Source organism: Anopheles arabiensis, chromosome 2, assembly GCF_016920715.1.
Source record: "Anopheles arabiensis isolate DONGOLA chromosome 2, AaraD3, whole genome shotgun sequence".
Classification (NCBI taxonomy): Eukaryota; Metazoa; Arthropoda; class Insecta; order Diptera; family Culicidae; genus Anopheles; species Anopheles arabiensis.
The window spans coordinates 98,342,114-98,462,160 of record NC_053517.1 but is presented as its reverse complement, the minus strand read 5'-3'; the positions used below and the strand labels follow the sequence as shown (position 1 = coordinate 98,462,160).

At 44.7% G+C, this 120,047-nt stretch overlaps 2 protein-coding genes across 2 annotated transcripts in view; both read left to right on the top strand.

The window, feature by feature from the left end:
• LOC120897347 overlaps positions 1–731 on the top strand; it is a 3,776-nt gene extending 3,045 nt beyond the window's left edge. Inside the window, exon 4 of the mRNA XM_040302167.1 lies at positions 103–731. Within this exon, the coding sequence (XP_040158101.1) occupies positions 103–306 (204 nt within the window). The 3' untranslated portion in view covers positions 307–731. The remainder of the gene's footprint in view (positions 1–102) is intronic.
• A 6,531-nt stretch (positions 732–7,262) lies between these two features.
• LOC120894822 lies at positions 7,263–110,124 on the top strand. Its single transcript, XM_040297662.1, has 16 exons — positions 7,263–7,396; positions 9,123–9,441; positions 34,943–35,033; positions 57,107–59,337; positions 67,909–68,216; positions 78,878–79,049; positions 84,959–85,094; positions 86,219–86,362; positions 86,448–86,648; positions 88,717–88,785; positions 90,670–90,779; positions 91,307–91,521; positions 96,120–96,258; positions 102,992–103,097; positions 104,682–104,841; positions 108,245–110,124. The coding sequence occupies exons 4-16, from the start codon at positions 57,920–57,922 to the stop codon at positions 110,122–110,124; spliced, it is 5,058 nt and encodes a 1,685-aa protein (XP_040153596.1). The 5' UTR covers positions 7,263–7,396; positions 9,123–9,441; positions 34,943–35,033; positions 57,107–57,919.
• The last annotated feature ends 9,923 nt before the right edge of the window (positions 110,125–120,047 follow it).

The following is a 120,047-nucleotide window of genomic DNA, read 5'->3' as shown; positions in this document are numbered from 1 at the left end:
GTAACGGTTTTGTTGCTGTTGTTGTTGCACTTTGCAAAAGCTGAACTCCATACTGACGATTTTGCTTCTCTCTCTCTCTCTCTCTCTTACGCCCTTTGCCAGATCCCAATCCAAACGCTGAAGGCCGTCAACGATCTGGTGCAGAGCATTGCCGGAAATTTGCAGCAGGCCGGTTCCGGCAGCTACTTCCGGGCACGGTCAAGCAACGTGCGCAACATCAACGTGAACGTGGACGAGGAGGAGGAGGCCGAGGGCGCGAACGAGACGGACGGCAAGAAGAAGAAGAAACTGGACGAGAAGAACTAGACGAACTTGCTGGTCCGCCGGTCAGCGTTTCGGTCTGCACTTCCAGTGCATTCCAGTGCCGCCCGTCCACCCGAAGTACCACACAAAAGCAGCAGCAAGAAGTGGCAAAGTTTAATGGCTAAAAAGCCGCACCAAACACACCCACGGTGGGCTGATTGCAACGTAATGGTTATAATTTGAACAACCACGCTGTCCCCGGTGCAAATTTGTGTAAATACTGATGTTTCTGTTTCTGTGATCGATCGAGCAGGGGGTTCTTTATGAGGGGCGCGTTTCGACGAGTTTCGGGTCTTTTTAAAACCGATTTTACCCACTCGAAAACACACATTCATACACACATTCAACACGCGAGTAACGCGGTAGTAACGAAATTAAGTGCGCTTATTTCCGACGAATAAAACCGCCATATCATCTCACCTTTTCCATGTGTAGCGCACGTGTGTGTTTTATTGAACCTTGTGGGTAACGGTGTCAAGGGGTGTCGAGTTAAGCTATTGGTGGTCTGATGTACAGGAGAACAGAGAGGGCGTTAGATTGTTGCTCTCAAGATGGAAGATTGTTCTGCCTGTTAGTACTGAACAGCGCCCGTGCGTCAGTGCGGAATTGTGTTCGGCGCCTTCACTTCCAGGTGCCGGCGGTTGGTTCTGGTAGCTTCGCTGTCTTCAATTACCAGCAGTGAGGTTGGAAAATTATACACCTCTGATGGAATAGAATCATCGCTGCTTGCTGATGTAAATTGATGTTGTGGTGATGTTGATGAGCGCAATTAAATGCGATGACCTTACATCCGAAAAATTGGTCGAGCGAGGGAGAGATAAACAAACAACGATAATGCTCGTACTGAAGGCGGTGGTACATTAATGATTTTAATCGACAACGTGAAGGTCTCAGTAGAGGTTAATTTGTGTTAACATTCAGAATTAGCATAGAGCTAGCATTTCAAAAAAATTCTATTAATAACTATATGTTTAATAACTTAAACAAACATCATTAGATCATTAGATGATTAATAGTAGTTTCGATTCTCAAAAGTGCTCTTGAAAAGTTTGCGTTACTGAAGAGGGTTTTAGATGATTTCTTGATGACATGTTTTTTTTTTTATAAAAGTTTAACTTCCACTCATGTTTCATTGATTATTCATTTTAAATGTATATTCAACGGATTATCATTAGAATCAATTAAACCCATCCAACATTATTTAAATGTTCAGTCAGGTATTAATAATTTAAAAATAATGGAATCTTCATTTAAATCTCTGATCGCTACTGAATAGCTTCGAGAAAATCTATTTTCCACTGTACGCCTCCGTCTTTCAAAGCTTCCTTCCATTTTTTTTGCTCTTACAGCGTGTGTGGCAGCATAAACCATGCCTGCCTGCATGACCGATAGCACCGAAGTGCATCGTGGCAACCATTAACCTCGTTTGGCTAATGCACTTGCCCACCCGTTTCACCCTTAACGATTGCTGAAGGCCGTGCGATGGGTGGAATGTGAGGGAAAAAACCGTTCAACCTTCTACAGCAGCGAAAGAAATCTAACCAAAAAAGCATAAAGGGAAAACCAAACCACAACAACAGCCCCACGCCACAACTTTGCGGTCAACCTCAAGAGGCTTAGCAGGCAAAAAAAAAAACGGGCGATGCACCGACGCATGCATCGATTTCGAGCACAATGCACAATGGAAAGAATGCGAACGAAAAAATTAACGCCAAATTAAGCCATACACAATGATGTGCGCTTTCATGTGCGTGTGTTTGGTTGTGTGTGTGTGTGGGTGTGTGTGGAGATGCAAAAGTTCAACGACATGCCACTACTCCACTCGGGACATGGGCAGGGGCATGGAAGCGCGACAAAGTTAAATGCTCGTGTGGAGCTTTATTTTTCATATGCATTTCCTGCTCCATCAAGGATTGCTCCGTTTGTGTGTGTGTGTGTGAGTTGGAATTCCAGTGAAAGTAAACAAAGCGTAGATATTCATACACAGGAAATGCACTGTTGTAAACATAAAGAGACGAGAGAGAGCATGCAGCACACGGATGTCATCCGCTCTATGATGCTCTCCTGCTGGTTTGCCGGATGTGTGTTGTCGACAAAACGAACGAGATGAAAAGGGGAAAACAAAACAAAAATTGCATCAAAAATGCACCAAGCACCAGCAAACCAGTGCTGGAGTGCAGTTTTCGGGGAAAGATGAGGAGTTTTTTAATAGCGTACCATTATTCCGTTTTCGTATCCGGCGCAATTGTGGACAAAGCGAACTGTTTGTGCTGCATTGTTTTGAGATGGTTTGTGTGTGCTTTGGAATGGGTAAAGTGTTGGGGAGGAGAGGGGATGATGCAGCATCAAACAAGCGACCGGAACAATTATGAATTCATCATGAGAAGCAACCGAAAACAAGAACTGAGCTCAACCCGGATGTGGTATATTTGTTCTAAGCGCAGAATTACTTGCAATTACGTACGCGGTCTAACCCCTATCAGAGGGAGCTGTTTGATCCTTCTCTGTATTTGAACAGGAAGCTTGGTTTGGCTAGTCTGTAACGTCAATGAAGATACCTTTGGGTGAGTGGCAACCATTGCTATAAAAAAAGCGAATTACATAAAAATGTAGATAGCAGAAGTATGCAAAATAAAAGCTCAGTATAAAAGCTCCACTACCTCCAACAAAGTTGTTATAATGCTAAAAAGAGATTAAAGGATAGTTTTGAATGTTGTTACGTCCACTATGAAAAGTTATGATTAATTAACACACGCTCAAGAGCAAACTCAGCTTAAGGTGTGTTTGTCTGTGTGACAAGAACATGACATGAACGCAGCAAATATCTCTAGAGCTCTATTTTGGAATATTGCTCTATACGCTATGGGTTACATTCAGTCGGTGGAGTACGAATAGGTCGTCAGATCCATTCCGTACGTGTGTGTGTGTGTATGTTTTTTTGTGGCGGATGTAGTTGTAGCAACGGATTCCATACAGTGATACCTCAATTATCATCAGTGGTCTCGTTGCAATTCCAAAGCACTGAGCCCTTAGCCTCAAGGGGATTGAGCGTGTATGCTGATATTTCTTCCAAATTTCCGACATCAATTAAACTTCCTTTGAAAGGTTTTTATTTCACTTTTATCTTTTATGGGAATAGCTGCATAGCATTGCTACGAACGAGGAACTTTCCAATTAAAAGTAGGATGTTATTCGACATCAAAAAAAAAAAAAATGTGATCAACATTTACAAAATATTTTAATTAAAATCAACGTTAAAATTTGCTGTAACGGATTAAGTAACACCGAATTAGTCAACCGAAAAGCTGTGGTAATCATTCTTTCAAAGAGTTGTTCCTAAATTTCCAGGCCTTGTTATGCTGCTGTTTTACCGTAAAAACATCAAACAGGTTAATTGCAGATAACGTTGCAATTGCATTGATTTATCGTTCAAAAGCAATTGCAAAACACCAAACCCATCAGTGCGGCAGTTGGCAGTTGCCAAACCGGTCACAAACATTAACGCCAGAAGTGCAGCACATGAACGGATATAACTCGCGAAGTAATTAAGCCATATTGCATTCGAAATGAATAAAATGGAATATCAGACCAACGGAACCAGCTTCCAAAAAAACATCGCCCATCTGCCATGCATGACAGTGACGTTGGGCTACCGCACTTCCCGGCACGGTTTGGTCTGCAAGCGTTAAGCACTCAACCCACACACACACACACACACACACACACATACACAGAGAGTGCTAACAGCCAACAAGTTGCTATTCAATAATGGTAAAATATTTGATCACCACAATCAGTTCCATTTAACGAAGCGACTGCCATCCCTGAAGCGGTTTTTGTTGTGTTTCCGTTCCAACACACCCGTTATGCAGGGCAGCACCCGCAGCGTCAGGATTGGGTTGTGCTTTCCCGGAAAAAAAAGAACCGAACACACCAAACTGGTAAAGCCAAACCAACCGAGCTGGTTGTTGAAGCACTGACACTTGAACTGAAGGGGAACAAAAGCTCACACGACTACCAAACACAACACAACAAAGGGAAAATAGCAACAACAAAAAAAAAAACAAACAAGAGTCGAAGGATTCAATGCTACGGCAACGTTCGACACAAAGCACACGCCGTTTGTTCCGGTGAAATTCAAAACTATTTGCCTTTTTTTTCGTTGTTGCACCTCACACTTTGCCGCTTTCGATCTGCCACTCGCGGTGGGAAAAGCGGGTCATTGAAATTGAACAAAAAGTAAACACACACACAGAGACTAGTGCACATTCCTCAGTGGCACTCAACGGTAATTCAACGGTGAGCGCTGCAAGTGCACCTGAATTTGGAAACTTTCCACAAGTGGCCACTGTTTGGCGCTTAGCGCTCACCAGTAAATCGGTGAGTGGATCGGAGAAGAGAGTGGGAGCAAGAGTAAGTCGGTGGCTTCCTGTCCTGACCCTCACCCCTCCCCGCACCACCTCCTCCAACAGAAGTGAGCAAAATAAAACCGACCTGGAATTAAAACTATATAGGTGCAGGGTAAGTTTTTCAATGCTGCCTAGCCCGGGATAAAATATGGTGTGGTTTAATTAAATTTCCAAAGTTGTTGGACACCGCTTGCCTAGTGCTTGTCGATGCTGTTCCCGAAATCACAAAGCAACTCGATGGGAGCCGGAAACAAGCAAATCACTTCAAGTCCGTGTGGGACCCTGGCTACTGGTCGGGGGGTGGTGGGTTCGGAGCGGCATACATTACTTACTGCCGAAATGGATGAAAACTTGCACGGGGGTTGAGCTGGTTGAGTGGTTTAGTTGTGCAAATGTGATTAATGTTTGTTGTTTAATTGTCGATAAGTAATTGCATTGATCGTTCAGCTGGTAGCACGAATTACTGTTAGGGCAGTCATGCTTGTTGCTGGGAATTGAAAAATCAATTTCGATTTGCAATTGAATGATTTTCATTTTAATATTGACTTGTGTTACTGTTTGTGCTACGAAATTAATTGAATTTGATCATTTGTTTCATCGAATTCTGTTGAAATATTAGAGACAATTCGTTGAACAACAGTATAATTGTAAAGTGTACCCTTTTTTGCATACCTTTAGGCGGAATTTTCTAGTTGCAGCAAACAAATATTTTGTTCTTTGGTCGAATAAATTCAAATGTTCGCTCTTACCAATTCAATGAACAGTGTTTGTTTGTGTTAATTATTGAAAGAAAATAATTATTTTAAATGGAAAAGCAAAACTAAATGTCCGAATGCAACAGTTCGATGAAACTCCTACTCGAAAGGTTATACCAATGCACTGGGTGATGCGTATTAATTATCATCATGACACACACTATCACACTACACTGCTGTTGCCAAATGCACCGTAATAACGTCCCATTTGTCCGGATCGATTCGGTTAAAGGGCGACTCAATGGTTCGGCAAATCAATTACTGCACATGGTTTCATGCGAAAGAGCTCATTAAGTGAACCAGGTTGATTGTTCGCCGTACGTAAATCGAGCGTGTAGGTGTTGAATTACGCATCGCACCGAAACGACGGGCGTTCGATCGGAGTTGTCCGTTTTCCAGTCAACCTTTGCTTTGTGTTTATTGTTCATCCAGATCAGTTTTACCCTAGGGTGGGGCCTTTGTTAAGATTGAAACTAATTTTGAGGATAATTGCGTCTGCAGAGAATATGTTGCACATAATTTAAAGACTATTTAGACGGTAAAATTCCTACTTAGGCCTACCCGCCACTAAGAGTGTCGTTAGAGGAACAATTTTGTAAAGCAATTTGCATGCATTTAGGCGCTTTGTTCGTTGGACGTGCCGGTATAGGAAACGATACGCCTTGATGTATGCAATGAAATGATGACGAATGGCATGAAAACTGCTTTGTTCAATTTTTCGGGAATGCTTTGATGACTCTTCATGTGGTTTAAGAGACACAAATGTCACTATACAGCATTTTGAATGTTTAGATTACGAAAAGTTAGCTTAAATGCAATATTGGTAATGCGTTTAAAGCTCACTTTTTCAACCATGTTAGCAGCAAAAACACGGTGTAATCACGCTTCTCATGACCCAGTCCCGAGCAAAATGGCCTAATTAGGGATGCAGACGTTTCGACTATTTGCGATCTCACCTCCCCCCTCTCAGTTTACGACTGTGGCTCCCTGCGTTCGAAAGCTGCAGCTACACATATATTTTATTGATCAAGAGGTAGTAAATCTTTGCATTAAACCCCGAACGACTGGTGCTGCGGTCGTGAAAACGCGGCAACCAGCGCACGGTTTACGTAAATATGCAGCACCGAAACGCTAAAGCTTAATGAAGCAAATTAACGACTTGTCTTGTAACGGAGCGCAGAGCGGGATTAATAGCGACGCGCAGTGGCACAATCCCGATTTAACCAAAACCACCCGGGTGCTCAGTGGAGTTTTTTTAGCAGGTTTTGCAACAAATCACAACCATTCTTGATTGGAAACATAAATGGAATGGCTAAAAAACGGACAGTCGTTTTGCTTATTCCATCCCTAATCAGGAAGTCTATTTTACTGCATATTTACTGTTGTGATTCCACCGGACAGCAATAGGGCTCTCCCCTTTACCTTCGGGCGGGTTAATGCTAAACCCTCAACATAAATATATACACTATAAACATTCGCATCAAACGCTTTGTACCCCCTTTGTCCCCCCCAAGCTCCCAAATGCGGCAACAGCTGTTTCACTTACACTTTCTTTCACCCGTCACTCACCCGGCACGCTTGCGGCGAGCGATAAAAATAGCCAGCACGGTCACTCACGGAGGTAAGAGTGCGCTCGTGCACGTGCTCCACCACTCAGTAGGCGAGTAGGCGTTACGGTATAGCGTTACGCGTAACGTCATTTACTCGCGAAAGGATGCTCGCTTCGGTTCGGAACGCCGAGCTTCGAGGAGGCTGCTTCGCGTCGGACGCGTTCAGTTTCTCGGTGAACCTCCGCACGTGTGGACGTGATCGCGCGACTCCTCGCGCTGAGGATCCTTTTCCCGGTTAACGTTAAGAAGAAGGATAACAAAAAAATCCCACCGCCCCGGAGGTTGCCGGTATCTCGCCCCGGTTCGGTTTGCGGAGAAGGTTTGTTACGTGCGATGTAAGCGGATGCTCTTTTACCTTCTTCTGCCGCTCATCGACATTGCTTTCCACCCTTTCGTTTGCGTATAGTTTTGTGGCAAAATGCTTCCAATTTCACTGCGAGAACTGTGCATAAAAAAGGAACGAAAGATGAGCAAATTTGCTTGCCCTAACAATCGAAACCGCAAATTCTGTGAAGGGTGTAACATTCGCCTTTAACATCGAACCCGCATCTCGGTCGCACCAGCGGAGAGGAAGTGTATGTTCGGAAGCAAAACACTGTGTGTAAGTGGTGTTGATTTAAACGTGATTCCCGGTGACAGTTTGCAACCCGCGGCCTGCGACCGGCCCGTTTCTCCCGTTCCGTGCGCTCACAGCTTCAATGTAAAGCCCTTACAAGCCCAAGGACGAGCAAATCAATCGATCCGCCAAGTTCCAGCACTGAGTTCCCGGCAGTAGTGGTAAGGGGAGGGCTGGTACCAGGGGGTGTCGGTTCATGATTATATGGTATGACGACCGGCAGCAGAGAAAGTGTTGAATGTGCACATTGTAAAATGGCGAGGACAAATGAAGTTCGAAACGCATCCAAGTGTGCGCTTTTCTGGATGCCTTCATGTGTGTGTGTGTGTCTGTATATGGGTGTGTGTTGATGATGTCCTCTTGATTTGTTGAATATCCTGGTAGCGGAGCGACACTGCAAACAAGCAAAAAATAGTTCAACGAGCTTGTGTTACAGCCCTGTGACCGCTACGCTCTATTGTTTGAGGATGAATATAAATGTATGTGTGTGTGTGTGTGCACGCGCATGTAATAAGCGTGTAGTTGTGTGAACGTGTGCGTCTGTGTGTTCGCTGACGACTTACGACCTTTTACGATCGGATGGTTTTGTGAAGATTAGATTTTTCCTTCCCTTTGCGGCTCCAACGCTCACAACGCTGCCATTGAAAATCGTTTTTCCATTGTGTACCGAGTCTTATTACACCATAAAAAAGGGGTTGGGTTGGCTTGGTTGCGAGAGTGGGAGGGAGCCAGTGGAGGAGTAATATTTCCTCTTCTCCTTCTTTTGTGTGTAGAGGTGTGTTTGTATGTGTGGGAGTGTGTTAGTAGCAGCCGGGTAGGATTTGATTTTATTTCCAGTGTTTTCGGTGCTCCCGTCGATGCCCGTCGTGGGAGGACCCATGCCTACAAGGACAAGGACGAGTGGAGGCGCCCAGTGTGTTGCGGTGCATTGCAAATTGAATCATCTATCAGCCCATCATTCGTGTGAAGGTTTTATTTTTTCCTTTTCTTTTACTTTGGGGTTTCGTTGCTGTGCCCCGTGCCAAGCATGGGCGAACCGTCTTAAGGCCCACGTGCCTGCTGGGTTTGAGATATCGGGCGACTAGCCTGAGGATATTGGAATATAATTTAATTTTGATCCCTTTTGGAGGAACAAATAGGTAGTGCTGGAGGGGCGGGCATACAACTTTTTCATTTAATCGGTTTAGTGATTGGTATTAAGATTTGGTTTTTTGTTACTTTTTACCAACGTACCAGAGCGTACCAAAGAGTCATACGTTTTTTTGTTGCTAAAACTATTTAAAAGACAAATAAATAAGCAAATTAAGCAAACAATTTGAGCTCATAAAATAATAAATAAAAATGTGATATTATACTGATCAGAAGTTGAGAGCAAAGTAACGGGTGTGCAGTAAACACTCATTTGCCGATTGCTATCTCTTCAATTAAGGTGACACACGGAGGAATGTGGTGAAATCGTTAAACAAAGTAAAAACAAAACCTTTCCCCCTTGGAACCCGAACCTTTCCCGTGACAGTGGAAAAAGCGTGTATTTTACTAAGTAATAAAAACAACAACATACAACGAGAGCCCCACAGAGTGCGGATGTATGTGTGCATGTGTGTGTGTGTGTATGTGTTTGTGATGGTTAATCAAACAAGTGACATGTAAAAGCTGTTAACGTCGTGCACCGCGACGCCCGCCCGTGTTTATCGAAACGGCTGGCCGCTGCCCGCAGACCCCAGAAGTCCCATCCCCGGATGCGTGATGTAAGTGAAGCTAAACGAATGAACCCACAGCGTGTGGGAGGGAGGCGAACAATCATCCTACTGAGGATGGTGCGGCGATAAGGGAAGAGCGTGCTTATTTTTATATTTCACCGTTTCATGGCTCTCTTCTTGTCGCCCTTTTTTTAAAACTTACCTTTCCTGTCCTTAACTACACGATTCACAGCGCTGTAACGTGCTGTTGGGAATGAGCACGAGAGGTGTGTGTGTGTGTGTCTTTATGTGAGCAGAGTACCAAAAAATGAAAACTTCCCACTGCCATCCAAAAGGTCCGTGCAGCACGAAAGCAAAATAAACTTTGTGGAGGATTTTGTGTGTGTGTGTGTGTGGTTGTTTCCGTTGTTTTGAGCTGCCCAAGAGATCGTTAAATATTTACTGGTCAAACCACGAACCCGGTTCCCGGTTGGGTGGGAATCGTACACAAAACGCACCTGAGCATAGAAGTAAATAGAAGAACCGGGCTATCAGGTTGACCAGCCCGGTTTGGGGCTAGCCATTGGGTACGGTCGTCCCTGCAAGTGGTCATAAATTTGCGCTAAGGATTATGCCCCCCAAAATGGTAACGGAGCCACACTCAGCGACAGCGAGAATCGAGATCCAAAAAAAAAAAAAACCGGTTCCAGTGAATGCTCTCAATTTTTGCAAAACCAAATCCTACCTATTTCCACGACCCAAAGCACCATTGGCAAATCCCAATATGCTCGTATTATTTTTGCTAAATATTTCACTTAAATAATTCGGCCAGCTTTTGCGCTTACCAGGATTCCGCCCGCGCTCCGGGAAATGGATCGTTGCTAGCAACATCGAGGCAATTATTTTCACACCTCAGGCCTTGGTTTGGGGGGGGGGGGGCGCAATCTATTCCCCGTGCTGTTTTGGGGGCACTTTTGCAACCATAGAAAGCGCAACAAATCGCAATTAAATGGTACACTTGAAATTTATTATCTCATATACCGGTTTTCCCCCTCTCTCTCTCTTTTTACTTCCATTGTGCCGTTTATGGCAAACTTGGTTCGTAAGTGTGCATGCTACATAAACACAGTCATTTGATTTTTCTTTACGAGTTTTGGTGTGGGAGATAGAGTGCTTAGTACACGCCGTGGTCCACTGTGTGTGTGTGTTGTTTGCTCATTAAGCGGCACGCATCATAAATCGGAAAAATATTGTTGACACTAAACGGTACCACACCTGACACCCGTGACTGCTGGATGGATGTGACGATTTTACGATTATTTGTTCTTTGCCCGATAAGCCCCCGCGAAAAGTTATAGAGTTATAAAAACCAACCGAATCGAACGCTTAGCGTGGCTTTGGCGAAGGGATTGACGATCATTTTGCACTTCCAATACATGATTGGAAGGGTGCGCTTTGGCTTGCAAAGTGCGTGACGCTATAAAAAAGGATTATAAAATGATCACACACCATTCAGGTTCAACTGCTGTCCTAGCCATAAATCAAGCACAGTGAAATACATTTAAATTGCAAATGCAGAACCGGTCCAAACACGTGCCTCGGTGTGTGTGTGTGTGCACATTTCAAATGCCCCAGCGCCTGAGGGCAATGATTGATGAATAAAACACAAAACTGATACTCTAGTCTTCCCTGTTTGGCTGCAAAGTTGGCGAGCGAAAGCACAAGAGCCATAAACAAGTGTTGCAAACCGAGCACAGCAACAAAGCCTTGCAAACAGTTGCAGCACTCAAAAGGGCTGGCTCAAACTTTTGTCGCCCAAGTGGCTTTACCTCTTTTTGTTTTGCAGCGCTCGATGGTGTTGCATTGTTTCTGGCTGTTTGGCTGGTTTTGGGCAGAGTTGTAGTACTGGTGTTGCTGCCGTTGCTGCCAGTTGTTCATTTCCTATCGCAACGGCTCACTGTTCTGGCGGTGACTTGTAAGTTCCCACAGCCGCAGGGAAAAGTTTTCGCCCCGTTGGAGGGGAAAATATTCATTCCAATTTTGAATTGTACCATCCCGCAACAGAACGCCCTTTTCAGGAAAAGACGATAAAGTTTTGCCCGCTTTGTCTGCGTGCGAGGTCTGCATTTGAGAGGTTTGTAGCGGATGTTGCCGTATTTGGGACCGCCTTGTTCGCCGGGTGAGTCGCTAATCTGTGTGGCACTGCGTGTCTAGTGCTGTTCCCGCTCATCGATAGCTGTGTTGTGATAACGCGCGCTCTGCACGAAAATGCTGGTTCCAATTCCCGAAACTTTCCGCAGCAGTTCGAAAATCGATCCCAGCTCGATACCGCGCTCATAATGGAGGGCGCTTCGTTGCGGGAATGTACATCGAACTTTAGGAGACGGTTTGAGGGGGGGGGGGGGGCGGGGAGGGGCGTACAATCCCCCGAAGCAATCAGTGCCTTGACAGAATGTACAGCAAAGGAGTGTACCGAGGAGTGCATAAGTGCAGTGCAGCTTTGCTGGATAAGCTGATTTGCCTTTCAGCACACTATCAGCACGATCCAATTGTCGGTTGATCGAGGGGGAAGGATGCAATTCTGCTTGGCAAATCCCAATTGGTATTGCAATTGTAATTTCAAACGTAAATCTATCTTACAGCTAGTACAGGTCCCCTCGAGATGGAACGTTGTCGCAGTGTTTGTCAAAGCAGGTTGAGTGATTTTGAGGATGAGACTGTTGACCAGATTTGTCTGGATCTAGGGGACGTCTGCTCTTATCGGATTTTGCAGTGCCTGGTGGCTATGGCTGGAATTTTGCATGTCAATTTACATGGTTCACACTTTGTGTCTTATGTTTGACACCTTATACATTCACTCCGTACTTGCAGCTTGACTAGAGCGATTAGTTTCGTTTAAGGGGCGAGACTGAACATTGTAGTAGTGTTGATTGGCTGGCTCAGAATGCTTACTAGGCGAATGGATGTTTAGATTTCTGTGAGAGAGAAGTGAATGCTACTGTAGATGTTAAATCTTTAAGGTTTGTTTTAAAACTAAGCGCCTGAAGGTATGCTATGTTTTGTCAGCTTGAATAACGAGCTTTGGGCTTAGATATCGATGTATTGAACCTATTGAAAAATAATTATCGAAAACGGTTGTGAAATTGGTTACATTAATCATAATTTATGCTGCCTGATTGATCGATCGAGCAGATCAGTTACCAATATTCAAATTCAATAAATTCTTGGAAGCCCTTTTTATGCTCCATCCAGCACAGCCAGCTAATTTATATCGCACCCAAAGGGTAGACTGCAATAAACAAAAAAGCTTCATGATTATAAACTACTGCATTTGCATTTCCACCTCCAAATACAGCCAGCCTTCCATTAGCGAAGCTGGCAGCACCGATCGGCATCAACCCGGCTCGGCATATTCATAAGTCACACACATTAATAAACATGGCTAATTTAGTGAGCGGAATGATTTGCTATCGCTGCTCACCTGCTTCCTCGCCTGCCCTCACACGCAACCCCAAGCGTCGTGTAAATCGACCATAAGTCAATGCTATCGCCATCAGCACATCGTAGCCCTGATTTCCCGCGGGAAATTCAACGCCAGCGGGAGTATGATGTATGACAAACGAAACAAAACCCAACAAAAACAACAAAAAAACACAACTTTCCCTTCATTGAGGGTAACACGCGCACACACGCTCCTGGGACTGCCACGCAAAAGCAGCATAGCGGGAAGCGGGAAGTGAGCTACCGAACGGAACGCTCAATCAACGAACCGTGACCGTTCCGGCAAAGTGCCACCAAACAACATAGTCGAAAGTCACGCAAAATTCAAATTTGCGCTCATGCTGAAAGTTTTCGGCAAACATGTAACGCAGCGAACGTAGCGCGGCAGCTTAGCGTGGGAATGCAGGGAAGTCTGATGCCCTGTAGTAAGTGTCAGGGATCAGAACGCCGTTTTTTGAATGGAAATGGCGTCATATGCATTAGCACTGACACAATGCTTTTAGTTTCGGGCACTGGTAGTGCAAAGAGTCGGATAAGCTGGAAGCTGGGAATGGTTTTGTTTTAAGCAGGACGGGCAATAAAGTACTAGCAGCAAAGTATGCTGATTAGTTGCCATCGTTCGTGCTAACGTGACATACTTCAAAGTGATTTTAAGGCTTTAGATGTCTGTTTGAAGATAGCCAACACTTATGGATGTTAGTTAAAATGTGCTTTTGCTTATTTAATGAAGAATTGGGGTACCACAAATGTCAAACAGATTTAGACATAAAAAAGAAACACTACATGAAAGTATCTTGTGGACATTACATTACCTAGATTCTGCAGTGTACACGCCTTCAAGTGCACTGCTCCCTTATACAGAACACTCTGATCAACTATCATTGAAGGACATTTATAACTCTAGCAACCCCATTCACGGCCCAGGATTAGGAGAAAAGATCCACCAGAGCCCTCGCGCCATCATACGCGCGTTTTACGATCGAGTTCCATTGTAGTGCCAGGCATTAGAATTTCAAAAACGCAAAACTACTCCACACCCCGTACACATCACACACACACGCAGTGGTCGTAAAACGTTCTGACCCCGTTTATCAGTACCGGTGTAAGATCGCACTTACAGCACCAAAAGCCTTTACCCGCCCCGGGCTTGCTCATAAAACGGGGCCCCACACTAGAACTAGTGGGAGCAACAGCAAGATAATACATTTTTCATTAAAACCCACCGCTTGTGAGCGCTTGTGATCCGGTTTGTGACTGCAATCCTTGCCCGAAGACCTGGACCAACTTTAATGACTTTCATTTCATCCGCGCCAGTGAAGATTACGATGATGAGATCGTGCAGCCAGGAGGTAGCGCAAGCCCCGGGAAAGGGCTTCCATGTCAAGTTGGGTGGGTAAAAAGCTTCCCAACTTTCCCAAAGCGTACGTAGCTCCCCTCGAGTAGACGGGATGCCATTAAAATGCCAATGCTTGACAATTCTGGATATCTGTGAGTGTGTGTTTTTTCCCTGTGTTCAGACGACGCTCTCCGCCTATCTTCCGAGAGCATACATCAACAGCACCGAGCTGCTTGTGTCCGCGGATGAGCGAACGTTTTGCCAAACCGACCTTACGATACACCTGGGACCTGATGGGTTCTGCTGGCCGGGCCGGACGCATCGCATGGCCGTGTGTTAGTGGCCCTGCCACTCATCGCAAAGCTCCCCATCCGTGTTGCGCGGGCGGGCGACTGCTTTATCACAACTTTTAAGTGGCCAGTTATGACGAGCGGTCGTAACTTTAATTTAGTTTAACGATTTCATAATTTTGTCGCATAGGTCGTTGCCATGGCGCCCCGGCGTTTTCGCATCCGAGGACGTACTCGCAAACCGTTGCCCCCCAGTCACGGACGCAGCTTATCCTTACGCTCAGCGCAACTCAAGTATGCAATTTATTAGTTTGCCGTGCAAGGCGACCACATCTTCCGATGGTCGTGATTTGTGCGATTTCTTGCACGGCTCACGGGGCGAGTGGACGAGTGGACGAACCGGTGTGCTCAACTTGACCTGTGCTGAAGCGAAGGTTTTCTCCTCCCCATCCGCCGGCCCTGTTCGGCACAAGTGGGCATAGGGGTGCTCGAAATATGTGTCCTCCCACGGCTTACGGGAAGGACGATGGTAACGTCTTGTGCTGTACGGCTGTATGGCTTATCTTGCGAAAGCGATGCGACGACCAGCATTGACAGCTCCAGCAGGAGGATCACCGTGTTCCACAACTTCTCGAACCGAGTGGCTTCCAATGGCTGGTCGGTCGTACGGCGTGCGTCGTGCGGACGTGCACTTTGGTGACCTAAGTTTAGCGCAAACCCCTGCGAAACGGGCACATCTTGACACAAAAGTTTTACACATCCTGATGGAACGCAGGGTTTTGGGCAAACCGCGAGCTGTCGGATAGGGAAGCACGAGATAGGAATTCAGCAGGACCCCCTGTTCCCGCGCACCATCTTCATTACGGTAGAATGACAAAGTTAGGCCGGGCCTAGCCGGCTACACTTTCGCCGATGTAACCGGCCGGCCGGGTCCAACTCTTTGGCCAACATCCTTCACATCGTGTTAGTTTTCCCGGGCGCTTCCCTTTTTCTGTTTTCCCTTTCCACTCGCACGGGGTGACAGGAGTTTTTTGGCCAGAGATGTCGCAAGGGACAAGGGACGGAAAAGGAGGCGTGCTGACGTGCTGATAGAGAATCTCCGCGGGCAAAACATATTTGCCGTACCGTGTAGTGGTGGCAGCGCGGCAGAAACTCGCTTACCATGTGAGTCACGTTGCGTCCGTTGCGTTGTGGTTGGTACAAACACGCGCGCACCCGCGCGCACCCTCACCAAACACACGCGTGGTTGGTTTGGGAACCCCCCCGTGCTTGTAGGCACACAAAGTTTCCTCATTGTGTATCTAGTCGAGCGTGCGTGTAGATGGAACGAGAAAGAGGTAGAGCGTGGTTGTGTGTGTGAGAGAGAAGGAGCGGGGTCGAGAGAAAGTTTTCGTGCACAGTGCTTGACATTCGTGTCAACGCGTTACGGCTGATCACTTTTGGGATGGCTCGCCATAATCTGTTTGAATTTTAATGAAATGAGTACTCTGTGTGTGTGTGTGTGTTGCGTGCGGATGCTGCGGCACGCCGGGTGTGAAGCTTGATCGGTTCTGGGGCTTGGCTCTACCCGAAGCAAGAAAGGACAAGGAGAAGGAGTGTGGTGCATGATGTTTTCTGGCGCAAATCGGATAAATTATTAACCCCGGCCGACCGGTCGCTGGGACGTGCGGACGCTTTTTGGAGTAAGTGTCTAGCTATACGATGCGTGTATTCGCTTATTGGATTAAAAACCACACCGGCGAAATTGATTCACTGCTTGGGAAGCTTCCTTAAATCGTGTGTGTGTGTGTGTGTGTGTGTGTGTGTGTGTGTGTGTGCGTGTGTATGTGAGGGTGTTTTTGCAATGTTTACAATCGGCTGTCCTGTTGGCATGGTGATGGTGGTTTATGTTTTTTCTCGGTAAATAAGCCACTTTACTCGAGACGGATGGTAGAAGTAATTACCAGGAGCTTATCTAATGCTTCCTTGAACACCGCTTCGAATTATCATTGAAGAATATAATGCCGATATTTTTTGGGAAGTCTATTTTTAGCTTTGGTTGGAAGGGTACGATATAACTATCTAAAGTAGGGCTTATCGTTTTTTTTTTGCCATGGAGGAAACATTTGACAGTTACCCATCTTAAGAGGACTCATCAGATAGGCATTATTATAGTATTTATTATTTAATAAATATAGAAAAAATCTATGAGCAAGAGACAACACTATAATGCTTGAATTTTGAGTTGATTTATGAATACATCTACTGTTAAAAAAATTATAAAGTTCAAAAATCCACACAAAGGGTCGATGCTTTGAGCCGTGATGCTCTACTTGAAAGCTCGCTCTAATTACGAGTCTTCAAATTTCGCAAAATTACGCTACGGATAAAACCACAGCACTAGCATCGTATTGTGCTTCATTCCTACAAGGCAACAAAGTCGATAGAAGGAAACAATTACCAAACAATACGTGGAATTGGAAAACAAAGCTTCAAAAGTTCATGGAAATTAATACCTCCAGAAGCCATTGTCTGGGGCAAACATTGTTCAACTTTGAAATACCTTGTCTTACTTCATTTTCCTCCTTGTATGCCGCATTTGTTCTCAGAAGGTTGCGTACACTACAGCCCAGAAAAGTTCTTTGCGAACTGCTTATTTCGTGAAAAAACAGCTCTGGCCCAAAACCACTCGGGGAGTTTCATACTAAAACCCTGCTCAAAACATGCATATCAATGCGAAACTTCACAGTGGCAAAGTGCATCCTCCAACGTGTTTGCTCATCCATTTATGACGTGCGTGCTCTCACATACCGGGAATCAAGAAGGTTTTGTTTTGCGGGTAAGGTTTCTACATTGCGTTGAAACAAAACAAGGGCAAATTTATTCCAGCCGGAAGCAAAACAATGCACCAACGAGAGCAAAATAGCTGCGAACAGTTCGCCGAATGTTACCGCATCTCGCAAATGGAACGCAGGAAGTGAAGTTTCTATATGCGCTATAAAGTATCGAATTGATGCACAGGAAATGAAGGAACGCGTGCAGCATTTGCTACCCTGGCAATGGAAGCACTCCGAGCCCAAGACGCTCGGAAAAGATTCCCTTTGCCTAGAGTATCGTATAAATAAGGCAAGTTTATGCTCGCCTTCATCCGGTGTACCGATGTAAAAGGCTCGTTTGCTCGCTCGCGTGAAGCGTACCTTAAGAAACAAAGCAGGCGAAATCAAACGCCAAACCGGCGGAGCCGGCGGTGAAGGCAATAAACTCTGTTAAGGAGCTGGTTTCCGGCAACTACTCCGGAGCTACTCAGCGGAATTGCCTACATAAGTAATGAGGCTCCATTCGTGGTGGACAGTTATAAACCGAGCAACAATAATAAGCAGCCCTGCCGAGAAGTAGCTGTAGCTTGTCTTGTCTGAGCACATCATCTTGACGGTTGGCGATAGTGTAGTGAACCCTTTCAAGCTTGCTCAACAACGCGCTGATGGGATAATGCGCTTAAAATGCGATTTATTTCACCAGCGTTGTGTTTGTGGAGGAAGGAAAAATGCTGACGCTGCAAGCGAAGGTTGCTGGAGACAGCTTTGGAGCACTCTGTCAACGGTTGTGAGCAGGGTCTGGGTTCGGATAACTGTCACGTCGTTCGCCGTTGGACAGTTTGAATGAATGAAAGTGAGCTTTCGAAATGGGCGAAAACGACTGTTGCGATCGAGTAGGTATGGACAGTATTGGCACTATTTATAGACGGTAACTAACGTGATGGACGACAGGGAGGATAGTATGGATTGGGAGCGGATGAAAACATTTCATTTTCAGGACTCTTGTAAAATATGGATCATGGAACGGTTTGTTTGAGCAGTGCTACTCAAAAATGTTAAAATCTGCGCGCATTTCTAAAAAAAGAAAAGCATTACCCCTATAAGCACTGCTTAACCCTCCGGGCGGATGGAGCACCACTCGGGAAGAAATTGTTTGCTTTTGCATTATTCGTTTGAGCTTTTTCCGTCTCAAGAGCTGATCCAACAAAGGACAGCAGAAAGATGGCCCTGCTTTGCGTTGGCATCCGACGGTAGATGTTTGCCTCCATCTTATGATCCTTTTTTTGTTGTTGTATTTCTCCATAGTTCCACAGTAATATGCAGCCATGCATGTTCTAGGAATGTGTGCGGCGGATTTTTTTTCTTTCTTTCTCTTGTAAGATAAGGACACAGTATGTTTAACAATTTCTCCACAACAACAGCTTTTGATGTAACGGCCAAACTGTGCTGCGTCTTTGTTATTGTAGCCACTTGACGCAAACATCTGCATCTGTGGTGGAATGACGCAGCGCATTGCGTACAGTTTCGTGAAAAGGGGTCCAAAAAAGTTAAAGGGACAAACAACACTGCTCTACCGTTTCTTAGTTTGCCACAGGCACGTCTTGAGCAGCAGCAGCAGCAACCATCAAACAACTATTTACGGGCTGTTGCTTTCGTCAAGGGCGCATCAGGTAGATTAGATTCCAACCAAAAGATCTGGAGCACGGGTGACACAACCATGCATTCTTCGGTTCGGGTTCGGGAGTTTCGGGATGCGCGCGGACGAGTGCAAAGGTGTACAATGTCATGAAGGAAAGGATAGAACAAAATGCGCTTACATACGTCGGAAAAATGAATTTCCCTGAGTATCATGGCTCACTCTTCCTGAAATCTTGAAAAAGTTGGTTGCGTTTGTAAGTGTGTCAAGTTTTGAACATTTCTAGGGAACGCTTGAAGAAACAATGCCTTAATTCTAAGCTAGAACATTGACGCAATGGGGCGAAGAGGTTGTTTTTTGATAATAACAAACAGTTATAAAGCTCCAGATACAAAGTTACACATAATAATATATAACGCATTTCAAATGGCCATTCAACCCCTGAACAGCGGTTTCTATACAATTATAGCAAGCTAAATATTATTCCAACTTTTCATATTACATCATCATCTACATTTATAAGATATTTCTTAAACCTTCAGCAAAACTCCACCAATATTTACCAATCATATTCCCAAAGAATAGCCACGACTCGCACAGAAAGAGTGCTCCGCAGCATCAGCAATTCCCCACAGAAATCATCGCGCACGGAAAGACGCAACCGGCGGTACACGCTGTGCGAATGATCTTGCGAATATGATAATAAAGTCAATTTGCTTGGCCATTTATTCTTGCTTCCGATGGTACTGCCGGCAGCAGGAAGACAAAATTGCAACTGCACACCGTACCGCACCGTATCATGCGCTGTCAACAGCTGTCTCTCGGGCCCGCCCAGCACTGTCATCCCGGGCGTGATGCGATGCGATGCACAATTTCCACCGCGCTTCGAGCAAAAAAGGGGGAAACCATGCCAGCGGTAAGCGCTTTACCATACTGCGCGTCTTCACCGCTCAGGCCCGTTGTGTATGCAATCCGCAGCGCGTATAAGATGCATTCTATATTTATTTTGCTCACTGGTTCGGGCTGCCTGCCTGCCTGGGCTCTGGTGCTGGTGCTCCTGGTGGGGGTTTCTATTCACATCAAATCACTGTTCGAATATCAGTGGCACTATAGGAGAGAGAGAATGTTTTCCATATGCAGCAACAGCAGCACCAGAACGGTAGCCCATCGTTAGCAGCCATTTTCCCTGTTACAGTACGGCACCAAAGCTCGATGGAGACGCCCGGTAGCTCAGCCTGCTGGTAGGCTTTTGTGAAAACTATTGTCCCTTTCCCTACACATCAAAGTAGGCCATCCCAGGGGTGTATTGTATTGTAGCGAATGAATGGTGGTGGTGGTAGTAGTAGCACATATACATTGACTCGCAGCCTCTGTTTCGTCCGTTTCATCGCTGATAAGCAACACAATGGAGACATTTGCCTCTTCGCTTCATGCTTTATTTGATTTGCGTCTGATGCAATGTATATGAATGAGCAGCAACGAGCAGAAGCAAAAAGCTTGTCCCGGTTCTTTTTCTTTCAGTTTTGGCGTGTACCCATCTTATTCCAGTGTAGTGGAATTACCGTTTAGCGTTAAATTGTGCCCGCACCATAATGCACGCGGGGTGTGTACGAGCACAACGGTGTGCCCGACGGTGCACCATTTTCGTCCTCACCATTTGGAAGCCTCGTGTACGGTACGTACAAACGTTTCAATTTTCACTTGCCCTGGCAACGACAAATACTGGCACGTGCACGCTGTGGCGCTTTCGTTTTTTTTTTCGCTTCCTCCCACGTCAAACAAACATTAAAATGCTATTCTGAATCTAGATTACTAAAATAAAACCTGGCAAAAAGAACAAAAAACAAAAAAAGGAGACCTGCAAATATTCGCATGTCTCGGATGTCCTCTGTCTGCTCACCTTTAGTTGGTTGGCTGGCACGCTGAACGCGCACCCGTGATGTGAGCTGTATCCGGTTTAATGTCTTCCTTTGCACACTGATTTGCGCGAGCTTTTGAACAAAAATGCGCTACAAAAAAAGAAATACTTCGTTGTAAAATCATTTTATCTGTTTGCTCTTTTATTTTGTAAGTCGTTTTTTTTTTGGTTTGCCAACAGCCCAGCACCGTCTCACCGAGCACTGGATTGCTGTGAGCGTTACCATAGCCACACTGGACACACAGACACACACACACGGTTACCCACAGCCCAGAGGCACAATGGGACAGTTTCGGACGAACGTTTCGCAATGTGTCTCGTGTGTCACCGGTAAACGAGCGTTTTACACAGCTTTGCATTTCAGTCCATTTTGTGTGCGGAGGCAGAACGCCCGGCCAAAGCTCTCGCCGCTCGAAATAAAGGATTTTGAGAAATTGAAATAAAATCCTACACGTTTGGGGTGGCATTGTTCACTCGCTTTTTATATTTGCACACACAGGAGCAGACGTCCAATGAAATCGATCCAACTTTCCAACGCTTTCTGCATAGTGCGATTTTAGCTGCAAGTAAACCCTGCAGTACCAGGAAGCTTCGGTTCGGTGGAGCATTTTTTTTATCACCGGCTAGAAATTTCCATTTTTGCTCAATTTACACACGAAATTCATTTGCCAACTGGTGCATATAGGAAGCCACCCCGTCCGAGCCCGACATACTGGCATGTGCTGACACATGCTGTTGCGAGCTCTCCCATTACTGCTTGCCCGCATGCTTTTGTGGTGTGTGTAATTGAATTTTCCTACTGCTGCCTTCAAACTGCACCCCTTGCTTTGCTGCTGGTTAGTTTGCGATTATAGCGATACGATCCATCTTACCGTGGGGCGAAAGGGGGATTAGTAATAATTCTTGCTTTACGGCTCAGCGCAGGCAATTAAAAGTTCAAACAAAGCGTACCGCCTACGGGCAATTCTCGACAGTAAGCTCCACCATGCTTCGAATGGTGGCGGGAGGTGGTATTGTGAGTGTAATAGTTAGAGTATTATTACCTTGTATGTTTGTCATTCGTGTTTGCTGCACCTGCTTACCTTTCTCCCTCTCTCTCTCTCTCTGTCTCTCTACTTCCCAGTGGGTGGTGCTGTAAAATCAGACTGTGTTGAATTTTATCCATCCAGAGGAGACGTAGCGGCTCATTCCACTGTCTCGGATACATTGTTCTACCCATTTTGCGTTGCAATCTACCCCTGCAAATGCAATCATAATCATGGGCAAATGCATAATGAAATGCATGCTGCACTGCAGTCAGGATAACAATGGCAATATTGCACATTGCAACGGCAGACCCACACACACACACACACACACACACACATGGCAGCACTTTTGGCATAGTTCTCAATAATCGAAGCATCATGATCTTGCTCGGGCCAGGCAGCGAGCTCTATCTAAAGTGGTGCAATTTTATCCTGCATGTCTTTCCTTCCTTTCTTTACCTCTCCTTTTACCTCCCAAAACCTCATATCAATGAAAAATACCCATTTATGCTGCAAATTGTCAATACACACATATTCTCATACAGATAGTGCCACCACTTTGGAGCAGCAGCAGCCGAAACGATTGCATCTTGATTTACTTCACTCTCTCCTGCCAGGCAACCGACCGTGTCTTGCATTTACGCTTCTTCCAGTTCCGGAACCGGTTTTGCGTTTCATACTGCACACACACACACATACACACACACAGTGACAAACGTTTACTTCCGCGTCGTCTGAGCATGTTTGTACGGGATGCGAGCAATGTATGATGATCGCTTGTAAGCTTCCGAGCGATTGAACTGGTTGGTCGGGTGCAGCTGCAATAAGGTTGAAAATTTCAACCCCCCCCCCTCCCACCACCTCTCCAAAAAAGCGACAAAATGGTACGACAAAAGGCCTGCAGTCGTGACGTTGCTGGGGAAGCATGTTAGTGTCAGTGAAAGGGGCATCTTGTTTTCTATGAATGTGTAATTTTTCGTTGCTTTATTGGGTTTATTTGGGTGCACATATGCGTTTTAAAATCGTTCAAGAACGAAGTAAGCAAGTCAGCTGTGATCATGCTGAAGAACAGGTTTGAGCTGAGCTTGGTGGTCCAGAAACGTATGTTGCTGTGAAATATTATTACAAAAAAAAATGTTGCTCATCTTCTATTTTCCATTTAATAATAATTATATTTTATTGCTTTCACAACTACATCAACAACTCATTTCTAGCTTTAAAAAGACTCTGAAAAGAGAATACGATCCCATCGGCACCTTCACGGCAGATGCAAACGTGTCTAACAAAAACAGACAAAACCAGAGACGTTCTTTTGTCTCACTCTATTAATCATTCGTTTGAATAATCGCCCAAAACTTCCTGCTGGTGCAGTGTTTTAAGTGTAAATATGCACCACACTACAATGACAGACAATTGATAACTAAAACAAAAAATTGAGGCACGCAACCGCGCCAGAACAGTTGCAGAATGCAGTACTTCAAAAATGCACCACAGAGACCTGTCGGATACAGTGCGTTTGAGAAATGTTTAAACTGTTTGCTTATCATCACCATCATCATCATCATCTTCATCATCAGTTTTATCTACCGAAAAGAAGCACAATGGAGCATCTTTTTTTTCAAGTTTTGAGATGGATAAAGTTCTATCACATCCTGAAGCCAAAGTCATCCAGTGTGTATGTGTGCTTCGAAGAATGAAACGCAATTTATCACTTTCTTTGCACAATAAGGTACTCGGTGATGCATTGAAACGTACCTACGCTCCAAGGTAGGAATGGAATGCACATGCAGAACGTATAGGAAAAACGTCTTTCCATCATACATTGTACAGAAGAGTAGAAACACTGGCTGAAAGTTTCAATTTCCTCGCTTTGTCGAATGGTTTAAGATGAATTTTCCCATCGCTCTTGTAGCTTTGGTATTTAACTTTGTGTCTCATCATGCCTGCATAACCGGAATGTTTCGAAACAAATTGTGGGTGGTATTTAGTCAACAAAACGACCGTTTGATCGATGCATTCACTCCGTCGATATGGAGCGCATACCGGGTGCCATGGCGTGTTAATTAATTTTTCATTGAAATGTCAGCTAATTGATGGGTGCGCATTAAAATTGATGAAATAAGCGCCTGTTGGTCCCACACTGGATGAACATTCAATTTGCGTTACGCTAATTGTTTTAAAGTGTTTGACACTCGCCAGGTAATGATGTGGTGATGTGCGAAGACAGCTCGGTTTAGTACCTAAAATATTTAATTGAAATTAATCATTGAAGGTTTCGTGTAATGTGTGGAAAAGCTAACAACTTTAAATGTTTTACAAACAGTAAGAGCACCCCCTACCAGTGGTATTAAACCTTGAGAGTGATAGATTTATTAAACGAACCTGACTTTGCTGCCAATGAGCCGGCTTGAGCGGCTTTCTTAAACGTCAAGCCAATAAGTCAGCAGTAAATTACGATCATGGATCTAGCGCTTGGCTAAAAAAGCATTCACAGAGGATTGTAAATCTGCTCAGAAAATCAATCCCTTTTTACTGGTTTGCATTGCACGTTCACTTCACTTACCCGGTAAGTCCCGGTAAGTATCCTTCACATCCCGGGCAGCCAGGTCTAGGTATAAAGCATCTTGTTTATGCCGAAGCGGAAATGAATCCGTTTCGGAACGTTTTGGAACAGATACTGAATTTCGCTAGAAGAAATTGAAGTCACGAAAAAAAGCAAGTACACGAACTAGGCTACCCCTTTCACGCAGGATCAGGCACGCATGTTTGAAACGGCCCCCCGATACGCTGACGGCACGTTTTGAATGATCCGTTCGACAGTTCGCCTGGATCGTTTGGTTTCGTTTTGGTGAATCCTGTTGCCAAACGTGCTACGTGCAGCCTTTAGACAGTGATGGCGGTAAGACGTTCAGCTGCTCTGGACGTACTATTTGTACGCTTTTCGCTTTGGTGCTGCTGTTCAAGTATGCGCAGCAAACACACCCCCTTACAGAAGCATCCTTACTAGTCCCTGCCGTAGTTGGTGAGTGAGCGACTTCCGGGAGTTCGAAATTCCGTCTGGTTCGATGTCAATGATGAAGTACCCGTGGATGTGGATGTGGTACGGTACGGTTCCGGTACGGTGAAGTGTGTATCTACGTAAGTTCCTCGCTCCACCGACCCAAAACGGTGTGGCAGGCACTTGGAGCATGGGTAGACAACGGGCTACACTGGCTGTGTGCGGTTCGTTGTGATTTTATGTAAGCTGGTGGAAGAATCGTAATATTGATTTAGAGCTTCATCGGTACACGCCGTTCGGAAATGGCGCAGCGTGCTCTATTTCGGATGCCCCTTGTAAACGCGTTTGGTAGTGATTCTTTTTTTATTTGCATTCTGCTTGCGTGCAGCGTAGCGTACGTTCGTACGTGGAAAATGGCGCCAATCGCTTGGAGGGGGAATTGGAAATTTCATTCCGTCATAATGGCTGCAATTGAAAAACAATCGTCATTACGGGATTGTGTTAGTTTATACTGCCACTGAACTTGAACAGAGAGCTACTGAAGATTTATTTATTGTTGTTTGATGGATGCTCAGTATGATGTTAATTTTTATCAAACAAATATTGAAATTCTTATATTGAAAGATTGTCATAAAATTTAATTCTAGTTTGCCAAGAGCCTAAACATTCATATAATTTTGAAAGAATATTTATATAAAAAGCATATAATATGTCGTAAATTTAATTTCAATTATTTGTTTAGCTAAATGTCTGCTTAAGAGAGACTATTGTGATTTAAACATTCTATGAGCCACGCTTGTAGTGATTCTAAGCAATTAAATAAAATATATATTATTGTTTCAACAGAAATCATCCTATCCTTTTTTCCATAAATATACAAATGCCTAAAACATGAATAAAAATGAAATTTCACTCATCCTTTAATACTTAAGCTACTTACAACGTAGAGGATAATTTATTTATAACTTGCTACTCACATTACCATAAACAGACAACGGCGTTTCCGAGCGAGCTTTCCGACAGACAGAAACTTCAAATTCATTCGACAAACGACACCGACCGCCCAAGTTAGTGGCCGACCATAAACAAGAAAGTATCGACAAGCGCTTTAGCGCGTCTGGTCATAAACCCGATCACCACTCCCATCCGTTCACCCACGCGCACAGCAGCCATGTACATTGTTACACTTTTGCAAACATATTGAAGATTTATGAAGCTTCAGCCCGGCTGGCTCTGTCTGCCAGTGCCTCCCAGACCCCAGTGCTCCCAGACACTGTATCGATTCACCGCGCCCTGGTGTGGTCATTATACTTGCGAAACGAGTTTGCACTTCCTCGAAGGAAAGGAAGATGCTTCGCTCATACCACAGCATGGGCCACGGCAACTCTTCCCATAAAAGGCAACGCTCTCGGTTTGGTTCGTTAACCGGAGGACTAGAGGGAGAGAAAAAACAACATTGGGCTGTCTTCCAAAAAACAAAGCACACCAAAAGAGAGTACACAGGTTGTGGGAACTGTAAAACCAGACACGATTTTTTGTTGTTGAAATTTAGGCTGTCTTTTTCCCTTTTTCATGGGTGTGTTCCGGTAGGCTTGGGTGCAAATTTTAAAGCAGCTTGTGTAGTGCGTGAAACGTACCAGCAGTCGCCAGCCAGTGGCTTTACGAGACAAACCATCGTCATAAAGCAATTTCGCAGCGACGTGGAGTGGAGGCCGAATAAATTAGATAAAGTGGCTTTACTTGCTTGCTGCTACCGATTTTAAAGTGAGCTGGGGGAACTGCTCCCCAGTGCGGAAAGGAGCGGAATGGTAAAAGGGTAATAAATTGAATTCGATGTAAAATGTCACTGTAATGAGGTGCTTGCCTTATGCTACAAAGCTTTTATGACAGCAAACGCACTTGTTTGCAACGGCAGCAAGCAATTCCTCTCAAGTGCCCGAGTGTATCTTAAACGTCGTATTAAAGCCTATTGCAAGGCTTAAAGAGTGAAGGCAAATGGGAAACTTTCTACTCTGCCCAGGAAAACCACCAAGTGCTATACACACACACACGCACACACACGCGTACTCAAACAACTCCATTCAAGTTCAACTTTCGCACCGGCACCTCACGTCGGGCGTGAGACAACAACACTTCTCCGGTTTCCGCTGGTTGCGCTGAGAGTTGTGATGTATGTGTGTGTGTATGTGTGTGTGTGTACGTGTTTGAGAGTGTTTGTGGCTGGCATAGTTCAGTGGCCGCTCGGTGTATGACGTGCGATGTGGTTGATCCATGCCCTGGACACTTTTGCCCGCACGGCCATAGGTCATCTTCCGGTGCCGATCGTTTGGTTGGTTAATACACAGTAGCGGTGGAGTCGGTTGGAGTGACGCATTCTTTGACGTACGCCTAAGTTGATGTTGTTTGGATAAGCATTGCAGTGGTGACATTTCTAATAGGAAGTCTCGTTGGACTGTTTGAGCTGTGTTTTATGATATTTTACTTGGATTTATGTCGATTTGTTTGGATTTTATGCAATGAATATGAGTATTTAACCCATTTTATAAAGTTCAAATTTCAACGACCGTTAAAGGATTTTCATACGACCCACAGGGACACTCATAATGGTGCGACAATTTCTTAACTCATTGGTACCTTGGAACTTCTTACTGGATTTGCTGTAGATTCTTATCACATTAATAAGTCAATAAAATGTCCCACAGCTACGAGAATCCCTGAGAAACCCTGTATTAACAAAAAGGGTTATGTTTCCATCAATATAGCTACTGAAAGCTACACTCGCTGTTCTGCGGATATTAAATCAAAAATTCCCAAAAACATGAGCTGCTTTTAACGTTTTTCGCGAAAATCTTTCCCAATTATCCAAACAGTTACGCAAAATATAATTCGTATTCCCTTTTCGGGAGAAATAATCTTAAAACTCTTTCATCCGTTTCATCTGCCACCAGTTGAAGACGGCACAACTGAAACCCACACACACAAACGCGCATCAGTACGGCAAATCGATTTCGATCGAAATTCGATGTGAACGCATAAAAGGGAGGAAAGAAAAATATCCAAAAACGTTGCTGGAACGAAATGCTTTTAAGTGAATTAAAAATCACTTTCTGCCCGAATGCGGACCGCTTGCGTCCTCCGCCAAAAAAGCTGCAAGGGGGAAATAAAAATCGGATGCTTTTCCCATTTTCCACCAAAAGGATTCGGTTTGCTTTTACCAATCGGAGAGCGGGTTTTTTGTGTGTTTGTTGGTTGTGCACTACTTTCTACGAGCTTTCGCCGTCAATTTTGTTAAACCTGTGAAACATCAAAATGGACACTCGCGGATGTTTGGCGGGTGTCGCTTGGGAGAAACGGGGATCCTAACCTGTACCCGTAGCGTACGCCGGTTTGCCTTTGCATCCGGACCCGCGGGTGCTGTGTCATTTAATCCGGAAACATCCGAGACAAGCTGTTCTGCTAGAGTGTCGGTTGTTTTGCTGTTTTGGCCGGAAGGTGATACGTTGATACATTGATACGTTGAAGGGGTTTGTGCTGTTGGTCGATCGATGTGAGTTGAGTTGGTTTCGGGATTTTAAAGAGATTTTATCACATTTGCTTTCATGCTGCACTTGAAAGGATATCCTCTAAGGAAGGGGTTTTGTCTTATTCGGGTCAGTGTTTGATGGTTTTTTTAAATAGTGTATAAAGTCATGGGAATAGCTCTTCCTACTTTAAGTAAAGTATTCAATTCATCCGGGAGTTTCTTGATGATTACGTTCTTTGCTTAGTGTTTTGATGCGTATTTGTTATAATACATTAAATATAAATATAAATATAAAACGTATAAATAGTATTAAAACAACCACGGAAAAAATAAAACCTCATCAACGTTTCTCCGTAATGCCTCGAAGAAAGCCTCCTTAATCTTCTTCAACAAACGGAACCATCAATCATGGTTTCTTTTGCATCATTTAAAAAAAAAACATTCCATTAACCGATCCATTATTGATAACAGCGCTTAAAACGTCGTTAAACCGGGATAAAAAGCTTCGAAATATTTCCTGGAACGGCTCAGGAACAGCATTCTTCAACTTCCTATACATGCACAAACACACACACACACAACAGCCACGAAGAACGAATTTTTTCGTGACAATGTGGTGAAAAATTCAGCCGAGATTCCTGTTTATTATGCACCGCAGATTGCACTCGACAAACAATGAGGCACACTCACAACGCAGCGACATAACCACAACACCAAGCTAATGCACTGCACGTGTATGATGGAGCACGAGTTTTACCACCCCCCCCCCCCCTTGCATCCCATCACGCTTCCTTTTCATAATTCCATCCTTTCCTTGCCATTGTGCCAGCGTCACGCGGAAAAGCGTTTTCGCTCCTGGAAAGCCACCATTGATTTTGCTGTAAGTGTTTGTTTCCATGTGGCTCTGAGTGGCCCCGTGTGTGTAGGTGTGTGTTCGTGTGTACCGGTCCCCTCTGGCAATGGCGTGTGGAAAACTTCGAACCGAAAGTATTTTACCAACCTCATCATCCGTCAGCATTGGTCGTTGGTGTCTTTGTCAGTGGTGGTGGTGGTGTTCTTTTTTGTCCTACTCTTCTCCTTTAAATATCCCACAATAATAGCACACATCGGTGGGACGACTGTAGCAAGCACGCTGGCAGCAGCATGATGCTGGCAATGTAGGACTGGGTCGGGCGAAAGTAAAAATAAAATTGTTTCACAACAGCAGAAGAGTTTCCCTTTTTCTTTCTTTCGTATTTTCGTCACGCTAAAGAAAAAAAAACAGGAAATTGAAAGTGATTGCTGCTTGGCAAATGTTCGCCTTATACCTGCCTTAGGCCCCTCCCAAGTGCTGAAGAATGTTTCGAAGTCAACCACCAACCGTTCGGATGGTTTGACAGTGAAGCAAACTTGCTTTTCCTTTGAGGGTTTGCCTGTTTTTTTTATGAATCCTTCACTGTTACGCGTGGGTATGTATTTGTGGGTGTTTTTTGGTTGTACATATATGAGCTAAGCTTTTGTGTCACTTCCCTGTCAAAACTTAAACCGGGGGAAAAAGCGGTATTTCCCCCCCCATTTCAATGTGACGATGCCACATTGAGGGAAATATTTGATTTATGTGACACCTGCACACCATCGGGCAACTTTTGCTTCCTTTTTTCCCCTCTCAAATATGTTTCATACTGCGCTACGCGTTACTGTCAAGCGGCGAAAGGTTTCCATATTGACTGAAACTTTTGCAATTAAGCAAAACAAAAAAAGGCAGGGAATTTGAGTGAAAAAAATTAATCCTTTCAAACTGAAAATTAATTACCCAACTCATTACGTTCGTTTAAGCTGGTCGTTTGCTTGCACGCCCCGTCGCCAAGGACTAAAGGAGCAAAGCAAACGCGAAACATAAATGTCCCATGGTCCCGGAGCTGCAAGTGCGTCCCTTTTGAGGTTGGGTTTGGCAGGGTAGAGAAAGAGAAAAAAAAAACATAAAACGAAAACGACCAAAAGTCAAATGCCAACACTTGTTGCACCGTCAAACCACCCATCAAGGCAGCGTGAAACGGAAATTGAAAAACGTCGTTTGACTGCACTGCACGGCCAAGCAGCAGCAGCAGCAGCAGCAGCACTAGCAGTGTGTGATTGTCGAGTGTTTGATTGGCCCTTTTCCCGGAACGGTGATGCATCTGACACATTTTCCGCGAAAGACGCCATCGCCATTGCAACAATCGGGAGAAGCGCTTTCGCTGCAAAAGTGTACGTGTGTCCGGTGTGTGTGTGTCGGAAACCCCGTGAGATGTTGTATAGTGAAGGGAGTTGTTTGCAAAAAACAGCACTATTGATGCTTTGATGGTGACGGTGCTTCCCTCCTTGGACGGGAACACACGTCAACGCAAGTGCACTACAGGTTGACATTTTCGTACCGACTTCCTGAAGTGCTGGCGTGTGTTTGGTGGTGTTGTGTCAAAACTTCCACCAGAAGGTATTTGCTTCGGTCTTTCCCCCCCCCCCTCTGAACCTCCTGCTTCTTCTTCTGTCACTTGCCGGGGCACGATGAAAGCGCGCACGAACGCTTGTACCAAGAATGGTGTGCGGCGCAAAACTAGAACAAACAGCAAGCTGCAGGGAAACGATCGGGATGTAACGTTCAAACCATATTGAACACGGTTCGATTCACATTGGAGGTGAAGGGGGGCCAAGCATTGCGGGGGGGGGAACGCTGCACGAAAACGCTCGCTCAAGTGGCTGGTAAGTGGTGCTCCTGTGGCGCTGAGCGATAAACAAGTCAATTGATTTTTGAAGCCGCGTTTACCGACTGCGTTGACAGTATTGCGGTGAGCAACGCAACACGGACAGATTCGGGTGGCAGTTTTTCGGGTACCATAATCGTTTTGACAAAGTGGTGCCGCCAATCGCTGGGTGGGAAGCAGAGTCCGTACGCTAAGCGGACGGAACGTTCCTATATTTACTCTTCCCTGCTACGCGACGAAAATAGCAATACAGAGTTAGAAGGAATGTATGGCACCTTTTAAAGCATGTTAAGTGTAGCGAGCTGGTTGGCGTTTAGTTTGGGAAAATGCCTACTCTTTTAACACTTATTCCTGAACCGAAAAGTATTTCAATATTTTCGGGAAAAGGAGGACAACCTGCTGCAGCGTTAGTCAAAATGGCAAGGAGTGTTGTTTCTTTTGGTGTGTGCTTGTGTTACATTTTCTCCAGAGTTTGTTTCCTACTACCTAGAAATGTTATTCCACGGTGTATAAGGTTGAAATTCGAGTGAACCGCTGCTGCTGAGGTAAACATTGCTGGACAACTGTCACTGCAGGGATTGGGCTTTAGAGAGAAGAAAGTTGCTCAGGACTGGCACGTGCTGCTTGTGTTTGAAAAGCGTTGATTTATTCCCAGAAAGTGGTCAAACTTGTTTACCGGAGAGCAGTGGCAGCTAATGATAGCAATATTATTGTCGTTTAATTTTTCGAACACGAAGCACTTTAGAAGGCTCAAAATGGCTTGCTGATTGCTTACAGTTTAAGTTTAGATTTCACCTTATTTTGCTTATACAGGCGTCCTCGAGTTATGACTTCCTTGGGTTACGACGATTTGCTGTCATTGTAAAGAAATTGAGCTATTATTTGTTGAATTGCTTGCTGATAACCGTTACACAAACATTTCCAAAGATTCCACAACTACTCGATCTGGAATATCTCTATCGTGTAAAGGGCTTTCGAGTAAAATTGAAACAGTATCGAATATTATTTTCAACTAAATAGACAATATCATAGATTTCGACTCTTCAACTTTGGTTATAAACTTCCGTATATTCACAGATATGCGACATACAAATATTTCGACTAACGCCTTGCCTTGAGACATTTTTTCAGTCCTAAATACAGTCGTATCTCGGGGGACACCTGTACTTGTAAATTTGGCCAGATTACAGTACTGCGCCACTACATTTCAAAGATCTCCTTCACTGTAAAGTGTATGCAGCAATTAATGGCCTCGAACCCCAATTACAATGAGGTACTTTTTACGACCTTTTAAGAGACTCAAAACAATGAGGTCCTGACATCAATACATTCCTGGTCCTGTTACTGAATCTGTATCGGTCCAGGAAATTTGATCAAGAAATCAATACTGGTCATACCGTTCTTGGAACCGATCATGAACCCATACTGGTCCTGGAACCGATCATGAAACCATAGCGGTCCTGGATCCAATTATGAACCCATACTGGTCTTGGAACCGATCATGAACCCATACGGGTGCTGAAACCGATCATGAACCCATAGCGGTACTGGAACCGATCATGAACCCATACCGATCTCGGAATCGATCATGAACCCATACCGATCCAGAAATAGCTCCTGATTTTATTATTTTCCTGGAATGGCACCTGGAACTGTTCAGGCTTCGGAACGATGATTGGTCCATACCCGGTAGTAAATGTGCAGATTAGAAATTAAGCGTAGCAAATTGCGTAGGAATTTTAGTAGATTTTTTTTATAGTGATGTTATTGTTTCATCCTTAAGTTAACTTGTTGTTAAAGGGTTTTTGTTATATTTTTAACCGACAATGCATTTTTCCAATCGTTGACGCTTCTTATTTCCTACAAGTGATCAATGGTTGACTCGTAGTTTTCAGCTTTGTAAGTGTACAGCAATCGTTTGCTTAAATTCCCCTACCTAGGAATATATCTTTATAAAGTAGTCGATTATTATAATAGTCAAAGTTTAATGACAATTTATCAATAAACAACCGCAAATTAAAACAAAAATCCTATGCACAAAGACATTTACAGTCTAAAATAAGTACCTGAGGACCAAAACGGATAGCTTGGAGGCAAATTTGAAGGTAGCAACTGAATGTTGATGTGCTTTTAAACGTTGAGCTTGTCATGAATAATTATCTAGTTACTCAACTTATCAAACCTGAACTGCTCGCTACCTATCCTCGACACCTCAAACCCTCCACAGTCAATTACCACTGCGCATAAGGTACGTTCGCAGCCCGATTATGGCAGTTTAATTAGGGTTCTCTGGGCAGACGGACAGGTGAACATGGCCAACACACAGTTTGGCAGAGATAAAGCTACAGCGCACTTTACTCGGTGAACATTTGCAATGATTTCGTTTCATTGTTTTTGCTCTCCTCGTCCACAAAAAAACTCTTCCTTCCACGGACTTTCCTCTGTAGCTGAATGGATGAACCGTTCTGCCAGCTTTTGCCCTCCATCGAGCACCAGCACCACCTGACAGGTGCAGCGCTGTGGCCAGCACAGCAAAAAGGCCATAAGGGCAAACGTCGGCGTAGCTGCAGTACGATAAAACTAGCGTAGAATTAGCGATGGAACTGAGGGGCACGGCAAAGCAGCGCTGCATAATTGCAAAGCCATTACGCTGACATTTCCGAAACGCGGGCTACATTGCCATTGGAGCATGGAGCAGCAAGGAGCATGGTTTCACATGCGCACAGAACGTGCCCTGCCAGGAAGCGTGATTCCAGGGCATAAATTTATTGTTTTCTTGGCCTTTTCTTTGGCCGCTCCCGTCACCGGTCCAGCTGGTGGTCAAGGCATTCTTCAAGGGAAAAATGCGCAAGCCAACGTGGCAAAACTGCAGCAAAAGTTTCTGTAAAAGAGTTTCAGGAGAGAAAAAAAACTGGATGTACGTGAGAAGTGTGATGAAGTAATTGTTTCTTTTGTGTAATTTTGTGCTGAAGAGTTGAGGTTTTTTGTTTGTTGGACAGTATAATCTATTCTTGAAAGAGAAAGGAAAGGAAAAAAACCGGTGAACACAAGGTATGCCTTTGTACTCCGCAACAACATTTGAATAAAGAAACCACACAAAAGACCATTTCAACCCCTAAATGTATGCAAATCATTGCTTCATTCCAATGTCGTGAAAAAAAAACCCGCCTAAACGTTCGCTTAAGATAAGCAAATCGTAAAGCATAAGGCAAAATTCAATCATTTCACCTTCACCAACAAATTACCTCCCGGGCACACTGGGCACGCCGCATTCCTTTCACGAAGATGGCTCACAAAGTAGGGGGAAAAAACAGTACTTCTCAAACAAAAACCGACTACGAAATATCACCTCCATGACCCGTGTCCAGCCGAAACACAACAAAACACACACACACCCAGACAAACAAAAAAGTATGCCACCGAAGGCGCTTTTTCCAATAAAAATGGAAATTGGCCCGCCGCAAAAGCGTTCCTAAAGCGAGGCAAGCGCACCGTTCCGGGTTCCTTCCCACGGGTGCGGATATTTACCGCCCAACTCACCTCCTGCACAAGAATCAAGCAAATAATCATTACAGACAAGCAAAGGTACAGCTCGTTCTCCCGGCAAAGGGAGCGGCAATGTGGCGGGCAGCCGCGTGAACGAATGGCGCCACAGACAACGGCGCATTTCGGGCCTACGGTTGCCTTTGCCTTTGATCGTCGGTTGTTGCTGTATTAAAATAGCAATTTCCATATCGTTTTGCTTGCCGTTTTCCCGCTGCTTTCGTGTGTACGCTTATGTTTGCTCGTCTGCTTATCGCTTTCGTCTCGTGTCTCTCTTTGCAGGTAGCTGCTTCCACAATAAACCACGCCCTTGGTCACTTTTGGCAGCCGTGCATCACCAGCCGTGGTTCACCTTACTGCCGCGTGCAGTCCGGTAAGTTCAAAGGAATTATGCAGAACAGTTCCGGTACTGGGGGCAGTCTTTCTCGAACGTACAGCAGGAGGCCACCAGAGCAAGCCGAATCTAGATTCGTTGATGGCTGGCTGGCTTCAATTAAAGCAATATGCTGCTGCTGCTGCTGTTGTTGCTAACGGCAAGCCCCATTGTACGCTATTGAGCGTTTTATATTGGGGTTTGAAGTAGGCCTCTCGGGGCGGTTCACGGAGCCGGGGCCCAATGAATCGCAGGCTGAAGTATTTCGTAATTAAACTTTATTTCGTTTTTGCTTGAGCCGAGCTGTTCCGGGAAATCGATGACAAACCGAGCCTCTGATGATGGCTCGAAACGATCGCAGGCCGGGAAATTTGCAAAGAAAAAGCTTAAAGAGGATGGATTAATGTGGCGTTCAATTCAATGGGTAGTTGCAGAATGGTTTTTGCTTTTTGGTTGTTCAACTTAAAAATCCACTTGAAACATAAAATGATCAAAATTTTGATTTTTCACCTAAAATTAGGCAAATATTTAGTGTAAGTATTGAGATCGACATAGCCAAAGAAGCCATGAAACAAGAGACAGTAAGAACATATAAAAAACCAGTCTCAATCAATGAAACTATCATACCATTTGGCGCACTATTTTATTACATGAGCTGAATTACTCCTTCCGGTTTGCTTTGCCCTAAGCTTTTCCCTAAATCATTTCCATAAACACAACAAAGCACACACACACACACATACGGTACGGTTTTACGATTTGCTCACAGCTTATTCTTTATTTGCTAAGGCACGAACGTTACGATTTACATACGCGAACCAAATTTTCGTACGCCCGCAGCTGGACTGTGCTGTGTGTCGGTGCGGGATTATTTGTCTATGCGCAGTGCATTTCACAGCAGCACACAGGATGTGCAGGATGTAAAATTTATGGATTATGTAAATCGGCAGCTCCCATTTAAGCCCGGGAGCCCGGGCATGCTTTAACTGACAATCGGGCATGGGCAGCTTCGCATGTGTGCTGCGTGTCCCTCGAAGCTTCGGAGCTTTTATTGATATTTTACAACCCAGGAATGGAGCATGCAAACAGCAAGTGAAACGGGCATTTCATGGACAATAAAAAAAAATCCCACTTTTTCGTCGTTGTTTTCTTGCTGTTTGCAGCATTCGCTTCCGTGCAATGTGAAATGGTTGAAAAATGAAACTTAAATTTCTACTTTTTCGATCCCAAAAGCTTCCATTTTTTTTCTTCAATATTAACTAGCTTACTATCCGATCTATTTATCATCATCCGCTTTTGCTAGATTTAAATGCAAAAATGCTAATGTGTTTGATTTTTTGCCTTCTCCCGGCTTGCACTCAAAAACCCATCAACCAAATGCCCCTGGGGAGGAAAAAGAGGGGCGGAAGTTGGAGAAGGTGGATGGGCAAAAAGCTCTTATCGGATAAGGCAGGATAAATGGCATTTATCAATCACAATATTTCCCAGCTTACAGTGAAGCGGTGGAGAAGGGGAGGGGGGGAGGAAGGAGGTGGAGGGAAACCGCAAAATATCGTGGCTGTTTCATGGGTTTTCAACCCGCAAAACGAACCCGTCCAGTTTCATCCAGCTGACCGATCTTGACATTCAGTCGGTTTTATTTCCCCTTTTTTCTGTGGTACCGAGGTACCTTCATCTACCATGTGGGCATCTCACACACACACACACACACGCCCAAGGGTAACCGGCTCTATTCGCCCCGAGGGTATTTAGAGCAATCACATTCGATTCCGACTTCTCAATCGTGACAGTTTGTGGTTTTTTTGATAGCGGATGCTGCCATGCCTCCCGAAACCCATTTCGGGTTTTCGAGATTTCGGTCCAACTTTTCGCCATCGAAAGTAAGCGAGTGCCTTTCTCCTACTTTCGGCCTGTCTCGCTACCGCGGTGAGGAGCAGTGCGTCTTTGATCTTTCCACCTTTCCAATTTGATTGATGGAGCATCGGTGAAGTCGGTTCTAGCTGGCGGTAGAATTGTGGTTTTTTTTTGTTTGTTTATTCCCTTTCTTTGGCCGGGATGTATGCTCATTGTTTCATGGGCATCGTTTTTCACCGCTAGCCGACTGTCCTGGAACGATTCTGGAAGCAACGAGTGTTTTGTATTTTATTTCGATGCAACACGATTTTCACTTGAAACCATCCAATTTCCTTTTCACCATCCGCTTAGCGTTTAGCGTTTAGCAAGCAACGTCAGGGGCCATTTTATTTCCCAGAACTTCGAATTGGAATTAATTTAAGGTAAATCAGAAAACCCCTATTCTTGCCTGTTAACTGGAAAAATAGACGCCGTGCCATATTTTATGTCAAAGCAACTGTGTTCCACCTTTCTAAAAAAATCCGTCACAAATCGAAGGAAATGAAAGGCAAAAGATAAACATTTCATTCAAATGCTCGCCCAAATCATTCCGGCCCTGTTTCAATAAGCTCGTGCTCGAATGACTTTTGATTCGAGGCAGACGCTGCGGTGTCGTCTACCTTTTGATCAGTACGTACGTACAGCTTCGGTACAGAGTCCAAAAAACTCGGTCAGGAAATTGTTTTAGCAAATGTTTACCAACCGTAAAAAAAGGCACCCAACCCGAGCTGCCACTGCCAGCTGGCTGCAAACGAACTAAAGCGAGCGAAGAAGTCACCGTGTCCAGCGTGGAGTGAACGATTTCGTTTTTATTCTTTTACGGCGAACGTTTTGGGGTTTGGGGGTGGGGGTGTGTTACGGTAGCCGAATTCAATACAAGTCATTCAATGGAATGAGCCCCCCCCCCTCCGTACCAAAATTTGGAGTGCAAACCGAATGAAATCTGTTGCTTGTTCGATGACTTACTTTTTCGGTGCTCGATTCGAGGCCTTTCGGTGCAACTGAAGCGTGCCCGCCCGATCGAAGCCGGTGGTGGAACAGAGAAGGATAGTATTTCCGTGCTACAACTGAAGAGCTACTTTTTGGCTTTGTGCACTCATATGGGGAGGATGGATTGAGGGCACGGAAGCGCGCTAATAGAAAGGATGAAATCGATGTGTTACATTTTCCTTACATGCCCTGGGACGCATATGATTCGCTTCATTCGAGTGTACAGGATACAGCATGATTTGTACCTTCGTTTGATGGGTTTTTACGATTCCAGGGGTAATATCGTGTGGGTACGGTTGAATTATTAGACGAATTGGGTCATTTTCTTTTAAATCAATCGATGAGTGTGAGCAAAACAGGTGTACAAAAGCATTGAAATGTAGGAAATAAGGAGATTAAAGCTGCATTACTTGAATGTGTTGTATGGGAGAAAGCACAATGTTGCTTGATATGCGCCTAAAGGTATGCAATGGATTGTTTAAAATTTACCATACATGTAGTGGAAAGAGCTTTTAGCAAATAATCTTACAGGCGATAGAAGTTAGGATCATAGAAATTGTTGAAGTTTCCTAATAAGTGTTTTATTTACAGTCATTGACCTTACTCAAGGAACGAAACTTCAGCTCTTCAAGCTTCAAACTTCAAGCTCTACAAAATGTTTTTTGAATTGCAGGAAATTTAAACAAACAAACAAACATTTTCTTGTCATCTACCACTTCATTCTCTGCTTTATGTAAAATTCCCAACTTCAATTTCGAGCGATTGACCTTTTGGTAAAATAAATTTCCACTGGCAAATCGATAAATATGCTACTCCAGTACATTATACAACTTAATTCTACGAAGCAGCCGCAACCTTTCACCGCACACCTACACGCCAGCGTTAAAAGTCGAACGAGGTCATACGTCGATGGTGAAAACGGCATACAGAACAAAAAAACAAGCAGAAGAAAACGAACGTTAAAAGGCCAAAGGTTAATAGCGCTGCTAGATAAATTGCAATCAATTCTCAATAATGCTTCATCCTCTTTAATGGTCGGTTCGTTCGCATCGTGAACGATGGTCAGCGTTAGGGGTTGGTAGCATTTTTTTTTTTGCTATCGCTCGAATCCAGCATCGCTCCAGCTCAGTTTTGAAAAGCTCGTTGTGCTATTCTTGCTATTTCTTTACGCCACTTCTTACAGCAAATAAGATGTGCTCCCTGGCTGGTGGTGCTAGTTGGTAAATGAAAAGGGGTTCAAAGATTCGAAGATGTTGCTTTGCACTAATGGTATCAGGGGTCAAACGGCGGTAACGAAACAATTTGCACAAAAAGATAGAAACAAATCTTAACTATTAAACATCCTTAGCGACACTTAGGAAGGGCAAAAAAACAAATCCATTCGCTAAAATAAAATCTGTGAAAATTACCATCTCTTGACACTTCATGCGAGATTCGTAAGTTATGCTCAACCTTATGTTGCCTCAATCGGCTGGTGGCCGGAGAACCCGCTAGCTGGCATTAAAATAAATTGATTTTTCAAACTGCCCCCAAAGTTAGACGGTAACCATAATCGGTATCGCTTTACGATGTGGTCTGACCAGTTTTCTTCTTTTTTTACTTATTCCCTTCTCACCTTTCGATGGCACAATTTCGAGGTAAAACGTGAAGCTTTTTAGGTCACAAAGAAGGTACCGGAAGAACGAACATCGATCGTACAAAACGAAGGGAATTTCAGGAAGCATTTATTGACGGAACGAAAATCTGCTTTCGCATCCGTTTGGGCGAGGAGACGGACACGCTTGAATGTCATAATTGTCCTAATTCTGGACCGAGCGCTTCCTTCACGGAAAGGAATATCGAATTTTTGGCGTCCCCTTCGAACGAACGATCACACTTCAACCGTACACACCCGGCAAGGTGAGCAAAATGGTTGATAGTTCAGCATGACAGCCATCCTCGAACCGAACCTGCACTATTAGCATTCCAATGAAGTGTAATTACGAACGGCCGGAAGCAGCATCGGACACCCAAAACGAAAAAAAAGGGCGTCTTGTTCGCCTTTTCCGCCCCGGGTCTGGAAGAACGAAATTTTGGCAACGTAACGTAGCTCCGCAAAAAAAAAAGAAAACGAGAAAGGATTGGTCGTACGGATGCGGCCCCAACAGGCGATACCGCTCGAGGGGCGATCGACATCGACACAGCCCCAGACAGGGGGCACAATTGGCATTCCCATCGTGCTCTCCGTCTCCAATTGCGTAATTCCAGCCTCCCTGGAGACCACCATTTTTGCGAAATTTGGACCACCGTTCATCATCGGAGGTTTGAGGTCGTTCCGAAGACACGAGCGTCTTCTGGAACGTGACGTCTGTTTGAAGGACCGGGTTTGGTTTCACTTTTCACGCCGAGCCGACTTTACCCCTCGATGTTGGTGTGTGTGTGTGAGTGCGTGTATTTTTGGCTGTGAGCCCACGCCACCAAAGATGGGTCGTTACTTTCACTCGTTCCGGCACACACACACAGCCCCAATTACGGGGTACTTCAGGCGGGGCTCGAAGAAATCGATTTCGACCAAAGCCTGCCCGTGGTAATCCCGGACCACTCCCCACCCCGGTGAAACTCGACTCGACTAAACTAAAGCGAAGAATGTGGCACGGATACCTAACGAACGCGATGCCACGGTGTCTTTCACCTTCCGGCCAAACCAAGCCGTAAACGCTCCGTGGTATGGAATGCCGCTGCCACGGAACGAGGCAGATGAAATCTTCATAAAAATTATCATCAATATTACGGTTATGTTTACGGCGCCCGGAGGCGAGGCGGAAAAGCGAAGCGCAAAGCTCTAGCTCGCAAACACAACCAGCAAATGCGGAAATGAAAGTTCGTGTCGAAGGAGCGCGACGCTTACGGGTAGCACTACCGAGCACCATGTTGTTATTGTTAGAGCAAGAGAAAATCAATACCGGTGCCAAAGATGGTGCCAGTGGGTATTATTTCATCGATGATGGTTTGTTTGTTTGTTTGTTTGTGTGCCTGGTTTGCGCAGATGAACGGCGAAGGAAACGAATGGCTCTTTTTGTGAAAATCCAAACTGTGACCGAATGATAGTCTTTAAGACACTGATTGAAGCTTTGATTGGCAATTATAATTGAAAAAAGCCAGTGATACATTCTATACTTAAATGAACAAAGCTTCAAAGCACACATAAATATGCTCAAATCCCTACACAATAGTATAAAAGCTCGTTAGATCGGTTTGACTGCGCAACGTCTCGACAGTCGCGCAACTATGCAAATTATACAGTGAGCTACACCCATAAAAAGGTGTTGCTTATCTCTACACTCCACTATATTCGTCGTAATTTAAAACATTCCACAAAATATAACACAATTTCCACAATTTCCACAATTTCCCACTTTGCCGGCACTCGCACGTCAATAGAGACGCCTGGTAGAGGCCTGGTACAACCCCTGAAGGACCGTTTCCTGCGCCAAATGCACGCAAAATTAGCTTGCCTGTCCTGTCCTAAGCGCAGCTGGGTGTAAAATTGGCCCAGTCAAACCAAACCAAACCGTGATCCCGCGGGTGGCCGACTGTTGGCACAATCGTTTGGCGTTATGCATCATTTAGCAAGTCAAATTTTGCGAAGCCACATTTCCCCTCGTCCCGGGTGCAGCATTTCGATGCAAACGGGCTTGGCGATGTCGAATTTACATCGCACGCTGAATCGTACGTACGTGCACACACACACACACACGCGCGGGAGACGCAGAAGACACAGAAGCGGCACCATAATTAGCATTTTCACTGTGCAGTTGTTGTCAGCGCGGTGTCTCCTGCCAGGGAACGTAACCGTAGCGCGACATTGTACGGCGTATCAACGCTTTGTTTTAGCAATTGTTGTGTAGTGTGCCTTTAAGGTGATGTTGCGTTTTAGTTAAATGTAAATGGGAGGAAAAGTATAATGTTTGTAGTGGATTTTCAATGGGTTTTGTCTAATTCAACAGCAAGATAAAGATTGAAGTATTATTTTTAAAATAAAATAGCTACCGCTTTGGACTTTAAACACGACAAATTTCATGATTTTTTTAAACTACATTTAGAAAGTGTTCTATTTTAAAATTTTACCCTTTTTGTATAATGCTTCCATCGTCCTATGGAGACCCCATTAACTTAATGTGCAAATATTACCAACCACTGACATTCCACGCCTGCAATTCAACCCTTCCCGGTCGACGTTACTTCCAGGAAGTGTATGTAATAAGCTCCAATTAAATGGACAGACTAAGTGCTGCCCCAACCCGCTGGGGGGACAAATTTAAAATGTAAATAAACCACTCGTTTGTTATTGTGTTCGCCATTCGTGCGCCTGGAAAGCGTTCGAACCGGATCGAAATGTGCACGCTTCCTGTCCGTTCGGTCGTTCGTTGGTTCGGTTTGCAATGATAATGGTGCGAGTAGGAGTAGAGCTAGCCTTGTTGCTACTGGTTCAAAACTGTCGTCAATTTCTCCCTCATCCTCCTCCTTCCTTCCCCGGTCTGGTGTAATGCCGGCAAACCCTGCTTCCCCTGCGACAAGGGTTGGTTCATGTTTACGCGTTCATAATTTAGCGTTCCGTTTAAGTTCCTACGCTTTCTAGCCGACCAGATGACTCTGGCTGCTTGAGTATGATTTCAACATCAAGTGGAAGGAGAGGGAATAAACGGGCAACTGTATCACATTTCCACTGGTAGCAGTGTGGCCTTGGTGAGTTGGCAAGAGCCCCTTATTAATCTGGATGGTTTCGGGGTATATAGCGTTACCAATTAGATTGCTGCCTTTTATAGTGATGCTGTGATGGCAAATTATACATACTTTTAGTATAAAATTCAGTAGTTTATTTATTATTTTTTCCACATACTTATTAAATTTTAAAGAAAACTCCGTTTCGATTGAACTTATCAATTTATTTTTATTTAGAAAGCATGTTGCTGTTTAAAAAATCATAAAGTAACGGAATGTGTACAGAATGTCTCATTAAACTCATACAATTTATTAATAATCATAAAATGAATGTAATATAATGAAGGACCGCTTGAAACAGCTTAAGTACCACTAACGTATTGTATTCATTTCTAAGCACTCTGATCGATAGCATCGCAACGAGATAACACCATTTTTCACTGCAACACACTCATAGCATCCTATAGATTGATACACCTTCCATGAAAACGAACCATTTCCATCCCCTACAATCGAACGCGGTATTGAAAGCTTTGTAGATTGTTTCTCGATTCACTTGCTACTTCATTATATCGCTGCAGTGCTCTTCACTCACAGGTTCATGCTCGCTTGAGCATATATGATTAATCTAATTAGAGTCTGCATGATGCGGGTGTCGATGTGTATTTTTCATTCTGCAATTTCTTTTTTTTTTGCATTTCCAATTTCACATTTTTCAATTGTACGTGCTCTCGACACCAGCTTGAACGCAACAGAAACAGGTAGTTGGAACAAAAAAAAAACATCGGTTCATTTAATTGCACTGAAGAGCATTGATTAAATCATCACTGAATTCTCACGTTTCGACCAGGTTGGGAAAGAATTTGCATGACAAATTGAGCTATCGTACTGATGGGTTATTTGGCAGCTGCTGACATCGATCAAAGCACGTACAATTAAAATAGGGGGAAATAAAGGAATTTTCGTGACATAAATTTAACAGAAAATGACCCAATTTTTAAAATTACAATTGGAATCATAGGTTAAGTTATTGATCAATTCAGATTGGCAGCTTAAAGTGTTTGTTTCTAGCCTTATAGCCAACATAAGTAGCCTTATAAGTAGTGTTTCTAGCCTTATAGCCAACACATTGCGCATATTTTTGTTATTATTTACCTTATTCTACCTTCTGCTTCGACTTATAGAATATCATATTTTCAAACATCATCATCAAACCAATACCACACCTCACCATGGCGAACCTTCACAAACAATCTACCATTTTTCGTGCCAAATTCTTTACGTAAATAATATTACTGGACATCCGATCGAAGCGATAGAGAAAAAAAATACCAACAGGTTCCACCAAGCCTGCAAGGCCATCCTCAATTCTATTGGATTATCATACCGGCCGACCGACTCCATCGAAAAATGGGACACCCCTTCGGCTGCCCCGATTCGAGTGGGTTTTGGGATAAAACACACGACCCATAGAACGACACGTGCAGCCGTGGCCCGTTCAATCAGCTCTCTGATTCAAATAAACGATCCCTATCACGCCACTGGTAAGCTCGAGCGCCGCCGGGGTCGAGCAGAGTGAAAAGAAATGTTGATTTTGTACGGTCCCATTCACTAAATCCCCCTTTTTTGCGTCACCCTTTGGAGGTGAGGTACAGTAGCAGTATAGCAGTAGTAATGTGAGCAAGGAAGGAGGCCAGGTTTTTTTTTGCTGTCATCACGCTGCCTCCACATGGCTGTGGCCCCGGAATGCAATCGAAAAGGATCGATGACATCGAAAGAAAAAGGTGGTATAGAAATCAATTTCGGTCGGTAAACACTCCGGTTGGTTCCGGTTTTTATTCTTGTTTTCCTTTTTTGTCGATCGCTTTTGCTCGACTTTGGAATCGGAATGCAATACAAAACAAGGAAGGAAGGAAGCATTTCCCGGAACTGCAAAACATGCGATGAAATAGGAAACCTGTCAGGCCACTGGGAAGCTGTATGCATTTTTCTCCACACAAAAAATGGAGTTTTTGTTTGCATCTTCTGGTCAGGGGCTTTTATCCGATTCGATTCCGGTTAAACCTCACATGATGCTAATTCCAACGTTATTGATGTCCTGCTGGACATTTTTTACTTCGATGGTTCTATTCGATGGTTGAGCTGTTCATGAGAAATTGTCAAAAGCAGTGTTGGTGGATACTATTGGAAAAAATGGAATTATTTACGATAGGCACAACATCGCATTGAGAATGGAATACTGGAAACTTAATGTCCTATACCGTCCAGCAATGCTTTAATGCCCAGAATGCTGTACAGCTTCAACTATTTGAAGAATAATGCTTTGAGAGTGAAAATTGTATGGTAAATTGTAAAAAAAAAACAGGACATGTAAGGAAACGTACATGGTAACATGGTTTTATTTTCCACGTGTCTTCATCGTTTGCATTTGAATTCGTTATCGATTTTTCGCTTTTTTCCCCCTACGGAATCCTTTAGAGCTTTCCTTTTTTCCTGTATATTGCTTCGGGAAGCTTTTTTGTACCTCCTGCTAGAGGGAAGGATTTCCGAATATTTGCTAAACCGAGCTTGCTTCCCTAGTTTTATGGCCGCCACATTCGTCTTTCGGGCGAGTACAGACAAATTCAAATCTTTTATCGCTGTCCCTGCGACCGGGCCTACGGGGCCTGCAGGATGTGTTCCGCTTGCCCCTACGGTAGGCGGTGTCTCAGCTTAGCCCGAATTCAACCCGCGTAAGCCCGCAACCCGCAAGCAAGACGGGTGTGGAGCAGTGCGGAAAGCGACCCGAACGAACACGTGTTGAAAATTATTCCTTGTCAGGGATTTGTCCCTTTCTCGTTTGCTGGGGTGACACAAAAACACAGCCGATGTCGATGTTGAAAGCAAGCTCCTCCAAAATGGGGCCTTTCCAGCGAGAGGGGAGGCACGATTTATCGATCCATTCGGCAGGAGGTGACGCGTGGCAGCTTGCACACCATGCACGAAGATATTTCAATTTCGTGTGCCATGATTTGCATGCATGTACAGCTTATCTGATCTGCTTTCTTTTCTCGCCTCCCATCGATCACGGTACGGGGCTGGTGGACGACGATTCTTATCGATTGCACGCTTTTGACACTAGCTTTATCGCTTCACTGTATGCTGCTTTGGGTGCAGGCTGGCTGAACGTCGCACGGAGGAACGGCTCGGCCTGTGGTCCGAGTAGGCCGAGACACGCTTAACGCTTGTGCGACAAACAAGCCTGCTGCGTAAATGCTCACGTGGCTCCTTGCTGTTGGTGGATGGTAGGGCTGTTATAGTCGTCGTAAACTGGTAGTGGTAGGTGTTGGTGTTGAAATTTAAATTTTTACGTTGCTTCTCAAATGTTACAGCTCCAAAGCTGGTTGTTCGTTAAACAGATGCTGTATCGCAGGAGGTAGCGTGTAGCTTTACGCCGACATCTACGGCGCGTGTGATTTAAGGTGAACAGATGTAAAGGACACGCTGCAGTAAGAACTTTTGCTTTCCTGTACAATCGTAAAGGCTGTTAGGGCAAGATGTATGAGTGAAAATAATGGTACATATTCAAATGAATGAATTTATTATATAGAAGCAGCAAAAGCAAAATGGATAAATTTTAGTAGGCAAGAACACTTGTCAGCAGTTAAAAATGATTTAAATGTTGCTCAAAAATATGCTATTTAAAGATAAAGAGACTATCCCAACGAAATAACGATGGTTGATGCAATTTTAATAGAAAATTCGACAAAGATGTCTAAAAAATGAAAAAAAATCCATAAAAATTTAAAAAAGGTTTTCATTGCTACAAAAAAAGATCCTTTCGGCTGAGGGATCTTTCTGATACTTAAAACAAAAAATATTTTATACCTCTCCGACCTTCTGCGGCATGGACTGAAACAAGCACAACAAAGCTTGTCTAGTGATAATAAGTCTAGTCTAGTCCTGCACATCCGTTTTGTGCCATTTACACCACCAAAGAAAATGAACATAAAAAACGCAAGAAAGAAAAACACAATCATTTCGATTGAAAAGCACTCACCAGCATGGAATAAAGTGCGCCATTCCCGCATTCCATGTGCTGAATTCAATTTAATTCATTTGCAAATAGTGCGTGTGAATGGAAAGGGCCAGCTGGAAGCCGGCCGTACCTTCCACGAAACCATTCCGGTTCCGGATTTGCTCCGGGGTAGGCAATTGTTTACTCTAGCTTTCACCCGGTGGTTAGTATTGTTTTATTGCCCTGGATCATGCCCAACGCCGAGTGGAAGCATGAATTCCCTTTTAAACTTACGTTACATTGAAATAGGTAGAAATAATATATGCTTGAGTTTGTAGGTTAGAGTGGCAAAATACTTCCCGGTCTAAATCACAGCGCCTAGGAAAGGAAAACGCTCATTCTCATCATCATTCCTTCTGGGTACAAAGTGCCCTTACTAATTTACGCTAGCCAACCGTACACCAAGAACCTACAGGAAGGATGCAGACATTTGCATAGCTCCATTTGTATTCGTTGGCGTTTAAGTTCTACATAATAGAATACTAAGAAATCTTTTCTGCGCTCTATGTTTCTTCGTAAGCTTTACTGCGTGTTTGACACACTGCTGCTGTCGCTCTTCAAATGCAGCCACTTATAGCGCAACGCAAACCGTAGGAGTTAAACGACACCTTCTTGACACGATCAGTAACCGGGCCGTGAAATAATATCTCGACCAGCTTCTCGTAGGCAACTGTTACATTTTCATCGCCCTTAACGCCCTCGCGCTGGCGTTACTGGAGTCTGGCAAGGGGTTAAAAGCACCCCCGATTGCCCACATTAACTTGTTTATTTATTAAAAGCACCGGTCTCGTTATGAAGTTCGCCAGCGCCGACGGCTACAGCGAGTGTGTGTTTGATGGTAAAAGTAGGTTGATTTCATTATCGTACCGCACCACGTTTTCCCTTTGGTAATTGCAGCTGCTCCCATGTGGTTTGTGGCATGCGGGAGTGTCTGTGCAGTATCATTCAGTAATGGACGTTATCGACGCGTTCGCATCGCGCCTCAGAAGATCGGCTCGATGTGATGGATAAGTTTCGTAATCGTGCCAATTAGGGACGTTAAAAGGGGGGGCGAACATGTATACAGTGTACGTGCCATACTAGTTGGGTGTAGTGTTGCTGCTCACGACACGAGTTGTTGATGAATTGTCGGATGTGGAGGGAAGCAAGGACCAATCAGGACGTAAGTGAGCAGATGGGTTATGCCAACGCTATCAGCACACGCTCATCAGCACGGACGGTAGGTCAAGCCGTTTGATGTGTGATAGTAGCTTTGTAAAAGATATTTTTTATATAATACACACAGTAGTTAGGTTCGCTGACTAGCACATAGTTCAACGCGAAGCTTGACATTCGAAAATGATCTGACTCAATCGGTCGTCACAGAGTATAAAGCAAATTCTTGTCGCAAACACATTACAAAAGTAGCACGGCTCACATTTTCCTTCATGCTGTTGCTGGCGCCTATTTAAGCCTATTTCCGTATTATTTTATGTTCCCGCCATCCATCCACCCATCGCACTGTGTGCCACCGCCACCTTGACAGCTTAAACCACCGAAGCGACTGTGTGTTTTGTTATTCTTCCTCCTCTTTTGTTCCTTTGGCCTGGGCGCCCACGCAATGCTCAGCACAACATGAATCAACATAAATTGACGTAATTTAATTAACGACATCATTCAAAGTTGCTCGCAACAAAAGTGTCTAATGAGGTTTAGTCGATTGAATAAAACTTTGACATTTTCGGATGCTGCGCTGCTACGTACACATGGGACAAGCACACGTACAGCCGCAAGGCGTGGTGTGTTAGACAGTTGCAAAAAGGTTTCCTTCAGTGTTTTGTTTTTTTTCCGTTCATTTTCTAGCTTAAATTTCTTCATTTTCTCCCGGTGTCAGTTAGTACATAAAATGAATATTTTATACCTGCACGAAACGCCCATTAAAGGACAATGATAAAGGAGCACGGGTTTTTTTTTTCTTCTTTCATTTCTTGTCTGTTACATACCATTCCTTTCGCTCTGCTTCATGTTTCTGCCATCTGCGTGCATTTTGATCTCACGGTGTAGCTTTTGCTGAAATGATATGCTTTTGCGCTTGCAGCGCAACGGTACGAGTACGCACAGACACGCGACATTTACCCTTCGTTGCCATAGTAACCCCGAACACGTTTTTTCATTCTTTTGCAGATTCTTTAGCAATAAAGCTGCAGACTTCGCTTTATCATTTTCCTTTTTCGAGCGTTTCGTTTTTCTACCCCTTGTCTGCGTTGCTGCCTCAACAGAGCGCCTGGGTTTGCGAGCAGAGGATCAGGATTCTTGTGCCGTACATGTGGCGTGTGTGTTTGTGTGGGTATGCTGTGTGCTATGGTTGGTGCACAATGGGACACGTCGTTAGTGAAGGCACGCAATTCGTCCCCCGGGGGTCATTTGTTGAGGGAACGGACACGTGCCTGGTTGTACGAGATTATGTTTTATTGTCTCTCTGTGTACCCTTTGCGCTCTGTAGTCTGTGTGTGCTTTGCGAGCAAGAAAAAAAGAGCAACGCGAGCAACCCTTGGTCTTGGAAGGGATCGGCAATGAGGGGCAAATAAAAAAAAGAAAAGACACCCTTTAACTACCGAGACAATCGGCATTTGGGCTCCTTCCCCCATAGATGTCGACAGTTGGTGTCGGGGACACAGGGACACAGCTTTATTTTATGAGATAATACGTTGCTTTTTTATACATAAACATGACATTGACAAGCAATCAAAAGTGCATTTGCGTCGCCCGTTCCGAAGGGTTATGTTAATGTAGGTAATTGGGGATAAAAAATGTGGTATGAGCGAACGAAAATAAAGCAATCGTAGTGAACATTAGGTGCAATACGTAGTAGATAATTAATCTCATGGGATGTATTGAGTGACGGTTCAATCAGCAATGTTGGGAATGGCTGGATTGGAAACGATTTTCTATCAAAGTCCCAGAAGGATTTGTATCATCCAACCGCGAAAGCATGTAAATGAAAAAAAAATGTTCAATCGATGAAGCAACTGACTGAGATGTTAAATATGAAAGGACACCTTATCCTGGGTGTACTCGGACATTGCAGATATTGTCCAATCCTAGTTTTAGATCGCTTTGCAATTTGGCATCCGGGATCCTTGCCCAGTTCATCATAAGAAGGTCTGATGCAGGCCGTTTTGAAAGGTTCAGTAAGCGTAACAAGGGGTCTTTAGCAGATTTAGCTTTCAGGGCTTTTGTGAGCGAAAGTATGCATCTCATGCCAGTTTTTGCATACTTTTTCTTGGAAAGGACCTCGTTCTTGCTCTTGGTGAAGATCTCATTCATGCAAAGATCGTGGATTAACATCCGCACCCTGACGGCACAAACCCCAGCGAAGCCACGAGAGAGCAAGTCGCTCCATAACATCCCAGGAACCCACACCACCGACGTGAAAGCGCATGCTAACGCTGCCGACCGACCACCGTTAGCTATGCAGACCTCAAAGATGATCTTTAAAAGGCTCTAGTACGACCCAGCTAGTATATAACGGATGGAGATACCAGGAGATCTTCCCAGTTTGTAGATGTAGTCCCCAACTACATCTCAACAAAGAGGGTCGTACAGCCTCGAATTAAAGGCAAGGTCAGCGAAGATAGTCTATGTCGTGAAGTCCAAGATGTGCGCCCAGAAGCCTAGGCATCATTCGAATTAATGCGAAGATCCCCAGAGATGTCGCGGAACCAAGAGGCTTCAAAGAAACGCTAGGAGAGATCGAATACAGGAACTTCCCGAGTTCATCCGTATCCCACAAGTTATGCCAGTAGAAATTCACAAGTAGAAATCCTGGTGGAGCCTTAAGCACTCGGGAGGGAGGATATGTCTATCTTGGAACGATCCTTCCGAAGCACACCAAAAGCTTACTTCTTGCCATGAAATTTTGTACACAATTTATGTAAATTTCAAACCCTAATTATTACATAAATTCGCTACACTCATCACCAAATCTCAATTTGTTCTTCCTGCAAAGGCAAGTCATAACGCAATCCCACTTAAAAGATAAGTCCACAAGAATTGCTCATAACATCACCTCATACGCTCATATTTCACTTCAAATTAACAATAATACCACGCTTCTCAAACAAAGCTGGCGTTCCGGCTGTTCAGACTGTAGCCCGTTCCCTTTAATGAACACTCCTGGTTTGGCCGGTACGGTTTGTTTATCCCCGAGGCTGAGCGGAATCAGTCAAAACCCCGAAACACACCGGTTTGTCCTAACTGTTGTTCTGTTTGACGAACCGACCGAACTACCGACCGCTGTAGCGAAAAGGAAAACACATGCACGCGTCCGTTGAGCCAAACAGCACCCGAGACGGTACGGGTTTCAAGCTGTTCAGTGGGCTCCCGTGCTTGGGGCAATCCCGGATCCCAGGAAGAAGTAGTGCTTACCCAAAAGGGTCTCGTCTGTCTGTTTTCACAGCACTTACCACAAACCCTATTTTCCCCTGTGCAGTGCCGGTCGCTTTATCGCGGTCTGCCCGAACCTGTCAAACCCGGAAGCTCAGCTATCTGCGTGACAACTTTCATGAAAACCAAACTCCCACTTCCTCCCACCCATCGCCGTTGAAACTCTTCCCTCGTACGCGAGCGCTAAATCACGACTTGCGAACAAATACGCGAGTATTACGCTTCGTCAGCATTTGTCGCGCTATCTGCTGCCTTGGCCGCAAAAAGCGCGAAGAAAACTGCGCGAACACAAACACACTCACGCCCACAGCTAGACGCACACGGGGTTGGGTTTTAGTAGTTGCTGGAAAATCCCACACACACACACACAAACCTTCCGGAGGGGGAAGAGCTTAATCTGTCAGGCAGAAAGTCGGTGATATGTGTGTGTGTGTGTGTGTGCGGGAAAATGGAAAAGTGATGCTTTCGAAAAACAGCAGAGAAAATGCTGATTAATTTCACCATTTTACCATTCCACCCAAAACGCACGGTTCGTTTGCAAACATACACACTGTCGCAGGGTGGGAGGCAAGCTGCTGGGAAGGTTTACTCCGGCAAATCGACTCAAAACCAAAACCAACATCATGGTATCATGTTTCTCGGCTCACAATGTTTACCTCCCGCTAATCGAAACCGACCCGTGTAACGTGCCCATGGTTGGTTCTGCCCTGCTTTGCACTCGTTCCTTGGAAGCGCAGTGACGGGTTAGTTTTTTTTCTCTTTCTTTTGCTTCGGCAAATATCTGGTAAAGATTAATTTTGCTCCACTTTTTCTCTTGTCGTGTTGTTGTGTTTTGCTTTCGATATGCCGGCGCGGAGCGGTGGAAAAAGTCACCCGCGCGCTATCAAACTCGTTCACAACTTTGCACGACCGGCTAAAGGCTAAAGATCGCCGAAGAAAACCAATGAACGGGTTCAAGTGCGGTACCAGGCGGAAAACTTCATCCTCTTCTCCGCCCAATACCTTCGCACTGCTGGAGAATAAGCTCGGCTAACCGGGAGAAGTAAATTGTTTTTCGCTTAAGTCGATAGATATTCGGTACGCTTTTGCTTCGGTTCCCTCAGTTCCTCCAGTTCTCTTCGAACTTCGAATCGCTAAAAGATACAAAACTCCCTCCCTCTCTTTACCATCGGCACTGAATGGCGAACAGAACGGGCCAGAGAAGAATGCGAAACGAAGCGAAGAAAGATAATTAAAATTTAATGAAACTAAACTTTCGCTCCGACCGGTTATCAAGCGATCCTGCTCCATCCTTGTGTACTGGCATCGGTTTTTGGCGTCTACCCTGCTTTTTATTCTACTTGCCTGTGTGTGTGTGTGTGTCTGTGTGTGTGTGCGGGTACGTGTATGTCAGTGTGCATTTGCTCCATAAACGGCTTATAACGGCACGGTGAGGGTTTGTTGCAGGAGTCTGCACCGTCTGTCCTGCCTTCCTTTCCCCTTGTAGCTCATTATGAGTTCATCATTAGGCTCCCACCAACGTCCCCACGAAAATTCTGGACTAGACCGGATGTCCTTTCGAGACTTCATGGTACCTCATTACCATAAAACTTCATCATTCTCAGGTCTCGCCTGACATCGGGGCTGACCTGCCTGGACCGAGGGAAATGGTAGGAAAATTAATTTCATAACGCGTCCCTGGCGAACGCGGTGAGTGTAATTTCATACGCTTTAGCACACACACATACACACACGTGTTCGGCTTACATGGGGCACAAGGTCACCAGGTTTACCGAAAAAAAGGAGTGAAGATCAAGTTTTTACGAAGGCTAGTAGCACGGAAGCTAGACATTGTTGGCTGATAGTTTAAAGGTTTGAGGAATGAATTAATCGGCCAAAATTGAAGCTTGAAAACAGTCTGTAGTCGTCCCAGTACCAAACACACTACTTGGAACAAACTCTTGAAGGTTTAAATAAATTACTGAAGTTTGTTTCAGTTTTTTTAATTATCTGTCAATGTTGAGAAAGCAAAAAAGGAAGAGAAGTGAAGAGAGTTGAAATTCTCAATCATGAATCAACTTGGCTCATAATATTTCATCTATATTCTAACTATGCCATGTCTATACAAGTGATGGGTAAAGTTGATGAACACCTGGAGTTAACTCCGATCCGGCTCCGAAATTTTTGAAACCAATTGGAAGGTAGGTCCGACCGAAGCCATTTGAAATCGTCTGAAGCCTTCAGAAATCACCCGCAGTCGTCCAGATTCGGAGTCATCCCAGAATCGTCTGGAGTCATCAGGGGTCATCCAGACTCGTCTGGAGTCAGACTTATCCCAAGTCTGAGCCGTTTGCAGTCATCCGGAGTCGTTGGAATCTGCCGAAGTCGGAGTCGACTGGATTTGAGGCTTTCCTCAAATAGCTATTCTTAGAAGAAGAAAACACATGTCTGAGAAGTTCACGCATGCCTGACCAAAAACACATTGCACTGGCCGTCATCTGCCGATTCAGACTTCTCCCGACTACTCCGGGCAACTTGGACTACAGCCAACTTCGGCCAATTCCGGACGACTCCAGCTGACTTCGGCCGACCCCGGTAGACTCCGCATGATTCCAAACGACTCCGGGTGAAACTAGTGGATCCGAATAAGCAGGAGTTCCGACTCTGATTCCGATCGGACTAACAATAACCGGAGTGGGATCAAAGTCGTGGGTGCGCTTCAAAGAGAGATATATATATGAAAAATGTCGCATAATCACCAGCTTGATTAATCTCTTCAAATCTGATGAACAAGCAGCAATAGACTTCAAAGAGGTTGAGAATTGCTTTCTGCATCCAATATAAGTACATTGTCACGTTTAAGCATACGAAGTGCTAAAGCAACTTAAGCTTCTAGCGATGACATCGTTCCAGAGACTTGCACTGTGCAATTTCCCATGATTAATTCCATAATTATTCCATAATTAATTAAAGAATAATTGACTATAAGTGTGCCATCCGCTAGTGACACTTCACGTAATAATATTAACTCGAAACCCAAGTTCAATGGATGACCTGTTCCTTCGACTGGCTATGGCTTTTGAATGAATGATGTTCATAAGAGCATTTGACGTATCTCATGATAGTGCTTCAGTATCCTTACTACCTCATCTATCGACCCAACTCTATTAGATCGTTATTTCTGCGTTCAGTTTTCGTTGGAGCCGGTTTGAACCAATTTGGGTTTCGTGGGAACCGGAACGTCTGCTGATAGTCTATTATATACGTCATGCCACCCATGGTCTTACACATGCCATTCATTCGATCCCAGGAAAATTGTTTTAAAGCAGAACCAATTTGTACAAACAAGCCATTTCTGTGGCGGAGAACAGTTTGTCAAAGAAATACACAAAAAACCTCTTTCACGTATTTATGTTTATCATTTTATTGAAATAAGCTTCCCTTCTAAAAAGCTGGCTGCAAATGTGAGGGGTGTTTGAAAGGCTTTGCCAATCATTTCCCCCAAAAAGCTCACGCATCGAAACGAATGTTCCCGAAAGTGTGTGAAGCGAAACAAGCACACCCCAAAGGATTAAAAGTGAAGCGATCAATTTCAATACAGCCTTCATCACCATTTGAGCAGTCTGTATATATGTGTGTGTATGTGAGATAGAGAAAGAGTGAGTGGTAGTTTATTCTCCATTTCCTTCCAAAGCTTCAATATCGCTAATGGGCGGTAAACGAAAGCCGGACCAATATCATTGGTGTAACCTAACGTTCAATTGGTTTTTCTTTCGATCGGTTTTTTTTCTTTCTTTATCCTCGTCCACTCTCCCCAGTCTGGATTGGATTGCCGGCGTTCACTCCTTTGCCTTCTCTACAAAGAGTCCAAACGGGCAAGGGAAAAGGAAAATATGGCCCTGGCCGTACTGTTTGGAAAGCACTTCAACGCCCAAGGAACGGAACGCACATACAAGTGGAAGGAAAATCGATTTTCCTATCATTACTTCCTGTGGATTTTTTTTTTGGTGATTGTCTTATAGACACACAGCTCGTTCTTTTTTCGGATTCATATTCTCTCTCTCTCTCTCTCTCTGTGTTCCTTTCTTTGTCTCGATCGGACGATGCGGAATGGGAAATGGTACCCGTCGGCGTCGAACCGGATGGCTGCCCATCGAGAGCTTATTGTGCTTCGGTGCTTGTTTCAAACTGTCTCCCGTTCTCGATTATGATGCACTTGCAACCGGAAGGATCAGTGCAAGCAGCTGTCCAAAACCCCTCGCACCAAACCAGAATATCCTCGTGCTCCTCGGCACGGCATGAAGAAGCATATTCCGTTCAGGAGAAAAGGTGAAATAAAAACAAACGATAAAAGCACAAAAACAGCTCATCGGAGAAGAGTTCCGCAACCCGTTGCTTGGGGCCGCAAAGCTAGCCAACCCGAAACTGTCCTCCTGTTTTCTTCCCCTCAATTTCTTTCCCTTTCCCCATGTCATAACGAGTGGCAGCTGTGTGAAGCCAACCGTATCGCCCATTGCATTCTCAATAATCCCACTTTTATTTACACTGCAATCGATGAGCTTGCTTTCGGTGGACGGTAGACAGAAGGGGGTGGGGGGGGGGATTCCCAAGAGACTGTTCGGGGACTTGGCTGTTTGCCCACGTGGCCCTGGGAGACGATTGTTCATGATTGTTCGAAATGCTGAATAAAAACAGTGTGCATTGGCTCAATTTGCAGCCGGATGAAAGTAGTGCAAACCATTATCCGTGCCGATTTACTGGCAAAGTGCAGCAGTATCCTGCGTTAGAGGAAAGTGGAAAAGGGAGCATAATTGAAAATGATTATTTCCCGTCGACAGAGTGTATCTTTAAATGGCGTGGTAAGAGGGGGTAAAGGTGGGGACCGTGTCTTGCTTCAAATCGAGCAAGAAATCCTGTACAATCGATTCACTCTGACATAAATAGCAATTGTCGTACATGAAGTTCTTCCGGGGAAGTGGTACAAGATTGTTATTATTCATTACAAAATAAACCTGTCCGATATAATCACACACACACACAGTGGGAAAGCATTTTCCCTCTCACCATTTGCCACCCGAAAGACTATAATTTTGGCACGCAAACCGCTCATTTCCCATGTCAACCACCAGGCGTCTCCATGCGCGGGATGGAGCATGGTAATGCTCACATTACAGCAATGATTGGTGGCTGTGGTCGGACAAATTGGCGTGTCAAACGATACCTACGTATTACTCGGCTCTGTCGGGAAAATTTGCTACCATTTCACCGAGGAAGGGGAGCAAAAACGATCCGCTTAGAAAACAGGAACACAGGAGCAGCTGACAGCTTACGACAGTGAGGTGAACATATTCAAAACCGCGCTCGTAAACGAATGCATTTTGCCCATCGAATCGTAACAGCAGAACTGTGTGTAGCTGTGGCCCGTACGATGACGTTCATATTGGAAAGGAAAATGTAGCAGGAAGGAAAATTGTATAATTTCCAACGATGAATTCGACTCCCATCGCCAATAGCGAGCTGAAGAAGTTTGGCATTTTCATCGCGCTATTACTGATTGAAAAGTTATAAGTTTTCCTATTTTAATGCTACTTACCCCCTCCTCAATCACCATTATTGGCCAGTATGAATCGAAACCATACGTACGCAGGCAATTTCGCGGCGTAACGTCCTCGTCAGATGGGAGCGACCGTGTAATGGGGGAGAAATTGTTTCCAAAAGTGCACAGCTGGCACATTGATTGAATTTTCTTGCGCAACCGACGCTTTCTGAAAGATTTTTTCATACGGAGGGAAATTTTCCAATCTGTTAAACGAATACCACTCAGGGGGGGCACGAATGGCAAATCATAATGTAACGATGATAAATTGAAAACGCGCTTGAAATGGGGCAGCAAAAGCAAACACCGAAAAAGTGCACTAAAAATGAAGCTGAAAACTACCCCCTTTACTAGTAATAAGCCCTTCAGCTTGTTGCTATTACACGATTGCACTAACACGTTTTATTTTATTTTTCTTCTCTCTTTTTGCAGGATGACTTTCAACCACGGGAACGCTTTGAAGGAACGTCACTACTAGGAAGAGACAACTGCTCCTACTGACAACTAGCTCCTAGTAGGCGCCGCTAGTTGCTACCAAGCGTTTTTGTTTTATTAGTGAGGTGAAAGTGGATAGTAGTGGTGCTGCTTGGTTGGAGAGTGTGAGAGTGAGGGCGCGCGGTAAAATCAATAACATAATCCGCCCTGAGCGGCTTACGCGCTTGATTGATCGATTTGTCGATGAAGCTGGCAATGAAGCGGTACGGCCGGTCTTAGCCCAGTGAGGGTTGGGCAGAAAGATGCAGCCAGTAGTGATGCCGGGGTCGGGGTGATAAAAACAATACGTAGAATCAACAGGAAACCACTTCCATCCCGGGCCCCCTGGGGCTTTTGTTTACATACAACTTTGTGTGTGAAAGTGTGAGTGTTCGTGTGTGTGTGTGTTGTTTAATACACTAGCATCCCCTTCTTTCCTTGACTTCCTTCCAAAACCGTCCTCGGCGCCATCTTTCCCTTTCCATTAGTAGAATACGCTTCCCCGAATTGCTGGTCACGCCCGTCCACAGCGGTTGTGCTCTGCGCTATGCTAAAGGTGCTGAAAAATTGGCCCCAAACAACGCACACCAACACGTCACGACGCCTGAATTGCTTCATTACTTGCCATTACCCTGATCTGTGTGCCGGTGCTGTGTTCAAGCGCACAAACACACCCATAGTGCAGTAGCTTCACACACACACACACGCAAATGTGCTGAGCTGGCCTGAGCAGGAAGCAGCAGCCAGCCAGCCAGCCAGTCGCTTTTAACAATGTTACGTCAGTGCCAGTTCGTGCTCGTGGCGCTGGCGTGCTTCGCGGCTAATTGCTCCGGCACCAGCTCGGAGTACTTAATCATTCGGCATGGCCGGTCGCGGGTCCGCCACTCGAGCGAGAAGGACCACATCCGGTGGGGCCTGCAAGTGTTCGACAACTTTACGCTGCTCGACTACGATGCGGGCGGCTCGGGCAGCGGGTCCGGCAGCGAGGAAACCCTTCCCGTCAGAGAGTCACAACAAGGGTCGAATGGTGGCGGTGGTGGTGGTGGTTCCCGCGGAAACACGCTCACGATTCGGTTCGACGAGTCCGAAGAGCTGGAGCGCATGATTGAGCTAAGCGATTTCGATAACCTGCGCTTCGGCGGAAGCGCGACGCCGGAACCGCCGGCACGCCCGGGCACGGCACCGACCGGCCGGGAGCGGAAGCTTATCAAGAAGGAGATAATGGAAAACATTCGCCGGACGGTCGACAAGGGTCTCGAGTACCTGAAATCGCACCACAACCTCGATGAGGTGAAAATCGAACTCGTCCCATCGTTTCGGGACTCGCAGGCGGTGCGCAAGCACGCCGGTAAACGCATCCCGTCCGACACAGCAACGATTGACAGCAGCAATCGTGCGGAAGAGCAATCGAGCAGCAGCAGCAGCAGCAGCAGCAGTGCGATAACCGTCCCGATGAGTTCGGGGGTTGCTGCAGCTGGTCGGAAACCGGCGTTGCCATGGGCGGTGGAGGACGGTGGTGCCGTCGCTAAAAGCGTCCAGCGCTCGCCGAGCGCTCAAGTGTCCGCATCCAATCAACGACTAATCTCGTTAGACGCGATTCCCCGCAACCCGCTGCTGCTGCTCAGCCCGGGCTCAACCCAGTCGCCCGGTGTGATGGATGCGAACCACCGTTCACCGTACGAGTGGCACCGAGGGTCAAGAGTTGTATCGGATGGGGTGGATTATCCTAATGACATGCCGGTGGCGGACGCGGCGGCGGCGGCGGCCGTTGACACCGGTAACGCGGCGGACGATGAGCGCGAGCAGGAAGCGGAAGGCGACGTGGACGATAGCGACGGGCTGCTGCAGGACGATGATCCGCTGCTGCAGGAGCCCGAGCTGGAGCAGGAGCAGGAAGAAACTCCGGGAGAGGCTCCGGACGCCGCCGACATTAACAACGTTTTCCACATGGAGGAGGACGATCTGAGCGAGCTGGACGAGACGAGCCGCAACAACCGGCGCAACCTGATGAAGGGCCGGGACGTGGTCACGCAGTTCCTGCAGATCGTCGAGAGCCAGCACCTGCTCGGGGCGAACTGTACCGCCGGCACCGCGCTCAACCTCGGCGAGGGTGTCGTCGACCGGTACGCGCAGGATCGGTTTCGCGTCGAGGCGGAAATTGCCGTCAACCGGGCGAACATGCTGACCAGGTAAGTGCCCTCCCTTTTGGAAGGTTTTTATCCGTTGCCAAACACGTTACCAACGAGTGTTTTTTTGTTGTTCTCTTTGGTATTTATTTCAACCGATCCAAGTGGGGATCCAGTGAGATTCTGATGAGAATTTGCTTTCGTCCACTTTCCAGTGAGTGGAGGTTCGGATCTGGTAATTGAGCTACTCGCAGTGCACAAACAGCACGGTTCGACAGTGTCGAGTGTGTTGTTTCCAAGGCTGGTACGGGGTTTACATGAAGGATTTTTTTGCGTGTGTTATGTTGTTTTGCCATCGTCACATCGCCCGGGTGAAGCTTTTGATTGGATCCGGTATCAATCTCGGACGTTCGGTACTGATGAACTGCATCAAAACGGTATCACGATGGCAACTCGGCTGCAGCTGCAGTTGCCATCGATCCATGTAGGCGGTACGTAGGTACGTACAGTACACCACGATACGGGTCCATCAGTGCTTCATAAAAACTTTATCATTTTGTGATGCGCTGCCTGGGTGACAGAAGCCGCACATCATCAAAGGCACAAGGCAAACCATCCGCTTCGGAAGCCCAGAGGAAAATTATGGTTCGTCTACTGTATGGGTGGTGCTATTACCATTACTGATTGATTGCGAGCGCTCAAAAATACGTTCCACTCATTATAAGTGCACTGTAAGGGGTCTTCCATAAATTGCGTAACGCTTTCAATAATTCTTCAATTGTATATCAGTTAAAATTTACTATCGTTTTGTAATATCTTTTTTACATTTTTATTTTCATAAAGCGGGCCGTCCCATGGTGCAATTGTCAACTCGTATGTACAAACATCCCGTGGTGGGTTCAAGCATCATTTAGTCCGTCTACCCGTACCTATCATACAGAACAATTATTTTGGTATAATAATTATGGCCTGCTCCCGAGATACGTGGTTTAGGCATTCCCGAGAAATTCTCGAATTTCGCGTTTTTAAGCCAAGTTACATTGGATGAATGTTTTTTTTTTAATCAAATTTAGTACTTTTATTCATTAGTTTTAATTCGTTAAGTTTTAATTTATGATATTTCTGGTTTTTTAGTGATTTCAAAATCTTTGAAGCAGCATTTCTATTTAATAATTCTTTAAGCAATTTGTACTGATTTTACAGATGAACTGTCAAAATCCGCTTATCTCCAAATCCGCATAAGAGGATAACTCGGAACCATACTTTAAATGGTGTTTGAACGGGATTCGAACCATTACTTTACCAATATGGAGCATAACTGGCAGTATATGTTCTTACTGCATCCTAATGTGATCAATTGACAGAAAAATAAAACATCAATGATCATTAAATAAAAATTATTACCAGGCGATGAATGATAAAAAAGATCCGTGAATTGAAAGTTAGTTCAAAATATTGTATCAAAGCCTTATTCACTCTATTGCAACAAATGTTGGCTAAACACAAACAATATTTCATACACGTCAATCTGTTCACTTTTGCCAATGTTATTTTACTTATATTGTTGTTTCAGTCAATAAAAAAATATTTTTATGTGAGTTTTATTTTCATCGCTGTCATCCGTTGAGAATGGTTGAGATTGTAGCTACTTGATAAGACTGCTTAAATCTTTGCAATTTAATTATCTCCATACATAAGCGTTACGTAATTTATGGATATCCTTTAATAGCTTACATCCTACATACTTTCAGCTCTAGACGATGGTGGAACACTTATTTCGCCTTTCCACCCATAACCATAACCAGCTTACTTCTGAAATAATAGCCCCGTTTCTTAAGTGCTTCTTCGTACCTGTAGCCTCGGGAAAGAAAAATGCTTAGAAGAAATAATTCAGTTTACCCCGCAAAAACCGCCCCCATGCGTGTGCGGTTTGCCCAACCGGTTGCTGCGCAAGCCCTTGTTTCGCACACGCACCTTATTAACGGAGATGGATGAAATTCGATTGTACGCCCGTGCTTCTAATACGTCACATTCGATCACACTTGTCGTGGTCTTCCCCGCCCCAGCGCTGTGGTCGTCTTGCGCATCCGTCCCCGCGTATCCCGCGTGTGGCACGGCACCATTATGTGGCTGCGTATCAACCAAGACACCCTACCCTGCCACAGAACACCCGAAAACAAAGTGCCAACTCACTACCCGTGGCAAGTGGAACAGAAACACACTCCATTGGCAAACCGTTCAAGCATTGCCAGCAAATAAAGGCATAAGACGTGTACGTCCTCCTTTCAGCCGTGCCAGTAGAATAGACCTTGAACTGCCGTTACTCCGTTTCCTTCTCCCCCATCCCAGATTGCACCCCAAAGTCAAGTGCCGTTTAATCTGGTCTGAGTGGGTGCGGGGGAGGTGGGAGCCGAAAGACGTGACAGAAAAGCGAACCGAAGCCCGGTATACGCCATTGATTTCTTCCATTCCGTGGTTACCGTTCGCACGCTCCGCTGAACCGTATCGCGAACCATCAATGAAGTGTTGCAAAGAATTGATCTTGAGCAGGCTTTGCTGCTGTCTTGAGCGCAGCACAGCTTACTGGGACGAATATATACTTGCTGGCAGTGCCAGGAAGATCGATCGGCTCAGCACGGCACACTTGAGAGCAATGGGAGAAAATCAAGCCACAGCACGGAGGGCACAGCATCAGTGAAAGTGTGATGCCGACTGTAGGAAGAAACGTCCTTCTGGTGGCTTGGTGGTGTTCTGCATTTGTTGCTCTCGTGTGTTTTTTCTTCGGGAATGAACGGGTGAACTTATACACACACAGATCGACAACACAATGACATCGATTTCTCTTCCCAAAGCTCGAAGCTCCTGCTGCCTCGAAAGCTCTCCTAATGAGCGAAGTGCTGCCGCATTCGGTTTAAGAAAACGGGCAAATTGCTATTCCACCTGACGTTAATTGGTTGTGAGTGCTTCCATTAATTAATTTCGGATTCTCTCCGACCCGACCCGATCCGACCGGGGCCGAAGTGTGTTGTTTGCTTCCCTTCCGGGTTCCTGTGATCGAAGCCCACGCATACTCCCACCAACTTCTTCTTCGCTTCCCTTTGCAAACGGCACACATAAAATGCTTGTCGGTATCGATGATTGGATTTCGTGTTCAGCCACATCTTTAGCCTTCTCTGGCACGGCAGATGCCTCTGTAGATGGCCCGATGAGTATGCGGGAAGAACGGTACAGTGTGAAGGAGGAGGGAGGTGGGAAAGAGTAGCAGTAGTACCGTTTTGTTTGAATTGCGAAGCAGTCAATCGAGCCACTCGAGCCTATCGGGGAAGCTAAATTGGTTCCGGGCAATGAATGATGGGCCCGGGCAGACACCACCTCATGCGTTACCACGCAAAAACGTTCGCCGGTGTGTTTGCCCAAGAACACAGCTCACCGATCTTCCTGTGAGCAGGTGGCAAGTGGATGGTTTTGTTTTGCTGGGAAAAGGTTAGTTGCGTTAGTTTTGTTTGTCTGTATGGGTGTGTGCATGTATGAACGTACTTGTTGGAACGTAACCATGCAGCATGCTTGAATCTTCCGACTCATGCTCTGTAGCGGAAGGATCAAAACCACACGACTCCGGGGGTTGATGTGGCTCGGTGGGAAGGGATCGTTTGGCCCAGGTGTGGATCCTGGATGCCAATAGGGGCCGTGAGGTAGCATGGAGCGATTTAATTGAAATACAAATTGCGTCTAGTGTTGCGTGGCCTATGTCTTTATATTTAAAACGATATGTAAAGCAGTATCGGTTCGCATAATGCCGTGACTTACATGCATGTTAATGGGCATGATTGAGCTCAAATTGGCACGAGTGAGGCGATTTATGTGATGGAGGAAATGTGTTTGTGCGTGAAATGGTAATTGATCACGATTGGCTTTGTTGCAATCCAATCATTGGTAAGAAATATCTCAATTAAACACTTTTTTCGAGCTTGTTTTGAGCTCAAATAGTGGTTGACTTGATAGTGTAACTTAAGTTTTCGTTTCTGGAATTACACCTTAACCTGTTCACTGTTCCCATACAACAGTTTCAATTTGCAGTTCAGTTCCAGTGAGCCCCTTTTCCATGCACGAAAGCATTCACATTCGCGCTCACAATTGCGCGGCATTAAATGAGCACAACTCGTACCACTGGCGTAGAGAAAGGGGTTGCATGACCTCTCCACGTGCACAAACCACAATGTTACAAACCACAAAACCCAACACAAACACACACACACAAAAAGGAGAAAGAATCGAGCGAGTAAGTTTTGTGTCCCCTTGACTTCCGGGCTTTGTTCCACAGCACAACGGTACCCCATTAGTAGCGAAATGCTGCCGAGCTCACATGCGTGTACACATCCTACGCTGGGTTTTGCTCCGTTTTTATTCTCAGAATTCGCCCAAGCACCAGGAAGCACTTGAAATAATAAGCGCGCCGGACGCACGGGACGGGCTCTGTTCAGCTTCAATTCCATGCGATAAGAATGATCTCCATTCATGACAATTCCGGTTTTTTTTTGTTGTAGCACTTCTGTGTGTATGAACGGTACACTCGACAAGTTCGTCTCTGTGCTCGAGCTGAGTAGGACATCATCATCATCAGCATCATCGTCGTGCGCTTTCGCATTAATGAAGCCAACGAAGAGTCTGCCTCCCTGTGGAGTTTTAGCGAAAACTAAGGACCAGATCATAATATCAACAAAACAGCTTACAGCAGCAGCAGCAATGTTACAAAATGGGAAGTGCGGCTGGGCAGCTTCCACACACACCCGAGCTAGAACCTTGCTGCCCCCATGTTGAAAAGTCCTATTGTATACGGGAGAATGGAAGTGCAGTCGAACCATTGCTCCATTTTTCCATGACCATTCCTCATGCATGCTCATGAGTGTACTAGTGTGTGTGTGTGTGTATTACGCTCGTCCACTGTTGGCACACAATGGGCGAGGAGTAATGTATCGTACAGCCCCCGATTGCACAAGGGGTCCAGCACAACAGCAACGGTACAAGAGCTTTAACCTCCGCACCGAGCGAGCGAATGTTTAAAGAAGGTTATTTGAATTAAATCATAACGAGTTTACAATCCACGGCTGCACTAACCACAGCTTGTGAAACCCAGTGCTATGATTTATTCCCATGGTAGAAAGAGAGAGAGAGAGAGAGAGGGGGGGGGAGAGTAAGATAACAATGGTCCGGCATTATCATGTTACGGGGGATACACGTGCCAACAAATCAATGAAAGTTTTAGCGTACATTGTTGTGGGCCATGCTGAAAAGGCTTTGGGCCTGTGGTTGGCTTTTGATACACACAAAAACGGTCCAAAACAATGGAGTGTGTCGAGCGATACTAGTAGGTAATTTACACTGTCCGTCTGCTGCTATTTAGATAATCTATGGACCTCTATGGTAATCACACTGACCTTTTGCCTACGCACCCCTGATGCATTTTCCAGCTGACCTTTTCTCGCCAAATGAATGATACTATCGAAGCAGGGCACATTAAAGCCGCTAGCCAAGCCCCGAGGATACCCGGGAGTTCTAACTTTCATTGCCTACACATTTAAGTGTGGGGGTTTGCTGAAATTTAGCAAATGCAGTTAGTTGTTATGTGATTTACACTAGTGGTGAGAGCTCGGAATCGGAGCTTCCCAGTTTCTAATATTTTTTTCATAATTAATTCCGGAGCTAGTTCCGATTCTTTAATCGATTCCAATTCCAGAGCAGATTCTGGAATCGATTCCGGATCCAATTCCGGAGCCAACTGCGAAGTCAACTCCGGAGAAGATTCCGGAGCCGTCTCCGATTCCGGAATCGGCTCCGGAGCCAGAATCTGCTCCGGAATTGAAATTAGCCCGAAAAATCGCAATCAGCTCAGAAATTTGTAAAACAATTGGCTCCGAAAACAGAGTCAGTTCTTGAATTTGAAATTAGACGATTTTAAAACGTAATCTGTCCCAGAATCGTAAATTTGGGTTATTGCTTTGGGTAGGGCGGCTATCGATACAATCGTAGCTGCATAGGACCCAAACCATAGGACCCTCATGGATATTCTCATGGAGATATCAAAATTCCAGCTCAAATTCTGGTAACTGATTCCGAACCTGCTATCTGGAAACGCTTTCAAAAAAAAAATCTGAGCTTGTCGGATTTAGAGCAAAACTTCATCTTTCCCATCACTAGTTCACACATTGCTTATTCAGTCCCTTTCATGCCTTGGTCACAATGTGAACTACATTGTCCAACGGGAGCAGTGAAAAAGAGCACTCCAAATAAAAGCTTTTTTCCCTCCACCCCCCTAAGGAGCAAACACCCCAAAGCCGCAAAGCCTCAAACTTCTCTGCTTCTGCTTCCCCTCCAACTTGATGAAAATGTGGAATTAATCGGATTGCTAATGAAGAATTCAACGCTTTTCCACCGTTCGCTTTGTGCCTGATGTAGCGCCATTGTTTTAAGCACCGTCCCTTCACCGGCACAGCATCAGCGTTTGACATTTGACGACACGAAACTGGGGGACGAATTCGGAGAAGAATTTACTAAGCTGCTACCCCTCATGGTGACACATGGTCATTCTGTGTGTGGCAAGAATTTGATACCCTTCCGTCGTTGGCCAATTCATTGTGTCACGTGTTGTTTGACCGAGCGAAAAAGGTTCCCGCTCCCGGCGGCGGCCAGCTGTATGGCACCATGCTGTGGCTGGGTACAAACACCTTTTTCTTCCCTCCGCTCTCTGTCAACGCTGCACTAATGGGTTTGGGCTAATTTTCCCTCTCCAGGCAACTACGATTTCAATGGGATGGGAGAGGTGAAATTTTGAGAGAAAGGAACCACGCCGCATAGAGCCTCCCTTTCCATGGGATTGGCTCCATGGGTAGCTGGATCAGAGTGATTAAACGCCCCGAGTGTTGCAAATTGATTCGCTAAGTATACGGTAATCAATCATCGAAGATGGCTATCGAAGAAAATGGAGGCGAGAAAAGGTACGCGCGCGCGTCATATCGAGATGGACCTTGGCCGATGGGAGTTGGGAATGGGATGCTTCAAAGCATCGTCTTTGCTTCAGCTTTTCTGCTCCTTGCGGCATAATGAATAGGTTGGCCCATCGGGCAAGGACGCGGACTTACCCGGAGCCTTTTTCCCGATTGATGGACCTGAACATCCCATCCGGACAGCCTGCCAGCGTTCTTTCTGCATGGTGTGTGTTTTTAGGCACTCTCGGCGCAGCTTGGTTTGGCGCACTGAAGTCACCATCACCACTGAAGGATAAAGTTTCGATGGCGGTACATTACTTTCGAGCGATAGCCGGACCCCATGCCGGGCTGGGGTTTTGTGGTTTCCATAAGGGGGGATGGTCGAAAGGAAAGAAAATCAAAAAAACGAGGAGAGAAAATGTATTACACAGCACATTTCGTCCAATTTTGGGCCAACTTTCCGAGGGGGGTTTGCCGGGACACGGTGAACCCGCACACTCTGGGGTGGGCAGTTTTGTGGTGAAATATTTGTCAATTTGTCTTGATTTGAAGATGAGGGCCCCATTATCCGTCCGACAAGACCTTGCGGGAAGTGGGTTGAGGGGTTCAGGTGGCGCCGTTGTTGTGTGCGATATCTTGGAGAGGTTTTCTTTTTGTTGGGTGCTTGATTTGTGTGTGGTCTCATAATGTGAGAAATATTTCATTCTGAAGGATGTGTTCTTCAGACGTGTCTTAAACTTATCCTCCAGTCATTATCAGGGTGATTAAAACTTAATGATACTTCTTTCAACATTTCAATTTTTTCTTAATTTCCGCAAGGCAGTGACTTCATGTTCTTTAGTCTTTTTCAAACCGCCGTTGTCTCATAATTTGTCTGACACTTTATACAGGAGAATTATAGGCAGTATTTTGTGATTATTAAAACGATTTCTTGAGCTGCTAAACATTTGTTTGATTTGCTTATACCATTACTTGTTACAAGAGATCGTTCCGTGGAACATCTATTAAAGGATTTATAGTTATTGATCAGATTAATTTCAATTGGTTGATTACCCCAAGAATTTTGACACTTAAATTTAATGTTTTAGTAGTATAATGGTTTTCAACAACGTATTAAAACAACACGAACAAAGCAGAGACCTGCCACGATGAAGGTTACGCATCCCCGGTGCTGTCATTTTATCTTGCTTGCCGCGAACATTATTTGCGTCCGAGCGGCACAGGACAGTTTATCTTTATCAGCAAACTTCAACCATTGGAAAGCTTTTAACCTTGTCTGGAAGTGAGTTTGTCGGCAAAAAAAATGGAACAGAAAAATAATAATAAAGACCCATCCTCCTAGCAAACGATAAGCTGCTAGATAAAACGTTTACGAGCTGTCATCAGGCAGGCTCCGTCGACTTTGGTTTAACTTCACCATTTTTTTGTTGTGTTTCTCTAGTTATTTCGGAACTTTCTAGCGCAGTTCTAAGCGATTAAGTAGCTTACTGGATCACGGCGATGACAGTAAAACCGAAAGCTCGGAACAAACGCACACAACTGACACAAAAGTTAATTAGATGTTCTTTGTACACAACCTCTAACATTCTCTCTTTCTTTCCATGCACACACACACCGGATATCGTCCCGCTTGCCCGGCTCGCTGTACCAGAATCTTCAAGTTCTCGTCCGCGGACGTCCAGGCGTCCGAGCACCTGTTGCACGCGTCCGTCCTGTCGATGGTGGAGTTTGACGATGACATTTTTGCCGGCGGAAACTGCTTCGACTGGAACCAGCATCCGGCCAAGCGGGGCCTGTTCTGCCCGTTCGCCTACCGGCTGCCGCCCCCGGACCAGGGCGCCTCGCTCGTAAAGGATCTGGCGCTCGAGTACCACTACTTGGGCAACACCTCGGAATGGTTCTTTCTGGCGCGGAAAAACGCCGAGAAGGTCATCGCGCGCAACGAGCAGTACATTAAATGTAAGTATAGCAAGGTTGTTCGTGTTATTGTGCTCACAGTGTACGTCGTGGAGGAGATGACTGGCTGACTTTATGACCAACCCGGTGGATGCACCGGGTACCACGTTCGGCGGGAAATGTCGGTGGGCTTATTGGGACTTGACGGAGGAAGTCCCAGGTTTCAAGCTGCGCTCGAGTGCTTCCTTAACCACTACCTTCTCACGGCTGTCCATTGTTTGCGGCTATTCAGCAGTACAGCAAGACGCTAATGCTGCTGTTAAAGCTGACGATGCTTACTTTTGCGGTTTGAGTTGTTTGAGCAGCCCCGGGGTCCTTTGTTTGCGGCAACTCATTTTTCTCGTCCATCATCTTGTGCTTTATTCAATTTCAAAACTCTGCACAAACTTATTCCAACCGTTCTGGTTTGATGTTTTGCACCAACTTGGTGGTGGAGCAAAAGCAAAAAAAGAGTTACAAAGATCTGTTACGAATGCACACGATTGCAACTTGGGACTTGGGGCCCCCCCAAAGACAGGGACACAGACGATGCAGACGTAAAGTTTTCCCTATTGTTAAGTAAAGCTAGACAGATCGGTTCAAGTTGCCAAGGCCGCAAACCGGTCCTATCTGCATGCTCTCGCAAGTTGTGTCCCGTTGGGCTTTTGCTGTTTCTTGACTTTTTCAGAGACGTCTTGAACCATGTCAAAAAAGGGGAAAAATCATTCCAAATAAATTTAATTATTTTCTTGCAGTTTAACTAAATTCGTTTAATACACGAGAATAGAATTCTTTTCCTTTTATTTCACTCAAAATAATCCTAAATATACATTGACAATGGGACTGACACGGAACAAGCGAAATGCAACGATGTCTCGTACAGTGCGGCAAACCTTTGTCCGGATGCCGGATGTGCAAACACGCAATATATGTAAAGATAACAAAGAAAGCCAACCGGCTGCATTCGATGCACGTCTGTTTACTTTCCATTGCACCGGCAAACGTACCCCTCAGTATCGATCGTCGTACCCGCCGTCATGCCGGTTTCCGTTCACGAGCGCAAAATCTAATAAGCGAAGTACTTTTAAAGCACACATCGACTGTGCAGAAAGTGCTTGTAGAGGTAGTAGTAACACACACACAGAAGTAAAACGCTCTTTTCTTAGAAAACCAACTCGTTTTTGTTCTCCCTTTGAGCTGCCACTCGCGTAAGTTCTTGGTTTGACATGTCTTTGGTACGATGTTTCCGCGTCCGTGTTGCAGCGCCATCCTCCTGGGCCTTTGCTTAAAAGACTCGCTCAAACCGGGGCCTCCCTCTCGGACTCTTTTCATGCTCAAGAGCACACTGCTGCTGGGAGGTTTTTTTTTTTCTCTCTTTAAGCAGATAAACTACACCACACTTACTGCAAGTGACAGTGCGTTACATTGCACAAGTAATAACGTTTAATGTAAAGCCGGAGAAAAAGAAGGCACTAGAAGGTGCACCTTACCTCCACTATGCAGCAAACGTGCAATAAACGAGCGGAGAGGAATAAAAAAGACATGGCCTCTTTAACCGGTAGCCAGCGCTTCCGTGTTCCGCGAATGAATCTTCACAAGAGTGTAGCAGCACTGAGTCAGCACGTTTATCTGAAGCATCCCCGCTCTGGCCGCCTTTCTTGATAATGACACTTGTTTGTAAACCAATCAGAAGGCCTTTCTACAGAGCTTTTTTATGTAGCTTTCAACAAGCCGATAAAGCCAGTTCAGACTAATTAAGCAGCAGCGCGTAAGCCGTGCAAGGATGGGGTGATTAATTAAAAGAGGCTTTTTTCGCCTCTGCTTGCCTGGTTCTTATTCATTTTTTATCGCTGTTGCCTTCCACTCATCTCGTACGCTCGAAGAAACACGACACTGGTTCGTGCTTTTCACTTCTTCCATCAAGTAACACCCTAACACAACAGCAGGAGGGTGGAAATCGCTTTTCATTGTCAATCAGCGCTAAACGTTCTAATCTGCTGTCTAACAAGTGACCATTTCCGTTGGGCGGGAAGCTTTCCTGGAAAATTGTTTCTTTTTTTGCGCTGCTTTTTAGTTAAAGAGCTTAGCGTTAGCTTTTTTCAATCGCGCTCCTTTTTGGGAGCAGTGTTCGATGAATTTCTACTTTTTGATACAAATTCCTTTTTTTTTTTTAAATTTGCCATCCAACATGATGATGTTGCACCGTTGAAGGATTGCTACAGCATAATGAATGCAAAAAAGGAGGGAACCCTCTTCCCCGAACACTCCACTACAGGGTGGTTTTGTGCTTTGTGTGCCATCCCGCATCGTCAAAACCTCTTCTGACTTTCACTCTAAATTATATTCGCCGTATCCACTTCAAGCGCAAAAAGGCTCAACACGATGCTGACCATAAAACCGCAAGTCAGCTTGAAATTGATTATAACCGGCCGGTATCAGCCAACCAAGGAGGAAGGATAGTGAATGGTTTGTCCCGCTGCTCCCGGACTATCGCCCCCCCCGGATAACGTTTCTTGGCACGTAAGAAGCTGTAAGAAAAGTGGGAAGCAACAACAAAAAAACGATCCACACAGAGCGCCCCCTACTCCTAAGTGTGGTCCAAAAACCTCAAAAGCTCCACTAAGCTTCCCATTAACTCATTATGGTTGAAAAAGGCACTCGATTGGGGGAGGGTGGGGAGTGGCAGTCCGCTTAAGAAGGCACGCCGAAGATGACGATGTTGATGCTGCGAAGAGGGTGCTTTTGCAACGTCTTCCGTTTTGGCGCCCAACGGTGGTGTACAAGAGTTTTGTAAGTGGCCATGCTTTTTTCTGCCCGCCCTGCATTGCGTGCTTGAATCCGTTGTCGATTCTTCCTGGGTTTTTTTTTCTTGGTTGGTTTCCTGGAGGACAAGTGGAACAGTAAATTGGATGATGCTACTGATGTGCTGTTCACTCACTCATCCTCCCACTGAACTGGTAGCGGCACTTGAAAGGCACTAGGCTCCTCGTTTTTTTTGCGCTGTTACAAACTCTCCCAACACGACCCGTTTGTCGGATGTTTTTGTTTTCCATAAAACTTTTCCGGCCCTATTTGCGTCACGGGGAATCAATCTGGGCTGGGTTGTGGATGTAGCAAACACAAAAAAAACACACACACAGGGTAGCGAGACCGGGTCGAACGTGGTCGAATACGTCGGCCCCAAAGACTGATTTGTGTGAATGAATATTCACGAGGAGGTATCCTCGCCCGCTACCATCAATCATTTTGCGGAATCTATTAACTATTCTTCGGGGGCGTGCGCTGCTTTTATCAATTTTGTGTGGCATGTTCACTGCAAAACAATTGCTGTGACTCGCACATTGATTCTCTGTCTCTCTCTATCTCTCTCGAGGGACGCTCTTTGTTTGGCGATGGATAGTCGTCGTGTCCGAAGCCTGGAGGGTTTTCAGTTTGTATCGGCTTTGTTTTGAACAGTGACGTAAATTGGGCTTTTTTTGTAGCAAAAGCGGGACGTGGAAGTACAAATACTACATCGATTTAAGGGAATCTTCTTAGAAGTAGCTTCTTTTTTTGTACTTCCATGATAAGCGCCAAAAAGAGCGTAAAAACCTTATTCTTGATTAGATTTAAGCTTTAACGAAACTCCCCCAAAACTTTGCATTGCTCTTGTCTTTGTTGCTCAGCTCAGAATGCTACTGCTTTCCGTGGGTAATTTCTTGTCTGCTACTTGACTTATCTGAAAGCTTTTGAGTTAATTTTGGCAAAAATATTCCGCAACATGCTATGCGAAATAATAAGCTACTTCTATTTTGATAAATAATGTATTCATGGAAAGCTGTCAGCGTTCGGAGAACAACACCTCGACGACCATCGATCGGCATTTCGCGGTCATTCTCTGAAACGGTTACTTTTGATCCGTTTCCGCTTATTTTAATGGTTTGCAAGTATTTTCGGAAGATATCTCATTACCTATTCCTATGCTTGTAGGAGGAAAAAATCATCATCAAAATAGTAACCGTTGTATTGCTTGTTCCCATTGTAACCCAGTACAACCTGCTTGGAGAGCTACGGAAAATCTCAAAATTCCTCAAACCTATTCAGAGAGCCCAATTTCGACAAGCCGCCACTATGCTGCAACGTGTATTAACACCAATTTAAAGCTGGAAACGTTGAAAGCTTCAATTTCTTGCACCGAGTTCTGTTCAGCCCCTTGTGGCCTTAACCTTCACCCGTGGTTACTTTGGCTCCATTTCGAGCCACTATCAAACCGCACGACCCGGAAGTGCAATGCAGTTTTCGTGACCGTATGGTCTTCTTCAGTTTACCCACCGGGCCCCCCGAACTAAGACATGAACCATACGCTCCCGGCACCGTTTAACATTTGAATTCGACCCGGAAAATCCCGATAGACACAAAATTATCTTCCCCGCCTGCCCAAAACCCCAGCATTTGGCCGGATTTATCGCTCCTGTGCGATCGAATGTTTTACCGCAGTAACAAAATCACCCATAAACGAAACTGGGAAGGGAACCATGGAGAGGCATAGAGATAAAATATTCAATACGAACGCGCGTCATAATACGGGGTTTTCCGGGTTTTCCAAACGGTAGCGATTTAAGAGCCCAACTTGTTTTTTTTTTTTTGCCCTGAGAAGGGATAGGATTTTACGAGAAACAAAACATGAATAGTCTCCCTACCTTGGGGGAACGACACGAAGTTTTTCCGCATCGCAGATTTCACTACGTGAGCTGTAAGTTTTCTTTGCGGATTTTTGTGAGTTGTATGCTTAAATCCCTTTTTTTTGGTGTAGCTCAAAACTATACCCTCAGGATGTTATTTCGTGTGGTTTCGTGCTGTTTCCAAGAGTTGCTGTTGCCCTTTTGGTTGCTCCCAGGGCTAGATATAGGAATGTTATGCTACAGACCGACTTTGCAGCAATATCGCGTGCCAGGAGAACAGCGTTCGGATTTTATCCATTTTGTGTCGCACTCAAAACTCTTTCCTCCTCACAGGACGGTATGACAGCATACGGTTGTGCTAATTGAACTAATGCCTCTTTTGAGAGCGTTTGCTTCCTCACCCGTCTCTCAAGCCGTGCCATAATTACATTTCTCTTTTGCTTGTGCTCCTAGTAGCGCCGGAAGTTGCACGTTTCTTCCACCGAAATCTTTCACGTTACGTGGCGAGGTGTTTCTTAAATGTTCCTCATTCATGCCTTCTAGCAGGGCTGCAAACAAACAGATAAGCCTGCCACGTCATTGACTGTCAGCTGACAAATCAAGGCGCCTGCTCATGCTGGGGTTGTACAACAGGGGATAGAAACTTTCTGTGCCGCGCTAATTCTTCTGATTAGCTGCTAGAAGATGCCTGCCGCCTTCTAGCCCTGGAGCATATTTCACTCTTGCGCTGGTAAAGCGATTTAAATAATTAATTGCACCAACTTCACGTGGAGCCCATGTTTTTGGGGAGCCCCATTAAACGGAAACGCACATGGAGAGGGAGATACAGGGGCGCTCCAAAAAAAAAAATAATAATAAGGCACGTTGGCAGACAATTAGTCTCGCTCTAATAAGCTTCCATTGATATTAATTCCCCAGTTTGGCAAAGAAGGGCAAAGTTTTGTCACTGTCGAATGTTTTGACAGTGCGGTGGCGGCGCGCTCAGCGAAATTGTGAACAACACCGCAAGCTTGTTCGGTAAGGAAAGAAGATAGAATTAAAAATTTCCACGAAAAAAACCCCTTAACCATATCCTTTCGCCTCTCGGAAACTTTCGATTAGCTTTCAGGAAAGTGTACCCCCCCCCCCCCCATTGTATGGTTATGCATTATGCCCTGCCTTGCGCTTGTCCCACTTGTCCCCAGTAATGATGCAACCCAAACAGGGAGTGGCCACTGCCTTCGTAGAATTGTCACGCCCGTGTTTGATCATTATCCAAACTGTGCTCCCGGGGGTCGAAAATTGGACACGTGTACCAATTTCATTGGCTTGGTACATGGTACGAAATTGGTTTCATTTTATCACCGGCATACACCGATCGGCCAATATAAGCCAAAACTAAAGAAAACGCGACGAGTATCGGGTGTGTACAATCAAACACCCCCGTCCGAAGCGCACCACAATAGCATCCTGCGGCAAGGTAAAAGACGCTCCAATATGGACAGCTGTTTCTTGCTGTGTTGTTGCCATTTGTCTGCAATATTGAACCAATCGAGAAAGAGAACGGGAACAAAATCAGACTGACCCTTGCCACTGTTGCAAAACTTGAACTCGCCGCTGCTATTGTTGCTGCCGCTGCTGCTCCGTGGGGCAGAACTTTTTTTTCCGTAACGGTGAATGTGAAATTGTTCTTTCTAAAAGCAAACTTTTGCTGTCCACAACATTTGCCCATCGCCGGCTTTTTTTTTTTGCCCGCCGCTAAACATGGGGCCATGGTGGGAAAGTAATTGTTGCCGCATCATTTGCAGACGTCAGCAGTCAGCACAATGTGGGTATGTGTATTTTCGCAAATCAAGTTGTTTTGAAATAACAATCAAAAGTTGAGGTTCAAGTTTACTTTGGGAAAATGCTGTGTGTTTGTTACATTCAAGCGCAAAACTCCTCCGAATAGCAATAGGGTCTTGTAATTGTATCTCAAATTCATCGCTACAAAGTCATTGCTAGCGTGTTGTCTTTCCATGCGAGAGTGTACAATAAACGTAACAAATATCGTTTCCACTCTTTCCGGTGCCGGTAAAGGCGGCGCGCGTAATACGAGTGTAGACAAGCCAGACGACGTCTCACAAGCAAAGTGGCAAAATGCATCATTAGACGAGATGAGCGCATGAAATCCTATACTTCCTAAATCCGACCATATAGGTCTTTTTTCCCCGCTTCCGCTTTCCCCTAAAGCACACACACACGCTTGGTTTTGATCAAAAATCCTACCAGCACTGATGGTGTACATGTTTGTGCAAAAAAAGCTCCCATTATCTTCCTCCTTGATCCGGGACGACATCGATGTTTCATCTGGCTCTTTAAGCTGTAATGTCCTGAACTCAGACCAACCCTTACACACACACACACACACACTCACGATATAATGGTAAACGTCTCATCATGTCATTCTTTCCCCTCTCCTGGTGAGCACACAAACCACACACACGCACACACGCTGAAGATGATTATTACAACTCACTTCGGTGATATCCCGCGCGTGTTCGGAGGCATGCATAGGGCATGGTTAGGGTTAGGCGGCACCATATTCCACATTGATACCATGGTTCAGATTCAGCACCGAATCTTTTCACCCCTCTCTCCCCCGATCACCATCCCGCACAACATTGACAACAAACATATTTTTCCGAACCTTCAAACACTGTCAACATCACTATCAACACAGTGTCGCCGTTGTCAGCGGCAGCGGTCGACTACCCTCCGACCGACACAAGCACAGGGGGTTAGCAAAAATTTCAACCATACACTTCCCTTCAACAACCGTTGTATCCTTAAGCCGCCTTACACTCCAGTGGTGGACTCGCTTCCTGGAACACACCGAAGCAAAAATTCGGAAAGCGGAAGCGAAGGCCGGATAAGTGAGCCAAAGCGATCAGGTTCGATGGGAGTCCGTCATCGTGTGGAACAGTTTTAGCCTGCGGGACTGTGCGCACTCCTGCGCAGACGACGGTGGGCCGAGCGAAACCGAGAAGGAACAAACAGCAAGTTAACTTCATCGTTGATGAGCACCGCCTCTCAAATTCCGCCCAGGCAAACAACGTCCTTTCCCTGGCTGTTGTACCGTATTTTTTGACATTTTCACCACCGTACTTGCTGGAGAGGAAGGCAAGCATAAACCTTTATCATAAATGTAGAATTTCTTGGGACTTACTTTACACTGTCAAAGTTTATGACTTTGCAGCGAAAATGTTGTTCCTTACAATGGCCAATTAATTTAAATTGACAAAACTTGTGTGTCGTTACTTTTAGAATAGAAGTATCATTTCCAAAAAATGTTGTATAAAATAGGCAAAGACAATTTTTGAACAAGCTCTAAACAAGATGAGTGGTAACTATTAAACTCAAACTAATAAATAAGTAACAAAACCCTTTGGAAACGTATGCACTGTGTATGTAAAAGCTTCACTTCATTATGGGAATGAACGCAATAGAAAAGAGTACACAAAAACGCGTACAAACTGAAACCAAAAAGGGAAAAAACGCAGCTCCTGTGTTGTTTTTTTTTTCATTCCCTCCATGTCATGTCCTCGCGTTATGAAGAAAATGAATCTGCCTCTGGTGTTGACATGGGTGGTAATGTTTAGCATAATGTTCAGCAGCAGCAGCAGCAGCAAAAAACGGAGCACCACGTACAGCAACTAAGCGGGAGATGCGTGTGTCTGTATAAGTCTGTATGTGTGTATTTATGGACATGTGATTAAAAATCTACTGACGGGAATTAAGCGTGCTTCAAACACCAACGCCGGTACAGTGATTATGATGTTCTGTTAAAATGTCAACGAGCACAACGAGCACAGCGATCGACAGCGGGCGAAAAACCGCAAGCACTGGTAATGCGGCTACAGAGATTACGGTGCCCCGCTACAGTACAGCCGGCGAACCGGAAATTGTCATGCGTGTGTAGCGCAAAGCTCAATCAACCATATCCGTATATCCTCAGTATCCACACGTTACTGAGAATTGGCCGCATTAGAAGCCTGTTCCGGGAAGGAAGCATGCAAAATTTGTCTACTTACTTATCATTTTCCTGTTAGGCATTTCTAGGAAATATTAAGACGTTACACAATTACACACACACACGCAGTCACAATTTCGCTCATATCTTCATGTGGTTGTAGGGGCATTTGTTTTAAAGTGATTTAATAATCCCTGGAACTCCAGCGTACCCGTATCCAGACTAAAATAGACCAATTGTCTGTGATGTGGGTTTGAAGTTCCTGGGAAATTAGGACAAAACTTTGGGAAACTCTGTGAGTGTACATGCTACTCTCTTTAACCAAGCATTATAGCGTATGTGCACACATACAAAAAAGACCTCGCAGCGCTCTTCTGCTGAAGCGATGACATGTCGCAAACCTTGACACAGTGTTGCAGCATTTTTATCTGACGGAATAAAAATCCGACGGAATATCCGACGGAGAAAGCGTACAAACCAATGTAACCAATTCCACAACCGTCAACCCCAATCATCGCACGTCGTTTGAGAAGCCCACAATCGACAGACAGCATCCCGACAACGGCACTATCAAGGTGCGGACTAATTTCGAAGAAAATTGAAAAACTGTCCTCTGAATCATCGCGGGAGTTTTTCGGTTGATTAGGTCACGCAAAACAAAATTGCAAGAAGGAGCAAAAGGAAATACTAGCCCCAATCTACCAAAATTTGACCAAAATTGGATAACTTGTTACCACCAGCCCAGGCTAATGGGTTCGTGGGAATACTCAATCTTCAACAACAACCGCACACACACACAAAAACGCGCTACTCCATTCCGGTTTGTGTCCCCGTAGTTTGTAACAGCGCTCCCTGGAATTCCTCACCGAGGAGCTAGGGGGCGATCAGCTCGATGTTAGGCTGTCGGCTCACGACCGGAAAAAGGCAATAGTAGTTTGTTTGATTTCTTTCTTCTTTTTTGTTCTAAACTCGAAGAAATCACCAAACACCCTTGGAAACGGAACCCAAAAAAAACGACAACTCACCAGCGAAACGTATCAAAACAGGGCTTGTCTTTTCGCGTTTGATTAATTTCCCAACGGTTGCGGCGCGCCGACCTTCCGAGTAAAGTTCAAGTTTCTTGCCCAGAGTGTCGCAATAAATCTTGCTGAACTTGCCTGACGGTGCTGGCACGGTTTCGGGGAACGAAACTTCTACTTCAACTGGTGCTCCTTGCGGCGCTGGCTGCTTGCTTGCCTGTGCGGATGCGTTACTGTGGCGAAAAGTGACGTAGTGAAAGTTTCTCATTTAAAAGTTGCTCGCCGGCAACTGTGAGCTGTGTGACATTTCTTGTTTGTTTTTGTCTTCCCACTGCTTTCAAGTGGTAGGGTCTTTTTTTTTTGTTGCGATGAGAAATTTTCAAGTTTATGCTTGATAGCGCATCGGTATGACACATCATTAGGTTTGATTGCGTGCGTGTTGTCGTGTGTATCATTACGAGGATGTGGGTTACGCTTTCTTGAACTGGTGGGTTTGTTTATTCTTCCTTTTAAACTAGTCAAACTCTAAAATAGTTGGATATTTCGTTCGTCGTAATACGCCCCGAGCCAATCATTATCACTAAGTACGGTATTAATGGTAGCATTATCTGCTCCCAAGGTTCCCATTTACTACCTTGCTTATCATTTTATTTACTACTTCGTAAAACGGAAACACTGGAAAATGGGTGGGAAAAATCCCCCTTCCACTCCTGTCAAGACGCGCACAACAAAGATGTAATACGAAAAAAGCTTTCAAGAAAATGGATTTTGATTTCGCGGAAGTCCTTTGCTGCTGCTTTTCGCCTGATTGCTCTCAAGAAGAGAGAAAGGGAGTAAATAAAATAACAAACAAACAAAATAAGCAACAGCAAGAAAGAAAAAAAAGTAAACGTAAATAGCTTCCTGGTGCGATTTAAATTTTCCAAGCAACATTTAATATTAATTTTCCTGAAATGTGTTTCCCCTTTCTCTCCATCTTTCGCTCTCTTTCTCGGAACCGCGGACACGCCGCAGCTTTTCACGTATACACCAACAACACCGAACGGCAGGCGGACGAAATCCTATCGGTCAAGTACGAGGACGGACGATGGTCGAAGCCGTACTACGACTGTGGCGGTGGCAATATCTGGATGCTGACGTACACGGTACCCTTCTTCGGGTACGAGAACGGGACGTACTTTTTCAAGTAAGTGTCAGTGTTTGTTCGGTTTTTTATCCTTCAGTTCATTCAGTTGGTACGGTAACGGTGAAATTAATTGCAAACGGTACAAACATTACTCACAATATTTCTCTCCTTCTAAAGCAATGCATTGGTACCTAGGTGCATTTATCATTTCAATGCTCTTCTCATTTGCAAATCGTGCCCGAAGTGGATGAAGGAAGCAGATTAATATACTTAACAGAAAAACGGGACAAGCTTGGAAAAGAAGTAGGATGAAAGTGAACCATCGATTCCAAAAATGACAATCTTTTATCGCAAAAAAAAAAATTGAAGAGGAGTTCCAAGACATTAACAGTAACAATCCTCAGAGCTGCTTCCCTTTTTACCTTTTATTTGTATCTTTTCTCGCAATAACTCAGTACCATTTAATTTATGCTACGTGTTTTCATTAGCATCTGCTTTGCAGCTCAACCAATGCAGCTCGATGAACATTCCAATTTCCTTCTACGATAATTACTTATTACTGCTTTTTTTGGGTATTATTTTTCTCTTCCCTCTATCCAAGGCTACCATTCAATTATTGTGCTACGTGTTTTCATTAACTAGCATTTAATATGCCGTGCTTTATCAGCAGTATTTCCCACCCCCCCAGTGAGCTTAATGGTGCCATTTGTCTGTTTCCATTTCGCTTGATGTGCTGTTTGATTTTGAATCGAAAGTCTGAATCGGACTAAACCTGCGCACGGCATAAAAAAATGTCCACGATGTGTGCTCACGACACACAGCACAGCAAAAGCCCGCTCGATAACGAACCCCACTTACGGATACGGTTCAATTTCGAACCAATAATAGATTTCACATCCAACCTTGCAAACGTGCTGAAAATGTGCAAATGTGTGCACGGCTACAAAAGCTTACTCTTTCATTCTTCTCCCAGGCCGAACAAAACAGGCCTGTCCCTGTGGCTTGGTTAGCCATCCTTCCACATAATTATAGCCCCTCCCAGGTTTCAACAATGGCATCAACGGTTTCAAATGGGCCGAAGAAGCGGGAAAGGACGGTCTTCCCTGCTGCACGCTCGATTATCTGCTCATGAGATCGGAATCGGAGCCGCTTTTTCAATAGTTTTCCCAAAAAGCGAAACGATTAGCGAGCGCACGGTTGAAACATGCCGCTCCACTCGGACACGTGCCGATTCGAGATATGTCTGTCAGTGTGTATATATGTGTGTCTGTGTGTGTGCTGGCGAGTACAAGTCCCTTGCCGACATCCCCATTATTAATAGAGCTGAGGGTTGCAAATAATTGCCGAGCTTTCAATTTCCTTTAGATCCCGTCCCGTTTGAAGTGAAACAGATACTGGGGCGAGGCATAACCCCAAAAAAAAGAAAGAAAACCTTTCGGTACAAGCACAGCACGCCGTCCCAAGCGCCATTGTTCAATGGCAACGGGGTAAGGGGAAGGCCTGACCTCGAGGAAAACACAGCACACAGGGATACACAATAATACCAAAAAAGCCTGCCGGCTGGAGGCACTGGACCGCGGGAGACCTCAGCACCGACCGCTATGTTTTTGCCATCTTTCGCAGAAATATTTGTTCACATTCTTCACAACCAGCACACAATGAATGGATGTGTGTGTGTTTGTGGTTGTATGCAATCGTTTCAGCGCGCCAAGGCTTAGCATCGTGCTGGCAGCGCCCACGCTAACCAAACCAAACACTCACTCCCAATGTCCCAATGGGTCCAATTTGAACCGGCACGAGAAGGAGGTGGAAACCATCGACGGAAAAACGGGATACGGGGTACTCTGCCATCGGTTGAACGGACTGGACGTATTGGACGCAAAAATCCCGAAAGGGATCATGTTCCACCGGTTCCACCGGTACACTGGGACGCGTGGCGATGCAACAGCCTCACAGCCAGCACTCGCAGCCTTTCACAGACAATCGGATTCCATCGGACACAGCAAAGTTTATTGTTCGGTACAGGCCATTTCACTCTCCGCCGATGGCCGAGCATGATTGGTGAATGCGGGTGGTGCGGGAAATTAGAGACAAGCTGGGCAGCCCACACAGCACACAAACTAGGCAAAGAAATTGAATGCGAAGAAAAGAAAAAAAAATAACTCCCTCTAACTGGGGCTTTGTGTAGAAGAGATCGTAATAAAGCGGGGGAAAAAAACCCCTTGACAGAGGACTATGCCGCTGCACGGCACGACATTTGCAGCTTCCGGGGGAGGATGGAGACGTTGCGGTTAGCCTGACTCGAAACCGCCACCTCAACACAGCGAACGTGCAGAAACCCGTAATGGGATTTGATTGAATGAGCTTTCGCTCTTCCATCTTCATCAGCGTTCAGTTCCGACGAGACGAGGGACAGAAAGCTTTGACAAAGCGAAAGGAAGCACGAAACAGCAAAAGCAACACACACACACACAAAACCCCCGTAGCACGTTCGATGATGAAATTTTAGCTAAACGAAAGTTGTCTCATCATCACACAAAAATGTCTCCACCCAGGGACGTCCAAGACTCGAAAAGCAACAGCCTACCAGAGCAGGGCGCTCTGTACGAGTGAAAATTGATTGCGGTAATTCTGGGGGACGGCCACGACGGCGAACCTACACCACACCAAGCGTTTCGAACTTGTTGAGCCAAGCATTGCTCGCCCGGTCAGCATCGTTAATGTCCGAATTTTGGGCACTCCCGTTACGTGACACGTGATCCGTCAAGTACCGTAAATCACTCATCGTTACACATCGGTGTGGTCAATAAATCGGTGTCGAAGAGGCCTACTTTTTGGAAAAGACATCGTGCACACGGTGCCTGTCGTCCTAAAGCTCCGCGCACAGAGTGGCGTAGACTTGCAAGGTATTTGTGAGACCACTTAAGTTAGAACCTCTGTCGAGTTGGTGGTTAGAGGGATGGTCTGATACTCGTCCCAATTGCTTGCAAGCGCTGGAAATGGGTGGATCTAGACCACAAAGATTGATTGAATGGGATGGACGGTTCTAGCACGGGTGTCAAAATTGTACCGGCTTTTTCAGTGGACAGAATCGACACTCGGAGCTGCTGTCCAAGGTGGATCCAGCCTTACAGGTGGTTGGTTCACCTCCTAGACCACAGGCTGACGTTCTGATCGGAGTGTTTTTTCTTGTTCTACTGATCCAATCTCGATGTCAAACAAACCCCGTTTCGTGTTGGCCTCCCTTGTTCGCTCCATTGTAACGGGACAACTCTTATAATTAACAGCGGGCAACACATTTCTCAACGCTTGGGTGGGCAATCCGCTTAGCAGAAATAGCTTCCACAGGCATTGGCCGTATCCCAAATCCTTCCCAAATGCGATTTGGACCAGAAGTGCCGTTGCCTGGGATGCGGTTTCCAGTGCCGTTGACCGACCGAACGATCGCCGACCGAGCGTTCGATTTGTGAGCCTCCGCCTCGGCCCTGTGGGCGATTTCCTTTTTCGCCATATTAATCAACGCGCTTATCGATGGCACAATCTTTGCAGATTTTGGACCCGTACTGGGGGAAGGGCGAACGGTGAGCAACGGCCGTGCCTCGGGAGATTAATTATCGGGACTGTAATTAATAGTTGAGTGAATGGAGCATTAGGTAAAGTGCAGAAAAAAATCCCCCGAAAGATCCTTATCCTTCCACCATCACCATTCCAGAGTGGTTTTCGGTTTTGATTTGCAATTGTGAACGTTTTTTTTTCTTTTCTTTTCGTTTGATAATTCAAAGACGCCACACTTTGAAGCTTGGTGATGATTAATCGGTTTCGCCATCTACAAGCGTATCAGTTGATGGAATCTTTTGTGCAGTACCGAAAGGGCGTAAAAATAAAGAAGCGAGAAAATAGGTCCACTTGTTTGTGTTAGCTTCCACGATTGATCAATGGGGCTTTGGGGCGAGACTATCAGCGTTGGTAAATCTTCTGCCCAACTTTCCAGACACCTTTGTGCCAGCTTTTATTATGATGTAGAACAATGTTTCTTCGCACCCTTGCCCGACCACACTTATCGGGCTTTATTTTCCTGTGCAGTTGTGTCCATTTCACTTTGCCCGGTGCTTAACTTTCGATACCTTGTGCTGTTATAAATTACATCAAAATCGTTCAGCTTCGAGAAGGAAATCGAAGAAAAAGCCGATAAAAAATTCACGATAGAAACGCTCTCACTCTCTCTCTCTCTCTCTTGCGAGCGCAAATAGTTCAACGCTAACTTTAGCTCTTAAATCGACAACATCAGCACCGTGGAGGCAAAGTTTAGTCACTCTTCGTTCCACGACTCTTTGTTACCTTGGAGATGGTGTCAAGAAGTTGTCGGCGAACTCCTTAATGAGTGGGGAAAAAACAAGGAAAAGCAGCCCCCAACAACAAGCAATGATAATGTTGCAGACGTTCCATAGCTGTACTTCCAGTCTCTTCCAGGGTAACTAAGTCAGTTCGGTTTTTGTTTGCTTCTTTTTCGAAGAAAACAAAAAGTAGGACACAGCATTGAGCGCAAACGGATCACAAAACAACAAAAACAAGCCATCCATGCAGGCAGCCAAAGTTCGCCATCTGTAGCGGAAAAGAAACCGGACAAGAATGGGAATCCGGAAAAGCTTCACCTTCACCGTGACAGTTTTCCCAGAACCGAGAACTCCTTGCGGAATTGGCCGTCAGAGCAACACGACAAAAAAAAAGATTACTTTCACTTATTAGAAGGTCTCGTGAGATCTACTTCCCGTTCCGATTGCATGCGTCGACAGCGAGAACGCCTACGTCCACTCACACACTCACACTGACACACACACAGGCAACTCGCACGACGAGACGTCGGTCCATTTCATGTTCAATTAAAAATCAATGAGCGACAACTTAATAGGATTACTCGCTGCGCTGCCCTCCCGTAAGAGGTCCATTCAGCAAAGCGCGCGCGCGCCGCACATCGTCACATCCGATTACGGTGGTTCCGAGCTGCCGCTTATCGATTGTTTTGCTTTCATCAGATTAAACTTTCCACAATCGGCCGTGAACAGAACGCGAAACCTCCAGCAGTGGGCAGTGGCTTTGGGCTGATATTCTGACGCTGACTTATGGCCACTGTTATGGCGTGCGTGGGCTTTCGACACTCATTGCAAAGCTCCAGTTCCTTTGCTGATATCGTTACCCCTTACGTAACGGCGTGTCTGAGGGTGTTGTGCGACCGTTTTGTCGCACGGTCGAGCGTCAGTCGTCAGGGGCGGTTGTCAGAGGAGTCATTTGGCCAATTTGCAAATCGCGCCTGCCGACCATCAGCCAACACCGGGCTGATGGATTAAGCTAGATGGTGTAGGAAAAGTTGAGAAAGATTAACATCGGAAGTTGTTTCGCAATGGTGAACCCGGGGAGAAACCCCGAGAAACGGTAGTCGAATGGTTCGGCGAAGATCGCTCCGAACCAGTGGCTTAAATATTTAGCAAATGAAAATGTTTCCTGTTTCTCAATAATAATTGATTTCAGTGAGTGGTTCGAATTTTGGCAAGCGCCAGTCGAGCTTCATTTGGTGTGGATTATATTTAAATTAATGGCTTCACGGACGTCCGTCAAGAGGGTTCTACACAAGAGGAAGCCGATGACGTACTTCCTCAAACGATATGCTACACAAAAATTTACAATACTCACTCAGTACTTTTAAAGAAATTTGCATCTTTATGGTTAGGTAGAAAGCATCTTTCCTGCTTATCTGAATAATTTACGCAAATTTTAACACATTTTTAAAGAGAAATTTAAGACAAAGTTGCTTCCTAAACCCACTGCAAGCAAAATCAAAATCGATTTATTCATTAGCGTTCGCAAAACCTTCCCCAGCCACGTACCAACACGAATGAATAATGCTCCATTTACTCGCCTCAACCAACCAGCTGGCCACTTTACTGACCGTTCTTCCCGTCCCTTCCCTGCAGGGGCACTTCTGGCATCGATATCGATTTAAGGCGCGTCGACATTGATCAGTGTCCGCAGAAGAACTCCCCATCGGGGGCACCGCAGCCGCTCAACATTTTCGCCGGCACGGACAAATGCAAGCAGCGCACGACCGAGGTAAGTACCGAAAAGGGATACTCCCAACTCCTTTTGCACGACACTGAACGGCACGATACATATACAGATACGTCGAGTTGGATCATCAGGGTTTTGCTTTGTTTTTTTTTTCACGTTGGTCGTTTCGTAGTGCTTTGTGTAATAAAATTTTCAAAACAGCCGTTAACTTTCGACACAACAATAGATGGGGAAAGGTTTTTAGGAACTTTTTTTTTTGAAGGGAAGGAATATTCTTCCACACCCAAGTCAATGCTTTATCATGCCGAAAGCTGGGCAACACTAACCCCATGTGCGAACGCGAAAATCACGTTAAAATGGTATTTTTAAGGGATTGCCGGCTCTTTTTTTTTTCAAACAAACCTTCAAGCCACCCGGAACGTTGGCACACTGTTGCCGAATTTGGCCGGGACGGACTCATTCTGGCTTTTCCCCATTTTTTTGTTTGTTTTTGTTCATTCACCACCTCCCCGTGTGCCGTACAGATTGAGTGGAAAATGTAAGGCAAAACGATCCAAAAAAAAACAACCACGCTACACCCATACGTACGTAAATTCCTTTGAGCAAGCACGGTTGAGTTATGGCGAGGCCCATTAAAGCACGCGCAGTGATGCACCTTCCCATTCGCTCACACAGCGTCAGGGCTTATTTTCGTACATTTTCATTTTCCGCCTTTTTTCCCCACTCTCATCTCAGCATCTCAACCGGCGCCGGCGGTTTTGCAAGGGCCCTACCTCAAAGATAGAACTTGAAAGCGATAAATTTTCATTGCTTTCATTAGTTTTAATTAATTTAATGCTGTTTCAATGTTGCCGGTACTTTAATGTTGCTTGGGTGCGTTTTTTTTCTTGTAACCGTGGTTCATTTGGGCGTCATTTCATCGCTTCCGTTAAGTTGATGTTGCTTTGCAAAACGAGAAATACCTTTCTTTTTTCCACCGAGTCCGGAAGCCCCATCGGCCCCACGGCCCTAGCTTTAGCAGAAGCACTTGATTTATTTTACGTGTCGATTTATTTCTCCGTTTATTTCCATTGCGTTCAGGCATTGCAGGAGTGCGCATTGTGTTTAAAGCCCTGTAAAACGCTTTTTTAAATATAGCATTGCTTTGTACATTTCTTCTTACACAGTGTACACCCATCCCGGGGCTTGGCTTTCGGCGTGGCTCGTACCGGTGCATCTGCCGCAAGGGCTACTACTTTCCCGACACGACGATCGAGCAGAAGTACTTCAACGGCAGCACGCTGGAGGAAGAGTACGAGAAGCTTATGCTGGTAAGCGTTGGTGGCCCAAAACTGACTGCATGGTGAGTGTCTCTTTTTTGTTCCATATTCATTTCTTGTCTGTTTGTCACTGCAGAACGAGTACAGCACGTACAGCATCCCGAACTCGTACGAATGTCTGCCGTGTGCGGAAGGCTGCGACTACTGCGAGGATGCATCGCCGTGCGTGGCCGCCCTGAACTGGCCGATGCGTACGTCCATTCTCGTGCTGGCCTGTGCCGTGATCGGGCTGCTCCCACCAGCGGCCGTGTTTACCTTCAAGTACCAGCAAGTGAAGGTAGGTCGGGAAAAAGAGAGGGTGTAGAGCGAAGAAGGGACCCGTCCGTTCGGGCTTGCATTTAGAATGCTTGTTTGCTTTTCATTTGTGGTGTGGTAGGCAGAACCTAGCAGCGTACAGGAAGTGGGCAGAGAGCCTGCAAAACCAACATACGCCGTACGGTGAATAATTTTAATTTAAGCCGTTCCGCGTCAGTGAAAGAGAACTGTTTGCTGAACACAGCAACTGGAACTGCGCGCACTCGGAATTGATTAAAAAAGATTCAATTTATTGCAAGCCTTGTTTAGAGATTGCCTCCTCCGTGTGTGCGTAAATAGAAACGCAAGGCAACAGTGGACTTTAGTTTATTAATTGAATGGAGCCTTTTTTACACGGGAAGTGTTTTTACTGTTGGGAAATAAAAGGATAAAATTGTTGTTTTTTCCTCGTGGTACAATGGTCAAGTCTTACGGCTAGTCAATTGAATGTTAAAGTTAGTGATGTCAGATCAGATCCGGATTCGTTCAAATTATCCGGATCAGTAAATTGAGCGAGTGAAATACGCATCAGTTTTTTTAAAGATCCTATTGGACAACAATACAATCCAATTTAAAAACACTATGGGAACCATTCAAAACAAATTGGAAAATAACCAAAAAACTTTGGTAGAGCCCTGGGATGGTCTTTTGCTCCTTGACTGCAGATTTGGCATTAATACTTGTCAGTCAGGCATTAACTGACAGGTTTAGCAGATAACGAACGATTGAATGATTGATCCGATTAAATGATCACCTTTATCAATGAACCGGAACTGAGTTGATCTTCAAAAAGATCTGTTTTTAACACCCATAGTTACCGTATTCGAGCTGTAAAATACCACTACCAGTGCACTTAAATTTTGCTTTAAAAATTTAAATCACATGCACGATCGTTCTCAAACGAACACATAAAAAAACCACCACCAACAACAACAACAACAACAAAAAACAATGCCACAAGCGCCTACATATGTTCACACCACGGGATGTGCGGTCAGCCCGGATAAACCGTTCGTCACTCGTCATCATTGCACTATCGATTGCCAGACCTTTGCTTGAAGCTGCAGCTCCTGCAACAAACCAAACAAACAAACAGTGCAAAACCCGTCATCGTTTGGCCGCAAAACCCCTGACCCAATCGCAATGAAGGTTGCTCTCTCTCCTCCACGAAAACGGGAAATGTAAATTACATTTTTTTACCCTCCAGCATCCCTGGATTCTTTGCGGAAGAGCGACACCGGTTGACATTGCATATTAAAACACACACGCGCGAAAGGCTTGGCGTTTGGTGGTTTGATTTTGTTGTACCTTGCCACCATTTTTTTATTGCCAATCGACCACGGTTCTCTGGATTGCGGAGGCTTTGGAATTAATTTATTCCCGGTTTCACAGATCCGTACGTCCGCTTGTTTGTCCGCTACGCAACACACCAACGCGCAACCTGAACCCGACGCCAGCCGGGAGGTGTCAATTGCTGATTGGTGGTGTTAAATATGCAGCATGCGTGCGGTTCGGCCATGAATTACATTGCACTGCTGTGTGTGTGTGTAGTGGAATGATTTTATTTTTGCTTCAATTAATAACAAAGCTTTTAACACCCTTTTCACCTGTGACCTGCGTTTGCTGCAATACGAAATGAGGTAGAGAAGAATGTTAAATGTGATTATATGTTTGACAAAAAAAAATACTTTTTTTTCATCTTCCTATCGCATTGTGTTTCAGAAAGCTAAAAGCTTTAAGTCCACAATCCTCATGCATTTAAAAAAAACTGTGCATAATCTGCGCATCGGTCCAAAGCTTCCGATAAGCAGTAAAAACGCCACATATAAAGAATGCAAAACCAAACTCAGCTTTTATTCCTTTTTAGTTTCTACCATCAACGACGTGGTAGCAAAATTAAATTCGTACAATTATTTGCTGCGAAATTTGGGCGAAATTTAATTTGTGCTGTTTTGCTGCAAATGGACACCAAAAAAGTGAAGAAAAACAACGACCAAACGTAACTGAAACTCACCCACACCTTTCTCCTCTTTCGCTCACTCTCATTGCAGGTTGTAAGGGCGGCCAGTCCAGCGCTGCTGCGTGTAATTGCATTGGGCGCATTTTGCATTTATTGCACGGTAAGTGCCTCCAGCCTTCGCCGACCAAGCGGAACGCGGGCTTCGCAGCGCAGGGGTTTTAATTTTGCAAACATACTCAAATATCCATTCGATTTGGGGGGGGAATTTTATTTTTATTTCTTCCTCCTTCGCACTTATTTTACTCCCTTCGCGGACTGTTGTCGTCAGTCAGAGCGGTGGCGAGGCTTCCGGCGACCAGCTCGTTCAAAGGAATACATTAATCTTTCGTTTCATTACATTACAAATGGCCGTTTGCCGTGGGTGGGTTACTTTTTACTGTGCTTTTTTTTAAACATTTTTGTGACCTTTTTTCTTTGAAGCATTTTTCAATACGGTTCAGCCTCTTTTGCAATTGCTTCTGTTTTTCATCCCTTTTGAAATGAGATATCTTTATTTAATTTCAGTTTAAATTATTGTACGATTTTTGTTTTGTTTTCCGCTGTCAGCCCGCCGTCCGGGGGCTTTTGAACAAGAAAACTCATTTAAATTCGATTGTAGCAATTAAATCACGATAAAAGTGCAATATGAGATAGATTAATCCGCTTTTAATGATCAACTTCATCAGGGCTCGTTGCTGTTGCATTAATTATAATTTTGAAATTTAACCAACATTGCTAACTATTCATGCCAAAACTTTACAATGTTGACAGTGTTATAGATATGAAAATTCTTATTTAATCCTTTGTTTACTAAAACAGTTCAAAGTAGCAGCATAATTGAAGATTCTTTACTATTCAAACTATTCATAGAGAGATTTATTCAATTTAAATAACTTTACTCTTCAAACACGGAGTCTTCAAAAGCGATGGAAATTGTCACCAGTGTTCTCTTGAATCTCGAAAACAATAGAAAAAAGCCCCGGCAAAGGAATGCACCACCAAGAAACACTGGTCGAGTGCAAATATTTGCTACGATTATTCAACTCTCGTCCTTCTGCAAACACACACAACCCACGTCCACTTGACAAGCCTTTACCGGCCCAGACAGAAGGCCACGTTCCTGCCACGAAAGCACATCGACGTAAATCAAAGCTCGGGTTGGCATAGTTTTCAACAGCCCGCCCTCCCACTTTGCCTATTTTCTCCCCCTTTTTCCTGACCCGTCACCGCATCGCGTCAGTGGCATTTAAATATTTCTTCATTTCGCTTTCATTTTCATTTTCGCCCGGGCCGATGGAACGAGCAAAATACACCAAAAAAATCCATAAAAGTAAAAGCAAATTAAAAACTACCACCACAGCGGGCTCACCCCATTCATTCATTTTGTGTTTTTTTCTCCCCCGGCCACGGTTCGAGCGCTGTTTTCGAGCTGTGCGGGAGTGTTGTTTTCTAGCGCGAAGGAATTGGTTGCCGCCCCATTCTTTTGCCCCATCCCGGGCACAGAAACCTGCAACAGAAAAAAAATATACCAACAACCGCACAACAGCAGCAATGTTCGCACCGAAAGCTAAAAACGAAATCTAATTTTAACTTCATTCGAACGCCGCCAGAATCACTAATTACCTTCATTTACATAACTAACTGCCCCCGCGAGAGGTTATGGTAGTGGTGACGGACCAAGGGGTGGGAGAGAGGGAGGTGGAGGGCAGGGAATGAAACGCATCGTACACTTTCATTTTAGAATCGCTCAGTCAATCACACTTTTCACTCACCGTGTCCAACGTGCTTTCGATGGGTTTGTGCTGTGTTGTTGCTCGCAGGAGAAGTTTCATTACATTACCGCACTTTATTTTCATTCGCTCTTTTTCACTCACTTTTCTCCCTTTCTCTTTTCTCTTTCTTGTTCAATTTGTTGACTGCTCCTTTCGCCCCCTCCGGTCACACTGTTGGCAAAACGCGTGTTTATTCTTGCGGAAACTGTCCATACGGAAACCGGACTCGACAGTCGGTGGTGATGTATCCGCCCCCGTCGCTCTACTCCTGCACCGCCCGCATCTGGTTGCGGGAAATTGGCTTTTCCCTGACGTACGGAGCGCTGATGCTGAAAACATGGCGGTAAGTTGAACCACCAGCAGGACCGTTGTTATTCGCAAAATCACAATTAACTTTACCCGCGCTGCGCGTTTTTGGTGCGCGTAACCAAGGTAACCAAGGCGTTTGGTACAGGCAAGCTGTCCGTAGCACGTGGGTTCATGAATGAAGCAAACGGAAGTAAGCGCAAATAATGAATTGTTTTCATGAGTGTGTTTGTGAGTGATTGTCTGCAAAGAAAAGCTGTATTTCCTTGATGAATCAATCGAAAAAGTAGCAACAAGTGGATGAGTTCTACTTTGCTGTGGTACATCTAGTTCGTAACGTATAAGAAAATTGGTAAAAAGAATCGATCAGAAATAATAAAAAAGAGAGGCGATGAAAGAATACAGCAAAAAGCGACGAGACAACCCAACAAGAATCCCGCAAACGATGCCACCGCAATGTCTACCAAGACTACGAACCCTTTTTTGTTCACCCTTGCGCTTTATACCTTCATACCTTTTGTTCAAAATATTTTCCTTCTTTAAAAAAAACTACCCCTTTTCCAGGATATCGGTAATTTTTCGTGTTCGGTCAGCGAAAGCGGTCAAAATTACCGACGCCTACCTGCTGAAGCGCATCGGTGTGCTGTGCGGTTTCGTCGGGATAGCGCTCCTGGTCCGGACGCTGGTCGCACCGCCGGTAGTGATCGTCGGCCGCACCGCCGACAATCTGAAGGCGTTCCTGTGCAAAACGGATTGGTGGGATCATACCTTCACCTCACGTAAGTAGACCTCTCCATTCTCTCACTCCGTAATTGCGTTTCCGGCTTTGCACCCCGCAGTCCAGATCCTTCCCGGTAAAGACGTTCGTGTTAATGCCGGTTGCGCGGGATTAATTAAAATGTTCTGGCCCGTTAAATTGGCTTCGACCGGCGGTGGAAGTGTTGGGCGTGTTTGCTGTTGTTGTTGTTGTTGTTGTTTTTGCGTTCTTCCAAGTTTACAGCGATCGCGTGTAACACTGGTTTGTCGGTTAGCGCCGTCGGCGATGTAGGGCAGTACTATCTTGCGAAACTGAAACGAAAGAAGAAACAAGTCAAGTACAAAAAAAAAACGAAACGATAATTACGGACCAGCAGATAGGATTAATTTGAATCGTGCAAATGAGCTTGAAGCTTTTTTGTGTTTTTGATTTTGCGCTTTGGTTTACGTGTTATTTTGTGAGTGTTTTTTTTTTAGATTTGGTGAATTTTAATGAGTATTTAGAATGCTGGACTTGTTTGTGATTTCTTCAATGGATATCTGCGGTCCAGACGGTTTAGTAAATAAAAGCAGCACTTGTTTGGGCGTTTCCGTTTATGATGTTGCTTTATGCTTAGTGTAGGCGCCGTACGATGCGTAAAAAAACTGAAGATTCAACAATTCATCTCACGCTGTGCTACAAATTCTGGGAAGAAACCCTTGCGCTGTTTGATCCAATCCTGCTTGCTTCTTTGCACTGTACTTCAGCCACATAGAATTCGTGCTACTTTGAAGTCAAGCCTACGCATTTGGGATGTGTTTTGTTAGGTTTATGGGTTTATAGCTTGGGCCACTAAAACGTTTATAGAAAAATCGTTTCAATAATTAGTAATTTAGTTGGTACCTTTATCCTTTCAGTAAAAGGTGGGAGTTGCATACTAATAATACGATGATGTCTCATTTTTTGGCTTTGCTACTTTCCAGAGTTCGTTTACTGTAGCTCATGATTGTAGTGATCTATCAATTACTCCAGAAATATAGTCCTTTGATCACTTAGCGATCAAGTTTGAAGGAGATCAATTATTCTAACAGATGGATTTATGTTGTGCTCAAAGAGGTATATTCAATAAGAATCTTAAATCGGCAAATTCTTCTTCTTCTTCTTTGGCACAACAACCGCTGTCGGTCAAGGCCTGCCTGTACCCACTAGTGAAGTGAGCTCTGGCTTTCAGTGACTTATTGTTCCCCCCATAGCAGGATAATTATTCCTACGTATGGGGGCATGGTCCATTCGGGACTTGAACCCATGACGGGCATGTTGTTACGACGTACGAGTTGACGACTGTACCACCAGAGCGGCCCAAAATCGGCAAATAGGTTCAATCAAATTACGACTTTTCTTACATACCATACAGTCGTTGCCACTAAATTTTGGCTCTAACTCTCCTGTTTTTGTCTCTAAGGCAGCAATTTTTAACAGCGTGTCACAATGTTTGCCTCTAAAGGCCGGGGGACACTGTCCGTACTCGCTAGTGTAATTTCCATTTTCACTAGCACATCTGGCGGCGGCTGACCGAAGCATTTTGCCAAACAATTTGGAGTCGCTTCAGAAAATATGTTATTTTTCCATGTTTTGTACTTAATTCGGACGAGAAAAGTTTAGTAAAAGGTAGATGCACATGTCCTGCACGCATTGCATCCATTTTCATGACAAAAAAACGATGGATAAACTACTTAATTTTAAGATTCATCATGACCATTCCCTCTATGACCAAAAACAGCTTCCACCAGCCGCCGCCAGATGCTCTAGTGAAAATCGAAATTACACTAGCAAGTACGGACAGTGTCCCCCGGCCTTAAGGCTTAAATTTTTGAGTGTAAGTCCACTGCTTTGAAAAATGTAAAAGCCGGGCTACATTGATCGTACTCTCTGGTGTAATTTTGATTTTCACTAGCGCACCTGGCGGCGGCTGACCGAAGCATTTTTCCAAACAATTTGGAGCCGCTTCAAAAAATATGTAATTTTTACATGTTTTTAACCTAATTTGGACAAGAAAAGTTTTGTAAAAGGTAGATGCACATGTCCTATAAGCATTGCATCCATTTCCATGGCAACAAACCATGGAAAAACAACTTAAATTTGAGATCCGGCACGACCATTCCCTCGACGACCAAAAAAAGCTTCCTCCAGCCGCCGCCAGATGCGCTAGTGAAAATTTAAATTACACCAGAGAGTACGATCAATGTAGCCCGGCCTTAACGTAATGTCTGACACTGTGTAATCCAAAATTATTGAATTTATGTTAAGTATATTGCATACATAAATCACTATTCTTCTTCTTCTTTGGCTGACAACAACCGTTGTCGGTCAAGGCCTGCCTGTACCCACCCTGCCTGAAGTGAGCTTGGACTTTCAGTGACTTATAGTTACCATAGCAGGATAGTCAGTCCTACGTATGGGAGCACGGTCTATTCGGGACTTGAACCCATGACGGGCATGTTGTTAAGTCGTAGGAGTTGAAGACTGTACCACCAGACCAGCCCCATAATTCCTTATTATATTGAGAAAATATTGGTGTTCCTTATTTTTACACGAAACGACTGTGAGATAGTCAATCAAAAAATGCCCAAAATCTAAAGAATGAGCTGATTTGTTTTTTTTTTTCTTTTGAAAGCATTTTGTTTGGCAAAGCTCACAACTAAAAACATTTTATTTATTGAATGTTTTAAGATGTTTTTACTTCTTAGTAGCTACATCGGAGGCAACATTCATGGCTATTTAAAAGGAAATCAACATACAAATTGAACAGCGGATGTAAATGTCTCTTTGAAATACACAACTAAAAACTGTGAAACGTAGTAACCATCTTCCAAATCAAAGAACTGAGTTAAAGAACAGCTAGTAACGAACACGTTTTTTACAACAGGGGGAAAAACAATAACCCATAGTACACGATCAACTCGCTGGCTCTTCCTTCACAGACACAGCAAACGGGGTTGTTCAAAAGGGGTTTAAATTTAAACACGCCCGTGAACACACACCGGAACACAATGTTTCTGCCCACAGCTTCCCTTTCGAACGGCGGCCGTCCCGGCCAAGAGAAGGTGTTCCGATGCCCCAGCATCCGTACTGTATAATTTGAGCACCAGCTATTAACACTACCATTACCACCGGCGTGCAAGAAAAACAACGGCATAAATCTTCACACCTTAGCAGGATATTTATTGGCTCTACTGTGTGCTGGAGTGTGTCCGCTCCGCCTGCATCAGGCAACTGCATCAGGCAACTCTGCACAGCAGCAGCAGCAGCAGGAGCAAGGCCTGTGCTGACATACTTTGTAAAAGTGATCATTATTTTAGCAACCTTTCTTTCTTTTTTCTCTGCTACCCTTTTTTTACTTCACTACCAAACCCTGGTGTGTGTTTCCTAAAATGGCAAAATTGTGTTGCACCGGTACTACACTACGGCACAGAGGCATTCTATTTCTCCCCTAGCAGCATGTTACGGCTTAAATTACTAGCACATGTTGCACTTCTGTCTTCTGTGTTTCTCCAGAAACGCGGCGCGCAAAAGTTCCGCTTGCGATATTGAACTTCTGGCTGCGCTTGCAGCTGGCGCACATATTATGCCTTCCGCTACATGATGGGCAGGCAGGCTGGGGAGTGTGCGCATACTGCACCAAGCGAAAGCTACCGTTGCCTTTTTTTTCTTCTTTCCAGCCAGGAAGTTGCAGCTGTAAATCTGTCGGCGCGCTTCTAGAGAAGTCGTTGCATACCTGCGAACCGTGCTTGAGCGGTAGGAAAACATCTCCGTTGCAAATTTTGAACTAGCGCCGCTGCGCAACGCGTGCAAGAAACTGCTGGGTAAAAATAAAGAAAAAAGTACAAAAACTACAAAGCAAAGTGAATTACAGAAAGCTGTTCAGCTTCTCTCGGATCAAGTTCAGCTTTCATAAATTGTACCAAACTTCCAGCCAAAAAAGAAACAATCTGGCCGTGGGGTTGCAACTGTACGAAAATGCTGCCCGGGGAAGCAAGATGGGTTTCGGAAAGTTTTGTTTGAACTTGTTTCCGACACACTATCTTTTACTATCTCCTGTACAGTGTGGTGCCCTTTTTTTGTTGCCCTGTGCATCATCATCGAGATTTATAGAAAACTCCTAGGTCAAATTCTTTCGCGCACTCAGTTTTGTTTATTAAACTGCAGCGTGCAGCGTAGCAGTTTCTTTCTATCCTTTTGTATTGCTTCTTTTCTGACTATAAACTAAGTCCCGCACAGCTTCAGCGCGAGCGTACAGATATGGTTTTTACCACAAGAGCGCTTCAAAGCACTATTTGCGCACACTTCTGCACTTCGCATGTACGCGACGTGTAGCAAACTCGCTGCGTCGCGTTGCTGCAGCATAGCATAGTTACAGATTGTGAAAGCGACCGCACAAAAAGCGCTAACTACAATCTCTCCACCGAAGCACTAACTTTCTGTCCGCTCTTTTCTTTTCATGGCTTTTCATGGTACCGGCTTCCGCCCACCGACCGACCGACCGACCGACCGCGTGCGTGTTTACTTTCTCGGTAAAAATATGACCACAAATTCCACTCCCCCCCTTCCACCATGCATCAAACAACGACCACCACCAACCAGTGGAGGTCCTGTTTCTGGCCTGGGGCGTCCGGCTCTGCATCATGGTCCGGAAGGCACCGTCCGAGTTCAACGAAAGCCGCTTTATATCGATGGCGATCTACAACGAATTTCTACTGACCTGCTTCCTGAATGTGTCAATGTGAGTATCATCCGTGTGTCTGGTCCGTATTCTATCTACCCCCTCATTTCCCGGCGAATGAATTATGTGGTATTGCTGGGTTTGGGAGTTTTTCTTTTTTCATTTCCAAGAAAAATTGTTATTTGCTTTTACGTTTAGCTTTGAGGCACCTCTCTTTCTCTCCTTCCCTTTTGTTCATGCCCTATTGTTTTCTCATCCTTGCTGTCTACACACTCACTGACTTTTTTTATTGATGGGCGAAGGAGGAGCCAGCAAACAAACAAAAAAAAATCTAATACAGCTTTTGCCTTACGATACGCTGAATTGCAATCAATAGCGTTATTTATTGTCTCACTTAATCAAACCAAATAGCGCCTAAAAGATTTATGCTACGGTGTTCCGAGGCAGAACGAGAAATTATGAACCCGTGGGATTTGTTTGGCTTTTTTCATATTCGGGCGCAAAAAAAGATTAGTAAGAAACAATAGCTGTTCTCTTTGAAGCTGGGCGAAGGTTAACAATCAGGGTTAATTTATTGCATCTTAAACGCTTTGCTTGACTGAAAAGAGTAAATTGAAGCGCTTTTATCGGACTGTATGCTGCTACTTATCTTTAAATAATCTAAAAATTGGGCCCTTTAAGATTCTAGTTAGCTTTTTTGTATGGAATTTGACAGTTGGCGGCTGAAATCATGTGAACACTCTATACAAAACCACACAAAACTAGTCTGCGATTTTCGGGCTAGATTATTTTAGCCTCAAAGTTAGAATTAGATTCGAGTAGATTCGAGTGCTCGTCAAGGCACGTCAAGGCAGAAAAATCGTCAAGGTCGTCCCAAACAAATAGACATTTTAGTGCACATATAAGCGGCTATTCGAGCAAAGTCCCTTAAACTGTACTTTTAAACTTCCCTTAAACTGCACTAGTTTAAGGGAATTTACACAAAACAAAATTTTTAAATCAACTGTCATGCGGTTTTTCCCGAAGCTTTCTTCTATATTCGCCCCGAAATAATGTTTCCTATCGTTATAGTTGGTCCTGTAAGCATTTCATACTTAAAAAAGACCGTTTTTTATAAAATAATGTTCATAATTTTATAACATAATTTTTCATCGAAAACCAAAGCTATGAATGTAAAATGCGCTCGACGGCATCGTCCATCGAAAGAAGTAAATCTAATTTACGAACACACCAAATCTTGGCGCTTTCTACACACTTGATCACAGACAAATCCACAATTTCAGGCGTATCGAGCACTAATCGAGCAGATTTGGAAAAACAATTTCGAGCAAATGTCACTTGGGAAGTGATATTTGTTTTAAATTTTTAACTATGGTCTGCTCGAACGGTGCTACGAAAAAGATATGCTAGAGATACCAAAATTTGTGGATTTGTGTGTAAAAAACCATGTAGAAGGCGTCAAAACCTCGTTTGTGCGTGCGAATGACCTTTTTGTATTGAATGAAGATGGCGTCCAATTCGTTTTTGATTAATTTGCTTTAATATTTGCCGAAAAAGAAGGTACATTTCGTACGGCGTTATTTGGTGAAATTTCGATGGTTTTTGGTATTAAATGACTATACGGACAGCAATAAGGATTTAAAACGTAATTTCCTAAAGGATAGATAAGAAAGCAACAACAAAAATCACATCAAAGTCGATTTTAAAGGGCTTGTTCTAAAAGTCCCTTAAACTGGTGCTGTTTAAGGGAAGTTTAAGGCGCCAGTTTAAGGGAAATAGCTCAAAACCCCGATTTTAGAGCTCGATACCCAACTGACATTTTCGAGCACGAATAATCGGGAATTCGAGCAAATTCCCTTAAACTGGAGCCTTAAACTTCCCTTAAACTGGACCAGTTTAAGGGAATTTGGAAAAAGTCCAGTAAAATCAACTGTGATGCGGTTTTTTCGTTGCTTTCTTCTAGATTCGATCGGAAATGATGTTTCCTATCGTTATAGTTGGTCATGAAGCAATTTTATACTGAAATAATATCGATTTTTTAGAAAATGACCTCACACAAAATTTGCTTTTGTTGTTCATCAAATACCAAAGCTATGAATGTAAAATGAGCTCGACAGCATCATCCATCGATAGAAGAAAGTCTAATTTACGAACACACCAAATCTTAGCGCTTTCAACACACTTTATCACACACAAATCCACAATTTCAGGCGTATCGAGTACTAATCGAGCAGATATGGAAAAACAATTTCGAGCAAATGTCACTTGGGTAATGTCAATTGAAGTGTTTTCATATATCCCAAGGTGGTGTAATGCACTATCAATGTGTATTTAGACTAGGTGGTCTCATAGCATGATGGTTATAATCAAATTTGCACGTCACTTTTTTACAGGACGGGTGAAAATTTTTGCTCAAACAGGCTTTTTGGTAGCTTGAAGAATTCACAAATATTCTTGAATCCTCATTCAGAAGCAGAAGCTATAAAAATCAACCTTCTAAATACATACACCTTGGGATAAGCCCACCTGTACATTATACTCACTTCGATAGCTGCTCGAAAACTGCTATACAATGCAAACAGCTGATAGGCTAAAATTTCAGCCGACGAACTTAAAACGGAAAGGGGCCCAATATCAACTAAACGAAGGAAAAAATTAGGTACATCTTGCTTTGCTTAAGTTGAACACATCCAATGAGTCGAATTGGTTCAGACGTAACTGATTTTTCCTATTTGCTATTGCCAAACGAAGCATCCAGCAATGGATGTAAACCTCTTTAAACTTGCTGTTACATGGGTTTTAAAACAAATTGAACCAATGGAAGAGATGTAAACCCTCAACCCAAAGGAAAGCAAAAAGAAAACCACATCGGAAATCTCGATTGAATATTAATTTGCGGACGCCCGGACGTTCCGGCCAGTCGGTCCTCCAGCCAGTTGCAGCATACGCATCCGGCACCCGTCGCCCTGCGCCATTGCAGCAAAACCAGATGAATAATTTAAACTGCACTGTTCATTTCCCCTGCTCAGCCCCAACGCAGCTCCCGAGACGGAATCGAAGTCACACAAACTGAACCCCATTTTGTGAAGATTAATTATACATTCCGCTTTTGAAGGGGGGGGGGGAGGGTGACTTTCACCGCGCCGCAGGAATGTGGCCGGTGCATTATCGATACTCTGCAGGTCACAAAAGCGCAAGGGACAGAAACAGTATGCTTTTTGTCTGCGATCGCCTCTGTCGGTCGCAGGCAAATGAATATTTTAATATGGAAATTATTATCCTTAAACACCTCACTTGTCATTGCAATTGAATCGATTCGATGGGATGGCTTTTTTCCTTCATTTTACACTCCCTTTCTCTGTCTCTATATCTCTCTTCGTAAGTTTGTTACTCGCAGTATGGTTCAGTTTTGTTATACGCACACAACGTACGCACACAACAGTGTTCAAACGAAGGCTGCTCTCCCTGGAATACGAGAATAACAGCATGGAGTTAATCGGCCAACAGATTGGCTACAATGAGACTCTATGTTCCGGGAACGCAACCGGAAAGCTGCAAAAGTCATTTGAGGTTTTCCTAGCAGTTTTTTTTTTTTTGGTTGTTCGTGTGTTGGTCACTCATATGGCCTTTGGAATGGTTTAATGTATTCCGGGAGCTGGATTTGAATATTGATGAAAGCGAAACTGTGCTGACTGTGGATGAGCTGACAAGAAAAAAAGAAGAGGCAACAGAAATACGTTCAGTAAACCCACATCACATGATCGAATGCTTAGGATTGGTTGGATGTGTTTGGCTTTTGGGATAATCTTTTCCGTCTATTTCATCCATCTCGGCTTGTGCGTACACAAACACGAGCCATACAAGCTTGCACCGATCTGTGGACGTGTTGGAATTATGGATTTGGGCAGACGGAAAATCCAACAGCAGCAGCAGCTCCGGCTGTCCGATCGATCCTTCCCATATTGTGGATGATGGGTTTTTAATGTCTATTCTCAGCACACCGCATCACTTTCTGACTTCAGGACCTTCGCAAACACTAAATCAAGCCTCGACTCTACCCCTCGTCGCGCGTACTTATCTCGTGGGCTAATGGCCAGTTTCAAGCAGCCCAACGGCCAGCGGTAACGCACACAGACATTCGAACGCTATGCAAATAAGGGCGCATCGCATTGATATTCAAGACGGAGGGTGCAAAGTATTTATGGGCGAATGTTGCTTGCCGCGCTAACGCTTGGAGCCACTTTCGGCCGTGCGTTACATGGACACGAACGTTAATAAGGGAGCGGGTCCATGGTGGTGTAATGATGAATGGGAGAGTTGCTCTCCCTCTAGAAGAGACTGTAGCTTTCCCCGAGTGAATGTGTTTGGTGGGACGGTAAAGCTTTCATCCATCTTGATCGAAGATGATGTGAAAATATGCACTGTTTATGGATGCACGATCTACAGTTTCGTTCACGAACGTGAAGGACAGTGCAATCAATAAAGATTCATGTTTATGGCTTCCTTTTTGTACCCAAATGGTTGCAAAATTAAACGGAGAATGATATGAAACTATTTTAAATTAACTGCTCCTTTCAAATTGCAGCTGTAAAATCATTTAATTGCTCGTTTTAGTATCTAGACTGTAAATTTACTGCTTAAAAACTACCATATTTATCTTCATTCTATAAAATTTCCCACAGAAAGGAAAAACAAAAGAAATGTATAGAAAAATTGACTTAAAGCAGTAAACGCACAGCAGTTTTCTCACAACTTCCAAAACCTCATCATCATCGCAAAACCTCAAAGCCAACCACAAAATTCTGACTATTATGAGCGTACGCTTCTAGGAAAAAAGGTTCATGCATCACCGGTTTGACGTAAGGCAAAAAAAACCCTCTCCCACCCACCCCCGCTATCCGTCCTTTAATGCAACCGAACCCGCAAGAATGCCCGGGCAGCAGCTGCCTTCCGGTGCTTGTGGCCGGTCAAAATAAATGGGATTTCATTTTCTGGTCATGTCTTTCCTCCCGCCTGTGGTTTGCCGTCTTCCCAGCACGCAACCGTAACCGAGCGCGAAGAAACGGCTGATGGCGCCTGGTCGCGTTGGAGTCGCACAACGCTTCAAATGCCCACTCATCCGCAGGATGAGATGAAATACCGTTGCCCGCACTAAATGGAAAGATGGAAAAGTGTTTTCTGCTCCACCATCCGTCCCGGAAAATGAAACAAAATTTTAACAAAAGCAACAAAACGGACCGCCTTGAACTAACAAAGAGCGAGCGAGTGGAAAAAGGGCCACTGAAACAAAACATGGTGTAAAATAAATCAACCCCGCCATAACCCTCGCACACACACACGCACAAACGACTGGTGCCGGATAATAAATCGCTCTTGCTCTTCTGCTCATGCTGATGCTCACGGGCACTGTTGATGGTTGTTGCTTGCGCGACCACTCAACCACCTCCACTGGTCCCAGGCTCGTCGTCTCATTCGCGTGGTCAAAAGCGTGACAGTTTCGTGTCAGAAAGCTGAGCCAAGAAGCAACACACCAACAAAAAAAAACACTAGCGAGACGTATTAAGACGTTTGTCTGTACGCCACGAACCGTCAAATGATACGCGAAGGCCATGGGGCCTGCCCATTTCCCCAGTGCCATAAAACTATGCATACACAACCACCACCCCACTGTTTGGCACTGTTGATTCGTGTGAACTCGTGAGAGTTGTGAGAAAAATGTAAAAACTTCCTGCTGTGAGCTGGCGGGGGGATTTTTATCCTTTTTCCTTTGATAAGCGTCCCAGCAGCCGGAAGTCGTAGAAAAGATGCAGTAAGAACTGGGCGGGCTGGATTACAAATTTCAAAAGAAAAACAAGTTATGTTTGAGAAACCTTTGTCAAGAGTAGGATCACGTAAATGGAACAGTTTTGCACGGTGGTCAAATTCCATGGTCAGCATAGTTTGCTGCAACAAAAGAAATATTTAAAATTGTTTATTATAGTGAGTAATTTTTGGAGAAAAATGTATATAACATTGATTCTGTGTTCAGTATTTGACCTCATTGTTTATGACTTTGAAAATTCTTAAAAAATATTGTCTAATATTTTTTATTTCTCGAACTTTTAAGGATTATTTATGACTACTGTTTTATATCTTCCTGGCTGAAATTTAAAATAAAATTTAAAAATCGTTAATAGAAAATCATTAATAAACTCCAAACTAAACGACAACAATGATTCAGATTATGGAAAATATATAAGTTTAAAATAACAAAACCACTTTTCGTTAGTCACTTGAGACTTAAACTATTTGTCCTTCATTTCCCTCACTGTGCATGGATTGCATCTCAAATCCTTTTTGCAGCCACTGCAGTCTAAACAAAGAACTATCATTTATTTAGAACTTATTTAGAAGTGCTCCTCCAGCAGCTCATCTATTTAGAGCCAAAGCACAGTCCAGCTCCCCGCTCCACTGATATGATTGTGTTGATGATCATAACGCTTCATGGCATGCTGTGTACGTTGCACACCAAAGACACAAGCTCTGCCAATTCCCAGACCCATCTTGCTGCTACGATCTTTCATCCTTCTATCACTCTTCAAACTAATGCATTTTCATACGAGCTAAGCTGTGTTGGCAGGGCGGTGTGCGTTTGAGTTTCTTTTCCATTTCTTTCCCAAAACATAATATTTGCTTTTTCATCAACAATCTACAAAAGAGCTTGCCAGCAGTGCCGCTCCTGTTTTATTGCGATTCTTCTAATCCTCTTTTCTCGCTCTCTTGTTTCGCTTGTTCTTGCTCGCTCTACTTTCAGGTTGTTCCTGCAGTCGCCGGCTAATCCCGATTTATTGTACATCATATTTTTCTGTCACACGCAGCTAACGGTCACGCTACTGTTGGCTTTGATTTTTGGCAGCAAGGTAAAACAAAAGCTATCCAATTCCTTCCGTTTGCCTCCAAGCTTCCTTTTCCTGGTCTCCTCACAACATTGTTCTTCAGGCGAGAGAAGGAGCCGCTTGATTGCTTTTCTTGCACGTGTAAGTGGTGGGCCTTTACCCATTGCCCGCAAACGAAAACGAATGTATCCCGTCGTTAAGACAAACAATCGTTAGCCGCTTTCCTGAGGTTTTTTTGTTTTGTTTTTTGTGCCTTGTGTTGTGGTTCACCTCCCATTCTCTTCTCCCGTGCGCTTCTGTCAACACTCTTGCGAAATTGCTCTTGAGAAAAGGATCGTACAAAGCGACCAGCACCGTTTGCCCCCGCACAAAAACGCCCCCTCCTCAACTTCCTTGACAGGGCCATTTCTGTCTCAGCACTTGTCATCGTCGTCCGAATGATCCGGGGTAGCTGGCAAGCGACGACAAGCGACGAGCGCTTAAAATTCAACCATTTTTATTCGGCATGGGCTGCTTTCGTTGCTGCTCCAACACGACGATCTATTTTTACAGCTTCTGCGGAGCCCAGTGGGAAAAGGAGCGGCAAAAACTAAACTGCTAGGAAAAAAGGATAATGAACCACTTCTAGATAGCGATCCGGTAAATAAAACCCATCGCTCTAAATGAAAAGTACACACGGTATGGCCCGTAAGACACGGGCCCTGTTTCGGGTCGGAGTCGAAACAGATAAGCACGTCCTGTATCTGGCGGCAGGGTTTCTTCACTCTTTCTTTTCTCGTCGGTTTGTTTTGTTTTGTTTTTGCCGCCCTGTCGTGTCCCCAGTGCTTCTAGCACAGGCAACAGAAACAGCTCAAGTTGTTCAAGTGTGGTCTACAATTTCCAGGAAGTATTTTATTAAACCCCAGTCATCAGTAATCATCCGTTCGTGGTATTTGTAGCGAGCCGAAGCGAGTGCGCTAGAGAGTTGGTATCGCAGCGAAGAGTAGGTATCGAAAATTATCCCGAACTTGTACAAAATTAACAGTCACCAGCTATTTGCACTGCGATTGTAAAGTCAGCCAGCGTGAATAGCAATGTTTGGACGGAATTGGCATTTCAAGAGCTCGAAGGTATGCTATTTCCTCATAAGCGAAGGGAAACAATTTTCAAACTTAGCTCTCGGAAATGCACCGATGTGCAACAGAGCTTGGGGCAAAGCATGTCGATGTAATTTTAGCACAAATTCCTTCACCATTCCGTACGGAACTGTCGCACCACGTCTTATTGTGTACCTGTTGGGCCCCCATCAACCAAACCGTTCCCTCCGACAGACACCACTTACACCGGATGAATTTCGCAATCAAACGGACGCACTCAAGCGATTGCCACTATCCAGATGGAAAGAGTTATGCCATCGCCTAAAACAACCGACTCACTGTCAAATTTGATTCCGTGTAAATACAACCGTTCCGTTCCCGGGGAAGCCGGATCGTAAAGCATATCGCACCTTTCCAAGTACAAACTTCTACTCTGCTTTCACTACCGTCACACCGTCGCACATTGAAATGTCTTTCCCGATTACTACTCTACACTTTGCCACTCTCTTTCACCCGTCTCTTTTCCCCGCAGGTGTACCTGGTGTTCCGAGGCGGTGGCAAGCATCAGGACGACCCGACCGGGCTCGGCATCAAACCATCCGGTGCCAAATTTATTAGCCGCTCGCACGGACGTACCTTTGCGAACGCTAGCAGCGTCACGACGTCGACCGCCCAGCTCGGGGCCAACATGGGTCAGTATTAGTATGCGGTGCTGTCGTTTAGTCTTGTTAGTTAGTCTTGTTTTTTTTTGTCGTTTCCGGGTGTTTTTTAGTCCATTTTTTACATGTGCAAAGAGAAATTGATGGAATGAAACGTTTGCCTGTACACAAATGACCGCATGTTGAGCCATTTGATTCGTTTGATTCGTTTTATGTGTTGCATTGTGCAGCTAGGAAATCTCAATTGAAATTAGTGTGTGTGTGTGTGTGTGTGTGTGTGTGTGTGTGTGTGTGTGTGTGTGTGTGTGTGTGTGTGTGTGTGTGTGTGTGTGTGTGTGTGTGTGTGTGTGTGTGTGTATGTGTGTGTGTGTGTACTAATCGGAAGAACGAAAGTACACACAGTTCAGCAGAGCAATTCCCTTTGATAGTGTTAGCAATGATTGTTGTCTAAAAAGCCATTCCAGGGCAATCGTGTTCGATGCGTACGTGCCACAAGAGCAGAACGAACGAGTTGAAGTGAACGGAAACTCTTTAGAAACTTCGACCCGGGAGGTCGAGGGAGCGTTTGCATCGTTCCAATGCCAGATTGTTTTCGTTTCATTAAATTCAATTTGGGAAACTATTTGACATCTTGGACATTTGGGAGAGCACAATCTTTCGGGAAGAAAAAGCCCGTTGCAGCTGAAAGCTCGGTCCGCTCCCATTTGTCAGTGACCTCAGCAGGGGATAGTGGATGGTAGTGAACCCTAGGGAGGGAATTGCATGTGCCGGGTAACATGCTGGGATGCTCGGGGAGAGGAAACATCGAACAGCAATCGAGAGAAAGAGAGAGAGAGAGAGAATGACCCAGAACACTTATTCCCTTTCATGAACTTGTACGATTGGAGCTGAATCCTTTTTTTCTCCCTGTTTTCTTTTGTTCTCCCCTCTCCACTTCCTCTGGTCCAAGTCCGTCCGACACCCAGGGAATAGGCAAGCCAACTGCAGACACCACTTTATAGCTCCACTGCCGCCAGAAAAGCAAATAACGGAACCGAAACCAATTACATACAAGCTCGAGGCATATTTCGATAAATCACTTTTCGGCAAACCGTGTTGCACGACTGGCCACATCGGATGGGGGGGGGGGAGATGGGAGGTTGGTACCAGATACAAAGGAATAGTGAGTGTGAGAGTGCCTCTCTCCACTGCTTCCCGTGCGGTTTTGCCACTGCTCACAAAGGAAGGAGAAATTATACTTTGACCCGCTTTTCTGCACGCTGGCAGTGATCAAGTGCCCTTTTACATTGGATAGACGCATCGGTGCTCTACAAATCGCTTCAACCCTCACCCCATCTACACCATCCCATGCATGAGCATGCAGTATTGGAATGCTGGGATGCGAACACTCGAATCCAACCAGCCGGGAGAAGACACATCCTTTCGGAAATGAATTATCGTTATCACATTCCACGCACTATAGGTGGCGCGCAACGGGTCGATGGGTATTCAGGCCCGTTCAAGCCTCCCCCCGGAATGATCGATCAGCCACTTTCATTACCAGTCTACCACCGGCTTATAATATTCCCAAAGGTGGAGAGGATCGGGTACGTAATGAAGATGAAGCTCTGCATGGCCGTACATGGGTGTGTGTGTAATGGGAATTGGAAGCTTGTGCCGAAATTGATTAAACGCATGAAAAATAGACATCGTTCATCGGACAGAAGTATTACCCCATGAGGTGCAATGTTGGTGAGGCTGAGCTACCATCTAACAAACAGCTTTTGTTGTGAGGTCTGTGTGCGTGTGTGGGTGAAGAAAACACATTCCTCACGCCGCCCCTCCCCACTGGTTTGGGAAGACTGATTGATGACATTCGGTCGGATGATAGTCAACCGAAACAACACTTACGAAAGCAATTAAATCGTTCGCACCCATTTGCCGGAAGCTGTTATGAACAATGCGCTATGGGTGAGAAGTTGATTTAGTGGTGATACCATGGCAAGTTCAAGTGAGACCTGTTGAGTAAACAGGCACACATTTGGGACTGCCGACAGCTTCAAAGTGTGGCTTGAGGAGACAAGTGTCTTGATAGCTGGGTGTGGTGATCTCCATGCTTCTGTTCATATTTGTTGAAGTATTCTTTTTGCCAAAAGGATACTCTGAGGACATCATGAATAGTTTTAGAACTGCATAGATGTAATCAAGACAATTTAGATTCTATTGAAGAAGTAGAAGCATGAATCTGCTTCCTTTCTGTAAATTTCATTCTTGATTGGATGGTTACATTCGCATTAGATAACAAAAGGAAGGTTGCGTATAAACCAGATCCAATAAAAATTGTTAAGGTCGGGGTACATTGTCCGTACTCGCTAGTGTAATTTCGATTTACACTAGCGCAGCTGACGGCGGCTGACCGAAGCATTTTTCCATACAATTTGGAGCCGCTGCAGATAATATGTTATTTTTTCATATTTTTTCTTAAACTGGACTAGAAAAGCTTTGTTATTGATAGATAAACATGTTGTGCAAATATTTTAGCCGTTTTTGCGTCAAAATCGGTAGAAAAACTACTTAGATTTGAGATCTAGCACGACCTTTCCTTGGATGACCAAAAAAGCTTCCACCAGTCGCCACCAGATGCGCTAGTGAAAATTTTAATTACACTAGCGAGTACGGACAATCTACCCCAGCCTTTATAATTAGTGTCATTCAGTACTGTTAAGGCCGGGCTACATTGATCGTACTCGCACGCGTAATTTTGATTTTCACTAGCGCATCTGGCGGCGGCTGACCGAAGCATTTTGCCAAACAATTTGGAGCCGCTCCAGAAAATAGGTTAATTTTCCATGTTTTTTACTGAAATCGGAGGAGAAAAGTGTTGTAAAACGTAGATACACATGTCTTGCACGCATTGCATCAATTTTTGCAATGGAAAACGATGGAAAAACTACTTAATTTTGAGATCCGGCAGGTCCATTCCCTCGATGACAAAAAAAAGCTTCCACCAGCCGCCGCCAGATGCGCTAGTGAAAATCAAAATTACGCCAGAGAGTACGATCAATGTAGCCCGGCCTTTAAGGCCGGGGGACATTGTCCTTACTCGCTAGTGTAATTGTGATTTTCACTAATACATCTGGCGGCGGTTGACCGAAGCATTTTGACAAACTATTTGGAGCCGCTTCAGAAAATATGTTATTTGGCCATGTTTTTTACTTAAATCGGTGCATCGACAAACGATGAAAACAACACTTTATTTAGAGATCCGGCAGGACCATTCCCTCGATGACCAAAGAATGCTTCCACCGTCCGCCGCCAGGGAATGAGTCTGAAACTTACAACGATAATAATTGAGCCAGCTTGTCCCCCGGCGTTTCATTCAATCTCAACTTTATTTCATTCAAAAACATCATCACAGAAAGTTACAGCATCCTTTACTGTCCCTCCCCTTTTCCAGCGAACGAAGGTCGCCTCACGGAAACGGAAGCGCTGGAAGAGCTGAAGCTCCTCTACACCCAGCTCCAGCGGCTATACGAGCGCATCCCGCAGCGTGGCGCCGCCATCCTGACCGTCGCCAGCCTGATGGAGGCGTGTCGGACCACCTCGCTGCGCCCACCGCCCGCCCTCGGTGCGCCCAGCCCGCTTAAAGCGATCCAGGCCGCCGCTCCACCGGACGGCCTGTCGGTGGCATCGGGCGCGACGGGCATCCCGTCCCCGGCGCCCACCCCAACCACCATCCTGCGGCTGGACAAGAGCACCAACACGAACACGACCGCAACGATCCCGAACGGGTCGGTCACGACCGCACCGCCCGGAAATGGGTCGATCGTTCCGCTGCCCGCCCAAACACGCATCACCATCACTGACGAGCTGGACGGGCCAGAGGAGGCGGCGCCCGACCCCGCCCGGCCCGACTGTCTCCGATCCATCGATGGCAGCGACTTCCGGCTCGACCACCAGCAGCTGCAGTGCATGTGCAGCGGCGACGAGGAGCCGGCCCAGTACGGTGGGGCCGGCCAGCGGGACCCACTGTCCCGGTCGATGGAGCTGACCGGCCGGCGCAACAACAGCAATGGGTGCTGCTGCAGCTGCGCCTGCTGCACCTTGACCCGCACCGCACAGCCGCACCAGCAGCACGGCCGGCGCAACGATAGTGTGATAAACAATTCCACCAGCGCCGGGGTGCTCACCGGTGCGGGCAGTGCGGTTAATTGTAATTGTAAGATAAGTGGAGTGCACGTCAAATCCGGTTCCGCTTCCGGGTGTACCGCCGGGTGTAGTGCAGGCGGGCGGCGGCAGGACGCAACGGTCGGGTGTGCCGGGCCGTTGCACAAAGCCAAACAGCACAGCTCGGAGCTGGTGCTCAACTGTCAGTTTGTCGATAGGAGCAGCGCGGAGCACCGGAAGCAACAGCAGCAGCAGCAACCGAACTCAACACAGCAGCAAATGCATCCTTCCCCGCATCACCATCAGCGTGCCTCCAGCACCAGCGAGTGTGGTGAGTTCAGTACAAAAGCTTTCGAATTTTGTGATAATCTGCTACATCAGCAGCAGCAGCAGCAACCAGTCCGCCAGCACCAGCGGCACAACCACCCATCGGGCGCCGGCCCCAATACCCTTGTAGATAGCCAGGCGACACAGACACAGGTGGGGGTGGCCGGGACGCTTGCCCAGCTGGCGCCCGCCACCGACGAGGCCACGATCCGGTCGGTGAATCTAGAAAAGTTTAACAAATTGTACGCCAACAACAGCAGTAGGATAGATAGCTTGAAGGAGCACTTTCTGATGCGGAACGCGCTCACGACCGCGCTGCAGCATCTGGAAATTGAAAACCGGTCCAGGGGCCAGGGGGGGAGAGCGAGAGGAAGGGAGTCGGTGGAGCAGGGTGGTGGTGGTGGCGTGACGGAACCACCGGCAAGGGACACAGCAGTACGAACGCAGCACGAACAACAACAATCAAGCACGGTGGCCCCCGGTAACCCGGTCGGCCGGGATGAAGCAATCAATAGTAAATGCAATAGTAGTAGTGATAGTAGTAGCTGTAGTAATAGCAGTAGCACCAGTGCCGGTGGTAGTAGCACCAAGCGAAACAACCACGGCAGTCGAAGGGGTGAAAGCAGCAGCAGCAGCGGCACCGGCAACAGTGCCGCCTCACCGGAAACGTCGACCGCCGGTGGGGATGGTGCGGGTGGCGGGGAGGGCGGCAGTGAGGGTGGAGCGAGTGGCGAGGTGGGCAGCACCAGCACGAGCGGGACGAAGAAGAAAAAGTCGCCCGAAAAGCGGCTCGTTATCGATCTGAACGATCGCTCCAAGTACACCGAGGAGGTGTCGGTGTGAGGCACTGCCGTGAGGAGTTGAGGTGGATAGGACAGACACATGCAAAATCTTACGACACAATCGTGTGTAGGTGTGTTTCTGTGTGTGTGTGTGTGTGTGTGTGTATGCTAGCGGAAAAAAAGCTTCCAATGAATGAGATAAACTGAAGCACGAAACGAGCGAAACAATCAAAGTCCGGCCGTCTGCCCGTACATCGATACACGAGTAGCGTTCGCGATAGTAGACAGCGAACCTGTGGTTATGTTTCTCTTTGCCGGCTTCGCCGGACAAAACTCGATTATCGAGTTTTTTTACTTTAGTCCGTAGTTTTTCCCTCCTACGTTTCATCCGTTCTAATCGCATTTTCGCTTCGGTCGAGTTGATTTGGTGTTGCGATCGGTTACGATTAAAGCCGAAGCTGTCGAGCGTGCTGTCAGCATGTTCCGTTTGTGTGTGTGTGTGTGTGTGTGTGTGTGTGTGTGTGTGTGTTTTTGTTTCTCTCTTTTATATCCTTGCTTAACATCTCTCTTTTCAAGGCTTATCGCTTATAGTGTCCGATAGCCATGCCACTGTGTTTGATATCAATATTGGCGAACGTTTCGTATGGTTTCATCACGCTAAGGAAGAAAGACGTGATCAAAATCATCCCAATGTTTGTGTGTATTCAAGCTTCTGTTTTCTACCAGTTTTCTACCAGTCACTGTTCAACCTTGTTTGTATGCTTTATTTGCACAGCAACAGCATTTCAATCAAATCATTGCTCTTTCTTTGGTTCATTCCGATCCGTTTCGTCTTGAATTAAAGGCTCCTACCATGCTATTGCTGTGGATAAGCTCAACGCACATTAAACATTCATTTCACCCATCAGCGACTGTAACCATCATACGGTGCTCATAATTTGCCCTCACCGCTGCTGGGACCACTCCCGACTCACGCCCCATGTGCATAATTAAAACAAACAGTTCACTGTTGTGTCATATTTTCACTCTCCTTGCCCTCCTCTGGGGGAGGGTGGTGAACTTCTGCGTTGCTTTTCTTGCTTCCATCGGGCAACGCAGGCTTATCAGCAGGCACTGATCATTCGGCCCGCTCCCGGTCGTAAAATCAATTTATGAACTGGTACCAGCAGCGCAACACGTACAGCACAGCGGCTGCACAAGAGATACTTTTTCGCTCGATTTTATCGCACACCCCCGTTTGCACATGATTCACATTGAAACCACCCAGAGCTGGCGGTGTTTGGTGGTGCGGTGAAAGGTGGAGATGACAGAAAAAAGACCCCACCACCCGGTATTGGCTTACAATTGTTTCGACATTTGTTTTCCCCCAGCGTTTTCCCACCAGCTCACTGTGAATTACATTATTTCCAATTTCATTTACGTGCGCTCCGTGCGCAGCCGTGCTCGAAACGTGACCACGGGAAGCGCCAAGAAGGGACGGCGGTGAGATACGACGCCCCTGTTGTCGGCTTTCTTCTAAATGTGTCCCCCCACGGCAGCATGGGACCTGGGATCGGAACGTAACAGCGAGCAGTGACTTGGCTCATTATTTGGAATATTTATGAAATCAAACAATCTTCGCATCGCGCGCAGAAAATCGCTTCTTAATGTGTGCGTTTTCGAGTGCGGGCGGTAATAAAAGCAATGTATTTATTTTATTATTTTTTTCTGCTCATTCGGATTCTTCGTCCCCGAACGGCAGTGGAGTAATAAAATCGACACTATTCATTCGTTGGTGGATTTGTCTCGCGCCCAGCAATGCGATGGAATCACGGGCGGAATATCGTAAAATGTGTCGCAAGCTTTCTTTTTTATCTTCTTTACAGACACGGGTGGCAACCTACCGCACAAGATACGGTGGCTTCATGTTGTATGAAAAAGCTTGAATGCTTCTGCAAAAGCAGTGTAGCATATTCTACCCGCACGAAAGTCAAGCTTTACAAAATAACACACATTTCCTTTTTATTAATCAACGATTTGAGATACTCTGTGCCAAGCCTGCCGTTCGTGGGTGGAAACGCTTGTTCTCTCTCCCCCCAGGCACTAGACTGTCAGAACATTCCGGGCCCGGGTAAGCGGAGATCCCCCCCACAATGAACCCCTTGCACTGCACAGCTTCATCTTCGCAAGGCTGTGCAAGAATGTGTTTGATCTTTGTTTGCCTCTGGTACGGACCATTTGCTTGCGACGATACAAACAGCGATGTTGCTGATGGGTGAACATGATGGGCAAAAGGCAAAAAGTGGTACACATATGCAATAAACAGATCATTGGCGTTTACTCCCACCCAACCGACCGAGCGAGCGAGCGATAAGCATCTCGGAGCGATGAAATTGTGAAACACTTGCTTTTCACCGTATGCTTTTTTTACCCCTTACGGTACCTACGATCGTATTGCATAGCCATGTGCCCCAAATTGCGGTTGGTGAAATTGTATCGATAAGCGCTTTGGAATATGCTGTCAAAATTCCAGTAAATAGATAACTTTCACCTTGTTTTAAAAATATCCACAATTGAATTGGTGCGTGTTTTGGCCTAAAAAGACATTAACTCACAATGTAAGCTTTGTGAAATACTAGGCGCCTCCATTATACTTTAAATATTACCCTTACACAATTTAAGTTGTTTGATGTATTTATTACTTAACAACATTACTTTAAATAGATAACGTTAATCATCATACAAAAATTTTTACAACTCAGTTGGAGCGTTTTTGGTCTAAGAATTCATGAAATTGCTATGTATATTTTATAAAATACTAGGCGCCTCCATGCTATTTAAACAAATTCCTTTTAGTAAATTAAGTAATAGTCATCTCAGTAAATAAATCTTACCATATCCTCAAAGAATGCCTACCGATTTATGGTTTCGTTGCTAAGCTTCACCATTTAATTTCAATGATGCTCCTTCGAAGCCTCGGTTACCTAGTAGGCTGTGATAGATAGTTTTCACGTGTGGTAGTTGTGTAATCTCAAGGAGACGCCCGGTACTTTACTGGTGATGGTGGAGACGCCTGGTTTCTCTTCCTAAAAACCATTTGAATGGTTTAAAACATAGCCAACTATGGCCATCTGCACCCCTATAGCCGTTGATCTTAGATATGTTAATGTACAAAAAACCCAACCAAAATTCTATTTACGATTTTATCGCAAAAAATCCCAAAAATGACTGAAGGACTTTTTCAAAAGATTAAAACCCCTTGCACAACATAACACCAACCACACACATAAACGTCCTGGTTCGATCGACCTATCCGGGGTACGTTATCGTACCATCGTAAGCGCTTCATCCATCAATATTTTCACCGCTTTCGGCAATCACGCCGGTACAATCATGAAGCAATGGGAGTCATGCACGGAACATCGTCATGCAACCTAGGGGCAATATTTATTTTCGATACTTTTTATCTACCACCTCACTGCGTTGCTTTCGTTACTTCCTTTCTGGGAAAAAAATTCACACACGCACACACACACACACACACACACACACACATCTTCCCAAACGTGCCGCATGCGAATGGATCATTTGCATAGCGTATGAATTATTGCCTGATGATTTGTCAATATGCGTTTCGTTACGATTTAACATCACCATGCGTGTAGCACATATTTATTTTACTACATTCCACGGACAGCAGTGAATAAAGGAATCGTTTGCTGTCACGATACGGTACGATTGATTGTCATACCGTTTGACTTGCCGAAAGGCGATGGGTCCTCCTGCACAGATACTATCGGAATGTACCCCTGTAAAAGCAATGATTTAAGATTTACTGATAATCCGATTGCATGCGTTATTTTTTTCTCTTATCCCAGTAGCTGTACATTTAAGATCCAATATCATCGATAAAATCGAAATCCGAACTCTAGCTAACAATAACGCTTTAAACATAGGACATATTCTGCTCAGTTGCAACACAAAGACTGTACACCTTGCATTATCTTGTTTGCCAAAGCGAATGCTCCGGCGGATTTTACAACTCAATCGCTATTCAAAACACACTGCTGTCACCATCTCGCATTCTATTGCATTGCTGCAACGTAACGTTTAAAACCCATTACGCAAAAAACCAAAATCACTACGTTGTCTAAGTGAGCCCCTTAGAAAACGTTTGCATTTCGTGGCTTATTGCGGGATGATGCACGAAGCGAGATGGGTGCACTTTGGGTTTTGCCCAGCGTTTGAGTAAGATTCGTGAGGGACCATTACGAACGCACTCCTAGAGAGTGTTTTTACTTTATCGCACATTAGTGCATTCGTCGTCGAGCGTTAGTTAGCATTCAATTGCCATTTGCTATGTTTGATAAAACATATCTCCAAACTTTACTAGCGTGTAGGTTAGATACTTTGAGCGCTGTAAATAAAAAAAGGCAAAGCTACATAAGTAGTAGTAACGCTTCTTGTTCGTAGCAATAAAGTCAACAATCGAAAAGCGATTAGTAAGGAAAATTTCACAGCAGTCCAATCTGTTGCTATATTTGTAAGCTACACTGAAGGTTGCTGCACACCTCAGCCAGGTGGGATAGTGTTACTGTGTGTAATGTAAATATATGCGAACGATTGAGAGATTGGTGGCATCTAGACACACGAGCCAAAACGTGTACAAAGCAAGTATTGTAGGTAACGAGGATTCGAGTTGTTAAATTTTTGCTCCGTTTTCACCTCCACCACCGGGTACCCGATCCACCAAAACACTTAGATTCGAGCACTATTTTTAAACAACACATTGTTCAGATTCACTAGAGATTTACCGAAGCGTAGCAGTCAGATAGAGAGAGAGATATTTATACTAATAGTAAAAACCATCTAATCCAAAAGCAAACATCGGTTGTGGTACTGTAGAATGGAATTGTTTCGTTATTACAACGCGTCCAGCGAGACGTTAGTAGATTTACAGATGCGTTTGTTACATTAAAACCGATTTATTGTTGCGTTTTGCTTAGAATTTAAAGAAAATATCATCGATTTTGTAAAGTTTGCAAGTTTTAGAAGTAACTAGCGTGGCCCTACAGCCAGGGTAACGCCCTACATGCCAATCAAAACTTCGCAACGCACAGAAATTAGGCGTTACATGGTGCAATGGGCGGCAATCGGAAACAATCGTTCAAGTTGGCAAGTATTCAAAGTCACTCCATTGGATGGTTAGTATCACACATTGACGGTGCCATAACCACACAGTACATACATACACAAGTCGTATCGCAGCGCAGCGCCACAACATGAAGCATTTAAAGTGAGATAGTGAGCTAAGACATAATTTATACGTAAGCCTACTACTTTCAACCATACCAACGCATTAGCAACCATCTAAGCTCGTAAGTGGTATGAAAGCTGTACAGTACGGTGGACTCTACTCGTGAGTGAAGTGAGTCATAACGAAAAAAAAGTACACAAAAGTTGTTCATGTTTTGTACAAACTATAAAAGATGATTTAAAAAACACACAGACAGACAGATGCTAAAAGCTGTACGATGTATATTATATCAAAAAACGATGTGTAAGCGATGGAGTATGTATTGTGGAATATGTCATAGTGTTTTTTTTTGCTTGCGTGGAAAGCATTGGAACAAGACGTTTAGAGTGTAAAGAGCATATAAACTACTAATGTGTAAGATATAATAGGATGGTAAGTCCGGAATTGGGATTATGCTCCGTTTCACTAGCCGTGTGAAACAGAAACATTCAATAAAAATCAAATTTTATCATTCTACAAATAAATTGGTTATCATTTTAAAGTTTTACATCCGAAATTGGCTTTTGTGTTGTGCCTATAATTACGTTACTTATTACTATTTGACACATTCCTTGTTGTGAGATACTAGGCGTCTCCATCAATGTTTCCCGTTTATTGTAAGTATACATTAATTCCTTATTTTATTGTTCAGATGTCACTGTGCTAAAACTAAAGAAGGCATCCTCACATGATTTTTGATTTTTGATTCATGTTTTATGTAAATGATTAAATGTATAACTACACTGGATTAGATTTAGCATATATATTTAATGTAAGTGACGTGGGTCATAGTCTATATAATTATCGAAAAAGACCCATAAGTGTTCGAAATAAATAAATAAATAAATGATCATATGTAGCTTTGATAATATAATATAAGAACGAAGAAATCGACAATGGTTTTGTTAGTGAAAGCTAAACCATACCTTGGAGCTATGGTATACTATTGTTTGCCTACTCCACACACATTGAACTGCATTGTTTTGCCAATAAATATCGAATGAACCTCTTTATATGCCCCTAAAAAATAACCATAAATGTAATTTTACATCATGAACAGAAGCAACAAAGACACACACTACAACCAAGCTACAGTTAACAATAGCAAAGTAACTACACCATACCTCATGAATGCATAGCACACAGTTCCATTATAAATGGATAGAAAAGATAAATGAAAATTACGACTGCAAGTACTCATCACAGCCAACCACACTGTGATGAATAATTTTTGACTTAAAATCACATTCATATTTCCCTTGCTCAGCCGCTTCTTTCTCTGCACAGCTTATTTCCCAAGTAAACGCACGCACGCAACAGAGAGAAATGAGTTTTAATATTTCATCCTTTTCACAATATGCACAGCCACTAGAGAGGCGGCGTATTTCGCAAGCCCCGCAGGCGCACATAGTTTGGTTTTGAAGCCCCATCGATCCCCGAAATTTCCCGAGAACTCGTGTCGCTTGTTTTGGAGTGTGGCGACGATGAGGCGTATTCAAATCTTCGCCCAAGCAACATCAATCATAACAGGCGCCACGCATCGCCTGGAAGCGTGCCGTGGGCGTTGCTGTTTGTGTAGGCTTCAATAATCCCACTGATTAGTGCTGACCTTTTCCTGAGCCGTTTCCTTTGGTGTGTTCAATTTCCGTAATTAATAGCAGTTAAGTAAAACAAAGCCTTCTCGAATTCAATCAACAAGAACGGTTTGCTGTTAGTCTGGTCTGGTCCATGCCGTACGTTCAAGTGCAAAGCAACTGATCATCGTCCAACGCGATCGAACGTGATTTGTCCACCCATAATGTCGCTGCTTTATCAACCCAACACACAACAACCACGCAAGCTTGCACGTGAAGGGTGTAAGTTTGTTCGCCTTCAAAGCGCTTTCACCTCACACCCACGGTCGAATACTGTCCAACCGCATGGAGTAAAGTAGCTTTAATTACTGTCACTCGTTATCGGAAAGTAAGTCGACCTGCTACTCGTCTACCAAAAGTCACTGTTTTGGGTTTTTTCTGCTCTCTTCACTTTGTTTTTACCTCATCTTAAAAAGTTTTACCCATTCCATGGCGGGGTTCCAAGACACCGGGAACGACGACACGTGCGAACTGCTGGAACGGACGGAATTCGCACCGAACCGGCAACGTTCAGTAGACGCAAAACCGACGAGTTTTAATCTTGGTGCCTGTGTTGTGTTGCTGCTGCTGCTGCTGCCACTGTTGCTGCCCTTCGTGATATCAAATTATTTTTAGCTTACTGAAACTGTGCCATCACATTGGGTGGTGCTTTTTTTCGGGACGGGGAAAGTAAATGAAGTTGGAATGGTGACACTTTCCACCACTTTGCGGGAGTCTTTTGTATAGGGACGGAAAAGGGCACAAGTAACAAGCGAACACACACACACACACACACACACACACACACACAAACACACACACCAACAAAATACGAACGACAGCTCGCTGATATTTACCATCAGCTTTACAGTGACTTAACTTCTGGCGACAGATTTTGCGGGCAAAAGACAGTGCGGGAGAGAGATAGAGAGCGAGTAAAGTACTTTGCCCGGTTGAAGCCTTCTGTGGGGTTTTGTGCCCTGTGTCGCTTTAGATAACTTGCCACCAACTGCGTGGAGGAGTGTTTTTGCGTTGGTTAGTTGTGGTTGTTTTGTTTATTCGCTCGCATCGAATCCATCTTCAGCACTGGTAAGGAAACTCAAGAGCAATTTTGGATAAAAATGGTTGTTGACGGTTCCATTTAAGATCTCATTTTTTTCATATATTTTTGGCTTTTAAAGTACAATTTCAAGTAATAAATGCTTGCCCTTATACAAAACATTAAGAAGATAAAAGCGTTTCACTCATCTCCCGGCCAACAAACCACTCCGGCACCGGGCACGTGCACCCAGTCCAGCCCCCACAAGCTGCTAGGCAGCTCGACGCAAAGAACCCACCCAAGTGCCGCGGCCCGAGTGCAATGATTCGGATCATGATTTTCCAGTCGTAAAAATTAAATGAATGACAATCTGATACGCCAACGAAGCGGAACCGGAAACGTTCGCTTACCGACGGAAAGCGAATGATGAAAATATTTTCCCCAAAAGCAAGCGCTCCCGCGCTGCTAGCCTCAGCCTCAGCGCCCGTTACCCGATTGTTTACCGATGCGTCATGCGTATCAAATGTTCAGCAGTGGAGGGGTTTCTTCTTTACTGATTTCGTCTTTACATTCACCTCCGATGACTTTGGTGTTCCGGAGCCGGTGGGGGCTAATATAATTACCTTTATTAATTTAGCATGTTTATCAGCAAGCGCTGTAACGTACCTCAGTGCACGCGTTTCATCCTTTACAATCCCGGAAATTACAATTATACATTTACCGAAGTGGGAAGATTTTTTTTTTGTGGGGAGGGTAGAGGTGGAAATGTTTCTAATTCAATTATTGATCGAAGCTGTTCCGGGGGAGAAAGCTTTACAGCTTCCGGGCACTTATTGAGTAGTGGAGTGTATCATTTAATTTTGTTCGGACATGTTTCCCGTTTCAAAAGGATCTCTTTTATTTGCAAGCAGCAATTGTAACCAAAGATACCATCCCAACACGTGAAGGGCAGCCATATCAATGACAGAAACGCTTCGAATCGTATTCTTAGCACTCAGCTAACTGAAATTGAATTTCTCACTCGTACTATTCAACTATATTCTTCTCAAGGGGTGACTAAGCTTTCACCATAAATATATGCCTTAATATGCAAAAGAACGCAACCCTCATTGTGCTTTCGCTGGTTGTGCGAAGGATCAACATGAAATTATGTGTTTTGGTATTCTGGAAACAACATTGTGCAAGGCGTGTCGAGTAATGGTTTAAGGTTAACAAAGGAAACAGGGGCTTCCGGTTGTCGATGGATGCAGAATACCGAGCCATTGCCGTAACTGTCAACTGTAAAGTCTAATCGAATGCTTCTACGTTGGAATGTTTGAGTACGGGCAGCCATTACAATACGGTACACGATGTTTTGGGAAGAAATTATAAACAAGACTTTAAGGCTTTCCTGTTTCGATAAGTTTTACAATCTTTTTGAAAACACCGAATCATCCTTACTCTAAGCGGGACATAAACATCCGGGACTATCAAACGGGAAATAGCATCTAACATGTAATTGTAAACAAAGTGTCGTGCAGTATTCGAAAGTTCTAGAAAGATATTTTCATGGCTGGTTTTAATCAACCTTTAATCGTATTTAAAACACTTTGTAAGACTTGATATTTGATACTAAGATTACTAAGAAAGGATATTTATGCAGTATTTCACCAGCGAAATGTTCTTGACATGGATTTCTGCTTATACGTGAGCGATTTTTTCAGTAAAAAATATCAACAAAAACATTGGAAATTATTTTTAACCATTATTTTTTTATTACATTTATTATGCAACAAATAAATAAATCAAAAAAAATATTATAACTTCATATTCATTACTCCATTGTAATGAACTGTCTCAAGAACATATCCATAGCAATAAGCTTTAATTTTGTGTTCTAATTGGAAAAAAATCGGTTATATTAAAATGTTTCATATAACAGGCTAAACAGTAAGAACATGACTGTAAAAAAGCAAAAGAAAGTTAAACCGGCCCTTAACTTAGCTACCAAAAACTGCTTTTTACTTGCAACTTTAAAGCGTAATACGATCTTACTAATGCCATGCCACGTTCATATC

What these genes read in the sequence shown, in the direction of transcription:
- LOC120894822 (XM_040297662.1), top strand. Translation starts at nt 57,920, where the DNA reads ATGTTACGTCAGTGCCAGTTCGTGCTCGTGGCGCTGGCGTGCTTCGCG. An exon ending in CAACGAGCAGTACATTAAAT is followed by an intron (nt 68,217 to 78,877) that starts GTAAGTATAGCA and finishes GACACGCCGCAG; the next exon opens with CTTTTCACGTATACACCAAC. An exon ending in AACGGGACGTACTTTTTCAA is followed by an intron (nt 79,050 to 84,958) that starts GTAAGTGTCAGT and finishes CCTTCCCTGCAG; the next exon opens with GGGCACTTCTGGCATCGATA.